This window comes from Epinephelus lanceolatus, chromosome 1 (genome assembly GCF_041903045.1).
Source record: "Epinephelus lanceolatus isolate andai-2023 chromosome 1, ASM4190304v1, whole genome shotgun sequence".
In the NCBI taxonomy this organism is placed as follows: Eukaryota; Metazoa; Chordata; class Actinopteri; order Perciformes; family Serranidae; genus Epinephelus; species Epinephelus lanceolatus.
This window is the reverse complement of record NC_135734.1, coordinates 27,747,563-27,868,745: the sequence shown is the minus strand read 5'-3', so window position 1 is coordinate 27,868,745 and position 121,183 is coordinate 27,747,563. Positions and strand designations below refer to the sequence as shown.

At 39.8% G+C, this 121,183-nt stretch overlaps 8 protein-coding genes across 8 annotated transcripts; 5 read left to right on the top strand and 3 right to left on the bottom strand.

Moving 5' to 3' along the window:
• Positions 1-1,568: 1,568 nt before the first annotated feature.
• On the bottom strand, positions 1,569-21,043 carry LOC117257562 (myosin heavy chain, fast skeletal muscle-like). The gene is made up of 41 exons (XM_033627841.2): positions 20,972-21,043; positions 20,789-20,816; positions 20,415-20,625; positions 20,144-20,287; positions 19,887-20,043; positions 19,706-19,733; positions 19,489-19,603; positions 19,316-19,408; positions 18,921-18,984; positions 18,741-18,839; positions 18,548-18,651; positions 17,895-18,033; positions 17,428-17,546; positions 17,175-17,324; positions 16,911-17,081; positions 16,499-16,805; positions 16,168-16,232; positions 15,600-15,687; positions 14,757-14,874; positions 14,556-14,679; positions 14,306-14,442; positions 12,509-12,764; positions 12,173-12,415; positions 11,901-12,077; positions 11,664-11,809; positions 11,482-11,572; positions 10,537-10,926; positions 10,289-10,415; positions 10,036-10,154; positions 9,737-9,933; positions 9,214-9,397; positions 8,963-9,128; positions 7,387-7,511; positions 5,114-5,422; positions 4,809-5,012; positions 4,587-4,712; positions 3,294-3,464; positions 2,951-3,055; positions 2,130-2,225; positions 1,821-1,952; positions 1,569-1,688 (listed from the first exon to the last, which is right to left on the bottom strand). Exons 3-41 carry the CDS (start codon positions 20,616-20,618, stop codon positions 1,671-1,673), a joined length of 5,808 nt encoding a protein of 1,935 aa, XP_033483732.2. The 5' UTR covers positions 20,619-20,625; positions 20,789-20,816; positions 20,972-21,043; the 3' UTR covers positions 1,569-1,670.
• A 9,623-nt stretch (positions 21,044-30,666) lies between these two features.
• LOC117256807 (myosin heavy chain, fast skeletal muscle) lies at positions 30,667-45,676 on the top strand. Its single transcript, XM_033626496.2, has 40 exons — positions 30,667-30,742; positions 30,999-31,220; positions 33,645-33,788; positions 33,880-34,036; positions 34,139-34,166; positions 34,267-34,378; positions 34,472-34,564; positions 35,743-35,806; positions 35,918-36,016; positions 36,132-36,235; positions 36,723-36,861; positions 37,000-37,118; positions 37,378-37,527; positions 37,655-37,825; positions 37,931-38,237; positions 38,597-38,667; positions 38,880-38,967; positions 39,052-39,169; positions 39,253-39,376; positions 39,482-39,618; positions 39,793-40,048; positions 40,144-40,386; positions 40,476-40,652; positions 40,744-40,889; positions 41,123-41,213; positions 41,329-41,718; positions 41,852-41,978; positions 42,083-42,201; positions 42,306-42,502; positions 42,670-42,853; positions 42,944-43,109; positions 43,423-43,547; positions 43,640-43,948; positions 44,034-44,237; positions 44,326-44,451; positions 44,613-44,783; positions 44,877-44,981; positions 45,110-45,205; positions 45,295-45,426; positions 45,560-45,676. Exons 2-40 carry the CDS (start codon positions 31,011-31,013, stop codon positions 45,578-45,580), a joined length of 5,820 nt encoding a protein of 1,939 aa, XP_033482387.2. The 5' UTR covers positions 30,667-30,742; positions 30,999-31,010; the 3' UTR covers positions 45,581-45,676.
• Positions 45,677-48,262: 2,586 nt separating this feature from the next.
• p4htmb (prolyl 4-hydroxylase, transmembrane b) lies at positions 48,263-56,457 on the top strand. The gene is made up of 9 exons (XM_033626498.2): positions 48,263-49,113; positions 49,240-49,321; positions 51,061-51,251; positions 51,364-51,460; positions 52,523-52,685; positions 52,798-52,983; positions 53,372-53,462; positions 53,630-53,753; positions 55,663-56,457. The coding sequence occupies exons 1-9, from the start codon at positions 48,778-48,780 to the stop codon at positions 55,884-55,886; spliced, it is 1,494 nt and encodes a 497-aa protein (XP_033482389.2). The 5' UTR covers positions 48,263-48,777; the 3' UTR covers positions 55,887-56,457.
• On the bottom strand, positions 55,687-68,331 carry slc26a6l1 (solute carrier family 26 member 6, like 1). Its single transcript, XM_033626497.2, has 19 exons — positions 68,108-68,331; positions 67,786-67,925; positions 67,035-67,145; positions 66,775-66,950; positions 66,527-66,691; positions 63,975-64,127; positions 63,571-63,653; positions 63,326-63,473; positions 63,117-63,230; positions 61,083-61,160; positions 60,832-60,927; positions 60,570-60,676; positions 60,374-60,443; positions 60,192-60,284; positions 59,320-59,430; positions 58,269-58,697; positions 57,036-57,090; positions 56,798-56,943; positions 55,687-56,663 (listed from the first exon to the last, which is right to left on the bottom strand). The coding sequence occupies exons 1-19, from the start codon at positions 68,245-68,247 to the stop codon at positions 56,637-56,639; spliced, it is 2,442 nt and encodes an 813-aa protein (XP_033482388.2). The 5' UTR covers positions 68,248-68,331; the 3' UTR covers positions 55,687-56,636.
• Positions 68,332-70,417: 2,086 nt separating this feature from the next.
• kbtbd12 (kelch repeat and BTB (POZ) domain containing 12) lies at positions 70,418-76,938 on the top strand. The gene is made up of 6 exons (XM_033625498.2): positions 70,418-70,571; positions 70,951-72,102; positions 74,011-74,281; positions 74,450-74,600; positions 74,711-74,908; positions 75,002-76,938. The coding sequence occupies exons 2-6, from the start codon at positions 71,030-71,032 to the stop codon at positions 75,169-75,171; spliced, it is 1,863 nt and encodes a 620-aa protein (XP_033481389.2). The 5' UTR covers positions 70,418-70,571; positions 70,951-71,029; the 3' UTR covers positions 75,172-76,938.
• On the bottom strand, positions 76,414-84,156 carry ccdc36 (coiled-coil domain containing 36). The gene is made up of 8 exons (XM_033627662.2): positions 84,093-84,156; positions 83,738-83,803; positions 80,346-80,484; positions 79,588-79,724; positions 79,447-79,495; positions 79,267-79,351; positions 78,185-78,300; positions 76,414-78,063 (listed from the first exon to the last, which is right to left on the bottom strand). The coding sequence occupies exons 2-8, from the start codon at positions 83,788-83,790 to the stop codon at positions 77,323-77,325; spliced, it is 1,320 nt and encodes a 439-aa protein (XP_033483553.2). The 5' UTR covers positions 83,791-83,803; positions 84,093-84,156; the 3' UTR covers positions 76,414-77,322.
• A 13,679-nt stretch (positions 84,157-97,835) lies between these two features.
• c1h1orf159 (chromosome 1 C1orf159 homolog) lies at positions 97,836-107,615 on the top strand. The gene is made up of 9 exons (XM_033626180.2): positions 97,836-98,021; positions 99,890-99,970; positions 100,065-100,149; positions 101,887-101,982; positions 102,076-102,132; positions 103,716-103,850; positions 104,006-104,031; positions 104,168-104,192; positions 104,509-107,615. The coding sequence occupies exons 2-9, from the start codon at positions 99,899-99,901 to the stop codon at positions 104,610-104,612; spliced, it is 600 nt and encodes a 199-aa protein (XP_033482071.1). The 5' UTR covers positions 97,836-98,021; positions 99,890-99,898; the 3' UTR covers positions 104,613-107,615.
• A 1,964-nt stretch (positions 107,616-109,579) lies between these two features.
• Positions 109,580-118,193, top strand: perm1b (PPARGC1 and ESRR induced regulator, muscle 1b). The gene is made up of 4 exons (XM_033626552.2): positions 109,580-109,668; positions 113,230-116,111; positions 116,198-116,314; positions 117,990-118,193. Exons 2-4 carry the CDS (start codon positions 113,255-113,257, stop codon positions 118,070-118,072), a joined length of 3,057 nt encoding a protein of 1,018 aa, XP_033482443.2. The 5' UTR covers positions 109,580-109,668; positions 113,230-113,254; the 3' UTR covers positions 118,073-118,193.
• Positions 118,194-121,183: the final 2,990 nt, after the last annotated feature.

Here is a 121,183-nt window from a genome sequence, read left to right as displayed (position 1 = left end):
CCAACCTCAGCAGAGGCGGCCCTGCGTCCAGACACTTTGAGGAATCACTGAGGAGTATTGTGGTTCACTAATAGGTCTATTTTCATCACAACTTGACACGGTGCAACATATGTTTTGGGGCACATAAAAAAGCTGTAGGGTCACTGGACTGTCAGTAACATTATCACCACGAGGCAAAGATTTGCAGTTATCGTAACCTGGAGAACTTTAACGTGGTAACAGTTGACAGTTGACAATGCGGTTATTTTGAATGATCAAGCTGCACATACCCTGCTCAGACTTAGACACAAAATACACCACTCGAAATCAGTTTACTTTGAGTTCTATCATTGCTTATTAGATTTATGCACTCCTGATAAAAGTTTCATAATTTTCTTTGTGTAAGACAGTATTGCTGATTTCTCTGTATACTTTAAAAGACTATAACCTTCAATTTGAAGTGTTTGCTTGTATTGTACAGTATGTGTATAACTAACATACATCCTTTGAATTAAAGCTGGGGTAGGCAGTTAAATTCTGGCTTCATAGGACAAAAATCCCATAATAACTGAGCATTTTGTAATTCAAATGGACTGAGAAAAACTAGACTTCTGCACCTCCTCTTGACTCCGTTTTCAGGCTTTAAAAAATGATGGGAGACTTTGGCCAATCACAGGTCATTTCAGAGAAAGGGTGTTCCTATTCACTGTTCTACAGATGTTCTTCAAAAAAAGCATTGGCAACAACTGCCTACAGTACACTGCAAAGCAACTCAAAAATGGGGACAGACTTATCAAAAACTAAGGCTAAAAATGAGTCTGACAAGAAATGAAATAAAACATGTCAATATGACAAGAGAAAATGTTTTTAATAATTTAGCCTTCTGCTAACCGGAACTAAAGGCTCACGGCTGCAGCTTAAAGTTCACATTTATCCAGTTAACATGAGGAAGAACCTCAAATCACAGTGTCCTCTGCCTCACTCCCCACCACTACAGGCCGCCTCGCTAGAAGCAGATGGGCAGCAGCTCCAAGAGACGAACAGTAGCCACAGGAACATAAATCTAGCCAGTGCAAACCCCGCTCTTGGGGACAAAACAGCCCCGACTTACCCCCAACAAACTTTCTGTTGCTGCTGTTACACAGGTTAGACCCTGTGCTACACCTGGCACTGGGAAGCATTGCACTGGCCAAATTCGAGCTGCTACAGCTGCTAAACAAGGCTCTGTGTCCTGAGCTGCTGCATGATGTCCTCCGGTTGAGGCAGTCCACAGTGGCAGGCAAGGTGAGGTGGCAACGACCGTGAGGTGGCTAGCCAGTTGTTGTTGGGTCAAGGGGGGTTTGAACAAATGAGCTGTGGGCAGCTCTACAATGGAATAAGATTAAATAAATCAATGTATGGGGAGCACTAGATTACTGTATGAAGCAGGTATATATGCCTGTGGTCATCTGGTGGGAGGGGCTTAGGACAGAGAGGTGAGAGCCGCAGGAGGAGGGTGTATTTTGCTTTTTGTTTTCTATTTCAGATTTCTGTCAGCCCCAGCTGTGAGAGTGAAGTGAAACAAACAGAATAATGGCACAGAAGAGGCATTCAGTTGCTTGCAGATTTATTTTTTGTTCCACACTCGACACATCAGACGAAAAAACCATATTGTATGATTTCTTGTACTGTCTTGTCAAGACTGATGCTCATTATTCGGCGTCCTTTCCCTTTGAAACAATATAAAAGAGACAGCAAGAAGTTAGTGATTAAACACTGTCAAGATGTAAAGATACGGAAACTCCCGGTATAAATATCAGCAGAGTGTACTGCTGAATGATAAGAAACTAAAATCTATATACCCTGACGATTTCACGGCTTTTGGCCCTCAGCTTGTTGACCTGAGACTCAGCGATGTCAGCACGCTCCTGAGCCTCCTCCATCTCATGCTGCACCCTCCTGTATCTGGACAGATGAGTGTTGGCCTGCTCCTCCTGAAAAGCATAAAGTTAAAGAAGTCACGTCATGAACGATCTCCCCAGTTGTATGAAATGAAAACTACACAGTCATTAAATCACACTGCATCGTGCTGTCAGATCTCTGGTGTCAGAAAAAGGTGTTACTGGTGTGACGCCTAGTTGTGTTGCATGTGTTGAATATTTCACACTCACGGCCTCCTCAGACTGCCTCTTGTAGGATTTCACTTTCAGCTGCAGCTTGTCCACCAGATCCTGAAGGCGGGCGATGTTCTTCCTGTCCTCCTCGGTCTAGAGGCGGTATACAATATAGTCTGTTTGAGACAACACTAAAGCGAACGCCATTATCCCACTGTGTTTTAGGAGTATCTTTCAAAATACTGGAGAGCACACAGTGTATTCCTACATACAGTACATCTTCCACAGTGAAGCCACTTCAGAAAGACTGACAAGAGCGACTGAACAATATGTGTTGTGAGCTGCATTTGAGTCCAAGACAAATTTCCCTACAGAGACAGTAAAGTATAGCATATCTTATCAAACAGGCGACACACACTGAAGATATGAATTAATGCACAACAGCAGAGACATTTACATATCTTCATGTATCAGGGGTTTCTTCGGTGCTGTCAATCAAGCTGGCTGTGAGGACTCAGAGTGCATGCTTAGAGGTCATCCTCTTTCAAATTTTTCACAGTGAAAATCTGTGAAGATCTATGAATATCACACGTGTGGTCATACTCATATAAGCGCATAACTGTGGGTGTTTATAGCTCCAACAGTAGACTGCTTATTTTTAGTTGTGGTCTACTCTGTATCACTTCAGTGTGTCAGCTGGTGCTACAGACATATGATGGTGCCCTCTAGGGGTTTGAAACATATTCTACATTCACTTTGTCTTCAGCTGCACAAATTAAAGAAATGCCTAAGAGAAATATCACATGACAATAAGCAGCTGGGTCACTGTCTAAATTACATTTAAAGGTGCACAAAGTTAATGTTTTGGTTCTCTGTACCTGGTAAGTCAGCTCCTTCACTCTGCGTTCGTACTTGCGGACACCTTTCACAGCTTCAGCTCCGCGTCTCTGCTCGGCATCAACCTCAGCCTCAAGCTCCCGCACCTGGACAATAAAAAGTGCAGATTTTATGCTGACAGGACCAAATAGGTTTGAAACGATTTTATTTCTGAGAAGTTGGTAAACTTGTTTGTTACAAGTAGAAAATTAATTGCGGGGTGGTGTAAAGATGCTCAAAACTAAAAAAAAAAAAAAAAAAATCAGTAATTAACCTCAATCATCCAAATTTCAAGAACAGAGCCAAAATGAAAACTAAAATAATTTTCCTCCATAGTGAACTTACCCTAGCCTCCAGTTTCTGGAGCTGCTTCTTGCCACCCTTCAGAGCCAGATTCTCAGCTTCATCAAGGCGGTTCTGAAGGTCCTTCACTGTCACCTCCAGGTTCTTCTTCATCCTCTCCAAATGAGCACTAGTGTCTTGCTCCTTCTTCAGCTCTTCTGCCATCATGGCTGCCTAAACATGTGGCAATTGTAGGAGAGCCAATAAGAAGAATGATCAAGGAAAATGAGGCCTAATTTGTTAGCCAAATGTAAAACAAAAGGGTGCATTACTACAGGATAGTGCTGATAGTGGTGTAGCTGTGAATATAAAATGTAAGGTTGTATCCAGCTCAGAATTACGTCAATCGAATCATATTTGGCTGTTCAGCACCATTAAGTATTAGTTCCTTTTTCCCCATAAAGAGATTGAGTTAAAACGAGGTGCAGCAGGATGTTCAGGGTAAAAGTGATGTTTACGTAGTATCGTAAAATAAGCCAAATTAGCCTTCTGTGCTAATGCGTGCTAACTACAATAACAATGGGTCAGAATTGTGTAACATTTTTTGTCAACACTATATATCAAACGAAAGTCAGAGACTGTATCGTAATAGGCTCCTGTAAGCTGTAAATTCACTGCTTCTAAGCAAAAGGCAGAAGACAGTGTCATCTCAGAGCCTGACAAGGCAATGCCTTTTCTTCCTCTGGGCAGCTGCCTCTGTCTCACTCAGACTCACCCTGTGTTTGGGTTTGCAGCTGCCTGTACCGAAGAGGAGTGTGAAAGTGAGGAGTGCTAATTCTGCAGCTAAATCTGGAGACTGAAACATCCCCACAAGTACACTGCACACTGAATGACAAAAAACAAACTGCTCAATTTGAAGAATCTCAGACCACTGAGGGGTCTCTGACCAATGCTTTAAATCTTTGATTTTCAGGGGGCATTCCTAATAAAACAATACAAATGTACTTAAAGTTATAATGGAATTATAATGTCCATAAAGTTAATCTCACTTTTTTTTTAATTCCCACACTGATTTGGGTCACATTTTTTAATGAAAATAATTTCCTGAGATCACTTGTTGAGTTAACTGTTACAGTTCAGTGCAACAGAGGCAACAACTTTAAAGGTTCCTAACACATAGACACTATTTATCTACCTGTGATTCTTGACTGTACAGTAAGCCCGCAAACAGTCTCTCAGCTTAAGTTTGAATGAACAAAATTATATATTATAAAACATCTCTACTAAAAATGACATTAGGGTAGGAACTTTTAACGAAGCAGTGAGTACATGCTCGAATACATAAACAGGGCTCACATCAGTGATGGCCTTCTTGGCCTTCTCTTCAGCATTTCTTGCTTCCTGCACAGCATCTTCCACCTCACCTTGGATCTGGACAAGGTCAGCCTCCAGCTTCCTTTTAGTGTTTATGAGATTTGTGTTCTGAAGGAAAAAACAAATTGTGAGGTACATTTAGTTTATTGTATTACGTTAAGCAGTATTTTATACAGTCTGTACACCACACAGGTATCATAATACCTGAGAGTGCAGCAGTCCCACACGCTCACTGGCATCAACCAGCTCCTGTTCAGCTACTTTGCGGCTTCTCTCCGTCTGCTCCAGTGCAGCTCTCAGCTCCTCGATCTCAGCCAGCATCAGGTTGTTCCTGCGCTCCACTATGGCAACCTGCTCCTTCATGTCTGCCTGAACTCTGAGAGCTTCATCAAGGTGCAGTTGTGCATCCTGAAGTCAAATAATACAAATTACATTTACAAATTTAAATTTGTTTGAGCCATATAGTTGTATTTTTGTTTGCATTTATATGTTGCATATTTATGTCCTACCTTCAGCTGTCCCTGCACATTTCTCAGTTGTTTCTGGGCTTCAGCTGCCTGGCGGTTGGCATGACTCAGCTGAATCTCCATCTCATTGAGGTCTCCCTCCATCTTCTTCTTGACTCTCAGGGCTTCGTTCCTGCTCCTGACCTCAGCATCCAAAGTAGTCTGCATGGACTCAATCACTCTCTGGCTGTTCCTCTTGATCTGCTCAATCTCCTCGTCCTTCTCTGCAAGTTTTCTGTCAATTTCATTCTTCACCTGGGTGAGCTCCAGCTGGATACGAATGATCTTTGATTCTTCGTGCTCCAGTGTAGCCTATGAAATAAAATATATGGTGGAAAACATCAGAATAAAGTATTAAGTAAACAGGAAGTTGCAGTATTTGGATCAAGACTAAAATTCTTATGTCCGTAGTTTCTTGTCTGTCTTTTTCTTTGTATACAACTCTTTTAAAATACAGGGTTCTTACACATTTTAATTTCAAAATTCCATACTTTTCCATACCCTAATTTCCAGACTTCTTGGCAGTTGTTTTTTTTTTTCTTCAGAGAATATGTGACATCTGAGTAAATATATCAGTGTATCACATTTCACATCATATTTAATTATTCTTAATAGGCGATTGTAGCCAAGTACCATAATGGCATGCAAATAAAAACTCAGGTAAGTTCAATGTCTGGGCTGAGGCAAAAAGGTTGGGACTCTGGGTGCAAGCGATGCAGTAACGAGACGTCGGTGTTTTTTCCTTTCATGTTGTTCAAAATCGCCTTCTCCCTTCTCTTTTTTTCACTTGCCCGGTCGGGCAAGTTGGTCAGAGATCTACTTGCCCAAAGTCAGTTTTTACTTGCCCTATAAAAATTGTTTAATTTAAGCGGCTATCAAATAACAAAGACTGCAGTTATTTTTATGTTATGTAATCTTTATTCACACTGTATTTATTAATTAAAACAACATACGTCATGTATTGTAGCTTAATTCCTACACAAAAATGACAGTGTCAGGGCTTAAAGTGAAAAATTTTCCTGAGCCTGAAACCTGAAACCTGGGGGGAGGCAGTGGCAATCTTTGTCAGTCATTCTCTGTCTATAATTTTGCGCCCTACTTGAGCCATGCCCACCTCTATTTTTTTTTCACCCCTCTCTCCAGTTCTGCTTTATTAACACCGGGTTTAATATATTTTGCTTCCATCTCTCTGCCCTGCTCTACTCTACTTCAACGCTACTTAGCTCTCTCTCTACTCTACCAGTAAACTACCACATCCACCTGTTGCACAAAACGCACACAGCAGTGTTTCCCCTAGGATGGAGTTGTAGCAGTGGAGGTGAAGCACACGCATGAAAAATAATTTTCGCATGCGTGAAACTTTTTTGTATGCTTGCAAAGCACAGCCTGCTGGGATGTTTCTGTGTATCTACTGGCACCAGAAGGGCTCTTTAGGACTAAGTACATACAGTACATTTGTGCACAGTAATGAGCAGGTGAAATGTCTGTCTAGCTTACATATGAGGTGTCTCAAGATTTAGGAACATACAATTTTATTGAATATAATAAAAGTAAAAACTCACATGACATGCTGCTGTTTTGTGCTATGACCTATTTAAATGGTGGAAGTTGTTATTTACGTGACAACGCCTGAAGGCAACACAAGCTCAGCACCAAGAGTGCCGTGCTGCGCTGCAGTGCGTGCAGCGTGTTTGTCTGTGCGTTTGTTGCTGGTTATTTACACACTGTCTATAACAATAACTTTGTCAGCTGACAAACTGCACCGGGCTCTGGGTCTGTGTCTGTGTGGCAGAACTCCGCCGTGCGCAATACAGAGAGCAGAGGAGAATTGTTAATGCGTGACCATGTAGAGACAGAAATGACACGATGACATAACACCATAAATAGTATATTGTTATGTTATAGAGACAGAAATGACACGATGACATAACACCATAAATAGTATATTGTTATGTTATTATATGAAGCGTCCGTCGTGCAAAATAATATGACTTTAGTTTATGAAGAGGTAAGACAGAGCTCTCTCCTCTCCTCTACATAGTGCAGCACGTAGCAGACTGGATATACCACTTGTCAATCAGGTAAAAGGGGCGGTATGTTTTCTGAGACATTTGCTCTCACACAAACTGTGCCTGGCCCGGCATAAAACACGATCCGGATTGATTAAATTATTTTTGGAAATACCTAATTTTCTATTTTAGAAAACAGTATTTTAGAACAGTGGTAACAGTCTGGAAACAAATATTTTTCCATACTTTATTTTTCATTTTCCATACCTCTGCCTCCTCAAGAGCAGTCTGGACTTCTGCTTTCTCAATCTCTGCTGTCTTCTTTGCCTTTTCCAGTTCATGAATTGTTTTTCCTGATTCAGCAATATGTTCAGTCAAATCGCTGATTTCCTCTGTTGAGAAAAAAAAATAGAATTACTGCTTTGCGGTTGTATGCCTGAACAAATCAGTCAAGTTGCAGTTACAGTTCACATCCATGTCTGTTAAAACACGGATGCTTCACACACATTTTCCCCTCTGCAGCACAGAACATCTATACAGTACAATCAGCACAGTTTCAAGCTGAACGCCAAGATGAGTGTCACCAATTTAGTATCTGACCAAATCTCCCCTTCTGTTTCTGAGATATGGTGTTTAATAATGGCAGAAAAAGTGTTTTTTTTTTGGTGACATTATAATGTCACAGTGAAGTTAACCTTTGACATTTTGGAGATAACATGTCATCACTTTATCATTATGTCCTATTATATCCTTGAGTTATGGCCAAAAACATGTTTTGTGAGGTCACACTCAGTACGTTTACATGCACAGTTTAATTCCACTTTTAATCGGAATGAAAGGCCATTCCGATTAACAGTGGTCATGTAAACGGTCATTCCGATTGAAAAACGGTCATTCCGATTGAAAATTAAATCCGATTAAAGGGGGTGGTTTATTCCGTTCGGCATTCCGAATGAAAGAATTTTGTGTGCATGTATACACTCAATCCTCTTTAAGTTCATTCCGGTGTTTCTGCGCATGCTCGTTTCCTTGCCCTTCTGGCGCGATGACTCATATAGCGCGCATAGCAACGGGCTGCATAGCAACGGGCTGAGATAGAGCAGTCGGACTTGTTGCACTCACCGGTTTCCATTCGCCACAGCACGGTCTTCTATCTCCCTTCTTCGACCTTCTACCTCCCTTCTCCTCCTCAACAGATGAAGCATTAGCAGAACAAGGTTGTTGTCGTACTGCTGTTTCAAGAATATAAGCAAAACACGCCCGAAAAAGGCACTAAGAACGGCATCGTCAAGCATCTTGTTATCCGGAGCGAGGACTACAGTGTTTTCTTCCGGTAAACGTAAACACGTAACATCCGCCCAGTGGATGTTTGCACCAAATTTGAGGAAACTTCCTCAAGGTGTTCTTGAGATATCGCGTTCATGAGAATGAGACAGATCCAAGGTCACAGTGACCTTGACCTTTGACCACAAATATCCCATAAAAGAAATTCCTTCTTGGCGTTCTTGAGATATCGTGTTCACAAAAATGTGACAGACAGAGGGACGAATGGACAACCTGAAAACATAATGCCTCCAGCCACAGCTATCGCTGTCAAGGAGGCATCAAAAAAATGTTTGTGAACAAAGTTTAGTGTTGTTATTGTAGTATTGCATTAATTATCTATCTTATTTTCTCTAGTAAGATCAGACCTGTCACTTAAGCCCAAACTTGAGTATTTAGAGTGTCACATTCACAAAAAACATGCTGTTAAGATTTTGTTTTTCATCAGTCTTGAATGTGTCACATATTTAGTAAAATTGTATTTAATGTCAACAATCACAAGCAGGATTCGTTGTCTTACGTTGCAGGTTCTTGTTCTCTCTCTTCAGGGTCTCCAGTTGGTCCAGAGCTTCTTCATATGAATTTTTCAGCTTGAACATCTCAGTGCTCAATGAGCGACTCTCCTTCTGAGCTCCCTCCAGCTCTGCCTGACTCTCTTCATACTTCTGCTTCCACTCTGCAAGAACCTGAACATGTACAGAACAACTGTTGTTGTTTTTGTCCCCTTAGGTAAACAACTCAAAACCATGTGTTGAGACAGTAGCATCTGACCTTATCAAAGTTCCTTTGTTTCTTGTCGAGGTTAGCAGCCAGAGCATTAGCTCTCTCCACATCAATCATCAGGTCCTCCACTTCACCCTGCAGTCTCTGTTTGGTCTTTTCCAGAGAGGCACATTTTGCATTCACAGCCTCGATGGATTCCTCTGCATCCTGAAGACGCTGGGCAAGCTTTTTCCTGCAAAAATATGTCAGGATGAGTTAAGGAACTGATGCATGTGGTAACAACTAAAGCTCTGATGTAAACAACAAACTTAAAGTGTGTTTAGTGCTACAGTGGAGGAGCCTAGATTTGTCATTAATAATGTTCGTACTAAAGAGAGTTATCTTCTCTCACACAGGTGCAGAACATATGTGCTAGTTGGTCGTTGGCTGGAGTCTTTGCAGTGTGTTCACATATAGCTCTTTGGTTGAGACACATGTGACATGAGTTTTTTTGATGTCAGTTTGGTTTGTCTTATGTATATATATATATATATATATATATATATATATATGTATATGTATAATGACTTACTTGGCCTCCTCCAGCTCCTCAGTGCGCTGAATGGCATCAGTCTCGTATTTGGTTCTCCACTGAGCCACCTCGCTGTTAGCCTTGGACATGCCACGCTGCAGCTCAGATTTGGCCTCCTGCTCCTCCTCATACTGCTCTCTGAGCAGGTCGCAGTCATGACGAGCTGACTGAACAGCGTGAGCCAGGGCGTTCTTGGCCTAATAATGACAAAATACATAATGTGGAAAAATCAATTATTTTTTTCTAACTAAATACATGCGATAATTTATGGCCAATTAAATAGAAGCATACTGCAGTACCTTAACTTCCTCCTCAAGGTGCTTTTTGAGCTCCTCAATTTGATGAATATAAGCCATTTTTCCCCTCGTAAACTGGGAAACAAGAGACTCTTTTTCCTCCAACTGACGACCAAATTCCGCTGATTGGAAATATTGGATTATAGGAAAGTTATTCAACATCTATGTTTATGATTTGTGCTTAACTGTGATGTTTTCATAAACAGGTTTCAGGTTCTAGTGATTTTATCATTCTCATCCCAGATGTCAAACTCACCATTTTCAGTTGTCAGTCTTGATCTTTGAACATTCACTTCATTTAACTGACGCACGTGCTCGTCATTCTTGGACTTGAGTTCACTTAGCTGATCCTCAAGAGTACGGCACATTTTCTCCAGATTAGCCTGCGGACACAAATCAAAATAATGTTAAGTGAACTATATGATATAAAGCTTCTGATGATGAAAAACAAATTGTGGTAGTTATTTTCTTTTATAGAATATTTAGTAAATTTGTAAATTTCACCTTTGATTTTGAGACAGACTCCATATTGCTTGTGAGGTCATCGATCTCCATCCTGTATTCACTCTTCTCTTTCTCCAGCTTCTGTTTGACTCTCTGGAGGTTATCAATCTGTTCTCCCAGCTCTGCCACGCTGTCAGCTTGCTTCTTGCGGAGAGCTGCAGCGGTGGCCTCGTGCTGCAGGGTGGACTCTTCGAGATCACGACGCAGCTTCTGAAACTCGGCCTCGCGCTTCTTGATCATTTCGATCTGAACAGCTGTCGCTCCGCCGGCTTCTTCGAGCCTCTCGCTGATCTCCTCAAGTTCCCTGGAGAGATCAGACCTCTGCTTCTCCACCTTGGCCCGAGCAGCTCGCTCAGCCTCAATCTCTTCCTCCAGCTCCTCAATACGAGCCTGTGATGCAAAAAAGGTACAAGGCCATGTTCAAATGGCCTGTGTGTCAAGCTTTATTTCCAATGTATAAGGTTTGACTTTGCTTTTTTCAGTCTATGACAAAGGTTCAATCCCAATACACCACTTGCCCCTACCACTTAGCCCTACTACTCTGTTTTGCACGTTCACATCAAGGAATCTCGATTATTGTTTGGACAGAGGTGTAGGTTGTGAGGCCCTCCAAACAGAGGTTTTTCCAAGACACACTCCAGACTAAGTTTTATGAAAAATCATCTGCAAGCAAAAACACAAACTCACAAATGGAGCATTTTCTTTGTTAATAAAGATTTAAAAATTACAATAACCATTGTATTATCTTGGTTTAGGGTTGTTTCTATGTATTATGGTCCTTTTCTTTCTAACAAACATGACAAAAAAAAATCACTAGTAGAATGCTGATGTCTCAGTGACTAGCTAGCTAGCTAATGTTGCACTGTTATTAATGATTTCTAAATGACAGTCCTGCATTTTACATATTTCCATGTCACACCCCCAAAACACATAATTACACATTACCTGCAGTTCCTTGATTTTCTTATGAAGCTGAATACCAACTGACTGTTCATCTTCTATCTTGCCAAGAAGCTGACTTATCTCAAAGTCCCTCCTTTGTTAGCAAAAATAATAAAAATGTTAGATGCACATTATTATTTGGGAGAATTGTGGAAGTTATAAATTAAGTTTTTATGATTACATACTTCTTTATTTTCTCCTCAGACTGCTGCTTGTCATTCTCCAGATCCATTATGGTTTCATGGGCCAGTTTAAGATCCCCCTCAAGCTTTCTTTTGGCTCGCTCAAGGTCCATACGGAGCTTCTTTTCTTGCTCCAGAGAACCTTCAAGCTAGTGCATTCACAAACAGTACAATGTCTATCAGTGGAAATGTCAAGAAAACTTTGGTGCACTTGTTTTGAACAAATATGCAGCCTCTTACATCGTCCACTTGTTGCTCAAGCTTGGCTTTAGCCTTCGTCAGAGAGTTGACTTTGTCTTCCTCTGCCTGCAGATCATCGAGGGTCTGCTGTTGGGCCTCTTGGAGGGCTTTCTTCTCTTTGGTCAGCTTGGCAATGGTCTCATCTAGAGATGCCATTTCCTCAATCAGGTTTTTAACCTTAACAGTTCATATAAAAACAATTATTTAATATGTAATCACAGTGTGTATTTCTAATAACCACAGTTTATTTAAGTGAAATAAGAGACATAAACCTTGTTCTCAGTGGCATGTTTCTCCTTTTCCACTTTAGCCAGGGTGAGCTCCAAGTCATCAATGTCTTTCTTCAGTTCAGAGCACTCATCCTCCAGCTTCCTCTTCTTTGCAGTCAGCTCAGCATTCATTTCCTCCTCATCTTCCAGTCTCTCGGACGTCTCTTTGACTTTGGCCTCAAGCTGGATTTTTGCTTTAATGAGCCCCTCACACCTTTCTTCTGCATCACTGAGGTTTTCAGCTTCCTAGATTTGATGACATAAAATCAAAATGATCATTACTGAACTTTAAAAACCAGGATCTCTGGAAAAGTAATCCCTTCTTTCTTTTTAACTTACAGACTGAACTTGTAGCTGCAAGTCATTCTTCTCTTGCATCAGAGACACCATCTTCTCCTCCAGTTCTTTCTTCTTAGCCTGAGTCTTTGCTAGCTCCTCTTTCATCTTTTCAAAGTCCTCTTTCATTTGTGCCATCTCTTTCTCAATCTCTGCGCTCTTCAGCAGGGGCTTTATTCTGAAGTACAGCTTCATCCATGGCCAGGTTTTGACATTCATGAATGAGCGGATGTTGTACTGGATGGTGTAAATAGCTTCCCTGGTGGACAAGACAGAAACGTCAGAATGTTTCCTCTTCTCCTGTTTTACAGTAGACACACACACATACACACACACACACATACACACATACAACTGTAAAATAATAGGACAGTTAGGTGATATTGTTTCTTACTGCTGCCACCCTTGCATCCCTTTTTGGGTCCTAACATTAAATATCAACTATTTAGCATTCCAGAAACGTGCTTCTGTTGCGGAAAGTTGACCTCAATGATGTCTTAGTGTAACCACCTCTCCTATGCTCTTTCCTCTAATGCAGGAAAGAGTTCATGTGGTTTGTCTCATCAACAACTCCAGTTCAGCCTGCCCACACTAAAACATTTATTTTGAATCTCAACTAGGGTTGCAACGGTATGAGATTTTCATGGTATGATAACCGTCTCAGAAAATACCACGGTTTCATTGTATCAAGGTTTTACAGAATTATTATCATCAGTCAGAATGACCCTTAAACTAATGGCAAAAGAAGGCCTATCTTTGGTTGAACAAATGTTTTATTACTATAATTGAAACTTGAAACCAAAATCAACTTCTGAGCAGATCATATAAAGTAATAATCACTTTTAACATAACTCACACCACAGGAACGTCTGGCAAGATGATCTTAAGAACCATCAAAAATATTAGGGCTTTACTGAGTATTGTTGGGAGGGGGTATCTGTCCCATATCGGCCTGATTCTCGTGTAGTGTCTGCCCAGCATTAGGTAAAGATTTACAGTCATTAGAAAGTCTCTACTGTTATCAAAAGTTGATGCTGCTTGAGCCTGAAACCTGACCCTGACTCACTATGAAAACACTGCCCACAGCCTACAACACATTTATTTTAAGTTCCTGATGTTACACTGCTTCACATATAACTGTAACTCAAGGTACAGTATCAAACTGTCTCTGATCCAGCAACCGCTCCTGCGAGGCTCAGCACACTAACACACTCTCCTCCTAGTCCCTACATAAAAGAGTTCAAACTAGGTAATCAAAATAAAGAGGATGCAGCACACGTAGAAGGCTCCTCTTGTGTCAGGGAGATAATCAGGGAAACACTTGCCCTTGAGTAGTCTGCCCAGCAGCTTGCACTTGCCACGGTACTGACGGACGGCAAATGAGAAACAATTCCATCCAGTCTAATATTTCTTTTGCTTGACTTATTTTGGAGTATCAGGATAAATAAAACCTTGAATTCAATAACTATGAGGACTTTAGATGGAAAATATATCATTCATTTATTCCTATAGACTGCTAAGCTAGAAGAGCAGACTATGTCTCCCTGGATCTCATTAGGATGTCAGACCTATACTGAACCGAATTCAGTATCAGCCAGGAGCTATCAATTTGAAGCAGCCCTACATATCCCCATACACTGACTCAGACTCTTCAACAGCTCATCCAGTAACTGCATCCAAAATTATATTTACTGGAAGTATGAAGAATATGCTGCTTTAACATTTAACATGCACAAGCTAATGCAGACTACATACAATATCTATAGATACAATATCTGTATATATCAAAATGAAGCCCACCTTCTCTCCATCATTTTGGCAAATTCTCGTCTCATCAGGAAACCTCTGCAGAGAGCCTGAGTCATTGTGACTAGCTCAACCAGTTTCTCATCCCTCATCTCCTCAAGCATTCCCAGAATTCCAGCCTTGAAGAATACCTGATGACAGTTTTAATAACAATAAATCACCAAAATGTTATTTTTTTGTTTCATGCTACACAATAATGCCATTATGTCATTACATCATTATTGTAATTAAGTATGCTCTTTACCTTGGTGTGGCCGTATCTGTACTGTGTTTTATCCACGTTTATGGATTCCAGCAGTTTCTCTGAGGCCTTCTTGTTGTCGATGAACTGTCCCTCAGGGATGACGCTAGCATTCAATACTTTGTATCTGAAAGGAATTACTTAGATCAGATCATTGATAGCACAGAGTCAGCAAAAGTGGCCTGACAGAGATAGCTACTGCACCTCTGCTTGAAGTCACCGTAGAGGATTCTGCTGGGGAAACCTTTCCTGCAGATCCTGATACCTTCCAGCACGCCATTACACCGCAGCTGGTGGATGACCAGGAAGTTCTCCATGAGACCTTAAACAGTAACAAGAACACCCAAGGTTATGGACATGAAGCCCCTGCACAGGTCAGAGGTGCTGAGGAGGTGTTATTTGCAAACATCTGCCTGCTTTGTAACAGCAACTGTGGAACAGAACGGCTAACCATACAGTAGATAAACTAAAGAAGCTAAGAATTCATAAACACCTCCCCCATCGTAATTGTTGTGAGGAATATGAGGCTTCTGTTAGTCATACGCTCCTTTCAGACATGCACTGCAGACCTGAAATTACCTAGACATGACCTGAAGGAGCTGTTTGTGCTCAGAGAGCTGTCTGAATCAGTTGGATTGGACATTACATGGACTTAACCATGCCAGCGCCCTATGACAAATTCACTATAATGTCCAACTGAGCCAACATGTGAAGAGAGCACCTAACTATTCGTAGAATTCACAGTGAACGAGTGGGTGTATGCAGCTTGTGCAAAACCAGAGGAAAACAAACATCCAAGGGTGAAAAATAAGGGTCATGTACACAAAGACAGCAATGAAAATGTCCATGTGGAGAGATGACAGGATTCAGGAAGTTCTGACATTAAAGGCCGAAGCCAAAATCGTTACCAAACCAGAGTATTTCAAGTAGGTGAGAGCCCTTGTGACATGAAAAACCTTCTGTTGTGTGCTACATGTGTGAAAGGTCAAACATTGTTAGGAGTTCATATTAGAAACAGCTATACACACAACTTTTTTGGGGGCCTACCTGGTGTTTTTGTTTCATTGGGAATCAAACAGCGCACAAAGTGTGGGTGAGTGCTTCTTAAGTTGGTCATCAGCTTGCTCAGGTTTTCCTGTTGGACAAAACTTTTAGAATTAACATTTTCCCCAAAGTCTTGACACTGACATGACAACACTTTATAACTTTAAGATGGCAGCATAAAAAATAGAAACAGAAGATTTAGTTTGTGATGCTTGAAAGGGAGAGGTTCTGTGGTGTGCCTGAACTGATGTAAATATATGTTTTTACTTCTACCTCTTTTTCACTAATAAATGTTTTACAGACAATCAGGATAAGATAATCAATTCATGAGACTGAACCCAGACCACCCATGTTGAAGATCAACGCACCACTTACAGTAGCTCTGCAGCGATATACATTCAGGTAACAAACCTGGCCTGCTATGAAATGGCATTAACGAGTCACTGGTGCACTACATGCATGTTTCTTGTGTAAAGCTTAGTTAGGCTCTTCCATTATTCATCACCTGCGCAGTTATTTATATATGTGTTCAAAAGTGACCATGAAATATGTTTGTGAAAATAAAAAATACCCTGAAGAGGGCTGATACTGTCTGGAAGGAGCCGCCCTTCTTCATCTTCTTTGTACTTTTACTCTCTGTAAAAAGAATTTACAAGTTTATTTTCATTTTGCATTCTCATTTTGGCACATAAATTATTTCCAAGTATGATGGTATTGATGTTGCTAAATATAGTTTTCAAAGTATCTTAAATTGTTTGGGGGTTACTCTGAATAATCCTTTATTCCTGTAGATAAAACTTGACAATAAAATGTACTGGTGATGTCTAGTTAACATAACTATGATACAGTACATTTGCTTCAGTTCTACATGTTGTGTACCTTAAATATAAAAAAGACTCTACCTTCTGTTGAGGAATGTGATGCAAAGAGGTGAGCCAACAGTTTGGTGGAAGACTTCTGGTAGAGCTGAACAACTGAGTCATTCAGAGGGTCTTTGTTCTTATCAAGCCAGCCATTGACATTGTAGTCAACAGTGCCGGCATAGTGCACCAGAGAGAAATGGGCCTCAGTTTTGCCTTTGGCAGGTTTGGGTTTCTGGAAGATAGCATTTTTTCCAAGATGCTGGTCATACATTTTGTTCTTGAAGGTCATGTCTGTAGCCTTGGGGAACATGCACTCCTCTTCAAGGATGGAGAAGATGCCCATTGGCTGTTACCGATAACACAAATGAGAAAAAAGTACATTTATGTACAGCCCTTTAATAGTGAGGACCATTATTTTTTTCATCACTGTAACAAATGTCTCTTGTAGTACCTTCTCAATCAGCTCAATACAGGCAGCCAAGTCCATACCAAAATCAATGAACACCCATTCAATTCCCTCTTTCTTGTACTCCTCTTGCTCCAGGACAAACATGTGGTGGTTGAAAAACTGTTGCAGTTTTTCATTGGTGAAGTTGATGCACAGCTGCTCCAAGCTGTTGAACTTAATTTGTAACAAGTCAAAGTTACTTCCTCAACCACAAAATCATCATCATCATTATCATTATCAAAAACAAAATAGTGTCACAAAACTCACATCAAAGATTTCAAACCCAGCAATATCCAGGACACCGATGAAATAGCTTCTTGCCTGCTTGGTATCCAACATCTCATTAATTCTGAAGACCATCCACAAGAACATTTTCTCGTAGACAGCTTTGGAGAGAGCCATAACAGAGTTGTGCACCTAAAGATCAAAAGAGTTGTAGTTTTGGTTATACAGAACATGTGGAGCTTTTATATTGATTAACACAATTATGTTTGTAAACTAATACTTTAATGTAAAGTACCTGTGGCACAGTTTGACCTTTAACCACCATTTCGTTGCCAACCTTGACTCTTGGGTAACATAATGACTTGAGCATATCAGCAGAGTTCAGGCCCATGAGGTAGGCAATTTTATCAGCCTCTGATGAAAACAGAGAACACAAAGATTACACACTTTCCTCAGTGATGCTAATAAATTACAAAGGTGATGGGTGATGCAGCGCCAGGTCACTGTGACAACAGGCTTAGTGTAGAGTAGCCCAGGTATTGTTATTCTCATCAGCCAAAACCTCCAGCTTAAGGATAAGCTGAGACACCCTAACTTTTGTCCATCATTCTTAATTGTGGAAGCATGATTAAATAAACAAATACACAGTATAACAGGAGAACTCTGTGAAATGTATGCGGTGGGAAAAAACATTACAGTATATTAGTAATGATGAGTTAACTGTACAGGTATGATATTTAGAATTTTTGCTCCAGCATTTACCCTCAGTGCCGTCAGGCTCAGCCTGCTCTTCACGCTGCTTCTGCTTGAACTTCATGTTTCCATGATGCATCACAGCTCCTGTCAGCTTGTAGATGCTTGACTTCTCTTCTGCAGTGAAGCCCAGGATGTCAATGGCAGTCTGCCGAATGGATCATGAAAAATACAGATTTATTGTAACATTTTTCTTTGTTATTTATGTTTGTCCTTCTTAGGAAAACTCAAACCACTGCAGTTTTTAAATCCAAGGCAAAAACCATATTGTTCTCAAACACTTTAACTGAATGTTGTTAAAATCCAATGACTTATTATTACTGTATTATTATTACAACTTTCATTCTTTTGGTTTATTTATGCTCATTTTTTTTTAACTTTCATCTCCTTTTACCTTATGATGCTGTTGATGATGTTGTTTTTACTTTAAATTGAAGTTTTCTTTTGTATTGTGTTATTTTATCTTATTTGAACAGCACCTTAAACCTACATCTGTGTAAAAAATGTACTTATAAATAAAGCTGTCGTGTCTTCACTTTATGTTATTGGCTGCTCTGACAGGACATCATTATGATATCTGAGGAACCGTTACAGTATGTGCAGTATTTAATCAATTAAAGTGTAACTTTTAATGTGTTGGATTTTGCAGAGTGTGTACTCACATCAGTGGCGATGAATTCTTCAACGTCATTGATACTCTTGACAGTGATTTCACCGTGACTGATCATGGGGAAGTCATACGGGTTGGTGGTGATAAGGAGACCCTCTGAAAGATGTTTATTGCATTTCATTATACAGACTTGTGTGGAGCATGCATTTATTCTATAAAATGATATATATAGCTAAATGTCTCACCTATCAGCTCAGGTTTGTGGCCTGTCGTGAGCTGATAGAAGATGTGGTAGCTCCTCTCAGCAGACAGCTGGAACGTCACACGAGACTTCTCCAGCAGATCTTTAAAACAAGGAGATAAGGTGGATTACAGTTTATACTTTTATTAAACCTTCTGGATATAACGATGGGCTGGAGGCTTACATGTTTCAATATCAGCTGAAGCCAACTTTCCAGTTGTTCCAAAATGGATTCTGATGAATTTACCCTGCAGAGGAATGCAGTTATCAGTGCGGGCATGTTTGTGACTCGCTCTGCTAGTACACAGGTTTATACTTGGTGGTAAATGATAGATTAAAATCCTACTGGAGGTCTTTCCACTCGCACCACACAGAGAGTTAAATGATAAAGTAATATTAACTTACCAAAACATTATTCAGTACAAAAAACAAAACAAAAAAACAGCATGCTTCTAAATTCTAATATTGCAATATATTCTACAAAGAAAAACAAACAAACAAAGAATAGTGAGGGCAGCAGACCATCTTAAAAGCAGACACTATTTGAAAGGAGCAAGATTCTTATTAACTTAAACTTACAAAGCGGGATGAGTTGTCATTCCTCACAGTTTTGGCGTTACCATAAGCCTCCAGCAGAGGGTTGGCTGCAATGATTTGATCCTCCAGCGACCCCTTAAATAAAGTTACATGACATGTTGGTATTTACACTTTCATAGACACCATACACACGCACAGAATATCACATTATTTACCTGCATTTTTCCAGCTACTGGCTCAGCAGTTTTCTTTCCTCCAGCCACTGCGATTGTCGCAAAGTACTGGATGACACGTTTGGTGTTGACAGTCTTTCCCGCACCGGATTCTCCGCTACAATGCAGACAATTATACGACATGTGTGTTAGTGTAAATCAGATATAACACAGTGCAGTAATAACAAGTCTTAATTAGCTCTCTTTAGAATTGACTTACGTAATCAGGATTGACTGATTCTCACGATCTGTTGAGAGAATAAAATTTGAACATCTTAAACAGTACTATTGCATTATATTTTTTATATTACAGCAGTTGGTGTCACAATACACTGCAAAGACTAGCTCCTTATGTAGACTCACTATTCTGGACACACAGTAGCTTAAAAACTGACTGATACCTTGGAGCATGAACTGATAGGCGTTGTCCGAGATGGAGAAGATGTGGGGTGGAGCCTCAATCCTCTTTTTGCCTCTGTATCCTTGTACAACCACTGAGTCATACACTGGGAGCCACTTGTAGGGGTTCACAGTGACGCAGAACAGCCCTGAGTAGGTCTGTTTAGGGAGAGCACATATAAATTACATGTCACCTTTATACATACATGTATATACTGTATACACCTAATCTTATACTTAATATCTAAACTGGTCTTACATAGATCATCCATGCTGCATAACGGTCTTTGAGGTTATACAGCACAGAGGGTTCACTGAGGTGGGTCATCATGGCCATGTCCTCAATCTTATCGAACTTTGGAGGGTTCATGGGGAAGATGTCATCATCCTTCACAGTGAGAGTCTGCAACAAAACAACACAATTAGCTCTAAGAATGTGCAGTACCATTATGAAATAAAGTGTGAGGATATGTTGCCACTCATTTACTTTACATATATATTGTATTATATGAGAATAGATGTCTACATACCTTCCCACCCTTAATTTCAACTGTAGCTTTGCCACCCTCTTTTTTCACTAGCTTCCCCGGCACATACACCTCAGTGGGCTCAACCACGTAATATGCTGTTTTGGCATCAAAGGGGAGGTTTTGAGCCTCTACTCTCTCCTTTTCTGGTTTTCGGAGGTATAGGGCCGCCGGGCCAAAACACTCCATTTCTGAGTCCGCATGCATGGCTCCACTGTAAAAATTATTAAAGTATGAGTGAAATAATGAAATTTGGATTTACAGAAAGACATCTGATGATAACATAAAATAGAAAGTGCATGGCTTATTAGTTATATTTTTGTTTCATTTTGTGTCCTTTTTTCAGGCAAGTCACTAGTTGCATGAATGTCATTTACCTTTTGTGTTGCCGTTGTTATGTGGATACTAAGAAAAAACAAAAAAACAAAGTCAAATTAGAAAATAAACCAATGAAAGTCTCTCTAATGCCAAAATTAGCAAGTCTTTGCAAAAGAACTGCTCTTGAACAGCTCATTAACTTAAAGCACTAATCACTGCAAACAGTGTGATAGAAGACTCACCTTCGTTGGCAGCCTATCAGTCCAAAACTTCTGACGAGCCTGGAAGTGCTTCTTTTATACTGAAATCTCTGGACACCATACAGGAGCAGCTCTCCTGTTTAGGTCACTGAGCTTATCTTGAGAATGATATCAGATGGCCTTCTCCGCTCCATCATCACAACTGCTGTCACCTTATCCTGTATGACACAAAAACACCATTATCACTGAATGAACCCGCAGATTAAAAAGACAGATTCCTCTCCAAAAAAACAAAACAAAAAAACAACAACAACCAGCTGGTTATTACTATGCATTTTAACAATAACTCAAAATGTTATACTCAGTGGTTTAACTACAGGGACTAGTGATAAATATTGTATTTGTAGTTACTATGCGACCTTTTTGTATAAATGAAAAGCTACTTACTTCAAATCTTTGTGGATGTGGGCCAGAAAGTCTTACTACAGGATTATTTCTTCCATCCGCACCCTCAAACCGTCAAACAATCCTTTGGCAGTGATATTGTTTGAAACATCCCTTGACCATCGCGCCAAGTGTTGAGGCTGAGGCTAATTTAAGATCCTATTATGGTCCATTATGCTCTTGTGCTTTCTCTCCAAAGAAAGACGACTCCTAGGATGCGGCGAAAGTATTCTCTTGTGATGAGATAAGATGCAATAAAAGGTGATATTCAATATGTGTGGCCTTTCTTTGTAGTCTTATTAGGACTTCAAGCAAATATAGCCTCCAGCTCACAAATGCCCAGGATCTTATTATTGTAATTGTTTACAGATGCATTGAACACTTGTCTTAATTACATGCCCGATGTATTTCAGCATCCTGTTACTAAGCACCACAGAGAACACTTCCAGGCTGTGAGGCTTCCTATTCTTGCCTCAGACTATCACTATTGTGACTAGGTCATAAACTCATCAAGTTCAATTTAGTTCTGTGTGGTGGTAAGTAGAGATCTGAAGTTTGTCTTTGCTTCTGTTCCTCTGTAGTTTGATGGGTTTGATGGTGCTAGCGATGCTTATTGCTCTGTACCTAGGAGGCCTCTCATGCTAGAAGTGCTTGTGCTTAAAGTATTTGGAAAAATGTGCCACCAAAAGCTGTGTAATTGAGACAAGTTTGGTATTTACTGTTAACATAGTTAAGGAAGAGAAACAGGCTATTTATATTTCTTAACTGTAGGTGTTATGTGCAGTGTGCTGGTTGTCAATAGTAACATATGATGGTAACAATGAGCTAATGTGCTTTGCATAGTTCGGTTAGAAATAAGATGTAATCTTGGAAAACAGAAGTTGTTAGATGAGAACTTCTTATGGTTTCTCAATTATGATTAAGATTCATCATTATTTTGTGTTAAGTTTATTTTTCTGTGTGGCTTATTTAAACATGCAGATATGAAATTATGTAGTCAAGAGGAAACAAATACAAAACAATGACTAATTTGTCATACATTTTTCCACCTGTTACAATACCATTTTAGTTGTATGAGTTGGTCATTATTGTGTTGTGTATGTCATTACCGTAAAGGCCAGTGTTCTGTTAATGTATGTGATGCTGCTTTTAAGAGCTTATATTTCTATTTGGTAAAAATGTCTGTTCTTTCTGATTAGTGTAAAGTCGTGGATTATACGAAAGTTACATCTAAAGTTAGTATAATTTCTGTGCTTAAACACAGGTGTACAGTTTTTATGACAGGTATGGTGCTGTAAGGCCGTTTAGCGAGCACGGCAAAAAGAACTGGTGCTTGGAAGATGAAATGATGTCTGCGTAGATTTAGACTGCAATAAGTTTTTTTGATTGTGTTATGCAGTGTTATAGAGTGCAATAATGAGCGATATGTCAGAACCTATAGGAACAGGACATCAAGTCGGGCGAGATCTAAGTTGGAAGGACTCAACCTGACGTTTCTGTAATCTCAAATAAACCTCATACAAGTTTTTCCTGTCTCATGTTAAGTACTAGTAAAAAGAACTGGATTACAAGTCAGAACTGAGATACCTTGCAGACTAAGTGGCCTCAGAACTTGGGCATGTTAAAATGGTTACTGTGCTGCTGTTAACGTAAACGCCAGGGCATACTCTACTGTGAACATGGAAAGATCTTTTAGAGCAGGTAAATAACAAATAACTAACCCAAGAAACATAAATTTATATAGATGATATAAGAAATATGAAACCAGTGCAGCTGCTCTGTGCCTAAATACTTCTCTACACTATCACATATTCGAGTATTTTACAATACAAGATGCTCTATTTTCTGAATTTGTTTATTTATAAACCTGCAGTTGCATCCACTGTATTAATTCTTAAAAAAGAAAAAACAGAGAGAGAGACAGAGAGAGAGAGAGAGAGAGAGAGAGCCAATAATCAACTACAAATATTTGCTGAAATGAAAACTGATTACCAGCTTGTTTACATGAGAGACCACCTGTCAATTTGGGGTAGACACTGTCTAGTGTTCAGGGTGGTCGAGAAATGTTTAAATTCCAAAGCAGCTAATGTTCCCTTGTGTGTGCTAAATAAGACATCTCTGTGCAGGTGTTACACAGTACACTAGGAATTTTGTTTGTGTGTGTGGGTATGTGGGTGTGTGCGTGTCTGTTTGTATGTGTGTGTTACTATTTACTCTTGTGTGAGAGGGAAAATTCATATTACTAATTGCAGAAAGGGAGTGAGGAAAAGAGAGACAAGAGTGATGATGTGCTGTTTTTCTTGAGTTGACTTGTGTTTATAACACTGAAAGTAGCAAGGTCAGGTAAGTGAAATACTTTTAATACATTGTCACGTGAGCCTTTGCAATTTTTGTTAACGGCACCTTTGAAATGTGAAAGTGCTTATCATGGTATTGCCTGAATTTAAATGTGTATTACTCATAATACTGAAGCACTTACCCGTAGAGTTTAAAAGTCTAATAACAGGCATGATTTTTTTCTGTTGATTGATGGATGATGCAAACATGTTATTCTAATATAGATTTTATTTGAGACATTAAAAATTGTATGAACATGTTTTGTATATATCATGATGGCTTTTTGTTGATATGTGATGCAGTGCTGGTATGGTGCATGCTGAAACTCCCACATCTGGCCTGAGAGTTAAATGCATTGGCATCAACTGAATTTTGAAAGCAGGAGGTGGTACTACCTCCAGCTCCACTCCTCTTTGAGCCGTTTGTATTATTTTTACATATTTATCTTCATTAGCTGCTTTTAAATATTTTATAGTCAAAAGGTGCTTGCTGAGTAATGACAATGCTCTAAATAAGTTTGTGAGTATGTAAGATTAGGGTAAGGCCTGGGTCATCTTTTGCTGAAAAAAAAAAAAAAAAGTTTGTTGGATGAAGCTGAAGGGGTGACGGGACTAATGCCGCATTCCCACTGCATGGTAAGGCACAGCTCTACCCAACTCAACTCACTTATTCATTGGTTTGCATTGGCAAAAGATGAGCTGAACTGATACAAGGAGTTGGAGTTAAAACACTGCAAACCACTGATTGGTCAGAGCAAATTATCACTTGCGCGACACGGGACATCCTGCACAAACCCGCCATTTTTAAATAGCCAAGCTAACATCAATAGAGAACATTTTTTCATCCCCCTGTCCCAGATTTTAAAAAAGTGGTAGCCCGCAAAACTAAGGTGTGCACTAGACACTCCTCTGCTTAGTTGCCGATGAAAGAATCCAGCAGGTTTCGCATAAAAGATAATGTCACAGCACTTTCATGCGGCGTCACTATGGCAATAAACTGAATCTGCCTACAGTGAGTGGGAACTATACGCAGCGGAAAAGAAAATAGAAAGAAGGACCTGTTACCAAACCGGTAACACTTTACTTGAAGGTATCTATATAAGAGTGACATGACACTGTCATAACTATGACATGACACTGTCATAAGCGTTTATGACTGCTGTCATTAAGTGTCATTCGGTTTTTGTAATGACAAGTTGACATTGTTTGGGTTGTCGTGAAAATGACAAGTTGACATTGATCAAAGTGACATTACCAGAAGTTGGCTTTGTCATGACAAGTTGACATTAAATTTGTTTGGGATGTCCTTATTATGAGAGGTGCATTTCTTGTTAATGTCAAAGTGTTACCACCAAACCTTAGTCGAGTTGAGCCGAACCATGTGGTGGAAATGCGTCATAAGTCTGAGTGATGTCATGACATTTCATGAAATCAGTCTGTCATCTTAGTGGATGACATGCTGATTGAAATGTCATGACATGTCATGACGTGTCATCTTAAATTGTAAATACACGGTATGCATTTGCATGCCAGCATGTATCATAAACTTTGTCTGTCTAGTTTGTTGACATGAGAATCAGGAATGCCCGGTAACCCCTGCAAATTTCCAGCTTGTTCTTCACAAATGAAGTCGTGAGTGCATGAGGTTGTCAGTTATTCACTCCTCATCAGTTCACTGGTAAGTGTGCTCAGAGCAAAAGATCTGCTCAAGTAACTGTTTATTTGTGAGCGGTGAATTTTGATAAACCTACAGATAACCACTTGGTTTTTTTTTTAATTTATCTTGAATTTTGGATCCCAAATATCAAATAAGTTAATTGAGCATCAAACCACGTTATAGTGCACATGTAATCATCGTCCAAGCTTTAGATTATTTAACACAGGACCTTTTATGTATAAGTCCGCCTGTCCAGACTATCAGCTACCAGATATCAGTTTTAATATATATTATTTTCTTAAATATTTTTAATAAAATGTAAGATTTCATCTTAATTATTCATAAATTCAAATGATAATAATAAATAATAGCCATATGTAATCAATTTAGTTAGTTGTCTCTTGTTAGCTAATCTTAAATATTATGTTTATGTTTAATGTTAATTTTCAGTTTTTCACAACTACATGTTAAGCAGTTATTTCTCTGTTTTTGAGCATTGCCTCATCTTGCATGTAATAACAGAGTCATTCATGTACTGGCATGTATGTAATTCTGGTCATTTTTGTCCCCTACAGATAAGTTGATCTCTATATGGGGATACGGACAAGACACTTGTTCTCTTCAGTTTGCATGTTGGCCCATTGCTGAATGAGCCTTCACATATTACTTTATTCCCAGGAAAAACTTTTTTCATCCAGGAAAACTTTTACATAAACTGACAATTAACATCATAACACGAGTCCTGCTGACTAATGCAAATAAAGGTTATTTGGATGGTTTATTGAGAATTGCTGGTATTATTTCCCTTATCATTGAATGCTTTCTACTTTGCCGTGGAAGTATATGTTCTTTTAAATAAATTACAGAAAAGTTCTCACACATTTTCATGGACAAAATTGAAAAGACTTTTCCATGACTTTCCGAGGGCCCATAATATAATGTTGTTCTTGCCCCCACTTTCCCTATGTTTTTCAGTTTCAGTATGTACCAGATTAAAACTTTATTCAACCATAATTTCATTTAGCTGGCATATGAAACGTACGTGATGGTAAACAAACATCTCACATCAACACATACATATATCGACAGCTACAGAAAATAAATCTGCCATTTTGTTACCTTACTTGGAAGGTTATCCATGGATGAGTACTGCAACAATTTCATTACACACAACAAAATTCCTTGACTTTTCCATAACTTTCAAGATTTTTTTTTTTTGCAAATTCCATGACTATTCCAGGCCTAGAGAGTGTGATTGTGAAATTCCATGCCTTTTCAGGATTTCCGTGATCATGAGAACTCTGTTTACAACAACTTTAGTGTTTTACCTTCAGCTATTGTTCAGATGTTTTTGTCTGGCATGGATCCATCTCACCCAGGTCTCCTTTCCTCTTCTTCTTCTTCCATCTCCTGTGTACGGCACATGAGGAATAACAAAGCAATGGGTTTGTTAGGTTTTTTTTATATAAAAGGTATTTTCTTAATTGGGAGCAAATCTAGTAAAAACAAGTACACAAGCTCACAATATACAGTAGGAGCTAAAAGGTTTACTGTGCATTTGAAATGGTTAATTTACCTTCTACTTAGCCAGTATAAAATTGTTAAAGGCAAACTCAACCTACCTGCACAAAATTTGGTTTACAAGAGGTATGACACAGTTGTACAATTTCTTCAGTGGCTCTGAAGGAGATGTCCAAAGTTTGAAAAACTAACTAACTAATTATGTCGTCGGGGTTATCCTAATTGGGGCTTGAGATTTTTAACAGATTTTTAACAGAAAACCTGCTTCTACTATCTATTCTCACTTATAGTTCCATATTGCTAGCTAACCTGAGCTAGCTAACGTTACAACTCAGGTGAGGAGAACGGCATTATTGTTTACACATCTCAAGCTGTCATGTCAAGCCTCTTGTTCATGAGTGGATGCACACCTCCCTCAGTCTGCGCAGTGATACACTTGAAGGGTGTAGTTTGGCAGAAAGAAAATAGTTCCTACATGAAACTGCTCACAAAGCGGTTTGCGGATTGTCTTGACTAACCAGGTCATGATTTCTGGAAAGAAACATTGCTATTGAGTTTTTCAAATGTATTTTTTAGCACTTTGAGCACCACAGGCCGAGTGCCATTTAGTTCCATTATATAGGAGAGAAGGCAGACATCTCTACGGCCGATATCTCCAACACTCGGCAGCTCACACCAAGACAATCTAGACTGATAAATAGCACTACAGGTACAAGGAAAAATATATTTTTTTGATTTTGGGGTGAAGTGTTCCTTTAAATTTCAGTTTACTATGATCTATGGCATTTCACTACATTTGAAATCACATAATGCAATAGTGAAGTAATAAACAATTAAAACCCGAGTCAGTTTATACAAGAAAACAATTAAAGGGATTTTAAGTTATCATCCATGTTTCTAAGTGAACAAATATTTCAACACACCTGCAGTGAAAAGAACAGGCAAAGGCATGAATAGTGAATGTATGTTCTAAAACCTCTTAACATGAACCAAAGTTTGTGATATCTACATCATGAACTTTGTCATACCATATTGTGAAAGGGTTCTGATGGACTGTTCGGGGTGTTTTTGTGCCATCTGTCCAACGTGTGGTGAGCAAGATTCAAAATTGTGACCCTGAATAGGAACAAAAACAGATCAACAACAGGTAAATTACTTTCTTTAAAAATTTACAATTTTTGTATCAATAATAACTTATGTTAAAATACACAAATCACTACTTAATGCACTTATGAGTTGAAGTGATGTTATGTGAAGGGACCAGATGATGATGATTGAGAAGCTGGTAACACAAGCAGCATATTTACAGCTTTGCAACTTGAGGCTTCCCTCTGGTGTTTATAAGATGCCAGTGACCCCCACCGCAAACATTAATACACACACATCCTTGTGACAGTGATGAGCACCACCAAGGAACTGATAGCACCCAAGCAACCGCTCTAAATGTGGTCATGAAAAAGCATTGTTACTGCACAAAGGTTTTCAATCAGCTTATAACAGTCATCATCTAGGTGACACAGAAAGAAACAATCACAGTGCATCTTGAAGAATTTCAGACATAATTTGCTCAGCCGAATGTTATCCTCGCACATGAAGCCAAAAGCTTCCAAAATATCACATATGACAAATAGATTCCACAGTCATCCCCCTCCACTCTCATCTCCTCACACCCTAATCCCAGGAGCTCTACTGCATGATGGAAAAGTAACCAGGGTCAAAATCCAACACTGAGACATCATATAAAACAACAAACCCTAAACCTTGCCACAAACAAAATGCTCTGACACTATTTACAATGACAGTCACTCATTCTTGGATGTATGTCCTGAGGCATGGATTACACCGAAGCAGTTTTAATGCTGGTTAAAACAGGAGGTCTTAAAAAGAAAAGAAAACATTCTTAGGATAGTCGAGGACCATGAGGCTATATGGTTGCATAGTTAGTGCGCTTGTCATGTGCATCATTGCTTAACAAACCAAACACATGGGTGTTGACAGTCTGAAATGTTTTACTTAACTGTTCTAAAACAACTGCGAGTGCATTTCCAAATAGTCTGATCGGCCGCCAAAAGTCAATCCAATTAATGAAGTTTAAATCGCGGGTACACCAACATCTAGCTTTATAAATTACATCATGACAATGCAGAATCATGTATATACACAATGCAAAAATATACTGAAAAATGTTTATACTTACAATGTTAACCATGGTTGCTACTGTAACTGTAAATGTATGTCCATGCGCTCTTTGTGGCCAGCTTGTAGACTGGAATGTTCATTAACACACACCTTGGTTTGTTATCCTGAGCGCAGTTGTTGCTGCCTGACAAATGAAGAAAGTGACAGACAGAGATCAAAGACCATAAAAACACAATAAGCCTCTTGAGCATTTGGCTTGAGCATCAAGACAAGCCTGATGCTATATTTGAGTTTTGCCCTAATAAGACAGAAGACTTCAGAGCAGGTATCATGTAACACGTTTGTTGAAGACAGAGGCTCATTATATCGTGTGGGTAACCACTTCAGAATTTCTTCTTCTTAATCACAGCTGTAAGTAGATACTTCTTCTGATGGAAACTAATGGCTGTCAACCCAGACTTTTGTGAGCCACACTGTTGGCAAAAACACAGACGAGTACTCTTTCCATCAATGACTGTCTCATCACATACTGCAGATTTTAATAAACAAAACAACTTAGAATTGAATGCCCAAAATATTACAGACCTTGATACACATAAAATGTCAGGGTGAGGTGATCTGTAAAGCATAAAGGAAGTGGAGCTGGAATTCATCACTCAGCTGCTCCACATTTAGGGACAGTCTCAGTCTCCCTTGTTTATCCCTTAAGAGCAAGAATAAGAGCAGCTGTTGGCACTGTTGTGAGCAGGCAATCCTTTCTCTTTCTTTAAAGCTCATTGGCACTCGTTTTATTTTTTAATCATTTCTGACTTGTAAGGACTCTGAAACATTATATCAGTGACTTTTTAAAGCTTCTCCAAAGCATTGCAAGGGGCTACTGTTGTGCCAGGGGGCATTAAAACGATGCATTAGTCACACCTTTGGACTGTCTGTAACCACTGAACTGACCTTGTGCAAACCTGAACCAACTTCACATCTGTACCTTATTTGTATAAAACGTAGTATCCACAAACAGAACCAACTTCACATCTGCATGCTACATTAGCAGCATTAATCAAACTCAAACTACAAAAAATGAATGATAGGATACATTTTAAAGTTTTGCTCCCATCCTCACAATTTATGACAACAGGTCTTACTAAAGCCAACAAAACAGCCTTACTGTTTGCCAATAATCACAGGAACTAAAAAATATCTATCAAATCTCAATTCCCAACACATTTTAAGGCTGGAAATGATCCCGCAAGGAATTCATACCATAAACTGTGTAATGTGACAGCTACTGCACAAGCATTACTCTGGGCGACATGACCATATACAGAAATACACACATGATAGGCTCCCACCAGACTGTATAAAAAGGAGCAGCAAACGTCCACAAGGGACAGGCACCCAGCAAAGGTAAGTTTCTTCTTGGCTCAGATGTATTTAGAGTCATTAAACTACTAGATATTATATTTATAATACTGATATGCATCATTTGAATCAGCTTAATAATGTGTTTAAAATGCATAAGATAAAAATGTATATGACTACAACTGTTTGTAAAGTGTTATTTATCTGTAATTTTCCTCACTTTATTTTAATAAAGATTAATAATACCTACGGTAAATTCTTAGAGTTAGCCTTTCTGAATTTTACATCTCAAACTTTCTTTTCAGAAGTCTGCATTTAAGTCTGCCAGAAACCCCTGAAACTCACCTGGTGTCATCCAAGGTAAATTAGGAGTCATCTTTATCCTGGACAATAACTCAAGATAAGATATGGGTTAATTACTGGGGCAAATGTACTACACATGTAAAGCTTGTCCCCTATGAACATCACAGTGTTGTCATGCTAGTTTCTGTATTCAACTAATCTTAAAGGTAAAGCATTAATTTGACGACAGTAATAATAGACATTGTAGAAGTATCTACTTGGGCACTCATCCACCTGCTTTAATGACTGACTATTGTTCTTTCCTCATGTGCAGTAAAGGGTCATCATGGCGAAAATTGACCCAGAGATGGAGTGTTTTGGCCCAGCGGCCATATTCCTCCGGAAGCCAGAACGAGAGAGAATTGAAGCTCAAAACATTCCCTTTGATGCTAAAACGGCATACTTTGTGGCTGAACCCACAGAGATGTACCTCAAGGGGAAACTCATTAAGAAAGAGGGCGGCAAAGCCACAGTGGAGACTCTTGTCGGAGGGAAGGTGAGAATGAAGCTCCTCAAACTAACATATTTAATACATGAAGCACAGACGCGACATGTCGCATAGGCAAAGTGGAGCTGGGGTTTTCTTACCTGCTCAAAGACTCCCTCTTTGCAGCATGTGGTTGCTGCCAGCTTCACTGTGTCTACTGGGTTTTACCAAGTGATCATGCAGTTGATCATGGAGGGTTTGGAAGCATATGGTATATTAACTGGTACTGAATTAATTACCAACAGGATGCATTGATTTGATGGATTTATTTTAATGTGACACACAGTGTTGCTCTGCTGCTTTGTATTGCCTCTGGTACTATGGGGTATTCACTTTTATCATTCTTAAACTGGTTTTACTTGTTTTTTTACACAGTATTATGTATTTTTTTTTCCTGTTGGAGGGCCACAAAGCCGCGCAAAGAGAAAAATAAATAGACCAGCTGCAAAAATTAAAGTTGAGCAGCTCGTGCCTGTGCAGCCAAACACAGCTTTCTTGGTCAATGTAGCAGCTTCAGTTGATTGTAATGGACATGCTTTGCTGCAAGCATGCTGTGATGATGTCCTATGTATATTGGCTGTAAAGAATTTTACACTGCTCAAAATGTTATGTACAGTTGCAATCAAAATTATTCAACCCCCATTGCATATTAGGCCTATTGGCAAAATATACAATTTCTCTGCTGTTTGCAATAAACAAATTACACAAGAACTGTTTAAGTAGTTCAATGAAACTAATATTACAAGGGTTTTAATCCAAATTCAACACAAAATGCTACTTTTAATGACCACTGCAGTCTCAAAATTATTCAACCCCTTCATGACAAGCATCTTCAGTACTTAGTAGAGCATCCTTTTGCTGTTATGACCTGCTGCAAACATGATGCATAGCCAGACACCAGCTTCAGACAGCGTTCCTGAGGAATCTTAGCCCATTCCTCATGGGCAATGGCCTCCAGTTCAGTAATATTCTTGGGTGTGTGTTTTGCAACCACATTCTTCAAATCCCACTAGAGATTTTCTATGGGGTTCAAGTCAGGCGACTGTGACGGCCACTCTGGAATCTTCCATTTCTTCTTCTGAAACCAAGCCTTGGTGGACTTTGAGGTATGCTTGGGATCACTGTCCTTTTGGAAGGTCCAATGACGCCCAAGCTTCAGCTTCCTCACAGACGGCACAACGTTTTTACCTAAGATTTCCTGATACTTGACTGAATCCATCGTGCCCTCCACACACTGCAGGTTTCCAGTGCCAGAGGCAGCAAAGCAGCCCCAGAGCATCACTGAGCCACCGCCATGCTTCACTGTAGGCAGGGTGTTCTTTTCAGCATATGCTTCATTATTCTTCCTCCAGACATACCGCTGTTCCATAGGCCCACAAAGTTCCAGTTTTGTTTCATCGCTCCACAGAATAGAATTCCAAAACTTCTGTGGCTTATTTATATGGTTTTGAGCATAACGGAGCCGACTTTTCTTGTGCTTTTGGGTCAGTAGTGGTGTACGTCTTGGAGTCCGGGCATGGAGCCCTTCAGTGTTTAGTATGTGCCTTATTGTACAAACTGAAAACTCAGTGCCTGCTGCCACCAAGTCTTGCTGCAGGTGTTTTGCAGTCACTCGAGGGTTTTTGAACACTTGCCTCCTCAGGAATCTGGTGGCAGCCACTGATAGTTTCCTCTTTCTGCCACGTCCAGGTAGTGTAGCCACTGTTCCTTTAACTTTGAACTTGCGAACTATGCTTCCAACTGTATCTCTAGGAACATTCAGAGCTTTTTCTATCTTTTTGTGTCCTTTTCCTTGTTTGTGCAAGGCAATGATTTCTTCTCTGAACTTTTTGGACAATTTTTTTGACTTAGCCATATTTCTAACATGCAATCAAACGTCACTCAACAAAACCCTAGCCAGTCCAGGTATTTATGTGTTCTATCTCAAGCACACCTGAACTAATGAAGCCCTTGATTAGTTGCACCAGGTGTGCTTGAAACAGGGGGTTGAATAATTTTGATTAGTTGCATCAGGTGTGCTTGAGACAGGGGGTTGAATAATTCTGAGACTGCAGTAGTGATTAAAAGTAGCATTTTGCATTGAATTTGGATAAAACCCATGGTAATATTAGTTTTATTAAACTATTTCAACTGTTCTTGTCTACTTTGTTTATTGCAAACAGCTAAAAAAATTTTGCCAATAAGCCTAATATGCAATGGGGGTTGAATAATTTTGATTGCAACTGTATAATCTGGACTGTTGTTGCATATGTTAGCTATTTAATGATTTAAAAGTAAAAATGAAAAATAACTACAAAAATTGGTTTGCAGAAAGACAGATTAATAATTTGTGATTAGCAACTAAGGTTTTAAAATCGGACGTTACATTAGACAATATATGACTGCTGGACAGTGGCTAATCTTATTTTTGTGCCTCTCCTGTCCCTGTAACAGTCTCTCACTGTGAAAGAGGATGAAATCTTCCCCATGAACCCTCCAAAGTTCGATAAGATTGAGGACATGGCCATGATGACCCACCTCAGTGAGCCTTCTGTGCTGTATAACCTCAAAGAGCGTTATGCAGCATGGATGATCTACGTGAGTTCTGTGGATGAGAGCAATAACTTTAAAAACATGTACAGGTATTTTAGAAAAAACACTCATTCTTTTATATTTCACACTGTTACAGACCTACTCAGGGCTGTTCTGCGTCACTGTGAACCCCTACAAGTGGCTCCCAGTGTATGACTCAGTGGTTGTACAAGGATACAGAGGCAAAAAGAGGATTGAGGCTCCACCCCACATCTTCTCCATCTCGGACAACGCCTATCAGTTCATGCTCCAAGGTATCAGTCAGTTTTTAAGCTACTGTGTGTCCAGAAATATAGCAGCTGTACTTTACGAGAAGTCAAATCCTAAATGTTGTACAACATTTTGATGTCTTGCAGATAGAGAAAACCAGTCGATCCTGATTACGTAAGTGACAGATTTTTATATTATCTACACTGTAAGTACTGGCAACAGTAGTTGTATCAGTCATTTCAAATAAATAATTATAAACACACCCCTTAACCAGTGGAGAATCTGGTGCAGGAAAGACTGTCAACACCAAACGTGTCATCCAGTACTTTGCGACAATCGCAGTGGCTGGAGGAAAGAAAGCTGAACCAGTACCTGGAAAGATGCAGGTAAGGAAAGTTGAACAATATTCATATGAAATATGATATAATGAGAAGTTGTCTTGAGTATTGTCCCATTGACAAAATGAATGTTATATCTAGGGGTCACTGGAAGACCAAATCATTGCAGCGAACCCACTGTTGGAAGCTTATGGTAATGCCAAGACTGTGAGGAATGACAACTCTTCACGTTTTGTAAGTTGTTTTAAAACTTTTGACTTGAAATTGCATGTTATCTTTTTAACAACAATCACTGATCTAGACATTAACTTAAAGGGCCAGTGTGTAATATTTGGCATGGTTTATTGTCAAATCTGAATCTGAATATTCTACCCATTAATATGTTTATATAAGTGTATAATCGCTATAAAATAAAATCTGTTTGGTTTTCGTAGCCTTATAATTATGCCTTTATATATATATAGCAAGGGCCTTGCTTTAGAGAGGTCGCCATCTTGCGCCGCCATGTATGTATGGCAGCCCGAGCGGACAATCCAGCCAGCCAGAGAACGCGTTTCACGTCTATAAATAAACCAACAAAGAAGACAGCGGAAGGAAGGAAGAAGGAGGAGGAAACAGCAGAATGTTAGTAGTTCGCAATAGAGAGTAGTGAAAAGTTTTTTTAGTTATAAAGTTTGTGATTGGACCACACTTACCACGCAACAGGAGAGAATGAACCCAAACTGTCATCTGTGAGGAAAAGAAGATGAGGGAAAGAAGAGGGGCAAAGAAAACGGGACAAGCGGTTGCAGAGAATAAACATCGGTGATGTTTTTCAGCAATGGCGGGGGTTCATGAAGGACAAAGGGCTTCAATCCGACACTGAAGTGGCATGTTTTCTGCTGGACAGGTAAACTACTAAAATAAATGCTACTATTTGTCAGCACGTAGTATAATAGCGTTACGTGTCGGACTCGACAAGTAGGGAGTGAGGAGGAGAGTTCATAACGTTACATCATCTCCAGTTAGAGCAATTACTGTAAAACACTTGCGAAAATTTTAGTCTTATGTCAAAGGCATAATAGACAATAGGATAGCAGTAACGTTACTCCTGTGTACCCTGCTGATTGGATTCAGTACAGCTGCAGCCTATTTCAAATCACCTGTGCTGTGGACTGTGTAACAAACCTGATGAAGCCATGGGCGAAACGCGTTGTTTTGTAGACTGATTAATAAAATAAGAGGCAATTCAGCCCTGTGTGTGCGGTGAATCCACTTTTGTTATCCTCGGAGGCCACCGTAACTTTGCCGACGGGAGAGGTGAGCACAGGCAAGCGAGTGAGTGCTGCAATCTAGAATCTAAACGCTAAATGTCACTGTTTTCAACCCATTTTACACACTGGCCCTTTAAATGTTACTCTGTTTTTGTACAGGGTAAATTCATCAGAATTCACTTTGGGACAACTGGAAAGCTGGCTTCAGCTGATATTGAAACATGTAAGATTTTTTTGTGGAACTTTCATTAACTGTTTTAAAACAAGGCCAACTTCTACAGCTTTGCTGCACAGGAGATTTCCCCTAACCTTTCCACAACATCAATCCAAACAGATCTGCTGGAGAAGTCTCGTGTGACGTTCCAGCTGTCTGCTGAGAGGAGCTACCACATCTTCTATCAGCTCACAACAGGCCACAAACCTGAGCTGATAGGTGAGACATTCGTAAACAATGCTGTCAGTTATTTTACAGCAAGTATACAACAACAGCTTATCACAGATATATATGTATATATTCTGTAATATTTACGCTTTTTCCCTTTCTTTAGAGGCTCTCCTGATCACCAAAAATCCATATGACTATCCCATGATCAGTCAGGGTGAAATCACTGTCAAGAGCATTGATGACGTTGAAGAATTCATCGCCACTGATGTACGGACAATTTCACTTTGCTAGCTTTGCTTTATTTTTATTTTGGACATTAAGTTCCCCATTTATTATATCTCTGCAATACATTTATCATTTTGACTAAACTCTATGGTTATATTTGGGGCAGTAATATATGGTAATGTTGTACTGGATAGTTTATATGAAGGAGTTGTTTCCAATGGGCTGAAGCCAGTCCCAGCTGACACTGAGTGAGAGGCAGAGTACACCCTAGACAGGTCACCAGTCTATCATAGGGCTGAGACATAGAGACAGACAACTATTCATGCTAATGCTAAAATAATTCTAAAATGTAGGAGATAAAATAGAACTAATAATTTCACACCATTTTTATTTGATCAAAATCGTGCTGCTTTGTGCTGTAAAGCAAAGTAAGCTGTATTATATTAGGGTAACAGATGTTAAACATTTGGAGAGGCAGGGCAACAGCTGAATACTAATTTGTGTTTTTTAAACTGACTTTATTTCACAGACTGCTATCGACATCCTGGGCTTCACTGCAGAAGAGAAGGCAAGCATGTACAAGCTGACTGGAGCAGTGATGCATCACGGGAACATGAAGTTCAAGCAGAAGCAGCGTGAAGAGCAGGCTGAGCCTGATGGCACTGAGGGTATGAAACCCAATCACCATGAGCTACATGACGTAGTCAAGTTTTTCCTTTTGACAAATAACTTGTAATTTAGAAGAATGTTCATGAAGTTGTCCTAGACGTAAGGTTTATAGACTACTACTTGTGTTTCTCTTTTAGTGGCAGATAAAATCGCCTACCTCATGGGTCTGAACTCCGCCGATCTGCTAAAAGCACTATGCTACCCCAGAGTGAAGGTTGGGAATGAGTATGTGACCAAAGGTCAAACTGTCCCTCAGGTATGGGATGTCAACAAGAACATACATCCTAAAACAATACAAAACACAACATCCAAAAGAATGTCTTCCATTTTCACATTTTAACATATATTATTAATAATATATTTCTGGCTTAAGACTCATAATGCAAGCATGGCTAACAAGTTCTTTGGATCATAGTTTTGTATGCTTTCTTAACTCTTTAACCCTCAAAATGTTGAGTCACTTTTGTTCATATTTACCACATGCTCAATATTGTGTTGTTCATTTGTAAAATCAGGTAAACAACGCTGTCATGGCCCTCTCCAAGTCTGTCTATGAGAAAATGTTCCTGTGGATGGTCATCAGAATTAATGAAATGTTGGATACCAAGCAGCCCAGAAGTTATTTCATCGGTGTCCTGGATATTGCTGGGTTTGAAATTTTTGATGTAAGTATGCCTGGCTTATACTACATGATCTTATGCAGCTTCATTTGAGGCTCGGAGTACAAGTATTTTCATTTGTAGTTAATGTTACTTAAGGCCCCTGCTGACTTTGACATCATAATTTCTTTAGTTCAACAGCTTGGAGCAGCTGTGCATCAACTTCACCAATGAAAAACTGCAACAGTTTTTCAACCACCACATGTTTGTCCTGGAGCAAGAGGAGTACAAGAAAGAGGGAATTGAATGGGAGTTCATTGATTTTGGTATGGACTTGGCTGCCTGTATTGAGCTGATTGAGAAGGTACTACAAGAGACATTTGTTACAGTGATGAAAAAAATAATGGTCCTCACTATTAAAGGGCTGTACATAAATGTACTTTTTTCTCATTTGTGTTATCGGTAACAGCCAATGGGCATCTTCTCCATCCTTGAAGAGGAGTGCATGTTCCCCAAGGCTACAGACATGACCTTCAAGAACAAAATGTATGACCAGCATCTTGGAAAAAGTGCTCCCTTCCAGAAACCCAAACCTGCCAAAGGCAAAGCTGAGGCCCATTTCTCTCTGGTGCACTATGCCGGCACTGTTGACTACAATGTCAATGGCTGGCTGGATAAGAACAAAGACCCTCTGAATGACTCAGCTGTTCAGCTCTACCAGAAGTCTTCCACCAAACTGTTGGCTCACCTCTATGCTTCACATGCCTCAACAGAAGGTAATGATTAGATTTTAAAGAAGTTGGAGCCATTTTCTTTTGTTTTTATTACATCTTAAAATAAGCTGGTTAGTTGTAGATTAGTATAAGACTGCAGTTCAAATAAAAATGGATTACATGGGGCGTCGGTGGCTTAGTGGTAGAGCAGGCGCCCCATGTACCAGGCTGTTGCCACAGCGGCCTGGGTTCGACTCCAGCCTGTGGCCCTTTGCTGCATGTCACTCCCTCTCTCTCTCCCCCTTTCACACTTGTCTGTCCTATACATTAAAGGCTAAAATGCCCCAAAACATAGCTTTAAATCAAAAAAATGGATTACATTTGTTCAAGTTAGTAATTCATATTTAATCTTCATTGCACAGCTGAGGGTGGTGGCAAGAAAGGTGGCAAGAAGAAGGGTGGGTCTTTTCAGACCGTATCCGCTCTGTTCAGGGTAAGTATCACAAATTTCTGCCTCATGACGTCTAATTGTAAAGCAAGGAATCTCGGTCCACCCATCTATCCGACTGTCACTCTGTCTGCCTGTCTGTCTTTTACATGTCTTGAGAACTGTTCATCTGACCTACTACACACATGGTGGGTGTATTGCTGGGGACCCATTGTCATTATCCATTATGTAACAATTTAAATTCTTCCATATTTCAGGAGAATTTGGGCAAGTTGATGACGAACTTAAGGAGCACTCACCCTCATTTTGTACGTTGTTTGATTCCAAATGAATCAAAGACTCCTGGTAAGCGTAACATCAGTATTCGTATATGCATTTACACACTTCTATAATTATGCAACACAAGACTGACCTTTATATGTCTTTAAGGTCTCATGGAGAACTTCCTGGTCATCCACCAGCTGAGGTGTAACGGTGTGCTGGAAGGTATCAGGATCTGCAGGAAAGGTTTCCCCAGCAGAATCCTCTACGGTGACTTCAAGCAGAGGTAATTACTGAATTACAAAAAATTTACAATTTCAACAATATTGTGATCTACTATTCATTGTTAATCTATTTCCCTCCAATCAGATACAAGGTTCTGAATGCCAGCGTCATTCCTGAGGGACAATTCATCGACAACAAAAAGGCCTCAGAGAAACTCTTGGGCTCTATTGACATTGATCAAACCCAGTACAAATTTGGACACACAAAGGTAATCCATTTGTCTGTTATGGGTGTGTTTTAAAGCAAAAACAACTGCTAACCGTGATACTTCAAGTGAGCGGAAAAACTCATGAAAAACTTCACTTTGTTTTAGGTGTTCTTCAAAGCCGGTCTGCTGGGAACTCTGGAGGAGATGAGAGATGAGAAACTGGCTGAGCTGGTCACAATGACTCAGGCTCTCTGCAGAGGTTTCCTCATGAGGAGAGAGTTTGTCAAGATGATGGAGCGCAGGTACTGTACACAGTGACCTTCACTCATCAAAAAGGCAACTGCACATTTTTTGATGACGACTTGACTGTAATGATCCAGCAAAATATTAACATTGAAAACCCAATCTGTATTTTGTATCAATACAGATTTAAGAATCTAAAGTAATCTTTTTATTTTGATACCTGTTTTCTTCAGGGAGGCAATTTATTCCATCCAGTACAACATCCGCTCATTCATGAATGTCAAAACCTGGCCATGGATGAAGCTGTACTTTAAGATTAAGCCCCTGCTGAAGAGTGCAGAGACAGAAAAAGAGATGGCACAAATGAAAGAGGACTTTGAAAAGATGAAAGAGGAACTTGCGAAGGTTTCAGCTAAGAAGAAGGAACTGGAGGAGAAGATGGTGTCTCTGCTGCAGGAGAAGAATGACTTGCAGCTACAAGTTCAGTCTGTAAGTTAAAAAGAAAGAAGGGATTACTTTTCCAGAGATCCTGGTTTTTAAAGTTCAGTAATGATCATTTTGATTTTATGTCATATCAAATCTAGGAAGCTGAAAACCTCAGTGATGCAGAAGAAAGGTGTGAGGGGCTCATTAAAGCAAAAATCCAGCTTGAGGCCAAAGTCAAAGAGACGTCCGAGAGACTGGAAGATGAGGAGGAAATGAATGCTGAGTTGACTGCAAAGAAGAGGAAGCTGGAGGATGAGTGCTCTGAGCTGAAGAAAGACATTGATGACTTGGAGCTCACCCTGGCTAAAGTGGAAAAGGAGAAACATGCCACTGAGAACAAGGTTTGTACATCTTCCATTAAGCCTTAAAATCTGTTCTTTTCAGAATCCTAAAACCCTTAAAATTAATTTTCACAATATTGTGAATGCAGGTTAAAAACCTGATTGAGGAAATGGCATCTCAAGATGAGACCATTGCCAAGCTGACCAAAGAGAAGAAAGCCCTCCAAGAGGCCCATCAGCAGACCCTCGATGATCTGCAGGCAGAGGAAGACAAAGTCAACTCTCTGACGAAGTCCAAGACCAAACTAGAGCAGCAAGTGGACGATGTATGTATATAATAGCAAAAAGTGATTTCAGTCGTATTAAAAATGAAAAATATTTTTTTTTTAAAACAATTACTCATCTTGACTAAAACAGCTTGAGGGTTCCCTGGAGCAAGAAAAGAAGCTTCGTATGGACCTTGAGCGAGCCAAAAGAAAGCTTGAAGGGGATCTTAAACTGGCCCATGAAACCGTGATGGATCTGGAGAATGACAAGCAACAGTCTGAGGAGAAATTAAAGAAGTGAGTGTCATTTAGTTCTTCAGTTTAGACAATGCATTCATATCTCAACTAACTGTATTTTGAAGCAAGCAGTAGCCAGAATAAAATGCTACTTTAGGCGGAGAGCATACTATTTTGACAAAGTTGTATACAAACCTGCAGTAGAAATAGGTACCCCTGTTTAAATGATGTTCAGCAAAGTTTAGGTGACCACATCACTGTTGTAATGTTTATGAATTTTTGTCCCCACACAGGAAGGACTTTGAAACAAGCCAACTTCTTGGCAAGATTGAGGATGAGCAATCTCTTTGTGCTCAGCTTCAGAAAAAGATCAAAGAGCTTCAGGTTGGTATAGTATGTTAATAGTATCCAACAATGATTGTAATCCGCTCAGATGTTTCAAAATTTAGATTGTGGCTATGTTTATAGGTTTTTGTTTTCTTCAAAATGTAAATATTAGGCTCGTATTGAGGAGCTGGAGGAAGAGATTGAGGCTGAGCGAGCTGCTCGGGCCAAGGTGGAGAAGCAGAGGGCTGACCTCTCCAGGGAACTTGAGGAGATCAGCGAGAGGCTTGAGGAAGCTGGTGGAGCGACGTCTGTTCAGATTGAGATGAACAAAAAACGTGAGGCCGAGTTTCAGAAGCTGCGTCGTGATCTCGAAGAGTCCACCCTGCAGCACGAGGCAACTGCTGCAGCTCTCCGCAAGAAGCAAGCTGACAGTGTGGCAGAGCTGGGAGAACAGATTGATAACCTCCAGAGAGTCAAACAGAAGCTGGAGAAAGAGAAAAGCGAATACAAGATGGAGATCGATGACCTCACAAGCAATATGGAGTCTGTCTCAAAATCAAAGGTAAAGTAAAAAAGATTTCAATCGTAACTGAGTCAATAAAATCTACTCTGCTACAACTCTGCCTTTATTTGGCTCTCAGTGAATTCCACTACACTGCATTTCTTTAGATCAAAACAACTTTTGCTCATTTCAGACCAATTTGGAGAAAATGTGTCGTACTCTTGAGGATCAACTGAGTGAGATGAAGACCAAAAATGACGAACATGTGCGGCAGCTGAATGACATTGGGGTACAAAGAGCCAGACTGCTAACAGAGAATGGTAAGAAAACTTTATTTTGTATTTATTTTTCTGATTATAATCTTATATTTCCAAAACAATGCCCATACTTGCATTTGTACTTCTAAATCTCTGTCTCTCTTCAGGTGAATTCAGTCGCCAGCTGGAGGAGAAAGAAGCCCTGATTTCTCAGCTGACAAGAAGCAAGGTGGCTTATACTCAGCAGATTGAAGAGCTCAAGAGGCACATTGAAGAGGAAGTTAAAGTAAATCCTTACAGAAATGCACTCTTATATAAGTTAAACAGCTCAGTTCAAAGCTTGAAATTGCTGAGACACATTTAAAAACTATGTCTCTTTTTCTTTGTAAGGCCAAGAACGCCCTGGCTCACGCTGTTCAGTCAGCTCGTCATGACTGCGACCTGCTCAGAGAGCAGTATGAGGAGGAGCAGGAGGCCAAATCTGAGCTGCAGCGTGGCATGTCCAAGGCTAACAGCGAGGTGGCTCAGTGGAGAGCCAAATACGAGACTGATGCCATTCAGCGCACTGAGGAACTGGAGGAGGCCAAGTAAGTCATTTAAACTTCATATAAACACAATCAATGACAAATCTAAGCTCTTCTGCAGTGCTGAACACACTTTACATTGGTTGTTTGGGAGGGATGCACTCACATTAGAGCTTTAGTCTGTTATCACATGCATCGATTCCCTAACTCATCATGACCTATTTTTGCAGGAAAAAGCTTGCCCAGCGTCTTCAGGATGCAGAGGAATCCATCGAGGCTGTGAATGCAAAATGTGCCTCTCTGGAAAAGACCAAACAAAGACTGCATGGTGAAGTGGAGGACATGATGATTGATGTGGAGAGAGCTAATGCTCTGGCTGCTAACCTCGACAAGAAACAAAGGAACTTTGATAAGGTCCTATTTTATATTCATGCCTTGTGTGCTGACATGAAGACTGTAAAATTGTGAATCACTGTAACACATGGGTCCCTTTTATATTTGTAGGTTCTTGCAGAGTGGAAGCAGAAGTTTGAGGAAAGCCAGGCAGAGCTGGAGGGAGCTCAAAAAGAGTCTCGTTCTCTAAGCACTGAAATGTTCAAGCTGAAAAATTCATATGAGGAAACTCTGGACCACTTGGAGACCCTGAAGAGAGAGAACAAGAACCTGCAACGTATGAAAACTTATAAAAAAACAACTGACAGCGGTTTGATTGTGCAGAATTTTGCAGATTCTATAAATTAAGTTTTGTCATAGCGTTGAATGAAGAGACATGATTGGAAGAGTGCGCCTCCCAGTGGGCAAACACATTTAATGTGCAAGATCTATGGTTTCAAACTAACATCAAATGTAATACAGTGCTGAATTTATTTATTTTCTATGAATGTACAACTACACAGTACATTAAATCTAAATGTCAGCCAAAAAGATAAAAGTAATTCAGCTCTCACTTACTTAAAGAACCGTTTCAACCTTTTATGTTACAGAGGAGATCTCTGATCTAACTGAGCAAATTGGTGAAAGTGGAAAAACCATTCATGAACTGGAGAAAGGGAAAAAGACTGTCGAGGCAGAGAAGACCGAACTCCAGACATCACTTGAAGAGGCAGAGGTACTGTCTGACAAAATAAATGTATCTCATTAAACACTTTTTTTTTTAAAATAATGCTGGGGTTGCACAATATTTCTTTTTTTTTTCTCAAGGCTACCCTGGAGCATGAGGAATCCAAGATTCTCCGTATCCAGCTGGAGCTCACGCAGGTCAAGGGTGAAATTGACAGAAAACTTGCAGAGAAGGATGAAGAGATTGAGCAGATCAAGAGGAACAGCCAGAGAGTTATTGAGTCCATGCAGACTACTTTGGATGCTGAAGTCAGGAGCAGGAATGATGCCCTGAGAATCAAGAAGAAGATGGAGGGAGACCTCAATGAGATGGAGATTCAGCTGAGTCATGCCAACCGCCAGGCAGCTGAAGCCCAGAAACAACTGAGAAACGTGCAGGGACAGCTTAAGGTATGGTGGTTTTTATTCAACAAAACTTAAAGTAAAGTTTTCTTTATTCAGACTGTATTGCAAACATTTTTTATTATTAATTTAGGATGCACAACTGCACCTTGATGAAGCCATAAGAGGTCAGGAGGAAATGAGGGAACAGGTTGCCATGGTGGAGCGCAGGAACAACCTGATGCTGGCTGAGATCGAGGAGCTGAGAGCTGCACTGGAGCAGACGGAGAGAAGCCGCAAAGTGGCTGAACAGGAGCTGATTGATGCCAGTGAGCGTGTGGGACTGCTGCACTCTCAGGTGAATAAAGATTCAAATAATAACATGTAAAAATATCTGACAACTGGAAAGTAAGAATGTAATCCAATCCAAGCTATTATTTGTTTAGAATACCAGCCTCATCAACACCAAGAAGAAGCTGGAGGCTGATCTCATTCAGATCCAAGGTGAAGTGGAAGATTCTGTGCAGGAAGCAAGAAATGCTGAAGAGAAGGCCAAGAAGGCCATCACTGATGTGAGTCATCCTTATGCATTTATATGTCACTAAAACCAAAGTATACGGCATAATATATCAGTGCATAATATTGCGTGTTTCTCCACTGTATCTAGTATTATAGCAGTTAAGACATAAGACTGCAGTGGACTTACAATCAATAAAATTCACCAACATTTCAGGCGGCCATGATGGCAGAGGAGCTGAAGAAGGAGCAGGACACCAGCGCTCATTTGGAGAGGATGAAGAAGAACCTGGAGGTGACGGTGAAGGACCTGCAGCACCGCCTTGATGAAGCTGAGAATCTGGCCATGAAGGGCGGCAAGAAGCAGCTCCAGAAACTGGAGGCTAGGGTAAGTGCCATGAGGGCCAACCTATTCATAATTACTGTAAGCCATGACAACGTTTTACTTATAAAATCACTGCAATCTGATTCATCCTCCAAGGTTAGGGAATTGGAAGCTGAAGTTGATGCTGAGCAGAGGCGGGGTGCTGAAGCTATCAAGGGAGTGCGAAAATATGAGAGGAAAGTAAAGGAGCTCACCTATCAGGTAAATTGATATCTTAATAATAATAAAACTTTAACTGCAGCAAATGCTTCTGGTCATAGTTCTCTATGGTTATAAAGACTAGTATTTAGCCTGTATTACAGTGTTCTATCATTCCTGATTTACAACAGTTTGAGGAGGACAAGAAGAACATCGCCAGACTTCAGGATCTGGTGGACAAGCTGCAGCTGAAAGTGAAATCCTACAAGAGGCAGGCTGAGGAGGCGGTGAGTGCACCTAATTATTCATAACGGCACACATTAAGAACATGTCACTCAGTCAACAGTAATTGACTTCACTGTGGCTTACTATACAGGAGGAGCAGGCCAACACTCACCTGTCCAGGTGCAGGAGGGTGCAGCATGAGATGGAGGAAGCTCAGGAGCGTGCTGACATCGCTGAATCTCAGGTCAACAAGCTGAGGGCTAAAAGCCGTGAAATCGTCAGGGTATGTTCCTTTTTATTTCTCAGAGTCATTAGTAAATTATAATGACATTCATATTAGGAATTTCTGTATTTTTACATCAATACAACGTTTTTAATCACTAACTTCTTCCTGTCTCTTTTGTATTGATTCAAAGGGAAAGGATGCCGAAGAATGAGCATCAGTTTTGACAAGACACAGTACAAGAAATCATACAATATGATCTTTTTGTATAATGTGTTGCATTTGTAACAATAAATAAATCTTCAAGCAACTGAGTGCCTTTGTTGTGTCATTATTCTGTCTGTTTAACTTCACTCTTAATTTAAAGGGTTTATAGAGTTAATTATACACACACATTACAAGCAGAAAGTTCAAATGTTAGGTTGTATACTTTTCAAGTATACAGAAAATTGACAAAACTTTTTACACAATTAAGGCAGTGTCTTAGCTGTATGGATTTATCTAAAACTCTGGATTATCTAGATGTACTTTATAATGTAATCCCACACAAAAAAACCTACTTTGCTCCATTATTTCAACAATGTCATGCTGAGTCTCAGATCAAAAAGGGTAAAAAATTGTCAAGGTAAAAACATAGCTATCTAAGATTACTCAAGTTTGTAGAATTGCTCATTTTTAAATTTGGATTTAACTCTGCAGTTTGTTTTAAATTTCCATTATCTGGCCAAACATGTAACATGTTATTGTCCTGTCATTTCAGACAAAGCACACAGAGGAATGAGAAAGACTACAAGGTTGTACAGTGGCAAGGAGCCATACAATATAATCCTCTTATCTCTTGTTCACTTTAGCATGTTAAGCATGCTGTGAAAACCAAAAGTCAATAAAAGGTAGTCTGTTGCATCTTTTTTTAAGTCTGTCTTTTCATTTTTTAATAACTGATTCAATTATTGTTGCATGCTGAATGTTTTCACGCCTTTAGGGGCTCACACTATGGATCATTATGTGATTTAGACCAAATAGATACAAAAGTAAGTTATCAAATCAAATATAGGCAATCAATATAATTCACAGCACAGTGAACACACAGTCAATATACAACACATGACCTATCAGAGCTGCAGCATGGCCCCTAATTGATTTAACGCATATTGAACATACAGCGCTCAAAAAAAAAAAAGTAAAAGAAACATTTAAAATATTAAAATGTTCTTACAATTTATGTCCTCAAGTTCAATTTTTCTTCCCTATAAATCATTATAACTCTATAAATCAATTTATCCTGAATTAAAAATGTGAACTTTATAACAATTTAATGTACAAGTGTCTCTTCTTTTAAACATAACCTAAATAACATCTTGAGCTGACTGAACAAAATGTCTTGTATTGTCCAGTGGATTTTGACACAAGGATATGTTTAGTGTCCCAAACTGCTAAGTACAGGTAAGTTAATATCCAGTCACCGCCCCACATTGTCTCAATTTTCTGTTAACGTTAAAAACACGGTACTTTTACTTACCACTTTGAAAACTATCAGCCTTTACAGTGTGGCAGCTAAGGCCATCTTAGATTTATGGTGAACGAGAATATCAGGTACAGTGAGCGGTAACGTACATGCACTGTACCTGTAGTGTATTAGCGATGGTGGCTTTAATGACTGACTTGGCCCCCTAACGGTTCTGCCGTTAGCTACTAAAAGTAACTTTAATCTCCACCTAAAAGATTAATAATTTAATGGTAAATTCAAACACCTTATATTTGACAACAGTATGGTTGAGCCCAACAAAGATGGCAACCGGAACATAACATAACATGTGGCACGTCAGATACTACAGCAGTAACACTGAATTGGTCAACATTCTTCTCACCATTGATAATGGGCTTTGGAGACTTGATTATGTCAATGTTTCACTTTCCTTCATTTGGGACACTTCATACATTTAGTGATATAACACACTGACTATGCATGTTATATTCACATATTTGGTACTGCTGGATTCAGCACAGCCCCACCTTTCCAACAAGCCATCATATGTGTTTTTATGACAATCCCTGCCCAAGCAACTACAAAGTAAATGAGAACATTCTGCATAGATATTCTTTTTTTGCATTTCTGCTTATTTTAGGCAAGTGTTCATGGGTCTCTATATGTTACACACATCAAGATATTCACATCCAGGTTTTTCTAGTAGGTGAAGCAACTTCCTGACCACAATTATGTGAAGTTTCAAAGCTGTCAGAGCTTGTGTTCTTAATCTACATGAGTTTATATGTCTTAACTCCTATACAGCCAGGCTATATTTTGGTTCTTTTTTAGGTTTGGGGTGTATAACAATATGTATCAATTTAACAATGTTTGCAGTAAAATATTTAAACCTAAGAATCCATTTCATATATGGGAGACCTCAGAGATGAGGAAAAACATTGTTAGGTTTTGTTCTACCTCCGGTAGGGGTATCTCAAAAACTAAAGGCCTTTTTGACAGTTTGTCACTAGCCTATATGTCATGGCTCCAACAAAAGGACTGACTTGGCCAGTGAAATAAAACAGTTTACTTTGAGGCCATAAAACCTCACTGGTTGCTTTGTATGTTTCTGTTTGGAATTTTGTGTTCAAAGGTTTACAAGTCAGAGTCTGCTAAATATGGATGTGAACACCATCACATAGCTAGCTGTACAATTAAAGTCATTATTTTATATGACAGCCACTCTTTCATTTATCTAACCTTTATTTGCACTCTGAAAGAAGACGGTGAGTAACATGACCTTTACAACATACAAGAGCTCACTGCTAAGAGAGGGAGATAGAGATGCACACACACACACTGCACTCTGGTATGTAGACAGGAGTGTGTTATGAGTTTAGGTCACCAGAGGTCAGCATTGTACGGCAGGCAGACTGTTGCTGTGTACGGGAGAGCACGGGCAATGACGTGTTAATAGGACTGTTGTGTTTTGTTATGTTCACAGATGATGTTTCTTTTATTTCGGATGGTGATCAGTGCACTCAGCTGATGCTGGAGCTGTTTATGGTCCGGGTTTCTGAGATGAGTTCCGCCGTGCTTTGGGATGCGCAGTGCGCTTTGCTGCCGCTGCTGACTGGGACTGCTGCAGTGTAAACAAGACTGTCCGAGCCTGCAGCGCTGCTGTCTGTGGGCGAAAAGATAACGACACACAGAGGTACTGGTAGTTGACTTTTCATCTTAAGCGAGCACAGTTTCATCATGAACCCTGCACAAGGACTTCATCTCTGCAGCGAAGAAACTGGCTTTCTTTTCTAATTAAACTAGACATCTGTCAGTCAGCGCAGCTGCTACTTCTAAGAAACCAACAAACGCTGATCATATCGTTTGTTTATTCAGATGGACTTTAATGCTGAGGAGGTATCAACTCCTCCTTGAATCTCAGGAAAATGAGTGACAACAAGGAGCCCGAAGATGCTGCCGAGGACACGACTCCGTCCGGGAGCGCGACCTTGCCGCTCCGGCCGCCGTGCGAGCGCCTCCCCTGCCACAAGAGCAGCGTCTGCTCCCGCTCTTACTTCGTGGTGGTGATGGTGTTTTTTCACGTGTACATCATTAATGTTATAGCACTGTTGTTTTACGTGCACTACAGCAGCGGGCAGGAAGATGCCAGCCGGAGTCATGATGCTCCGCGCAGTGACCACCAGCGCCCCGAGTCGCGGCGTCCGCCATCAAAGCCCGAGTTCCTGCGTGATGTTTCCTTAACAAGAGTCGAGGGGATAAGGGTGAGTAATGTGATCATGCTTCACTCCCACTCTTTCTTTTACTCCCTCCGTCTTTCTCTCTCTCTCTCTTTCTCTCACATACACACATTAAGCACCACCACATCACTTGTCTGATTTATCTCTCAGGTGGGACACGTCCAGAAGGTGTCACTGGTGCCAAACAAAGTGCATGAAATGCGGACTCTGAGTATGAAACCTCTGCTGTTTGGTAAGAGCCAAAAACACCCATGTGTCAAAACAAATTTGCAGCACACCCACATGAGCCTCTAGTGGCCAAAAAGGCTTCTTCTTCTTCTTCTTCTGATGTAGGCAGAGCATGCACTCACCACACACTTTCTCCTCCTTATTTTCATCTTCATCACTACCACCTCCTCAAACACATAAACTAGTTTATACATATGTGCATGCTCAGGTCGATCAAGGCTTCATGAAATAGGTCAACAAGTCCTGAGGCAACCACTCACAATTAAGGGCTCATAGCTGACTGGCTAAAGAGCACAAATACATCTGTTCCCAACTCAACTAATAATGCAAAAACACACAATCTATAGTCATTAGATGTGCTAGAGTGAAGATGGCACAAATGTTCTTTTTCATCACCTAAGAGTGTTCAATAATCAGCATCATCAATGGATGAACATACACAACAGTACACTGAGTATCATCATATCCCCCAACGCTTCCCTCCACCCCCATACTCCTGAGTAAACAAATGGGGGAAAACACAGCACAACAAGACAAACAAACAAAAAAGTAAACATAAACAGTGGCAAAGTTGTAAGTAATATCATAATATGTTTATTATTACGGTGTGCCTATATCCTTGAAGGCTCATGGAAAGAAATTGTTCAGGACCATTGTTGATCACCTCTTTAAGTTCCAAGCAAGAAAATAACAGCAAACAGAGGCCTTAAAAATATTACCAGAGTTATGTTTGTTTGTTTATTTATTTGTTTGTTTGATCCATTTTTTATTTACTTGCTTGGCATTACTGTCTCTAGGGGTAAAAATTGGTCCAGAAACAGCTTAAAAGTAGTGGGAGAGTTTTCATTTTATTTTGTTTTGTTTTTTACCCCCAAAAAGTTTGCATTTCTAAACAAAATATGTAATACTAATGCCTAATTTTCAATTTCATAAAAAAAATGCAAAGTACAAACATTTTTATGTGGAAAAATGTAAGGCATATGCAATATTTTTTTCATTGTTCTCTTTATTGGTGTTTTACAGAAGTGTATTGCTGCCACATCAGGAAAAAAAAAAGAATTGATCAGTATTATGTTTTAACGTGAAAAGTTTATTGTTCTAACAAGAAGTTTTTCACATTGTAACAATATATTTTCAGGTTAAAACGTGATAGCTTATATTGTAAAAACGTGAAAAGTTTATTCAACCCATTTTTGACCAGGTAAGTCCCGCTGAGGTCAACGATATCTTTTATAAGTGAGACCTGGCCAAGACAGCAGCATAAGAAAAAGTTACAGCCAAATAACAACTACAATAAAATCATAAAAGACACACAGTAGGCTATAGATATTATACTATATGTAGAGATATTAGATCACCTACGCACAATGACCAGACCCAACCGAGTCATTCATCCTTGTACTTATGAGAGCTTTAAAGTCAGGCAGAGACCAATTCACATAGTTTCAAATCTTTTTTGAAGGTTATTCCAAGTGAGAGGAGCAGAGCACGTAAAAGCTTTCTTTCCCAGCTCAGTCTGTGCACAAGGAGCAGACAAGATCTCAGACTGTAGTTACAGTCAGATCTCTGTTCAAAGTATAAATGTATGTACATATGTTGAATGTTGTGATTTATGGTTCAGCTATGCATTAGTTTGCAAAACTGGCAACCGATGTGAAAATGTGAAGCATGCAGCAGAGAAAATGCAACAATCCTGTTGACCCAAGAAATTGTTTTCTGTCTTGCTCTGTTTTTTTCCTGCAGAGATCCCCGGGTTTTTGTCAGAGGATGAGTGTCGTATTGTGATGCAGCTTGCACAGCTGAAGGGTCTAATGGAGAGCCAGCTAATGGTGCAAGACGGCCAGGAAGAACTGGCCAAGGAGCTCAACCTCAGCCCAGAGGAGATCTTCAACCTTCTTGATATCAACCAGGATGGACAGTTGCAGCTCCATGAGGTGTATGTCAGTTTGTGGATTGTGAGCTTGAACTGTAGCATATGACATGCAGTAGTGTTGTGGTTCAGAGTTAGTTAACTCAGCCTGTCTTTAACCATCGTGCCTCCAACAGATACTGACTCATTCTCGAGTAAGGGACGGCATCTGGCTCACACCGGAGAATCTGAGAGAAATCTATGCCGGGCTCAAAGCTGATAAGGATGGTAATGGTAAGAAATCACCTTTGCACTTTTTACAGAAATACATATTTGTCTGTAAATTTGTATTTCTAAAACTATATATCTATTTTGTGAGATAATCTTGAACACTACCTTTGAGCTAGTTTTACAACGGCAGGAGGAGGGCGGGTTTTAGCATCAATTTTCGGTGGGAACAATGAATCTAATTTGGTTCAGAATGGTAATATACTTTTTAGTGTAACAAAAAGATTGTTCAAAGCATACATAATGTGGTTCCCATTCTTTTTGGCTTGTGGCCATTCTTAAGAGGTCTAGTATGGACATGAGAGTAATTTTTAAAGGCATAAATGATATACAGCATATGGACACAGTTCACAAATGAGCATGTGATCATGTAGGTATGGCCGACGAGTCATGTAGCTGGTGGGCAGGTCACGTAGCTGCTCCAGCCAAAGCTATACCTGCTCGTCGAGTTTGGCATTTTAGGCCATTTCATCTTGGTTTTATGGAGCCAGAAATGACCATATTTGGACAACAGGGTGGAGATAACCGTAACGCTAGCTGCTAGCTTGGTTAGCACGGTGCATTTACAGCTATGATTCACTGTGATAATACTAATGCTAATGCTAATTTGCTACTGCAAGTGAAAGGCTTAAATCCATTCAAGCAAAATGTAACTTACTGGAAAAATGGAATACACAACTCCTTAGAGTTTCTTTAACTGCAAACAAACGCTGAACAACTTTTTTAGGCAACCAAACCTTAAAATGATCAGAAATAGCAGCAGGTACAGCTACGCCTATTCTCTGTGAATCAAGGGCTATGCCATGGTTACATTACCGAAGCAACGTTGACACTTTGGTAGCAACTTATCAGTGGGTGGAGAGGGTGAATGGGTGGCAGAAACCTAAAGTATATCTACACATTATATCAAAGAGTAATAGAATTTATATTTTCCTACACTGTGGTGAAAACTGGGCTCTATGTTCAGTCTCTATGGTTACTATAATGAGGGAAAGTGCCAGTAATGCAAGAAATGAAGACATACACTAGGCATCAGAATAAGATGTGCATTCTTGTATTTGGGGGCAGGTTTACTGAGTCTAGAGGAGTTCAGGCTCCTGAGCAGTGATGCCTTCCAGCGCTTCCTGCTGCAGCGAGGGGTGAAGAGGAGTCAGCTTGTGAGGAACAGCAGACACACCTGGCTGTATCAGGGCAAAGGAGCACACCAGGTCCTCCAAGACATCAAGGCAAGGTAAGGAAGTCAAAGCATGCTCTCTGATTGCTGTATAATAACTGTAATATATATATTTTTTACATATTTTTACCAGACTTTCCAACTTTTTCTTTACCTTTCTCTAACAAAGAGTGATTCGTCTTACTCGGCTCCCGCCCTCATTAGTGGACCTGAGTGAGCCGCTCCAGGTGGTTCGCTATGAGGAGGGAGGACACTACCACGCCCACCACGACAGCGGCCCCGTGTATCCTGAAACAGCCTGCACACACACGCGCCTCGCGGCCAACACCTCCACTCCTTTTGAGACGTCTTGCAGGTGAGATTGCCGAGGTGCACAGTGTTGACCGAAGCAGCATTTCTCAACAATAATATCTTTGAATGTTCAGACCTGAATTCATCTGTGTGGTGTGATTACTAAACTCCATTGTGACAGCTGGCATGTTAGTCATTGTTAACTTGGAAAAATGTGTGTGCCCGCTTCGTTTCTATGGAAGCGTAATGCATTCACTTGAGAGAAATAAATCTGCTCCGTTTTTCCAGATTAATGATAAAAATCTTGTTAATTCAGGAAAAACAAGGCAAATCCTTTTTTTTCCTGAAATGAATGCATTACGTTTCTGTAAGTTTGCAAAGTGTTTGTATGTGTGTGTGTGTGTTTGCACCATACATGTGTGTGTCAATTTAAATTTGTGTTGCACACCTAGGTACATCACAGTTCTCTTCTACCTGAACTCTGTTGAGGGGGGCGGGGAGACCGCATTCCCTGTGGCAGACAACAGGACCTATGATGAAGTGGTGCGTAATTGTGTGTGGGTCTGGAGATGTGTAGGGAGAGCCCTGTAATAGTATTGTGTACATACTGTGCATGTCTTTCATGTCTGTGTTAACTCACATGTTTGTCAGTGAGTGCATGGCCCTGATGTTGAGCAAACTGCGAAACTGAGTCTGAGTGTGTGTTTTAGTCTCTCATACAGAATGATGTCGATCTTTTGGACACAAGAAGGCACTGTGACAAGAGTAATCTGAGGGTGAAGCCTACCAAAGGGACAGCTGTTTTCTGGTACAACTACCTTTCTGACGGTAGAGGTAGGAGACCAATTAAAAACATCAAAACACACTTTGTTAACATAATGTTGGAATGTGGGGCGCCGATGGCTTAGTGGTAGAGCAGGCGCCCCATGTACAAGGCTGTTGCCGCGGTGGCCCGGGTTTGACTCCAGCCTGTGGCCCTTTGCTGCATGTCACTCCCTCTCTCTCCCCCCTTCACGCTTGTCTGTCCTATACATTAAAGGCTGAAAGGCCCCCCAAAATATAAAAAAAACCCAAAATCATAATATTGGAATGGCAAGGAGCTAGCTAGTGGGATATACACAGGCACTAACATGCAAGTGTGGCCGGACCGGCTTACCACAACAAATCACAGAGAAGCTCTGATTACAACACGCAGAGGTGGCGTGACATCATTCTCTGCTCAGGACGCCATTACCCCACTGTAACTTTACATAGCAAATAGTGGTTTGTTGCTATATAATGGCACTGAATGTTGAATACAGAACCTTCAATGAAAACTAAACAAGACTTAAAGACTACATCCATGCTAGCACCTTTGTGAAGCTTTACTTAGGCGCAGTGATGCTTTGAGCTAAATGTCACCATACCAATATGGGTTTAAAGATGATGCTAAAATGGCTTAGGCTGGCATCTTAGTATGTTAACATTTGCTATTTAGCACTAAACACAAAGTACAGTTGATGTGAATATCCGTTTTTCAGTTCCTTGGCCATGAACCAATGAAGTGGACAAATTAACCTCATGTAGGCGCTTGATTAAAAGTCAAAGGATCAACAAAGTTGTTTGAGCCCATTTGTTCAAAAGTAATCTGATCAGATTGGATCAAATCTTGAAAACGGGTTGTTCAAAAGAATAAAAAGATTCTGAAATTAGATTACATCACATAATCCAGTTTTGGTTTTAATCTGCATCAAACCTTCAGTATGTGTTGGTCAAAACTTTTTAGTAATATAGGGATACCTTTGATTTAAAAATAAATAAATAAATAAGGCAGCAGAAGGCCGGATTCAAAGTGAATTTCAGGAACAAAATGATACAAAAACTTTGAAATTTGTCAAATATATACATTTATTTATATTTTGCACTTGATATGTTTAACTGTTGCAATGATAAAGTAAATAAAGTAGACATTAGGCAACCTATTAAGCCTTTCAATGAAGTAAAATTAATTATTATTAATTATTCAATTTTAACTTCATTTATCACTTTATATTAGATACAATGACAAGAGTCAAGCCAAAAGTGGTTGAATAAAAACACTTAAAGGTCCAGTGTGACGGATTTTTAGGGACATACTGGCAGAACTGGTTTATAATACTCAAAACTATATGTTTTTATTCATTTATAATCACTGAAAATAAGAATTGTTGCATTTCATTACCTTAGAATGAGCCGTCTATATCTACATGTGGAGCGGGTCCTCCTCCAAGGTGTCTGCCATGTTGTTTCTACAGTAGCCCAGAATGGACAAACCAAACACTGCCTCAGATTGGGCCATTCATGTTATTGCATCGGCTCTCCTACACACTTGGCACACAGGAGAAGTTTCAGTTCTGCAACCTCGCTACCTGATGCAAATAAATCCTAGACACAGGACCTTTAAAGTGATCCCATGCTCGCTGTTCTACCTGTTGTTCTTTACATAGCTGTAGTCCACATTGTGATATGTATTACCATTTAGAGCAGTAGTTATCTGGATTTGGTAATCTTGGAAAGTCTGTATCTGAATCAGGGTGATTCAAAACTGGCACAAAAGTATTATGGATTAGCTGATCCTGGACAGCAAAACATGGGATTTCTAAATCTGGATCATTCTGATCTGGTTTAAATTTTTTCAACAGTGGGGCCCCTGACATCAGTGTGAAACAGACAGGATATGAGGGATGCTGCTAACTAACATTAAATGATTTTTTTCTCTCAATAGGGTGGGTGGGCGAGCAGGATGAATACGCTCTCCATGGTGGCTGTATGGTCACCCACGGCACTAAGTGGGTCGCAAATAAATGGATCAACATTGATCCGGATTACCAGCGGCAGGCTCGCTATCAGCAGCTGGTTTCACAGCAGCTGGAGGATGAGGATGATGATGACGATGATCTGACTCTGGACCCAGACACACACACTTCTGATATCCATCAAGACTTGTAGCTCATAAACCAAATTTATATATGTAAAAAAAAAATCTACCTAGCCTTCCTCAGTCCTGTGCACAACTTCTTTGGCAACGTTCTCTGTGGCCGGTATGTAGAGACAAGACTTATTCAGGGAAAGAGGTCACAGTGGGTTTATGCAACTGTAAAGAGATGCTTTTGTTTATTATTGCTTGGATTTTGTTATCCTGTTATTTTTTAATCTCATAGAATTCCCCATTTTAGGAATGTTGCACTAGAAACTCCATAAAGTCGAGTTGAGACAAATTAAAAAACCCTTTGCATGCATTAGCTTCACAGGTTTTGCTGTTGCTATGAGCAGAAATTGCACTTGAAAATTGAAATGGCTGCTGTAAACATTTCAATGTCCTACCTTGTTATTGCTGCCATTACCAAAAAGGCTCACACACTGTCAGTGTGATGCATGTTGTCTTGTATATGTTCCTTGAATTAATTATTTTCTACCAGACTCCTCTTAAAAGGTGTTTCATTTTATTAATTAATTTATTTTTTCTTTACAAAATGCACTCTATCATTCTCCCACATTGAATAAAGTTAAATTAAACTCATGTGTCTTCAGTCTTTTTACTTTAAAATTAAGATGTATAAATATAAATGGAACTCAACAATTATCTAGCATCTGTTCATTTATAAATTCAGTTTCATAAAAGCTTCTGATATTCCTCCCAGTAGATGCTGAGACAGTTATTCAATCTTCAGTGTTGGATGTCCAGTTATGTTGAAGTTCTTAAAGTTTTGTGCAGATGTATGTGTCCTGAAATCAAACCGTTTTTAGAGAGTAATTTAGTTAAAATGACGTGATTAAATGTTTTCAGTTTAATCCAAATGCTGGAGATGTTTAAACCAAGCAACCGATGTGTCACTTGAACATCAGCTGCACACACTCACCGCTGATGGCTCGTATCTGGGGAGCGATGACGCTCCACGGTGGTCCAGACAGTAAAGCACAGCATCATGGACGGAGGCAAAGAGACGTCTCTTTGTGATCTTTTCAGAGAAGAAGTCGCCACGCTCTAACTGTTCCACCACACAGGCTGAAGAAAGAACAGTTTACAGGCAAATTACTACCACGATGAAGCCTTTTCACGCAGTGCAGCCTAAAAGAGGTGAGAAGGAGTTCACTTACGTTGACAACCTGCCATGTAGATGTCCACATCAATCTCACTGAAGTCCTGGAAAATCTGTCAAAAATGTAAGTACAGAATATCTATCCTCATCAAAAGTTACACTGCACCAACCTTAAACAAAATCACATCTCTTCCTCATCAGGTGCTACTAACGCTAATCAGCCCTACAGTCAATCTCTCAGTCAGTCGTCATGGTTAATTTAAACTTCAAGTGTGTAGGATTTAGCAGCATCTAGCAGTGCATCCAACTGAGTGTGTAGAGCAACTACAGTGGCTGACATGAAAACACGAATAGCCCTAGCTAAAGCCAGTGTTTGGTTTGTCCATTTTGGGCTTCTGTAGAAACAACATGGCGGACTCCATGAAAGAGGACCTTAGATGTATGATAATGAGATGCTACTCCTGCTAACCTCACCCAAGAGTTCCTGCTTGGCTTTTAGACTTTACACTGTGATGATGTCACAGATTTTTACATCACTTTTCCTGGCTTGGGGAAAGTTTAACAAGCATAAAACTATTATGGATCAAAAAAGCAAGGCTGAACAGTGTTCCTGGGGGCCCGAGGAGGACCCACCCTATGTAGCTATAAATGGCTCATTCTGAGGTAACGAGAACACAACAACTCTTCAGGTGCTTCAGGTGATTAAACACTAATGAAAACATAGTAAGGAATATTATATTCTGTTTCTGCCAGTGTGTAAACCCCTGAATCCTATACACTGGACCTTTAACTGCAAGAGAGTAAAACTATCCATTATAACATAAAGCTAATTAACTCCCATTTTAGTGACAACAACATGTGCCTTGACTAAATTACACCAATACATTTTGTATTGAAGATGTGTCATCTTACCCTTTCCTTTTTCTAACAAGGACCACAAGACAGAGCTTTTTCCTTCATTGTGTATTTTCCTATACAGTTTAATTATATGTCAGGGCTGGCAGATTGCAGACCCGCTTTTAACTTTATTACTGTCTTAAGATTATTCTATAAATCAATATATTAACATTGTAAAATTTACTGTTTATGAAAACACAACACCTAAGCTCTCCTTGTAAAATTCCCAAAGCCATCTGTACATGTTGCTCATGCTCCTCAAATCACAATTTCACTATTTATTAAAGGGATGTAACGCCCACAAGTAAAAGGGTGCTCCTCTGATCCTTCAACATGAGGGAAAATGTCATGTCTTACCCTTCGTTTAAAGCATATTTTCCTCTTTTGTACTTACATTTTTCAATGTCTTGATCGCCACTGTGTCAATGAAGTTAGCTGTGGAGAGATCAATAATGATGGAGTGAATGTCCCATGTCCACTTGCCAAGTGACCCAAGGGAGACCCGCTCCAGGTCGCGACTCAGTGTGTCCTCACTGCTGGAGCCCAGAGTGGTGGTGTCCCCGTCCTGCAGCTCAGACATCCACCCTAAGCTGGTGGAGTCTGGCTCTCCTCCTTTCAGGTACTCCCATCTGGACTGGCCGTCTGGTGTTCGAGGAGTGGTTGGGATGACAAACACTGTCCCGTTCTCCCTCTCGGCCCAGCCCTGCTCTTCTGTGTCTGTAACATCCCCGTCCACGCATGTGTCCCTCCAGCAGCCAGCCTCTTCCTCTACAGAGAACACCGGTGCTCCAGACAGCTGTTGAGCTGCCCTCTGTGCCCGCCTCTGCAGAGTGGTGAGTCAAAGACATTATTCAAACGTCTGTTTACTCCTGCTGTAGCTCTGTGCAGTGTTACAGCTGGCACTCTGCAGCCATGTAAACCAGTCACAGGATCTTGGTGCCAATTTGTGTTATCTAACAGATTTTTCAGTGTCATGGCTGGATATTAAGCTGAGTTAAACAATGTGAAAAAGTCTGCAACATTTAACAGCAGGACTTCTCCTTTAGTGAGACTTTGACACAAAACAGACTGAAACAAGAATAAGGTACAGAACAATGTTTCATATCTCTGTAGGGTCTTTTCCGTAATGTTGTCAGAAAACACACAAAACAATCTGAGCCTGTCAGTGGCAAAAACAAGTGCTTTTAATGATTGTAAACTGACGGTGCACACCTGCCCCCAGTGGCTACACTGCAGCCTGTTCTGCTGCTGCTGGCTGCAGCGCTCTCTCTCAATACTGGTCCTATTTAAGAAATGGTTGTTTCTCAAAACATGGTAAGTAGGGTCCATGTTGAAAAATACTTAAGCTTCCCTTTAAGGTGACCAATAAGTAAAACACCAAGAAAAAAATAATTGCAGTCCTTAAAATGTTTTGTAAAGATACCATGTTTCTGCAGTTATGTTACCTCTCTCTTGGCCTGCCGCTTTGCCCGTCTCTCTGCTCTCCTCTCTCTACGTCTCTGTTTGGCCTCCTGCCTCCTCTTATAGATAATCATTTTACTGATGTCAAGCCCACTCTGTAAACAGACAAAGAAGAGAGCAGTAAGTTCTAAGACATTAAACTGAGAGGAGATTAAAACTGAAACAACCAGTCAACTGATAAATCGATTGTATTTTGATAATCAGTTCACTGTTTCAGTCAGTTTTCATGGAAAAACACTAAACATTTCTCTGGCTACAGCCTCTCAAATGTGAAGAATTCCTGACTTTCTTTGACACATATGATTATAAACAGAATGTCTTTGGGGTTTGGTGCGATGACCGGATAAAACAAGCAATGTGAAGGTGCCACCTCACACTCTGGGAAATTACAATGGCAATTTTTTACAGTCCAGTTGCCAGAAGAAAATGTTCACATTATACTTTATGAAAATACATTCCATGTTTCATACATATCATATCAACGTATCTAAAGTGACGTAATAGATAAGCTGACTGAGCCTGGGTCTTTTTAGTGGCACACTAAACCAAAACATGATCATTTCCTAATCATAATCAAGTGATTTATGTGCCTAAACCTTATCACACCCTCACCACAGCGCTGTATAACAACGCAAAGTTTCACCATATCCGCTACAACATAATATACAAATGTAACGCATCCTTGGTTTGCAGAAATGTACAATATGAACATTTTCTCCACCGATTGGGTTGTTTTTACTATATTCTGTTTGTTTTTTTTCTGGAAAAACAATCATCGGATTACTCATTATTGAAAATAATCATTAGACGCAGCCCTACAATAGACAATGTCATTAGTAGAGTAAATGGTATAAACCTTTTCTTTCAGGGCCTCGAGGTAGAGATCAGCATTGGCGAAATACACAGTAGCAGAGGAGCGAAATATAGTAACTCCTGGAATCTCTCTCGCCTGCCAAATAGCAAAAAAATGAGTAGTTTTTTTTTTGCAGTGAGGGTCGTAAAACTTTTTATGTATGATATATTATCTTTTTGTTTCACCTCTTTGTGAGTCTCAATATCCACGTACAGTTCTGTACCTGGAACATTTCCCAGAACAGAGTATGTTGGTCTGAATGGAATAAAAAACACAAAATTATTGTGCATGCACTTACTAATATTGCCTCACACACACACACACACACACACACATACACACACACACACACACACACAATGAGGTGCGGTGGAGTCTTACAGCTGAGTCCTGAAGATCACAGTAAGCAGAGCAAAGATGATCGATGCTGCGAGACCCAGATCCAGATTAAGCAGCAGGGTTGACACCCAAGTGACCAACCACACCACCTGGGGGATACAGCATTACGTTAGTCATTTTTTAGTGTGACAAAGAGGAAACAAGAACAATGACACGATACCAGATTCAACACGACAGCTCATTGTGTCACAGTTGTTACTTTGCAGGATATTTTTTTAAAGTAAGTAATAATGTATCATCTCACCAGATCAATCTTGCTATGTCTCCACAGTGTAACAATGTCAGAGTGCTGCTTGAACATGCCCTTCAGATTCACCAAGACGATCACTGCCAGGACAGCCTGAAACAAGCACAACATGATTAACCACATGTGTACCCAGAAGTGTGACTGAGGCAAATCAACAAATTCATTATATTTACACAAAGAAAGTCATGCATCATAAATATTTACTGCAAATCCACTGTACAGAGATTCAAGCGGTAGAGCAACAGAACCTTTGGCAGCTCCTGGAACAGAGGTCCAAGTTTCAGTATGGTCACCAACACAATCAGAGCTGAAGTCACTCCAGCCATCTGCAACAACAACACAGAGGTTGCTTATTTTTTTAATTAGATACTTGTGTTCATTTACAAGCACATGTTTGTTTAGCAGAGACGGATTATGGTCACTGTTGGAGAATAGCTTCACTATAGATGAATCTGGGAAAGGACTGGAAGAAAAACAAGCTGCCATTACTGTGGTGGCTTCTCACTACAATACGTGCATGTTTGAAAGCAAGCTGTATGATGCTGTATAATTTACCACTTTTTTTTATTAATTTCTATGTAATTTTGCTTTTGACAACATCAAGAAGTACCTGTGCAGTTCTCAGCTGCTCCAACAGTAGTGGCAAACTTCAACTTTGTCAGCTTAGCTCACATTGCTAACCTTAGTGTGCTAACGTTACTGTCTAGGTCCTGCAGTAGTCCCACAGAATAAATTAACTCAACTAACAGTGGCTTTATTGTGAAATATAACGTTTGTTGCTCTAACTAATGGGCAATGACCACAATGTAAACATCATTCGGTCAGCATCACAAATAAAACAAATATAATATTGTCCAGTGTTTCAGTTTAACAAGTGTTAACCAACTGGTGACTCTGCTGAATACATACATCGCGGTTGCTCGTAGTGACGGCAGCTATTGAAAACCCAAACAGAACATGTAGGTGTCATTGTAAAAGCCTTCAATTTAACTGTAATGAATTTTAAACACATACTCATCTGTTTATTATCTATGCCAACTATTTATATAAGTTTCTGGGGTTCATGGGCTTAAACTCACCAGTTAACACTTGTCATCAAACTGAAACACTGGCAGCCCTGTGTTTAGAAATAGTGATTTTTTTTTTTAACCATGGAAAACATAATTGTTATTTGGCATACAACATTAATGTCTCCACTTTATGCCAAAGTTTGTCATCATTTAGCTGTGATTAATTATAAAATCAATAACGTTTGCTGCAGTCACAGTAAGCAGGCAGCAGCAGACACTGTGACATACAACTACTTTGATGGCGGCACCACAAGAATGCAGAACATACAAAGTGGTCACCTGATCATGTATATGTGAGCACATACAGTGCTTCCAACATTTAATGGTACTTTATTAACTATTTAGTGTTGTTCCCAATAATAAGTTGATTTTGTTTAAATAAATAATAAACACGTCTCTGTGTGCACAGTTATATTGCAATTCACTACAGAAACAGGCGTGTTTACTGGTCTCCCTGAAGAGAAAGTACTTTATGTGATTTAGTCCTTTTTTAATGTTTTATTGCTTATTATATGATGATGATTTAAGAGTGACTCTTTGCAGAAAAATACCTTTAAGTTCTGGTGAGTTCTTCTAGATGAATGATTATTTAAAACCTGTGCTGTGTTTTAGAAAGGAACAATTTTGTGTAGCTGGCACAGCCAGGGGGAGGAAGGGGCCCGGTTTGGTGACCTCAGAATTGCATCCCTGCTTTTTGCAGGTGATGTTGTTCTGTTGGCTTCATCACACCGTGACCTCCAGCATGCACTGGCGCGGTTTGCAGCAGAGTGTAAAGCAGTCGGGATGAGAGTCAGCACCTCCAAGTCTTAGGCCATGGCTCTCTGCTGGAAAATGGTGGATTGCCCCCTCTGGATTGGGAGAAAGTTAGTGCCCAAAGCGAGGGAGTTCAACTATCTCAGGGTCTTGTTCATGAGTGAGGGTAGAATGGAGCGTGAGATGGATCGGCGGTTTGACGCAACATCTGCAATAATTGCTGGATGTAAAAACTAGAGTACATGTTCTAGTGCCACCAGGTTTTAAATTTCCACATAGTTCTTATATACATAATGTGGTTATATATTATTCAACATCATTCCCTTTTCAGCCCACCTCAATCATCCTTAAGTAGGTCATATGCATTGGATATTTATAGTACCCCTATTGCATGTTGCATGCTCACAGTGCTTGTGAGGTCATGCTGATGTAATGCTGTTACTTCTGCTGCTCACTCACTTGTGTTTTCCCTCCGGTGGTCTCTTGAATGAGACTACGAGACATGGAGGCACAGACAGAGAAGCACTGGAAGAAGCCTCCCACTGCATTACTGAGACCCAGCGCCACCAGCTCCTGCAGCAGAGTGAAGACAGAGAGACACACCAATGAGCAGGGAAATTAAATTAGAATCAGACGTAAACAGGTATGTGATGAGAGCTGTGATTTACCTGGTTACTGTCCACCTTGTATCCATGTTTAAGTGCGAATGTTTTGCCAAGCGAAACAGATATGGCATATCCAACCATGGCCAATGCAAAAGCATCACCAATAACTTCTCCAAAAAGACTCACATCTGGTACACTGGGAGAACTCAGACTGGTGCACACGCAGAGGACAAGGAAATGAGTTGGTACTAAACAAGCTGTGAGAATGACTCAACAAATAATTACAGCAGTATTAGTTAAATGCGTACCCACTAGGAATTTCTCCAACAACAGAAATAGTGTAGTTGCTGTTCAAATGGGTGTACGTTGATATCAATGTTCCTGCCACAATCTGAAGCCATCACATCGAGCATACAGGTCACAAACAAACACACACAAAGAAGCCAAATTTCACAACACATTTCAAACCTTCAATTATTAAAAACCTGGTGAATCATACACTAGATGTGAACCTAATAATTAGCCATAAACATCTCTTTTTTGCTGTGAACTGCACAAACGCAGAGGCCCGAGCACTGCTGCTGCTGCTGATTCAGCTGCTTGGCTCCACTGTGTCTGTGCTTTTCCCAGTGCTGCAACATCAGCAGCAGCCCAGAGCGCATGGGTGATAACACAAAGTGAGGCCAGAGAGTGTGTCCTCTTATCAACTGACTGTGATGAGCTCCACTGGGATGGGCACTGGCAGCTTTGGACTGAGGAAAGCATTGAGCTCCTTGGCCGCAATTAGAAACACTGTGGACACAGCGCTGACCACCAGTGTGGGGAGATGAGTGTGTGGCAGCAAGGAGCAAACATCCTTCAGAGTCTGAGAATGGAAAAAGGAAAAACAAAAAGTGGTTATGGCTTACTGCTGTACACATTAAAACACACATGATGAGCTGCACTTAGGATCGGGGATGCAAAAAAACTGTGCATAATAGGCTCAAAAATTCAGCAGTTGAGACATTTAGCAGAAACTTATACATGTTAACTGGACAGACTTCAGTAAATATACAAAGAAAGGTTCATATGTACCTTTTGAAATACATATGAGCCTTTCTTTAAAGCCATTCTTGGTAAACTTCCTGTTTACCTTTGTGACATGCTTTCCTGTTATACCAGATCATCCTTTACACGGGTCTTCCTCAGTTCCCCTCGAGTTTGCTACTCAGAACTTGTGTATTATTGTACTATGGGCCCTAGATTATGGCCGTTTACTAGATTAACTTTATGCTGCCTTCATATCAGGCATTAAAACTTAACATTTAAATAAAGTTTCATGAATACTGTAATTGTTTTAAATATTATGTTTTATCGCTTTTGTGTCTCTCAGGTTCTGTATAGTTTCAAATAGTGTTGTCACAATGTTGGAGTTTCTAACTTTGATACCATACCTTGAAAAATATCAGTATTAGACACCATTTTGGACATGACAGGGACAAACTGAGGGCATACAAGTTAAAATCTTTATTAAAAGATAAATATAACATGGCTATAACATGACAGCAATGGGTTGTCTTGTCTTGGTTAGTAGCAGAAAACAGCTGAGTGACTGCAGTAAAAATTAGAGAAAGCGAGAAAGTGCAGCTGATACCAGTGTATTGATACTGTGGGAAAAGAGCACTGAAATAGTTTCAAATATTCAGAATCAATATGTATCAATAAATTTATATTTTTGACAACACTAGCTGCAAAGCAATTATTTGTGTTCATATGTAAATATCAGGAGTGGGAATCACCAGAGGATCCACGTTACGTTGTTATCACGATACTTAAGTCACGATAAATTATTGTGATTTTAAATATGTTGCAATATGCTAAGAATTGTGATAAAATACATTGCGATATATTGCAAATTGATTTATTACCTTTTTTCAAATTGTCACCAGAGGAAAACTATGTCAACATTTGTTTTATCTAAAATGATAAAGTTTTCAGTCTGTTCATCTCACTTAAGCCATTTTTTTGCAGCAGCAAAATGCATCTAATGCACTGAAAAAAAAAACAACAATTTATTATATTATTCTGGTAGGTTACCTAAAGTTTAACTTGTAGTTGTAATATTACTAATTTATATGACAAAGAAAAATCGATACTTGGCACTGTGTGACGATACAATATTGCCACACAAAATTATGGCGATACTATGCTGTATTGTTTTTTTCTCCCATCCCTTATAACTGTGTAATATATATCTTTATTCTCTTGTAACAGAAATAATTATTAGAAATAATAATTATAATATATAATATATATTATTATTTCCTTCACTGGTAACTATATTAACAGAAATAAAATCACTATGTATGTATGGTGCCAAAAGAAGAATAATTAAATAATTAAAACTTCCATTTATTCAATGTTGCCATAGTGTTGTGTGACAGGGAATAAGACCATTGTATCCGTTCCTCCCCCCAAAATTCCTACTGATTGTGAATTTGTTTTCCAGTCTAGAAAAGTGTTAGTGACTCTCGATCATTACTGAAACACAACACTGCACTCTTTAATATTTCACATTATATCTAAATAGTTTCTCTTCTGACCCGCTGCAGTGTCCTCAGTGGTTAGATATAATAGGTTTAAACTGTGATTTGTCAGTCCACAGTATGTTAAACTGATATTCCCTGATCCAGTTCCAAAAGCGCTAACCCTTGACTAACCTTCTATTTTGAAGGCTGACAAATAGCTTTGCTAAAGCAACACACAGCTTGTTAGAGGCATCGTTGTGCACTTGACACTAAAACAGGAACATGTTCCTATTAAAATCTGCACACATTTCGATGCTGATCTTTCAGTGTCTAACCAATGACTGATGATGTTTATTCTTATTGAACTGTTACTCAGAGGGATCTTTGTCTGTTTCTGCCCTTTCAGTTTGATTGAACCATTGTAGAGCATTTTGTTCTCCGTGTGCAAAACAAGCCCTTCATACAAAAGAAAATCTATTTGGAAAGGGGACTTTCTTCAACCTGAAAGGACGAATGACCTTTCAAATATACAGAGAAGTCCTCTCAGTCAACTGTCTGAACGCAATCAAGCTTTTGTGGCAGGGGACTCCAAACTTTTGAACAGCAGTGTATCTCAAGACACTTCCTGTTTGAACTGAATTTGTGAAGAACACATTTATCTCTTTGTTATCAGTGCCACACTGTGCTGTAACAGATGCAATTGGATCAGTGCTGCTGTATTGACCAAAATCAGAACCAAACACTTGACAGTACTCACATACACCATTGACAAGGGACCACTAAACCGTGTTGGTGAAACTCCAAAGACGTACTTCAGCTGTGCCACCACAGCATGGGCTGCAGCTGCTGTTGTGTAAGCCCGCACCAGAGGTTCAGACAAGTACGTTCCTACAAATCCAAACTTTACCGAACCCAGTGCCACCTATAGAAACAATCATGTATTCATATATTAGCTGTGACAGCAATATAAGACACTGTAATATCTGTGGGAAGCTGTGTTCAGACCTGAATAAGTCCTCCTAGGACAGTAGTAGCAGCTGCCACCTGCACCCTGTACGAGTCCCGAGCAGTTATGTCAACTTCTGCAGTGATGTTGGTCCCATTTGTAATGAGGAAATCTGTGTCTGGAGCAAGTCTCTCTGTCACACTACCCACCATGATGCTGAGCACAGTAAATGTACCTGAGTGCAATTAAAGATAGCAACACATGTTAATACAGGGGTTATAATGGCCAAGGTACAACAACTCTATCTCTCTCTACTCACCGATGGATATATGACGTGATGTTCCAAAAAAGAAGTAGATCAATGCTGGATAGAGGGATGAGTAGAGTCCAAACACAGCAGGTACCGAAGCCAATAATGCATATGCCAAACCTGTCAAAAACAGAAGCCAGGGTTCCAACACCTTCTTAAACATCAAATTCAAAGAGTTTTCAATGACTTTTCAGACCCAATGCCTTCAAATTCAAGGACCCAACATGACATAGTTTGAGACCCAGATCAAAGTTTATCACCGTTACAACACAGAACTTTTATAACTCACAGGCAACAACTGACAAACAGTGACAGCAGACAATATTGAAAGAACGTCAATATCTATTTTGGCACAAAATACAGAAATTCACACACTTTCTATTTCAATGTCTATTACCCTATACTTGCAAGGCCTTTCTTCCCTCAAATTCATAAACTTCCCAGGATTTTAAGGGCCCTTGGAAACCCTGAAAAGTTCTGTCACACCTATCTCAGTTTGCAACTGTACTTGTACTGCGGTATTACTGGCAAATAAAATATTAAATACAGTGAACAATGAATAAAAATATTTCCAGAGGTAAAGTATTTGTACAAAATATTGTTTGTGCATTACAAAGAGAGTATGGAATAAAATTAAAATTCTACATTATGTTTATACCCTCAAGAAATTCACTCAACATACAATGGCTATGGAGTAAAAATCTGACTTCTTCTGCAATACTGGTGAGATTTATTCAACCATGATGGATTGTTGATGTACCTTGAGGCAGGTGCATTATGCCCACACTGATGCCAGAGACGAGGTCTGGCATGCCATAGTCCCAGACTGAGTACTTGGGCAGCCAGTACAACACAGGCAAGCTGCTCACCACGCTGCGCTTCAGTTTTGGTACTGTACATCTGGAGGAGATTTGAATGATACACAAAGAGTGAAGTGAAAGTCTGTTTATTGGCTGATATTTTAAAGCATAAATTTACTGGAGATGGGTCTTTATTTTATCTTTGACAAAAGGAACAGAGCACTTGTCTACATTTACAGCACAGTGAGCATCACTGTTATAAAACCACAGAATGTGACTTACCTTAAGGAGGCTTTAAGCCGTTCAGTTGGAGGAGGGTGAGTGTCAGAGTATGTTTTTCTCTGTGTAACCTCTTCCAGTCTCTGCTCATCCAGCACTTCCCGCTCCACTCTGTACTTCCCAAATCTATGTGTAGAGTCCATGGAGCTGAGTCTGTCCAAATCTGTGCAACTTATTTATTTTACTCTTTTAATATGCAATGCAGTTGATTTGATCCAGAGACTATTGTTCGCTGAAAACTGTCTCAAGAGCAGCTTTATCTGCATATGTACATCACATCAGCTAATGGTTAACTCTATTCAGGATGTCATGGGCAGAGCCTCTTCATGACAACGACGGCTGACCCGAGACACAAATCATGTAATTATGGTTAAAGAGGAAAGGTTAGCTAGGTGGAATTTCAATGGATGTTTGACAGGTGTTTTCCGATCCTTCCATTTTTTTCCATTCACTAGCAAAAGTAAAGCTAATGAACCATGAAGTGTCACCTTCAGCTTAAGTTAAACTGGTCAAGTGAGTTCCTGTGATGTCCACCTCTTGACAAAATACTTGTTACAATTGTTAAATAATGTTACATATGGGATTCACACCATTATTTGGCAATGCTGAGATTTTACCTGCCATAATTTGCATCCCACTGTTACATCAGCCAAGATTAAAATATTTAGGATGCTGAAGAGTTTTTTATTTATTTTTTTCTTTAAAATTCACTAGTGGTCAGCTTTGAAACCTGGAGCGACATCACTTTCACAAGTCTTTAAACCTTTGAACCCTGAGCTCATTGGTGAAATTACTTTCAAAAACATGGGAAAAAGCAACAAGCAACTTGGTAAGAAATATCCCACAAACTGTAAAAAAAAAACAACAAACAACAAAAACTAAGGACAAAGAAAAAAGCAAGAGAAAAACTATATTCACAATAATAATTTTATAATAATTTTTAATAATAATACTTTCTGGGTCATTTCCTTGTTTGTTTTGACCTTTCTTTCTTTTTTGTAAATTATTTTATTATTTTAATTTTCTCTGTTTACTAATTTCTTGCTAGTTTTTTGGGTCATTTTGTCTTTTGTTGCTCGTTGCCTTCTTCCCATGGTTTGAAAAGAAATCAAGGAAAACTTGCTCAGGTTTCACAGAGGTAATATCTGATACAATAGTGGCAAGTCAGAGAGTAAGATATATATTTAGATACATTTTATTTAAAAACTTTAGTATGGTTGGTGCAACACTCTCAAGATTTTAGATTTTGGGAATGAAAATGAAAATATGACTATTTTTTTAATCAATTATTTACTGTGTTGCTTTAAATTTATCAGGAAAACTTTTTCCTCGCATGCCTCCACATGAACGAAGAATCCAAAAAAGGTGAACATTCTTCTTTAATTGAAGTAAACGGGGACAAAGCTTAACAACAGCAGAAGTTTATTAAAACATCCATTTACAAACTGTCACACAACTCGTGCTGCATAATCCAAATCTCATTTATCCAGTTTATGCTCAGTATTTCATAAACAAATGCAATTTTTCTAAAACATGACAATATAAAACACCTCCACCTTCAAGCAGCGCGCAGTCCTGAACAAGCGCCTGCATATGGGCCCCGCTTGAGCAGAGTTGCCAGGCACACTGCTCGGCTGTGCACTGCATATAGGTCTACCTACAAGTTTAAAATCGTAATGTTTTAGCAAAAACGCCTGTGTTTGAGAAGTACTGAGCATACAACTGGATAAATGAGACTTGAATTATTTTGCAGGAGTTGTGAGGGTTTTTAAATGGATATTTTGATATAGTTTTGCTGCTGTTAAAAGTGGCCCCCAATTACTGCAATTCATTAAGATTGTTCACCTCTTTTTTGGATTCTCTGTTCACTGTGGAGGCAAACAAAGTTTTCTTCACAAATTAAACATAAGAGGCAGTGAGTAACTGATATACACATGGTCATTTAGGGGCAGAAGTATCCCTCTAAAAAACAAGGTCTGGTCATTGCAACATGTGGGCATACAGTACACTGGGCCTTTAAGAGAGAGCTGTCATGAAATCTGAATCCGAGCTAGCAGCAACGTTTCATTTCAGCCATTCCAGAGCTGCACACACGTGACCGAGGCAAACAAACTGGAATGGAGAATTACTTAAATCACACAGTACAACATAATGCCAATGAGTGACATTAGGACTGTCGAAATAATTCACAATATTTGTCTCTGTCACAGCTTAAAAAAAACAGCACTCTCCTGATCACTCAAACCCTTCTGACCTACTTGCTGTCTGCCTCAACACTGTCTATTTTTGGGTTAGTGGCTCAGAGGGCCACAGCGGTGAAGGGGGTACATATCTTTGTCTTTTGCAATTGCTCAGACCCTCTCTAAGCCCCCTGACTGACCCATTCGGCCACATGAACAACACATGAAAAACATGGACCCTGACTGGTCTTTTTAGATCAAAGATAACAGAGGAGCTGATGACTATGGTAAGGCTTTCATGAAGGAATGTTGAATGATGTGGACAGATGACTTACTGTATATGGACAACAGTGGGCTTTTGTTATCTACAGCTAATTTGGAAACATAGTTTATTAGAATCATGGCTGCTTACATGTGAAGTTTATAAAAATATCCTGAAAGGTTTGCCATTGCTGAAGCCTTTTTAAAGATGTAGTTTTGTATTACTTAAATATACTGTCATATTTAAAATATTTGAAATGTTATGCTGATTTATGGCTAATCAAGTAATACAATAATTGCTGTTTTTATTCCCATAGTCAGGACACCTATCCAGAGTTTATTTGACTAAGCTGTTTGATATGATACTGATGACTGTTCAACATTTGTCGCTGTTTTTTCTTTCAGAGACAACCTTCTGACTGTTTGTTCAAAGTGCATAAAACTTCCTCTTTGTAAATACTATTGTTACTACAGTTGAGGCAAAATGGATCTTACAACCAAACATGGACTGGTGCTGCTCGACCAGCTGAAGAAGATGAGGGAGTCTGAGCATCTGACAGACGTTGTGCTGGTTGCTGAGGGCATCAGCTTCCCCTGTCACCGGGTCATCCTGTCCGCCTTTAGCCCATACTTCCGTGTAATGTTTACATGTGGCCTGCGTGAGTGCAACAACAGAGAAATATTCTTGCGCGACACCCCCGCAGACAGTCTGGCCCTCCTCTTGAATTACATGTACTGCTCAGATCTTCCTCTCACTAATGCCAATGTACAAGGCATCTCTATTGCAGCTTTCCTCCTGCAGATGGATGACGTTTTCACTCGCTGTCAGCAGCACATGACCGAGAACATGGATGCCTCGAACTGCCTTGGTGTTTACTATTTTGCCCGTGACCTTGGTGCAGAGGAACTTGCTGACCATGCTCAGCGCTTTCTTAGGCAACACTTTGTCCAAGTCTGCCAAAATGAGGAGGTCCTGGATCTGGAGGCCCATCAGCTGGGGAAGCTCCTGAGTTCTGATGACCTTAATGTTTCCCGCGAAGAGACCATTCTAGATGTGGTCCTTAGCTGGGTCAAACACAGCACTCTGACAGATGGAGAGGTCCGTTTTCTGCACCTTCCAGAGCTCCTGAGGAAGGTCCGTCTGCCACTGGTAAACCCTGACTATTTAAGAGAGGCAATAAGGAGGAACACGGCCCTGCTGGCTGATGCTGAATGTCTTGAGATGGTCAATCAAGCTTTGGAGGCCGCATCGATGCATCCCTCAGCTGCACCACGCAAACTAAAGCTGCGGTATGGCATGGAGACCACAGATCTGCTGCTCTGTGTCGGAAATGACGGCAGTGGGATTAGGTCAAGATATGGAAATTTTTCTGAGCGCAGCTTTTGCTATGCCCCATCCACAGGCCGGATCTACTATATCACGTCACCTCGCTATGCAGAGGCTCTGGGGTATGTGTGTGCCGGGGTTGTAACTGAAAGAAATGACATTATAGTGGCCGGAGAGGCAGGAGCTCGCAGAATGGCCCGACAGAAGGATGTAAATGTTGAGATCTACAGGTAAGATATTAGGTGGTATATTTGATAACTCTGTATATTCTTGCTTCTTTCATTACCCCTTTTCCACCACTATCATTTGACACCATTTGTGCACCAAATTTTGAAGAGTTGGGAGCACTGACCAAAAATAAATTGTTTTAGAACCCAAGAAGTTGGCTTCCAGTTGGAACCAAAAAAAATAGCAGGTTCTCCTTGACCTGAGGAGCGAACCATGAAGTTCAGAAGTCGTCGACATCCCGCACTTGAGCAGTGACTTGCGGTGTCACACTGACAAAAAAAAGCCGTCCTTTATCAACAGCATGATACACGGCCGGTTGCCATTATAGTTTAACGGCACTTTGCAGCATCAGGGGGTAATGCAGCGGGACAAAGGCAAAAGTTAAGGCGGTCAAAGTCCGAACAGGGTGGGTGGGACCTTTACTCAGGAGAGCGGTGTTCGCGTCCTGTAAGATTATAAAACCAAACCCTGTTGTTTTTTCCTAAAGCCAACCACATGAGTTAGTTGTTGAACAAAGAAAAGGCCAATTTGGGGTGTTGTACCAACGTAGTGCATTTATTTTGAAAGAGACTGTATGTAAATGGTAAACTTCCTGTGAAAATGAAAGTGCATTTTGAAATAAGACAATGCATGTTACAAGTGGAACTTAACATGGCATCCCAGAACATCAACAACCAATGCACCCAGGGTACCTTTCACGTCGTATCTGGACATGAAAAGTCCATGATCAAAAATTGATATGTGACAAGGTCGGAGTGAAAATGCGTTGACGTAATAGTCTTCTACATCTGCTTATCATTAATACTTGGTCCATGCTTGTCTTTTGGATAAAAACAGATATCTGTAAGGAGTGGTGTAGTGGTAGTTGATGAGGTGGTTGTGCTACTTGGTAGATAGGTACTGAGGAAGAAGAAGGTATGCTCTCATATATTTTTCGGATGGATTTTTGGCTGATAGGTGGGTATACTGTAAACAGACAGACAAAAGACATGTGTATACCCCAATACAGTGTTGTAGTATTCGAGGTCTGTTTTGGTCTTGAAACCAGTCTCAAGACCACTTTTTGAAGGTCTCGCTCTCGTCTCGGACTCAACCACATTTTCATTGAGTCTTGTCTCGGTCTCAGACAAAGAGCACTCAGAATTTTATTTCAATACCGGTCAAGACCACAACTGCAGGGATATCATCAAATTGCCTGTCTAAAAAATAGTGTTGAAGTAAGCTGGTTAAGTTTATTTCAGCCCCTTTTGTTCATTTATATTTGTTTGCTCAAATGAAACTCCCACACATAAACAGAAACATAAACACATAAAATTCACCTCTGCAATGGCTTTTGATTATTTTATCAAGACATTTCTCTTGACACTTAAACATACACACATAGAATACACACAGTATGCATGAAGAGGAATCTTCATTTGTTTTTATGGGAATGTGGATCTTTCAGATCAGTTTGAGGAGAGCCTATAGTCCACATGTTACCACATATTATCATAGGTGTGTCATGCAGTGTGGGATTCGTACTAGTCTGGTCCTGGTCTACTCTCAGTTTCATTCCCTAAAAGTCTTGGTCATGACTTGGGTCTTGGTTTAGGTGGTCTTGACAACAACAATGCCCTGTATACCTGTGTATACCCTCCACTACACCACTGTCTGTGACTAATAAGAGCTCACAGGTATCAGTACGATCTGCCATCTTGCTACTATTGTTTACTTCCCTTGTGCATTGTGCAACGCCTTCTGTTGATGACACATCCTTGATTACAATGGCTCTGCTCAAAACTGGTGGAACTTCGTGCCGGTTCATAGATAGCACCAAGGTTCTTAGAATCCTGAACATAAAAGAACCAGAGCTAAATTTGGTGGAAAAGGGGTAACAGATGGTAATCATTGTTATCCTGGGTTGCCAGGTATAGAGTAGAGGCCCAAGGAAGCTGGGAGCGCCTGACGTCAGCAGAGTACCGTGATTCATATGCTCTGGGGTCACTGGGTGACACTCTGTACCTGCTGGGTGGACAGATGAAGCTGAAGAACCAGTTTCTCATTACTAACTGTGTGGAGCGATGGTCTATGCAAGGAGGACCCTGGCGCAGTGCAGCACCCCTGCCTTTGCCTTTGGCCTATCACAGCGTGGTCACAATGAAAAATCGCTTTTATGTGATAGGTGGTCGAACGCCACAGGTGATGTCAAAACATCTTCACACATATACTAACTTTTCCGCAGTTATTGTGACCTCTAGAAAGTCAGACTTCATTAACACACTTAATATGAGCTCTTACAATATCTGACTCCTCTCTGACTGCACCCGCTCTGCTTTGTCACACTCTCCCTCCCCTTCAACCATACAGTCATACCGGATGGATGATGAGCCTGAATGTCTTAGTAACCGCCTTCTGGAGTATAATCCAGACACAAATAAGTGGACAGAGCTGTGTCCCATGAAGTACTCAAAGTACCGCTGCAGTGTTGTTGTACTCAACGGTGAAATTTTCGTGATGGGTAAGATTCTATGCCCTGTTTCTTATTTTAAATCTCTCTTGGTATGCAAATGAAATGAAGTGCATTGATTCATGGAAGAATTAGTTTTACAAAACGATGCTATTTTGCAGGCGGCATTGGATGCGAGGGTGTAGACCGTGGGCAATCACGCCGCTGCCTCAATGCTGTGGAGATCTACAACCCAGATGGAGATTACTGGAGGGATGGACCTCCTCTCCCAACTGCACAACTCTCACTGCGCACCAATGCCTCTAACGCAGGAGTGGTGGGAGGCAAAATCTATGTGTGTGGATACTACAAAGGAGCAGGTAATGATAGAATATCCATATCCACTGATAAAACCTGTCGAAAGATGTTTCTAAGTAACTGTATTACCCTTTGTGTTTCTCAACTACCTTTAGATCGTCATGATAATATAACTAAGGACATTTTGGAGCTGGACCCATGGGAGAAGCGGTGGACAGTGGTGGCTCGGCACGCTCTGATGCATGACAACTACGACGTCTGCTTAGTGGCAAATCTCAACCCGAGGGGTCTCATGTCCCCCCCTGCAGACTTAGTTAAACAGTGACACCCCTGTCAGATCAGGTCAAAGTTTGTGTGGGAGAATTAGTGTAGGAAATTAATAATGCACTTATTGCTGGGCCAAAAGCATTCACTTTTTTTTCAAGCAGAAAAGGTTGTAGTTGCCTGCATGAAAGAGGATCTGCTGTCATTGATTTGCACGTTTAGAGATTCTCATGTTAATGAGAACAGAAAGATAACTTGTAAATACCATATGTTTGTTGTTTTTTTATCTTGTTGTGTAACATCAGAGACTGATCACCTGAAACCTGCAGCTGTGTGACACATGGCATTATCAGCAACGCCAGGAAATTATTTCCTTGGACATACCCCCCCCCCCAACAAAAACAGTTTCAAGTTATAATTAGGGCTGCAATTTAGTTATTTTCATTATCAATTAATCTGACATTTTTTTGGTCATTATTTAGTGTATGAAATGTTAAAAATAGTAGACAAATTGGATTTACAATTTCTCAGAGACCACGGTGAAGTCTGAAGTTTGTTTGTTTTGTCCAACTAACAGGCCAGAACCTTACACTATTCAATTTACTGTCACATACAGTACGACAGAGAAAAACAGGAATTCATCACATTCAAAGCCTGAACCATTCGATGTTTTGTATTTTTGCTGAATAATGGCTGAAACAATTATACCAATTCATTTCCTGTCACTCAAAGGACAACCCAACCGCCAGAAAAAATATTGGCATTCTAACTGTGGTGTAAGGTAGTTATGATAGGCCCCAGTGCACGCTATCATGCACATACCGTCTCATCACATGATCCTAGACACAACATCAACATGTTACCCAGCGATCATTATTGCACTTTTTTATGTAACAAAAAATACCAAAGAAAAATATATTTTTAATTAATCTAAATAAATAATTATTCATCTAATTTAACAATTTTAATAGCTGATTTATAGTTATAGAATAAGTGTATAATTTCATTGTAGATGCTGTTAACTATTTTACAAAAAAGAAAAAGAAAAAAATAAACATCACAGACTGTTTAACTTCACGAGAGTTCTTCTTTGAACACAGGCATATTTTCATGGTGCCAATCGCTCATAAGGACCCATTCTCGGAGGGCCCACTCTCTCTATGGGCCCTGCACCTCAAAGGCACCAGTGCATCTGCACTGCCTGCACTGTCTATATTTACACCGCTGCATTGTATGTTTCTGCAAACCACGGATATGTTACATTTGTATGTTATGATGTAGTGGATACGTTAAAATACCTGGTTTGGAGGGCACTATCCACAAGATGTGGAGGCTAAAAAGCCACTGGAAACACAGTGATGACTTGCTACAACACAAATGGTGTTGTTGTGTCTTTGTCTTTGGCAGCCATCTGATAGCACAGCACCAACTATCCCCTTCACCTCTCGGCCACAAAGTCAGCCCAAATATAACTTCAGAAACACTGATATGTGTGTGAAAGACACAAATGTAACCTGCTAGTGGTTTGCAGAAACGTACGCTAACATTTTCTTCTCTCAAATCAGCTGTAGTTCAGGAAGTGATCATTGTAGCTCTGGTTATAATTATGGACTTCGATATAAATCATACCCGAGACACTGGTTTGGTCTATTACTGCAGGGCAAATATTAAGCCTTATAATGCATATGGTTAATTGACATTGTCAGATTACATATACAGTATAAAACTGAATATTTTATGTTGTATCATCAACTTGTTTCTTCCTTTTGTGGTATTTTTGCTGAAGCATAATGAAATGTTTTCTGCTAATAAACACACACCTTAATGATACTATTGAGGCATGGTTATTTATCTGAACACAGACACTCAATTCTTTTAGTTTATTTTTCAGGTAAGCAGTATAAATACAGAATAAGTTTTAAAAAAATCACCCAAGTGTTACAATATTTTTTATGTCAGCAGGTCAACTTCAAATATGTGTAAACAGACATATTTGTGGGTCAGTTTGTCCTTAACGTACTTTTCATTAGTAGTTTTTTTACACCCCTCCGCAGCTCTTCCACCATCAAAATAAGATAAAAACATTTGTGTTTATTCTTTAAAAACTGAATAACAAGTCATGTAACAAAAGACACAAGTGATAATAAATATACCAATAAACATTTCTGGCTTTTATTCCCAACAATAACAACACAAAGGCTTCACTCATGCTCTAAAAGCCAAAACCACAGTCCATCTCAAACAACTGCAAGAAGCCTTCAGGTTTCACTGGGGTCCCTGGTTTGGACTCTGCCGAGAGCTTCTCTGAGATGGTTTCGACTCCTGCGAGGCTGTCGGGGCTGTTGCTGTCCTGAGACCAGCAGGTGAGAGGGGTGATGAAACATCCCTCAGCGATGGATCTCACCTCCCTTTTCTGCGGTTTCATACTGTCTAGGTTGAGACTGCTCTGGCTGGTCACCGTGTTCAGATCATGACGCTCACAGAGAGGTACTGAAACTTTCTGATGTTTGTCACAGTTCATGGGAGGCTTACGATTTTCATCCGTGACAGTGCGCTTCTTCCTTTGTGAGAGCACCAGCGGCCTCTTTTTGTGCCTCCCATGGCCTCTCAGAGAGAATTTCCTCTTTCCTATGATGCACCTGGGATCCTGAGGGGGAGCGTCCACCTGACTGTGTTCAAGGTTGGGTGTGTTACGTGTCAGCTGTGTGCTTTCAAGCATGTTGTCCTGCAGGAAGTCGGATAATGGCTGCTCCAGCCCTGGTGACGTCTGGATAGCACTGTCTGTCACTTTCCCAGGGCTGGGTTTGGCTGAGTGCTCTGAGACAAAAGTGCTGAGCAGTTTCAGACCCTCCTCAAGCATGTTTCGTTGTTTCTCATGCTCCTCTCTCAGACACTCCAGACTATTCTTTAAGCTTTGCAGATCTGAACAAAATTCTGCTGTGGGGTCCCCACCCTAAATGGTAAAGATCACCAGTTACACTCATCACTAGTTACAAACATTTATTAAAGAAAATCTACTTTCATCTCATTGAAACTGCAGCAACTGGACATTAAGCTACATACATACTATTCACCTTTTGCATCCTCTCCTCCAGTTCAGCCATCATCTCTTTCTGGGTGTTCACTTTATTCAGCAGAGTCTCAAACTGCTGGGAAATGTCACTCTGAAGACTGTTCAGATTATTTTGCACTGGGATGAATAAATGAAAAGACGGAAATGCGCATTTAAAACAAATCTTTCATCTTCATGCACTGAAAGTCAAAACTATTTAAAAATGTATGGAACCATGTAGTAATTATTCAAAGTTAGAGGAGATTGTGGGTGCCCAATGTTTGATCACCGGGCAAAGAGCACCATCTACTGGCAATAATAAATGCTTGCTCACTGCCTTTTGACATTTTCTCAAAAAAAAAATCCTCTTAGAGTTAGATCCTGGTAAAGATAAAATTTATTTACAAAGTATCTTAGCCCTGAAGAGATCTCCTAAGGTGAAAAACTATCAGCAGTAGGGAGGAGGCCATTTAAGAGGCTTAAGAGTTTTTTAATCAGAGGAGAAAATGGCAAAAACAAAAAGAGGTAGGAGAAATATTCTCCAAATGCTGGATGACAGTGAGTCAATAAAATGCTATGGATTAGATTGTGCAGGGATAATTCCTGTCGTCAATCTCATTAGAGATGCACTCACACCTTCCACTTCACACAATAACAAAATAGCATCAGAAATAAAGTGATCACAACGCTAAGATATTTGGCAACTAGAAAAACACAATAGTGCAGCAGTGATGATTCATGTCTGTCTCAACGTTCCATCAGAAGAGTGATCACACTTACAATTACAGCACTTTCACAGTCTCATATTGTGACTTAGTTAATGTTATTTCCTCTGGATATCCACCCCTTGCAGACTCACAAAAGGACAACCAATCACATCTTTTTTTTAAAAATCCCCATACCTAACAAGGTGTTCAGCCACACCTCACACCACACCTATGGTAAAAGGCCTTTCTTTCTTTCTTTCTTTCTTTCTTTCTCGGAGATGCAAAGATGCTCAGAGAGCTAGAGTTAGGACACGGCCCCTGATCTTAAGTGTGCAAAAAACAGCTCTAAATTCAAAGATGTTAACAAAAAAATACATAAATTAATTAGTAAACTTACATGTTGATGCAAAATTGTCAAATTTTTGCAGGACTGTTTGGCACACAGACGTATTTCTCTCTGTGCCAGCGACCAGCTGTTGGATCTGAAAAAACATGGCAGCATTTTCTAACTTGTTCCATCTACAAAGACGAGCTGCATCATTAAAAAAGCAACCAAATGGACGCCCACATCACTTACATTGTTGAGAGTCTCCCGAAAATGACTACATTCTTTGGCTAATATGTCACTGTTAAAGCAAAAAAATACATGTGTAAGAAAGGTCAGAAGTGATGAAGCCTGCTTTTTAAAATCTCATCAATATAAATTCAAGGTGAGTACCTGTCAGTTTTTTCTTTTGCCCTTCTCTTGTCCTCCTCAAATTTATCCAGTGTTCCAAAAGCTTTGCTCTTGTCTTTGAAATCTCCAAACAGGAGAGGTTTAGTGTGATAATTGCTTGAAAACTTTGGATCACTTCCCTAAATGGAAAAGAAAAATCATCGTAACTGATTTTCACATAATCTGAATGATGATTAATAGAACTGTATGTGCTCATAAGTTTTCAATATGACAATACATGTTATCCACCAGCCTCCTGAATAACTGCACTCAATCATAATGACACATTTAAAGTGCTAGTTCACATTTTTGGAGATGGGGCTGTAAGAGGTTTTTATCCAGTCAGCCTGTCCCCAAATTGGAGAAGCAGCAGACTACCAACATGGGAGCTAAGCAGTGTACTGCTGTGGACAGGTGCAGCAGCAAAACATATTTTAGCCACCTATAAAAGGGGAATATGGAAGTTCTATGGTTGAAAAAAAGTAAGTACAAGAAGAAAGGGCTGTCAGATAGCAAGGTAAAGAGCTGAAAATATTCTCAATATAGTGTCCGCTTAGATTGGTGTCTGCTGACTGACAACACTCCTGCAAAAATCCCCATCAGCTGTCCCATTAGACCCTTGACTTTGCTCACTTATAAATATTATACTGAGTGTAACCTACATCTAAGTAATAATGTCATCAAACTGGAGGGGCTGGGTCAGAAGATTTTACTGCCTGCCACACCAACAACTTCTTATAAACGAAGTTGAAAATTCTCACCTCTTGTGAACTTTGTTGGGAGGTCCTGGATGACAAACTCATATCTTGAGATGTGCCTTGAGAATTTTCAGGCCAAAACTGAGACCCAAAGAAAATCTGAGAGTCTGTGAAACTCGAGTATCCGCTGGTAGACACATTTCTGTTGTTCCCAAATGGTTTGATGAGTTAAGAAAACACAAACAATTTGATTGTGTAGCTAAACACACACACACATTGCTCTCAAATGTAGGGCTTGATGATTAAATATTATTACACAGTTTTACGAATTAAAAATGATTGACCACAGTTTCATTTAATATTACTAACAACTGGAGAAGAGTAGTCACGTGAGCTAATGTGAGCGATTGTTAAAGTGATAATCTCGAAGATTTCCATTTAAATAAACGTCTGTTAGTTATTATCTATCACTGAATGAGGTAACACATTGGTGATGGAGCCTATGGCCCAAAAAACATGTTTTGAGAAAGGTGTTGGACCACAAAGTGCTGCCAGAATAGCTTTAAATATCTTGTGTGCTAAGCATGTAACTACGGTGGTAAAAATGCTCTCTCTAGAGCCAGTGTTTGATTTGTCCGCTCTGGGCCACTGTACAACAATATGGTGGAATCTGTGGAAAAGGACCAGGGGCCTGTATCACGAAGCAGGATTAATGTCTTAGCGAGGTAACTTCAGGGTTAACCCTGGGTTTTCGGTCTCACGAAGCCGGTTCAGTTCTTATTGGGGTAGATCACCATGGTAACTTACTATGAACGGCTATCCTGCTCCGGAGCAGGGTAAGATCAGGGTTGAATCTGATCCTATAAAGAGCTCCACCCACTGGCCAATCAGCTGTTCGGAAAAAAAAGACTCCGCTGACAGAAATGCAGGTTTAATTAATTTGATTGATTTTGATTTGAAAGTTTATTTTGAACATTAAAAAAGAAAAGAAAGCAACAACAACAGACAATGAAAATATTCTTCAAAAAGGAGTGGAAAGAAGTCGAAATTTCATCCCACCCCTTCATAAGAAAGAAACTGATCATTTGCGGACACTCAATAGCACCATTAATTAGTGCCATCATTTTGTTTTGTTGGAGGAAATGATCCCTGTTAAAGATAATGGGCCTAATTGACAGCTTTGCTGCTGGAAATGTGGAAAGTAGCCTATTATGTCTACACTTCATGGTGTTTGATGGATTTTCCTTTTTGTTTTTTAAAGAGGGAGACTAGGTATATTTTTGCGTAGCTGTTAATTTCTAACACAGCTCAATATCAGGATGATTGTATTCAGACTATCAATTTGGCGTTGGTATGATTTAATTGTGGCGTCAGCTTTAAGCTTTATTGTAGCATATTAACGTTATGACAAAGAAGACCAATTCATCAGACGTAATGATGTTAGACGATAATTGTAATACACGCAATTCATCTGCGCAGCATTGATTTCATGGGATTCAAGGGTGTGATCAGTGTCAGATGTACAGGTACAGGTACTGTAGCTACTTGAACCAGAACCAGTGATGAGTAATTTAACCTACACGTCATTTTATTTGCTACCTTGTTTTGTCTTGATTTTTCCCTCTCTCCTCCTCTATTTCTTCTTTCCTGACCTGTTTTTTTTTTCTTCTCTATTATGTGATTTCATTGATGTTTTGACAGGGGAATTTCTTTGATAAGCTTTTAGTGGCTTCTAACCTCTCCGGCACGTTTCTTCTTTTAATCTTGTAAATTTTATACTGTCTGTTTTTAACATTATGTGCAAATAAACTAATCTAAACTAAAACTAAACATTATTCATCCCGTTATGCGTTGCCACGCATGTTTCCTCCTCCTGCAGCTGCCAAGGTGTTGGCCTTTTCTCTAATGTTGCTTTTCTCCTCCTCATATTTTAGTAGAATTAATCTCTGATCCTCACGAGAAATACTTATATCCTACACAACTGACCTTTAATGCACCTTAGCATTGATTCTACTGGAGGGATAAACACAGTTCTTCCAAAACAAAATTCCCATATTTGGTGTTTTGATGATGGTGGTGGAGTGTGCTGTCTAAAACGTCCAAAATCTCAATTTTAAAAAAAAATCTGACGCAACTGAGCCTGCTCAGCATGTTTATGTTATGCCATAGAGCATGAGTGGATGTGAAATGTTTAACTGTGCCATGCAGTGCACCTTTGTGGAGGCATCTGCATTCATCATGTTTCCACACTCATTTATTCAGTTTTTTGCTTTAATATATCACCCGTCTGTACTTGCAGTATTTCAAACTGTGTGTAAAGGTTGACAATCGTGGAAAAATGTTGTACTGAAAGGTCCAGTGTGTAAAATTTAGGGGGATCTCTTCCTCTCCAAAACAAACGCACCCGTTGATTTAAACATTGCAGATGAGCCACCAGCTCAGTGCCTGCTAATATGTGTTCACCTTTTTTCTTAGAAAACCTCATATTTTCTAACCCAGACGTTCAGGAGGTTTCCCAAATTATCTCCTCCTCTCCAAAACAAATGGACTCGGTGATTTAAACTGGTAAAAACACTGAGTTAGGCAGACGTCGGAGACGGGCCGCTAGCCCAGCACCTGCTAATGCTGTTCACCTTTTTTTACAGACAAAAAATCCAGATGTTCAGGAGGTTTTTACTGGTAGCTGAGTTATTTGACGAGGTCTCTTCCTCTCCAAAACATAACAAAAAAACCCAAAAACAAACAAACAAAAAAAGAAAAACCCGTTTCCCCAACACTGCTTGTTGTGGAGGGGCTTCTAACTACGGTGACCAATGCAAAAACGTAACGAGCCCTGTCTAATGCCAAGGCTTTATTTGTCTGTTCTGGGCTGCTGTGGAAACATGGACCTGCACCATGACGATCTCCACGGACAAGGGCCTGCTCCCACTGTATATAAAAGCATCTCACTCTATGGTAAAGAAAATACAATTGTTCTTTTCAGGTGATCATACACTAGGAAACGTTCTTATTATATTATTTTCCATTTCTGCCAAAACTCTTTTTAAGTCCTACACATTGGACCTTTAAATCACTGCTAAGGCAGTTAGCTACTTCACATTAAAATGATTTAAGTGGTGACCCACGAGTTGGCTTTTATTATGAGCAGTCACTGGAAATGCAGTGTCTTTGTCAATGAGCTTAACACTTACTGCTATCATTCATCATAACAAGACAACATTCATTTTCGGCTAATTTTAAAATCAGATCACGGTTTGCTACTGCCTGGCCTCTTTAATAAAGCAACAACAGTTTCTTTTGCTGCTCAGCAACTGTTACCTTCAGTATTAAATCCCATTTGCTAACACCAGCAGTAATTAAACACAGTTGTTTCCAAATAAACCAGGACTGAAATCTTCGAGATTGCCACTTACAGTAACGTTAGAAGAGTTACGGTAATGAGTTACGGTAATCACCTGCTTCCAGTAGTGATGCTCAGCATTTCTTTTATGCTCTTCGTATGAGTCATTACGCCTGGACACCTGTTTGTAAACATAACAAATGAATAGCAATTTTAACAAGCTACGTCTTCATGAGAGCATCAATTCAGCTGCTGACAGACGGGTTTGACTGATGCGAGTTAGCTCAGTAAGCATTAATGCTAATGTTAATCACTAGCTAACTTTAAATCCATTTAAACGTAGGTTACCATTGATTGTTTAGCTAGAGAATGTTGTCAAGCCTTCACCACAGGCTAGTCACATTTAGTTAAGTTGCGTTATCGTGGTTTGAATAGCTAGTAAACGATAAATGTTTTAAACATAGACTCACAGTTAGCATAACGTTGTATCGGCATTACAGTAGACGGGACGTCAGTACTTCCTTTCAGTGCGGGCAGTACGCTCGCGAGGATTTAAATCTCCCGCTGTGTGACCTTTCAGAACGAGCTAGGCTGCATTCAGGGGCCGTCGGAAAAGTCCAAACTACGCCTGACAGGACCAAAACAACCACTGGAAGGATTTTTGTTCAAGCGATTTTAGAATTTGTTTATTTTATAGCACCTTCAGCATTTATTTCTCTAGCATAGACTCAGTTTATGACCTCTTAAAACTTTGGGTCGCTTCCTTTCTTACACACACACACACACATACACACATACACACACACACACACACACACATTTTTTATTTGTGTTGAGGTGAAGAGATACGGAAACAAGACTTAACTGTTTCTCACATAATCTGATAATAAAACTGTATGTATTTCTAATTAATCTTACTATACAATGACAGAAACTCTGTGTGTCTGTTCCACGTTTTTCTCCTCACTGACTTGGTCAATCCATGTGAAATTTGGCACAGTGGTAGAGGGTCATGGGAGGATGTGAATGAAGCAATATTACATCAATTGGCCAAAGGGGGACGCTATAGCAACCGATTGAAATTGCAAACTTTGAATGGGCATATCTCATGCCCTGTATGTCATAGAGACATGAAACTTTGCACAGAGATGCCTCTCCTCATGAGGAACAAATAACTTCCAGTGATATAGATTTTCCGCCATTTTGAATTTTTTGAAAAACACTTAAAATCGATCTCTTCCTAGGAAGTTTGACCGATCTGCATGAAACTCAGTGAACATAATCTAGGGACCAATATCTAAAGTTCCCCCTTGGCAAAAGTTGGAAAACTTACTAAAACTGAGCTTCTATAAGGCAATGAATATTGTGGAGGGCGTGGCTCATCACATAAAGGTGTATAACATCTCAAGGGTTTCACCGATCACCATGCAACTTTGTAGGCATTTGACCACACATAATCTGAGGGGACCCCTCCATTATTGACCCCATCAAACAAAATGGGGGCGCTAGAGAGCTAATTTCTTATCTAGGACTAACCGCCAAATCGATTTTTACTAAACTTGGTAGATATGTAGAACAGGACGCCTCAAGGTGACTGGAGAAATTTAACTCTAATTGGCAACTGGGTGGCGCTATAACAACAGAAAAATGCTTAAAAATGGCAAAAATGCAACCGATCGCTGTGGCTTTTTTTTTTTTTTTTTTGGTATGACTAAGTCATGGTATGGTATGCTGTACATAATCAAGGAAATTGTCAGTTGTCATCCTGTCAGTCAGTCATTCTACCAGTGCGCCCCACTTTTAAGTCAATACAACATATAAACACTTTGACTATCTGCCTTTCAACGTGCTACCTCAACTACCAATGTACAGTTTTAGCCCACTAACTATCCCACTATTGGCAATGGTACTACTGTACTTTCAATAAAGCAATCATACTATCAAATTCACAAAAACTCTGTCTGAATACATTGCTCTTCCTAATGCGTTCAGTTGACTATTTAATCTGCAATTTCCTATGACCTGTATCCCAAACACACACCATGTGAAACTGTACGTGGGCAACTGTGCACTCAATGCGTATGGACTAGTTAATTAACAATTTTAAGGAATAAATCAGTTTGTCATTATGTTCAATGGATGTATGGCACCTCTGCTGGTGCTTAGCAGTACAGCAGGGGTGTCCTGACTTTTTTGAATGGGGACCAGATTAGATTAAAAAGAAAAATAGATGTTAAAATATCAGGGGGCCAGCTGTTTCTCACATCATGTGAATTATTAAAAAAAAAAAAAAAAAAAACATACCGATGGAGATAACCCAACTGTTTCATCTGTTGGTGCAAAAGTATTAATATTTCCATCACTCCTAAAAGCAGTGGCCCTCACTGTTGACTTTATGCTGCATTGTTGTGGCCACATCTGTTATCTACAGGACATTTCTGCTGGTAACTGTTCTACAGTTTGCCTGTTTGCTGTCTGTTTATGGAACTGCATTAGTTCCACCTACGTAGTACTACTTGATTCATGTCTACAACCTGTATGATAGTCCTGCCATCATGAGGTGGACAGAAAAAGTGCAAGGTGATCTTGCTTGATTAACCAATATTGTGTGGGCAACACAAAGTATATTTTAAACAACAAGCCGAGGGCTGTTTAAAATCGGTCCATGGGCAACCGTTGGTCTCTGAGCTGGACTATGGATATCCCAGCAGCAGAGGAACAAATCCCCTTTAAAGCTTTTAGTTTGTGAAATTCCCGTACCCGACATAAAACAAAGCACAACCACATTTTTCATAACTTAAATACATCAAGTTGTTGAAATAGATGGTTGTATGAAAACATATTCCTGCAAAATTAGTTTGTAAATTGGTTGATGTTTGGATCGTCCCACAAACCAAATATAGTGACAATTAATCAATTGATCAATCAATTAAGCAAGCAATCAATTTTATTTAAAGTGCAAAAGGGACAGTGTCAGCCTTATCACATCTGTCTCTGGAAGTAATTATCAGCATGTCACCAGCTTGGACGTAATGACAGTTATTTTTAGCCCACGTACAAAAACACATAAAGTTTCATCAATACCTTTTTCCATCTTTTAAATTTATACACGTTAATACAAGATATATACAGTATAGACAGAAATATAAATATAAATACACTATAGATAAGATATATACAGTATAGACAGAAATATAAATATAAATACACTATAGATAAGATATATACAGTATAGACAGAAGTATAAATATGTATAGGTATGTGAAAGCATATATAGAAGAGGTAAGTGTATATAAAGTAGTGTGACAGTATTAAGTAAGTATGTATGAGTCAGCAGCGAGTGAGTGGTGTTACTTAATTGGAATTCCATTAAATTTTTAATCAAAATGAAAAAAGTAATGGTACTACACCATTGTGAGTGATCAGGTCAATAAGCAAATAATAAGAAAAAAGCAATTTGAATCAAATACTAATACTAATAAAATCAGTACTGCCAAGAAAAATAATAGCACACAATACAGTTCCACACTCCAGCTAAGTCTCTCCACAAAGTTCTTGACAGGCCGAGCATGGTCGGGAGGCAGGTGAGTGAGCTGTGACGTTTTCCCAAACACAACACAACAATTCAAGATCAGTTTCCCCATCTTTCACTACTGTTGTTTTTCCACCATGGATTATCCAATACATCTGCTGGAAGATAGTTTTGACCCATAAACTCAGTCAGATTTAAAAAAATAAATAAAAAAAAAATAAAACATATGCTTCAAGCACCTCCATTCTCTCCATACTCCATATATTTGTTTTAATCATAATTTTAATTTTAGTTCATGTCAGTCTGACCAAGCATTTATTTTATAGTAAAGTAAAGGGTTGACAGTGAATGCGGACCTGTACATGAATAATCAATTGCATCTTATATTGAGCTGAAAGAAACTTTCTCTCTTCCTGAAGCCAACTTTTTCATAATTTACAAGTCAAGTCAAATATTTTGTTTAAAAAAAAATTGAAGACCCACTGAAGCAACACTCTTTTTATGTTTTGAAGAAACAACATCCTGGTTCTAAACATATTGTCTCAAAATTTGTGTCATTGTTTCTAATATGACTCTTGTTTAATCAAACCATATCAAATCTTCTGGGAGGCAGATCTTGTTGTAGAGTTGACTGAGGAGGTGTGAAGGGAGGAAGAAGATCCATTTAAGTTCAGTTAATGCCAGACTGCAGCGGATTCAGTTCAAAGTCATGCATAGATTACATTATTCCAAAGAAAAGATTAACAAAATGTATCCTAATGTATCTGATATCTGTGACAGATCTAACTATGCAAAAGATACTCTGGGTCATACCTTTTGGTTTTGACCTGACTGTCCTTTTTGCAGGAGATCTTCTCTTGTTATTGTAAAATTTCTGATATTCAGATTGAACTTGACCCATTATTTGCCACATACTGTACAGAAAACCCTGATGGTTGGCATGTTAATAGCAAAGAGGATCATTCTTAAGGAATGTAAGGTTACCAGCACTCCTTGTTTCTCCAGATGGCTTAGGCAACTAGTCTCGGGGATACATCTATAGAGACTTCAAAACAATACACTGTGTTTGCAGGATAATTTTCAGGGTACCTGGGGCCCAATAATTAGACACTTTAATTTACCATCGATTAGCTAAAGTCCCTACTGTGGGACACGTTTTGTTATTCTTCTCCATTTTCTTGTGTTGTTAATGTAATAGGCAAAAAAGTTTATCTCTGTATTGTATGGCTTTTTGTGGGTTGTGTATGTATACAATGAAACAAAGACAAATTAAATTAAATTGTTTATGGACTAATTAGAATTCTTAAATTGAAAAGTTTTGGTGACTGTTCAAAATGTCCAGTTCACCTGAACGGCATGTTTTCAGAGTGTGGGAGGAAACCGGAGTACCCGGAGAAAACCCACGCAGACACGGGGAGAACATGCAAACTCCACAGAGACAGGAAGAGGGCCAGGAGCTCCTGCTGTGTGGCCACCGTGTTGCCCTTGGAGGACAAGTGAAGCTCTGTGAGGGGAAGAACCCCTCACAGAGCTTCACTTGTCATGTCACCGTCATCCATGGCGGTGCAGCAGGAGGTGAAGGTCTTCCTCATCCAGGAGAAGAAGCGCTGGGCACAGTTCTTCTTCTTCTTCTTCTTCTTCTTCTTCTTCTTCTTCTTCTTCTTCTGCTGGGTACCGGTGTCGTCTGAAAATCAAAGGACACTGAACACCTCATCCGTCCTTCAAATGAACAATAACTTAGATAGAAAGAGAAGTGACTTTTTCTTACCACATGAGGTAGAGTCCTGACATGTCCAGGTGTCACTGTCAGCTACTTCCACTGAGGAACTCTCAGTCTCAGCCTGCAATCTAAACACACACACACACACACACACACACACACACAGTTAGTTTATTCCTCCTGTTATTGTCATGACATCTTATAGGAATCATCTAAGCTTCAGTCGTGTCCAAAGTCATCTCACCTGACTGCACTCTCCTCGTCCTCCATCAGCAGTGTGTTCTCAGGTGCAGCAGGCTGAACCAGGATCACACCTGATGGAAGGACAGTGAGAGATGCTGGACTGTGGTGCTCCTGGTGGATGCTGACGGTAGCATCCTTTTCCAGAGCAGTCTCTGCACTCTCCTCGTCTTCCATCGTTATTGTGTTCTCTGGTGCAGCAGGCTGAACCAGGATCACACCTGATGGAAGGACAGTAAGAGATGCTGGACTGTCGTGTTCTTGGTGGATGCTGGTCGTGTCGTCTCTGTCTGGAGCAGTAATGGCAGAAGGCTCCTCACTTACAGAAAAAACACACAGAGTGAGTGATTTTAAAAGGAAGGCTCTCTTACATTTGGCAGATGAGTTTTAGGAGCCAAGGATATAACCTCGCTCACTTTCGTTTCCCCACTGGGTTGGAAACAGGAAACATGAGTTACCACAACAATAAGCAAATATGCAACAATCACTAATCAAACTGGGAAAAAAAATAAAAAAGCATGACCAAAAAGACTCACATCAGGACACCACACACACACACACACACACACACACACACACACACACACACACTTACCAGGAGCTCTGGTGGCCTTTGTCAATGAAAGGATGAGAGAGGACTTCACTGGGAGTGATCCTCTCAGCCTGATCCATTTCAAGCATGGCCTCCAAGAGATCGATGCACTGCCCTCGCTCCACAGCCTCGTTTTTGTTATTCTCCTCCAGACGCAGCTAGTTTAGGAAATAATAACAATTTCAGAAACAATGGTCAAATTGTCCGTCAGTCAAGTTGTCAAGATTCATATAAAGACGCTCAATGAAAGCTCAGTTACACTTACCTGTCTCAGATCATCCAGAGAGGAATAGGGGCTGGGACTGTAGGGCCTCTGTGAGTTTTCTCCCAAGTACTCATGAAGTGTCTGAAAGAAGGTCCAGTGTGTTTATATGAATGTTCCTCGTAATGGGTAACTTCAGTATTTTTGAGCCTGGACCCTATTTCCCAGGTTATTGTGTCTAAATGACAAATGGGAACAACAATGTTTGGAAATGGTCCTGTGTTGATCGAGACCACTGCAGACAGCAGCCACGAAGAGGGCTACATTCTAACCACTCAGGGCATAATCTACTTACATCCACTGAAAGTGCTTTTTGTGTCAGAGTAAGATTCTTTTTGTTTAACCAGAAACAGCCTCGAACTCACTATCGTCAAACCCACCACTCTATTTACTGTAAATAAACTATAACTTATCATCCAAAAACTCACTTCATTCAAGTCAACAGAAACAAAATTAAACTTACAAAATCCACCTTTGTTCGTTTTTTCACTGTTCCAACAATCACCAACTGTGGTTTGGCTGAAATAAAACCTTAATTCACCCAGTTAGATATAAAAATAAGCTTGCTCTAAGAACGCTTAAATTAGTACTGATTCTTTAAATGGAGTTTGGTGGGTTTTGTGTTAGCAATTTCAGGCTGTTTCTGATTTTATAAAACAGATCTTACTCTATACCAGAAAGGTCAATCAATCAATCAATCAATTTTATTTATAAAGCCCAATATCACAAATCACAGTTTGCCTCACAGGGCTTTACAGCATACGACATCCCTCTGTCCTTAAAGGTCCATCTTTGTTGGGTCCTTTCCATAATGTTGTCAGATTCTTCTAATAACAACCTGAGCCTGTCAGTGGCAAAAACAAGCAAAACTGATGGTGCACAAATGCCCTGAGAAGTTAAATTGCAGTCGGCTACACCACCGCCCGCTGCAGCTGTCTCGCTCGATACTGGACCAGTTTTAAGAACTGTAGTCCCATTAATCAGTCAGACACAAAAACATGGAGAAATAGGGTCCAGGTTGAAAAATACCAAAGTTACCCTTCAATAAATCCAACTGATTTACTGTTAAAATGTGAACATGTTATCTTCATTAGAGGTGAAATATCTTTATTGTGATACCTTGAGCCTCCAGCTGTTGGACTCAGTCCTGGTGAAATAGTCTTCTGTCTTTAGTCCATCATCAAGAAGATGGTCCGGCGGCTGACCGAGGATTTCAACATTGTAATGCATCTGGGGGGAAAAAACACAGCAGTACATCAACACATGCTACAGGATCGCTTCTTCTCTCTTCTTGTTGAGATGGTTTTTTTTACACCACGACACATTTTGGGCGGGCCCAAGTCTTCAAAGGCCTGTCTGAGGGTTAAGACTTGGTTTTAAGGTTCAAGTAACAACTAGGTTTGGGTCAGAATCAGGGTAAGAAGGGGCTAGGAGAGGCATTGTATCAAAGAGGTTCCTCACAAAGACACATGTACAAGATTGTGTGTGTGTGTGTGTGTGTGTGTGTGTGTGTGTGGTCTGACATTAGCTGCCAGCTAAACTAGCCGGTGAAAAGAAGTGAGGCTGGTCCCTTAGGATGAGAACATGCAAAAGTACTCGATCTATAGTGTCCAAGGGATGATGATGTTTTTCTGTAGGCCCACGTGGAAGTTAGCATCACACTGGTTCCTTGTCAAAAAGCCAATGGGATTTTTCTATTGGATTCTGGATTATTGCCGAAAATTAGCTCTGTGGCAAACATGTTTATGATACTTACAGGTTTTGTTCAGCTAGATAATCTTCACAAATAAACACCACTTCCATGATTATTGAAGCCTAAATGCAATCGCCAGAAGTGAAAAGCTAATGTTAGGTTATAAACAAACTACACTACCGTCGCATGAGCCAACGTCACTACCATAACAAGACTGTAAAGTCATGTTCAGCACAGCTTGGCATGATGACGTTCTGTAGTCTAATTTAGCCACTTGATGGTAACCGCCTTTTTTAAAATTCAAGGAAGCTTCAAAGTTCAGGAGTTGGGTATTTACTGACGTATTTAATATTGGAGAACAAAATGTGAAAGTCTCGTCGGCTTGTGTTAAACAAAGACCTGATTTCAGGCATCTAAACAAAAACCCATTGACTATGAGACAAGGGAACCAGGAGTGGTAAAATGTTAACTCATCCCTGGGGGACTCTATTAGAAAGACAGTGGACAGCAAGCAGAGTCCAGCTGTAGTAAATGACTTACTGCTTCATATGCATTTTCTCCAAACAGCAGGTAATCGCCGATGATCATGGTGGCCATCGCACAGCCCAATGACCACATGTCGATGGCCTCAGAAAATGGAAGGTCCAAAATCATTTCTGGAGAGCTGGGTGTGGAAGAAAAGTATCACACAGAATGAGGAACACTGTCATATTTCAAGGATTCAATTAGCACACGGAAGGAACTACAAAGTCCCTCCAGTATGATAATAACAATCAGTGTTTCTATAGATTTTACCTGTTGATGGTCAACAGATCCATGCCCTGCTTGGCTTCAGATGTTGGCAAGGCCAAGCCAAAGTCAATTAGCTTGACCTTGAAGGGTTGTATCCTGTGATTCACCATCATGATGTTGTCCAGTTTTAAATCATTGTGAATCACTCCAAATCTCTTCAGCGCCTTGAGAGCCTCGGCCAGCTGCAAGTACAAGATCAGTAATACAGCTCAGAGAAAGTACCACAGCTTTGCCTGGGAGATACTTTTGCAAAATGACAGGAGTTGCCAATATCTCACTTAGGGGGTCCGGCAAGGCCCCAGGAACAGCGCCGGGCTTTGAAGCCAATTTTACATAAAGGCTATAATAGAATCAGAATGTCTGGGTCTGTCATCTGATGCCAGTGGGCCATATTTTTTATCCCCATTTAAGTCAGCAGAGCGCTAAACCGTAAATTAGTAGCTCAGCCGCAGTAAGTCTCTCGTTTAGCCCCACAATGCAGGAGATCTGGGTAATTTCATACCGCAGAAATCAGGCTTTTTTGGCTTCATGTACCAATAAACAACCCCCAATGCTGTATTCAGTTCTCTATATATATATCAGTGGGGTCCAGGAGATTCTACCCTGGTACTTTTTAAATGAACAAGTTTACTTTGATATCTTCATGCTCTCTAGCAGTTTATTTAGACTTTGACTCACTTTATTCGTCCAGTGGGAAATTCATTTCCACTAACTGTACATTTACAGAGATCAATCACAAATATCACAGACACAGACATATTACAGACATCACAAAACATCACATGTTCATTCACAGAGGTGGACACTTTGAGTCAACAGGATCTCTTTTAGAATAAAAGTACAAAAGAAAATAATAGATAATCATTATCTATTATTTTCTTTTGTATTTTTATTCTAAATAAATTTCCAGAGAGCATGAATACATCAAAATAAACTTGTTAATTAAAAAATCCTAGTGTGAATTATTTTATTTTCATTGTGAATTAGAAAATGGTTGTGGGTCATCCAGCACCCTAGATTTGGCCCACAGGCTGTAAGTTGAGTATCATTGTACTACAGTTTAAGGTGTTCAATGCTGTGCTCTTTATCGAATTGCGCTCTGTTCTGACCTGTTTGATGATGGTGCTGATGTCACTCAGTTGCATAGGGGCACAGTCGGTCTTTAGAATGTAGTCCATTATGCTAATGTCACACATCTCAAACACCCGGGCTTTTCCACACCTCGTGTTGAACCAGCCAAGGAACTTGATGATATTGTGCTGGTCAGCTTTGAGGCGCATTAACTCCTGCATCATGGAAATCTGGAAACACATGAGGAGTGTCACACTGATGGTTAATATGTTCACATGTATGAAAGTCAGAGAAAACTATGTTGAAGATTTATGGGGCACTTTTTGAAGGCAGAGCTTCATATTGTGTTCAAACTCATGACAGATAGTTGCATTATTCTACATATAATCACTAAAGCTGTACCAGTGGTGGAAGACGTACTGGGATCTTTCAATTAAAGGAATACTTTACCCACAGATTGACAATTCGTTTATCAGTTAGTCATGCCGTGTTACCTTGAATTTGTGAAGCAAGCTTTGTTTTTCTCACATGCCTTCATGGAAAACTGTATTGATTTATTGATTGATTGGGGACCACGTTTAACAACAGTAACCTGAAACCTTCCTGTTAAATACTGATATGACAGTGAAACGTATCTATGCGATCTTCAAAGCCAGAGTCCAATACTAAAGGCTTTTTTGGGCTAAAATGCTAAAAGTAGCAATACCACAGAGTTAAAATACCTGCTTAAGTGTTCACATCATAATATACTTGTAGTACCTAAAGTAAAAGTAGGGTCTTTGCAGAATATCATATATCATATTACTGTATTTTAGTACTGATGCATTCATTTGTTGATCACGTTATTGTGGCAGCTGCTAAAGGTGCAACTAATGTTAATGGCTTTACATACTGTTGGGTAATTGAGGTAAGGGATAATGCCCATTAGAAGTTTTTTATTTCATTTCATATATTCATTTGACTCAAGACCATATCCCATAGTATGGAGCACAAACATTACATACAATAGGTAATAACAGAGCAATGGCCAACATGGAAACATGAACTCTTTGACATGCAGTTGAGGATGGTTCATGCCTCCACCTCCATCAGCAGCTGACCCTATTAATGTATTATTTCATAGCACTAACTTAAGGGGAATGCTTTTTGCACTTTACTAAATAAAACTCACTAAATACTAAAAGTAGTAAAAGTTTATATATTATATGCAATCACTCTTTTACAGCTGTGAACATCAGAATCAACAAACTGTCTCACCTCCTTGCCGTCATCATTTGCGTACAAGGGGATCTTTACAGCCACGGGTTGGTTGATGTCTTTCTTCCAGCATTTCACCACCTTTCCATAGCTGCCCGCTCCCAGAACCTTTATAGACCTGTATTGGCTCGGGAGTTTGATGGCGTTTAGGCCAAAGAATGATGGTGGATTGTAAATGGGGTCAGTCATTTTGTTGTCTTGAAAAGCTGAAAAGAAAAGAGAAAATTATATTAATTCCCTTAAAAGGATCCTAACAGTGTACACATCTTATTTCTTCTTCCATCTGCTGGTTTCCATTCTGTCATGGATTACACAGAAGATATAAAATACTGCTTTGGATCTTCATGTCTTTAACTCGTGTTTCATACTTCACTCCTGACCAAACCTTATCAATTTCCAGCAGCTTTTGGAGAGGACCTAGTTTCATGTAATCAAATTACAAAATAATCTGATCTGAAACCAGTGTTGGGAATATTATTTTTAAACGTAACAGGTTACAGATCACTAGTTACCCTGGTAAAAATCAGTAATGTAACAATTTGAATTACTTCATCAATGTCTAACAAATGTTTTGCAATAAAGCTGGAAATGTCCATAATATGTTGTGTCAAAAAGAAGTCATTTCTGCATGAAGAAAACATGCAAAGCAACAGACTGAATGTTTTTATCCTTGACTTTTTACAGAAAACACTGTATTTGGATATAACCCCTTAACAGTTTGATTAATAACTGTAAAATGTACTTAGATATCTTTCTCAATAACTGTAACTCATTATAATTACATATATTATTGTCATTTAATCACATGTAATGAACAGAGACAGAAACGCTGACTTACTTGTATCACAGTTTTGTATACGGTCCAGTTGTTAGGATCGCTCTGTCGTAATCTGTTGATAAGTCGAGGGTTGTAGTCTCCCCAACTGCTGTAGTTGAAGTGAGAAAATTCCACCCAGAGGGTCTATTTAGCTATTTCTAGAGTGAGATTCTAGAGTGAATTGTGATGTCACAAAGGCCGTAGATTTTCATTCCCATTCAGTTCTTAATTTTAAATGTAAACACAATGCACTGACACTACTCTGAGATCCATTCAGCACTTGTTGTTGATGGTCAGTACACCATGTAGAGATACTGTAGTGTGTACTGAAGTTTCTCAGCTGATCAAGTGTCAGGATATGAATTGTTTGTTTGAACAAACTCAGTATCCATCCATTAAACTGTATGTTTGGATTCACCATCAGTCTCTGAGACACTGAGGCCTGCAGACTGTATGAAGTGAAGCATCATAGTAAAGCATACACATACACACACTGGAGGAGTGTGTTGTGTATCTGTGTGCATTAAGGACATTAAATGCACCAAACAAAGTTTATATCAGATGAACAGAGCCCCTCCACCCCAGGGGCCCCATTGGAATTGCACTGCCTGCACTGTCTATATTTACGCCCCTGTATAGGATGCTTTAAACCAGGGGTGTCAAACTCATTTCAGTTTACAGGTCACATTCAGTCAGTCTACTGCTTACAGTCATTACATGTGGATATTTCCATACATTTCCAATATGTGTGACCAATGTGTTCTGGTCGGGGTGGAAAAGCTTCTGAAGCAGCATTTTACATGAAGAAAGCTACTCAGTGTTTAACTTGCTCCTGAAACCTGCCACCTCTTAGCCTTCACAAGTGCATCACTATTAGGTGTCCAAGTGGGCCGGATGGACCCTTTGCTGGGCTGGCTCCAGCCCCTTGGCCGTATGTTTGACACCCCTGCTATAAACAGTTGATTTGTAGATTCACGACAACCAGCTTTATGTACAACTCCCTTGTTTTATTATAATCATCATTATTATTATTATTATTCAATGAATACTTTTGATTTTGGTTACATACATGTTGAGAAACACACAAACTTTCTCACAGTTTGTTTCAAATGTGTTTTACTGAGGCATGTCAACAAATAGCGTCATATATAGTCAAGTAATGTGTCAATGTATCCAAATACACATATATGCAGCTGTCGTGTAGTATTCTCCCTTTCAATCTTTTCTGAAAATATATTGTACAGTAATGAGAAAACATATATACATATACATACATACGCACAGCATATCAAATTTTCTCACAGTCTATAACCCAAAAAAAAGGAATAGGCTGAATCCCAAAGCTTTTATTTGCCTATCAAACAAAGGATAACTCAGGATATCAACAGTATCAAAGAAAGGAAATAAATAAATTAATAACTGAAAACATTATACTCTGTGATCCTCAGTTATTTTACATTTTAATCATTTTACATTTGAAGGCTTTTTGAAACAGGGAGTAACACAATTTCAACTCTGCACTGAGTCCATTCCCTAGATGACTCCCAAAAGTTAAACACATCTGTATTTTACGTTAGTTTTCACTTTACATGTTTCATAAATAAACAGCCCTCTTCCATTATAATTTAATTATATTTTCTAATTATATATTTTTTAAATATAATAATAATAATAATAATAATAATAATGATAATAATAATAATAAGATAAGATAAGATAAACTTTATTAATACTACACTTGGTAAATTCCCATGTCACAGCAGCTCAAGGCACAGGCAGAAAAAGGGGGGTGACAATGTATACTTACATAGAAAAAATAAAGATTAAAAAATAGAATATATATATATATATATATATATATATATATATATATATATATGTGTGTGTGTGTGTGTGTGTGTGTGTGTGTGTGTGTGTGTGTGTGTGTGTGGTGTGTGTGTGTGTACATATCTGTCTAATAAATAAAAATATTAAAATATATTTATAAAAAAGGCACTAAAGGGAAATAACTGTACACACAAGACTATAATGATAATAATAAGAAGAATAATTTATTATCATTATTATTTATAATAATAATTTATTATTGTAATAATAATTATTATTAGTTGTTGTATTTCTATATTTTTAGTATTCGCCAGAATTTTAATTTTAATTTTACTTAGTTTTATAGGCAGACATCCTGAAATATAAACACTGCCAGTGTTTTATTCTGAAAACCTCACCCGGAAGTGTCCATGCTAAATGAAAGCAGGTAGCTATGAGCTACGCACTGAGTGTCAGTCCGTGTCTGAAGGTGTGTTAAAGACATATCTGCTGTAACTGTCGGTGTGTTTCTTATCGGACCTGTGCGGCGGACCTGACCTGACGCTGATTAAACCACACCGAGGAGTCTGGTCAGGCCGAAGCCGAGCGTTTGGCTGGTGAGTGAACTTTTTGTTATGTGCAGCTGCTCAGTCTGAGATTGTAAACATGACCCTATAATATTAAACAGGTGTAAATAGATTATCAGATCCGCCTCTGTAACGCTGACATCGATATTTCAGCTCTGACTGTGAGCGCTATCACGATTTAACTTCATCCCAGTGACAGGTGCTAGCTAGCTAAACACCTTGGTTGTTTCCTGTGTGACTGACGTTAGCTAATTTCATGCCATCTTTGAGACATTGAATATGTTGTTTAACTCTTTACACTAAAGTTATGATCCATTAAAAAAAAGTTAGCTGTGTGTATAGTTAAAGTGTTGTGATTGTGGGGGACTTATCTGTACAGTTTGGATGCAGCATTGATCAGTATCAAACATGTAACTTATCATCAGCCAGAGGATAGTTTTCACTTATCAGATGTGTTATGCTATCAATCAACTCAACTTTATTTATATAGACACCTTTCATACGAACATGCAGCCCAAAGTGCTCCACTTAGAAAAACTGGAATGACTCAGACACAAGACAATAGAATCTTAAAAAAGCAAACCAACCATAACAGAGCAAACTAACAAAAAAGATCATCAAAACTCCATATATTAAAAAGAGAGTAAGTAAATAAATACATAAAGCAGAATAAAAATGAATAGGAGAGATACAAGACGGTAAAAACCAATGGTTAAAACTTAAAAATCAAGACTGTAATGTTACTTCACATTAAAGTAGGTAACGAATTCCACATTTTAGGGGTGTAGAAAAAGAAAGCGCTCTCACCAGCACTTTAATGGGACTCATGAGGAACATTTAAAAGTAAAGCAGTGGAAGACCTTAGTGATCTTATCGACCTTGTGCTTATAAAAGACAACTTTGAACATTGACCCAAAAATCCTGATATGGTAGACTGTTCTGTGACATGTGAAGGGGAGCAAGACTTAATTAACTCCAAATAAACACAATGTCAGCCTTACAGACATTTAACAATTTAATAAAACAGCTGTGGATTGTCTGTTTGTGATACCAGTGCAGAATAGGGAAGTACGATATTGGATTTTTGCCGATATCTGGTGCCGATATATAACCACTTATTTGGCCAATAACCTGATACTGATATATCCACTTCTTTACCCACCTAGTTTTATTGATCACCAGGTCTCTCCCGTAGTGGAATTAACATTATATTATACATGAATACTCTTACCGTGAGACATGAAATACAGTACTTTGAAATGTATGTAATATTCATCCATTGTGCAAAGTAAGAAGAAGCATGTTGGCCGATTCTGATAGTTAATTTTAAAGCCAATATTGGCCCGATACCGATGACGTGCTGATATTATCGTGCATCCCTAATGCAGAATCCACAAAATAGATGCTTGAGTGTTGGTATACCTAAAGTTGAGAACAGCCTGTTTTTTTCTGCAGTACCCCTTTTTCATTTACCAGAAGAAGCTAAACAAATATTTAATGTTGTTTGCTGTACAAGAACTTTGCCTAAATGTAATGCAGCCTATTGTCAAGATTGAAGCAAGATTGAATGATTAAAGAATAAATAAAAAGTACCACAAATGTGGCCAGACATTTGTACAGACTGACTCCACTGTGTATTATATCCAGCTTTATTGTTCCATTTTGTTTGATCAATAAACAGCATAGTACACAAGACAGGATGTTTCCAACTTGTTCGAATTATTCTAGTTTTCCTTATAATTAAATACAATGTTTGTCAGATGATTATCCAACCAGTCAAATAATATTTTATCATTCTTCTTTCCTGTTGGACTAAAAATATAAAGGTATTTGTCCTACAGTGTGTCCTGTCAAAGTCACTGATGTGTATCTAATTCAAGTCTGTTCTGATCTTCCAGGGTTCGACTATGGCTCTGTCATTCCTTCTGGTCTTGGCTGCAACTGTGATTCTTATCCGACCAGAGACACCTGTAACTAAGGTAGGGACTAGATGTTCCTCAGCCCGAGAGCCGACGTGAACTTTTGTTGAGGTCGCACTGATTTGTTAATCTGTGAATGCTGTTCTGTCTGCAGGCTTTACATCAGAACTCACTTGAGTGCTGTGGAGAGAAACAGAGAGTGAATATTTCATGTTCAAATGACACCCACTGTGAGCCAGGTAAGGTGGATGGTCTTTTTTACATGTATACACAATGTCACCAAGAGTTTTGACCTTGTAAGATCATTGTTATTTCATTATTGTCAGTTAGAAATTGACGCTCTGGTCATTAATCAGTCTGTCTCATATAATTACTTAAACATACGCAATGCAGGAGTTTCCTAAACAATGTGTAGACTCATACAGATGTTATCTCTCTCAATCATCACTTAGACCCACTAGAAGTTTGCAGTGGTGTATCTCTCTGCAGAGACTCTGCCCTCTGCCTGTATTTTCTTCCTTTATTCTGTGTTCAGGAGGTTTATGGGCGTGCACCCCCCACAGAGCTCAGGTGAGGTCAACCCTGTATAAAAAGGTAGTGATCAGGTTCCACACCGTAAGCAGCATGTATCCAAGAGACAACCACAAATACAGCACATTGAATTGCTAAACAAGAATCTGGGGTTGGCTTTTACTTTCACTTTCGCTGGAGAGTGCATTTACAAACAGGAAGTGACAAACCTGCATAGTAAACCTTTCAGAGCTCATTAAAAGACATAATGACAGTGAGGAGATATGCTGCAGTTTGGAGGTAGTTGTCCACTAATTGGAAGATCGGTAGACTCACAAGTCAGTCTTTAGACCCTTTGCTTAACTAAAGACTGATGTCTTTCTCCCTGATTTTGTGTTTAGATGGGCGGATACAATTTCAGAGTTTAAAAAAACTCCATACGTTGCAGAACCAATAGTAAATCCGCAGGTCGGTCCTTTGGTGGCTCACTGAACTCTTGTGCTCGTAAACATAGTCTGACTGCGTTAAAAGTTTAAAACAAAGTCGTTGTAAGCACACGTTTGATAAAACGGAGTTAAATTTCTCGGCATCCATTTTCAAGCTCTCTGTGTGTTTGTTTCCTTGCGGATGAGAAAAGGGGGAGCGCACATTTCCGGGAGGTCGTGTCCTTTTCAGAAATGCAAGAGGCATTGCTTTGTTGCTGGCCGTTTTCTCCGGTGTGTTAAACACACTTTAGAAAGGAGTGTCCCCAGACTATCAGAAGGCGGAGATCTCTGATTGTCTGGTGGCGAGACTAGAAGATCGGCAGTTCGATCCCCGGCTCCTACAGCCAGCATGTTGAAGCATCCTTGGGCAAGATACTGAGCCCCAAATTGCTCCTGACGACTGTCCCATCAGTGTGTGAGTGCGAGTGAATGCTAACTGAGTAGCAGGTGGCACCTTGTACGGTAGCCTAGGCCCACCAATGTGCGAATGGGTGAATGGCACATGTCGTATTAAAGCACTCTGAGTGGTCAAAGACTTGAAAAGTGCTATAGAAGTTAAGTCCAAGATTATGTCGGTGGATTTTTGACCGAAAAAAAAGGAGACAGTTTGCCACTGCAGCTATAAAGACACAGTGAAAGGACTGAAACTTTAACAACAGCATGTACAAATCCCTGTGCTTATGTGTTATGCTAATCCATGGCAATGTGTGAAAAAGGAAAACAACTTTTTGTCATTGTCCATTTAAAAACTTGCACACTTTTAAAACTGGAATAGTTCAGCAAAATGTTTCTCTTTTGGTGCATACCAAGAAACATGCTATAAATACAGTGTATAAAGCAATTAATGTAGGTAAATATGAATGGCATATCATTCAGTTTTATCTTTGTCTGTTAAAGTACAGGGTGAAATAGATGATTTGTGAGTACAAGGGTATCAAAGGGTTAAAAAAGTGAAATATGTTCTTGTTTTGGCTTCTTCAGGATGCTTCCTACGTGTCCTTGAGAACAGCAACACTGTTTGCATATTCTGTGACTCAGCAGCTGTGGATCTGGAGAACATAACAATCTGCACCTACAGTAAGGACTGGGAACTGTCTGTTGTAAGCAGAAATCTGAATGCTACACTGAATCGTGTCTTTTTTCAATTTGCCCTTTTTGTGTGCACGCTAGACTACACAGTGGAGAGGAAAAATCACACAACCGTAACTACTGTCATTCCTAAAATTGGTAAGATATCAAATTCACAGTCAGCTGATTTACTTATTTCCTCATGTTTATTTCTCAGCATTTTCTGTAGCTGTGTATACAAGTCTGAATCATTACAAAAGTCAAAGTGAATCAAAGAACCAACCTTAAGGGGTAATATAGTAAAATTAGTTTAAAAATGTAAAGCTGGGGTAGGTAGTTTCATTTTGGCAAAAATCACATCATAAACTTTAAGCAGGTTCTCTCCGGGCACTCCGGCTTCCTCCCACAGTCCAAAGACATGCAGATTGGGGACTAGGTTAATTGATAACTCTAAATTGTCCGTAGGTGTGAATGTGAGCGTGAATGGTTGTCTGTCTCTATGTGTCAGCCCTGCGATAGTCTGGCGACCTATCCAGGGTGTACCCTGCCTCTCGCCCAATGTCAGCTGGGATAGGCTCCAGCCCCCCCGCGACCCTCAAGAGGATGAAGCGGTTAGAAGATGAATGAATGAATGAATGAACTTTAAGCATATTGTAATTCAAGTGGACTGAGAGAAAACTGCACTTCTCCTGCACCTCCTCTTGGCTCTGCTTATCGAAAATCTAGACCGTAACGGGAGTCTTTGACCAATCACAGATGATTTCGGAAAGAGAGCGTTCCTGTTAGCTGTTCTACAAATGCAGATGTGTGTGCATGTCTCTTCAGTGAAAGCCTGATTCAATGGCAAAGAGTCCTGCAGAGAAAGTTAGTATCACAGTGTAGCCTTTTTCACTGCAACACAGACACAGGTCAGTTCTCTCAAACAGGCATCTATTTGGGCATTACTGTCTCTCTGAAGCATCCCCGCCTCACTCTGCGCTTCTACAGACCACCTCACCGGGAGGAGAGTGTGAAGCAGTTCCAGAGATGCACCCCCAGTCAGCGGCTGCAGCAAACCAAATTCAGCCAGGACAAACCCCAGCTCCTGGAGACTGGACAGACCCGACTCTTTGCCAGATCAGCAAACTTTCTGTTGCTGCCATTACACAGATTAGATCCGGCACTGCTGCTGGCCACCAGCTTGCTGTGACACCCAGTGCTGGGTGGGTTTGTGCTGGTCGAATTTAAGTTGCTACAGCTGCCGACTGAAGGTCCATCTTCTGAGCTGCTGCGGGCTCACACAGCAGCATGGAGCGAGACGGAGGGGCTGTGGGGCTAGTCGTCTAATTCTTGTCTCATTTGTGTTCTGATAAACAGAGAAAGAGAGTGGGGCAAGAGGAAGCTAAGTGGTTGAGGTTTGGGCAACTCTACAATGAAAGAAGATGAAATAAATGCATGTATTGGAAACTGTGGGTTATTGTATATAGCATATGCATATCCCTGTGGTCATCTGGTGGGAGGGGCTTAGGACAGAGAGAGAGAGAGAGAGAGAGAGAGGAGCTGCAGGAGGAGGGTGTGTGTTCAAATCCTGCCTTTTCCAGATCTCTGCCACCCCCAGCTTTATGTTAGCTAATAGAATAGTACACTTTTCTCCAAGTAACAAGCTGTGTATGACAATAGAGTAACAGTCTGCAGCGGCCGGTAAGATATTCACCACGTGTCTTATCAGCTGTTTCCTGTTCTGTGCTTATGGTCCTGAGCAGGAGGGCCAGGTGTGGCAGCCTCTCTTCTTTTGGGAACACTGTTGATCAGCCTGTTCCTGATCCTCTCTGTCGCCTCCTTTTTCTACCTCAAACGCTCCAACCGACTCCCGAGCATCTTCTACCGCCGCAACAAGGGTGAGTGCTGCACAGCTCTGATACAAATTACCCACCACATCCATTAAAATGAATATGATAAAGCATGAAAGTGCTTAGAGAACATTGAAAACAGTTTAATTTCTATGCTTTCAGTCAGTTAAACTCAAATGCAAAATGTTTTGTGTACTTTACAGCCTTCATATTCCAACCAAGTGAGACAGTAAGTCCATTTTGTTGTTTTTGGTCACTTATCACACACTGAAGTGTTTTTGGAGCCTTGTGACTGTTGTTGTCCAGACATTTGTAAATGTGTGTCAAAGGGAAGGTGATAATTTCAGTTTCTTTCTCCCTGCTAGGCTGTCATGATTCCCTCCTCGACAGGTAAAACAACTTCACTATCCTAGTCTGTTAACTTCCTGTTGTGAAACTCCGACCTTGCTGAACAGATTGTAAAATAATGTGAAGCTATTGAGAAATGCAGAGCAGTCAAAACATTACACACGAGTCTTTGGCAACGTTGGTGAGGATTGCTCCATGCTTGAGGACTGTTGTAGCAATGGCAGGCACTAAAAGAGACGATCTCAGGCGTGTAAGTTGTTCTTAAAAGCACAGAACAGGCCATCGAGCCGTTCCACTGCATGTCTCCTCTTGTTAACAGTGATTATATGTTTCCTTTTGTTCTGTGTTTCCTTTGAAGTGAGGAAGCCAAGATATGTCAGGAGGGAGCGGCCCTCTGCAACATCAACACTGAACAGTGCTACCGTGCCCACCACAACTGCCACCCAAGACTATAATGTGTAGGAGGAGGAGGAGGCGGTAGAGGAGGGGGGGTGGGAGTGGGAGGTGGTGCAGGTAGGAGAGAGAACGCTCAGGAAAGATTTTTATTATCATGTGAAGGTTCAGCAGCAGTGTGAAGAAAGACCAGTTGACTCGTACGTAGGCGGCCATATTTAACTGTAGCTGCTTCTGCTGCTCTCTTGTCATTAGGGCAGTGACTTTTTCTCTGTTTAATGTCAAAAAAGTATCCAGTAACTGACCCATCAAAGTCTCTGATATTACATTTGAGTTTACCACACGACAACGTAGTCAGCACAGGGAAAATAGTTTCAGTATTTCTCTGTAAATTTGAATCACAGGTTGGTTTTGTATTTTACTCCCTCTCACGCAGCACTTCAGGTTCTGTCCTTTTGTTCTTTTAAGTCGAAACACTGTTAGTGAACTGTTTTTAACTGCTGTTTGATGGTGTGTGTGTTTAGTTGAGATGACTGGAAGTGATGGGTTTCATGAATGTGTGAACGTGTCGGGTAAAAAAAGGAATAGTTTGACAATAAGGGGAAATTAACAATTACTATAATAATATACATAATAATAACTATAAATATACATGTTTTATTTCTTTTAATCTGTATAAAAATTGAAGTGGAAAAAACACAATTCCTCATTGTATGGACTGCACTGTTCCAGAAAACTACCATTTTTCCACTTTGGGTTGTTTTTGGCTTAAAGGGACAGTTCAACCAAAAAATCAAAAATACATATTTTCCCTCTCACCTGTACTATTTATCAATCTAGATTGTTTTGGTGTGAGCTGTGGAGTGCTGGAGTATCAGCGGTAGAGATGTCTGCCTTCAATATAATGGAACTAGATGACACTCAGCTTGTGGTGCTCAAAGCGCCAAAAAGAAATACGTTGGAAAAACTCAACATCAATGTCTCTCTCCAGAAATCATTACCCACTTACTCAAGATAATTCACAGACCTTGTTGTGAGCAGTTTCGTGTAGGAACTATTTCCTTTTACCGAACTACACCCTTTAACTGTATCACTGCGCAGAAGGAAGTGTGCATCTACTACTAGCTCACCTAGCACCTCTGAGCTAGCTAACGTTAATGTTCACACCACACACTGTCACAAGCACGAGTCTCTCGTCCATGAGTAGATGCACGCTTCCTTCTGCACGGTGATGTCAAACCCTCAGGAACAGCTCCAGGCTTTGAGGCCAATTTAACATAGTGGCCAAACCATGGAATTACAACTTCAGGATCCATCACGTGATGCCATTGGGCTGAAAAAGATTTTGTCCCTTACATATGTTGAAGAGATGCCTGCAAATCAGTGGATACATTTTTTGAGCGTCAGAACCCCCAAATATTTTACTATTGGGATTTAATTCATTCGGTCCAATAACATTTGGAAAGTCTAGGAGAGCTGCAAAATCAAATCCCTTTATCCCAATTTAAGTTAGCAGAGGGCTAAACTGAAAGTTAGCTGCTCAGCTGGCAAAAGTCTCTTCAAACTTTTTGGCTCCATGCTCCACTGAGCAGCTGTCATAGGAATGAACGGGGCGCCACCTTTAGCACTGTATCCAGTTCTCATGCATTTTTTATTTGGGGTTGAACTGTCTCTTTAAACAAACAAGGCCTAACGTGATAATTAATGAGCTGCTTGCAGATTTATTTTTATTTCACCCTTGGACAGAGCGCTGTGCTGAGCTAAGTTAACCAGCTGCTTGCTGTAGCCTTACTAACCATCTTCTCATATACTGTAACTCTCTGCAAGAAGGCAAATGAATGCATTTCCCAAAATGTTAAACTATTCCTTTAAAGCAAAGATTAATAGAGCCAGAGACCAAGTTGAGTGACAGTAATATTTTTTGGACAAAGAGACGGCCCAGTGACCTTTGATAGAAATCTGTGTTTGCTAATTAGTTTTTTAGACATGTGATATTTATTTGCATTTTCTGACTGTGCACTGAGTTTTACTGATTAAAATCAGACCACCAGAATAAATGATGTGTTTAGTAGCATTTAGAGTTCTTCTGGTAGAGTGGGACGTGTAGGGCGAGTTACTGTAGGCGCTGTCTGGATGATTATTTGCTCTTTGTGTTTTTATTATTGCATTTGTATTTATTATTTTTGTGAGCTTAACCAAGGTGAATGTATTACATGTGTAAAACAAGTCATGCGCCTTGAAACTGCATTCCAGGACAGACCCAGGCGAACATGAAGGAGGTGAAGTCATATTTTTTGTCATACGGAGCTCTGTGCTCCTCCAAATCATGTTTGAATACAAATTTGTTCCATGACTTAGATCTAAATTCGAACATGTCGCTCTCACAAAACATAAACTCACTGTAACCTCGTGCACTTTATTCATCTGAGGTCGTCAGCTGATGTTGGACCCTAATTTTTAAAAGAAATAGCCAAACAACTTTTTGCCATCAAGTGTGATTGATTTTTTTCGTATAGATGGCAACATCATAGTTGCATTGTGAAATTTACTTGACTACTCTTAACTTTTGCCAAATGTCGTCTGAAGAAAATGGCGTCTACTGTGTGCCATTACTGTGATTACTGTGCCATTGTGAGCTTTAAACGCAGCCAGGAAACATTTAACCATGATGCGACGAATAACAGAATTATATTATTATCCAGTGGCCTTTACTGTACACAGTCCTAACACAAGGCTAGATATCCAAGCTTTATTTGCTACATGGTATTTAATGACATTTAGTTTTATATCTCGACAACCCTAAGGTTCTCAAAAGTCCTCGCCTTCAGTAAATGTGAAGCAACATGAAGTGAACCAGATAAAAAGGCAGCAATCATTCCATGAATATTCCCCTCTTTTGCTTAACGTGTTTGTTGTTGTACAGACGACCACAAGCTGAGAACGTGTACATATTGTTTTATACAAATGATGTATTGTTTTTGTAATGATGTACATATTCTACTTTCAGTGCCATGATGAAGAATGTTCTGAGGATGTGTGTGAGGTTTGGAGAAATAAAGCACCTTTCCATAACCAGTGTTTCTCACACTGCTGTTTTTTTGTGACACAATTTAGACTTTATATTTTTCAAAGACGAAGTTGAATACTTTGAAGAACTGCTTCTTTCCTGTGTTACAATTAGCATCTTAAATCCCACATCTGAGGACAGGCTGGGCAGCGGCCCTACAACATCAGTTGTCTGCCCAGTCTGCGTCTTCAGGCGTAAGATTTGAAATGGTAAACGCTCAGTAACCCACAAGACCAACAATGTATATAATCATGCCACGCAATGAATACAAATGAAAATTGGTGATCATACTTACAATATAAAAAAAACTTCACAAAAATATTTTTTTTTCCTATAATGTGAACAGAGCCTGTGTATCTCAATTGACCTCCATTTTCTTCAAGGTGTAACCCAGGGATACTGGACTTGCTTTGCCCAAGGCCTGATTTTACAAAATGACAGGTGAACAGAGGCCAGTTGCAAAAGCCCTGCACAAGTCAGCTATACTCGGGCGTTTCTAGGATTTGAGGACATTCAGGGCTTAGTCCGGATCTCTATCAAGGCTCCTGTGAAACCTCCCCTAGCATTTCTTTTTATATAAATAAGCTTTATTAAATTAGCTATATTTTGATGCAACCTAGCACCTTATTTACATTAAAAGTGCAAGAAAAATCCCATTGTAAATCAACTTATTTTTATTATGTTGGAGGGACCAACTGACACCCTGTTGAGGGCCAGATTTGGCACATGAGCTGCTAGTTGAGTGTCACTGGTATAACCCATCACTAAAGAACAGGGTCTGTTGCTGTGCAACAGTAGCTCAACTGGTACAGTGTGTGCTACTTGTGTGCTATAATGCTATAACAGATTTATTAAGTGTGAAGGGGAGGCAACTTAAGAATAGGCAGCCTGCGTGGCTTACAGGGATAGTTTAGATTGGGGAGTTGTATGGAGTACTTATCTCTTGACAGTATATTACCTACAGTAGATGTCAGTCGGAAGGCCCCCACTTTTGAGAAGCAGGCTGGAGTCCGACATGGAAGCTACGCAATCTACTGCTGTGGAGGGGTCAGCAACAAAATGTATTTTAGCCACCTAAAAAAAAGTATCAATATCTGTTGAAGTGTATACTAGGCCTATATAAAATATTTTCACTTAATCGCAGACAGTGATTTCCAGTGGGAAAACAAATCTGTTATATAGCTCTCTTCTAAAGCCAGACTCTATTGAGAAAACAGTGATTTAAAGTAAGACATGTGCATTTTTTAAAACTCCACAAGTGTGTGTGTGTGTGTGTGTGTGTGTGTGTGTGTGTGTGACTTGAGACTTGAGACTAAGGCTAGATGCTAAATACTCTGTCATTACTGGGATTGTAATGATGCAGTAGAGTTTTGTGATAAAAAAATATATATATATTTTGAAGCCAAAGAAAAATACAACTTTTGTAAATTTAAAAAGAAATAATGTTTGCACAACTTCATAAAAAAGATCTGGTGTTTTCCGCTCTGTATATTTATTTAAGAAATAGTATCCTTATATTTAATATGTCATCTAATTTTTTTTTTTCTTTTCTTTTTGGTGATTGTTCTTTGCCTATTTTCTTTTGTTTTTGGATAAGTTTCTTTGTACTTTTACTTTTTGAATAATATTTTCAAATGCACGATTGGAAACCTGCACTGTTAATAAAAACAAATATTTGCATAAACAAAAAGTTCTGATGTTTGCTCAGACTTTGTCATTTTGAATAAATGCACAATATTTATAAAATATCCATTAAATGTGTCAGTGTGTCCCTTAAACTTATATCATGTCAATAATAGAATAGAATTGATTATTGACATCACCTCTAATAACTGTGACAGGGCTGGTATTTTAAGGTAGTGAAATGTCATAGCTCTGGTAATAGAGGGACGGATGTCTGCAGCTACATGTGACTGGACATACTACTCTATTTATAACAGCTGAGTGCCAGGCCCCCGTCTGACATATGCAAGGACAGACGGACATCAGAGCTGAAATGTCCCTGCAGGGAGAAAGTACTGACACCTTCACAGTGGACACTTCGTCCTTCTGCAACAGGTAGGTTCTCTTGCTACCACAGAGACACATTAACATGGATTTACTGTAGCTGTGTGCTTCATGTTGGTAATGTAATGATAATGTAGAGGACAAGACCTTAGATGACTTTGACAGAGAGCAGTTGAAATTACACCTGAGTGATCCTAATAACTCCACACCTGAAATATGATGTAAACTTGTTCCCCTGCAGCTATGACAAAACATGATCAAATACAAAATGATTTATTAGAGTTGACTTAATTTTAATTTGTTTAATATCAGATATTAATGTTTATATCACATAGCATCAACAACCACCACTGAGCTTGTTTGTTAAGTTGCTACAGCTTGTTGTGCCCTGACATTGGACAGCTGATTTTTTCATATCATGTCACATGACCGAAGTATTTTGGGGTCTGTTATGGATCCTGTGACCTCTGTGTTCTGGTGTTGCTTAGCTGCTCTCTGAGCTCTTCACCTCTCAGGCTCTGCACTAATACAGGAGCTTGTTTGCTTTCCACACAACAGTTAAATAATGACAGCTGATTACCAGCGATGTTAAGCTTCATACAAATACACGCTCTATTTTTAACTCAGATGTGTTGATATAATTTTGAATCTAACCCAGCGGAGATACCCAGGGTCAGAGGTGGGGGACTGAAGTCACATGACTTGACTTAAGACTTGCTTGACTAACACTGATAAAAAAAACAAAACAATTCTAGTGCAATGTGTGCAAATCTGGTAACCAACTAAGACAGGGTAGTCCAGCAGAGGCCAATGCATAACGCAGCTATCATGGAGGAGGCTAGTCCAAGAATAATGAAGTTTAGAGTCAAGATGTAGTGACTTAGTGTAAAACTGGGACTCAGTTGCTGAGAGAAACATCAAACACCAAGAACAGTTTATCAGTTCCAAATCTTTTCGTAGGAGATCAGGGGTCAAACACATGAAGACAGAAAAATCCATTCAGGGAAATCACACAAGAAGTCCATAAATCCAAGCAGAGTCAAAAACCAGGGAATCAAACATAAGGAAAAGGCTAGAGAGCATGAACACACAAAGGCAACAAATGGATCTCATAAATCCTTTGTGTATAAACTGTTTTAAAAGTGTACAGACAGTGTCCCAGTGGCCTTCCAGCCCCTTATCAAAGTCTTTTAACAGGCAGGCTGCCCGTTCCATGTTTAGTAAGTCCAGATATTCCATCAGCCAGGGGTCCCTTGTGAAGCAGGCTGCTTTACGCTCTTTCCAGTTCAGAAGAATTAGTCTCTTAATAGATAAGCAACCCAGTGTCCATAGGCGCACGACAGTTACTCCAACATTATTATCCAACTTCAGGCTCAGCAAGCATACTTTGAGGCACACTGGGAAATTGACACTGAAAAACTCTGACATAAGAGATATCGCCTCTAACTAGATGTTTTAACAGCTGGACAGTCCCAGAGCAAGGGGAATAAAGAAATCTTGTTGTTTGTCATCCATCTTGGATAATCTACCAGGAGTAATATATATGCTCTGCACAGAATCTTATATTGTATAATCCTAAATCTCACACATGTAGAAGATCTCAAAGCCTACCACCAAATTGTGTTCCACAGGGAAGCAGTCAGAAGTGTATTTAGGTCAAGCCAGCTGGACAGACAAGTATGAATCAGGGGCAGCTATGGACTGTGAGCTATAGGAAACACTGGGCTTTAAATACACATGGGCTGATTACTAACTACACACAGGTGAGTGGAGCAAGACACAGATGGGAAAACTCAGGAAGTAAAAGAAACACAATGAGAACACATTTCAAAATAAAACAGGAACTGGGCACAAACACATGAAGATAAACTTGACAGATATCACACAAGGATTATGTTGTTAATGATGGTGGTGAGAAGAGAGCCATGATATGCAAGCTCTGCAGCTCAAACATCAGTGACACGACCACTGCAACATCCAACTTCAACTGTCACTACAAAGAATGCAGAGGACTGTGTCCGTTAGGCTAACTGATTAGCTTATCGTCAAATGTTAGCTTTCATGGATGACAGGATCATCACAATTTCATACAACTTGTGACTTGCTTGACCAGAGCAATGATTTGATTTGCTTGACTTATAGCAGGGACTGGATTTTACATGATTGCTTCTCATCACAGTAACTCGGTACTTGCTCGTGACTTGCAGCATTTTATTATATTTCATGCAGAATACTTAACCCTCCGGTCCCCCTCGGACGGAAAACGTCCTTTTCAGTCATTTTTCAGTTTTTATTTTTTGATAACTTTGGCTGTGTTCATGCATATAGCATGACATTTGGTCAGAAACCTTAGAAAACGTCCCCATTGAAACCCATTAAAACGACATTTTTCCCCTTCAATTTACATAAAAAAACGTGATTTTTTTCTATCTCTGGCAGTCAGGTTGGTTAGAGAGACCCAAGAATGGTAAAAAAAAAAAAAAAAAAAAAAAACCCAGATGGAGCCAATTTCCATTTTTGGTGCCCTGTTGTCTTTTCAATGCAATTCCTGGTTTGGCCACTTGAAGCACTATAGGCCCCTAACAGGGAGGGCAAATGCATTCAAAAAATGGTCTTGCTGTGCTCATGAGGATGTGACAGTGTGGTCTGTATAAAACATGCAACATTGGTTTGTGTGTGTGTGTGTGTGTGTGTGTGTGTGTGTGTCATTTCAATCATTTTCTCCTGCTTCCCCAGCAGAGCAAACATACACTAAATAATAAGCAGTAAAATTGCCTGTATTTTTCTCCTATTTTTTCATTAGTGAGGTTTGCGAGCCATTGTTGCATAAAAAAAAAAAAAATAAATAAATGCTAGGTTAGTGTTGATATTGTGTGTGTGTGTGTGTGTATGTGCATGTGCATGTGTGTAATTGTGTAGCTAAAAATTGCAAATTATGAGCTGCAGGTTGCTGCAAGATTACATTACTGTTTTCTCCATCTCTCTCTCTCTCTCTCACCTCTCTCTCATACATACACACACACACACACACACACACACAATGAATATTTGGTTTGTATAATCCGAGTAGGAGTTGGTTAAAAGATTTAAGCAAAAAATATTAATATTTAATATTTTTATGGTTATTTTTTAACAAGGACGAAAAACATCCCAAAGGGGAAAGGTGTCGGTGTATATTGAAAAATTGAAACTGCACAAAAAAATAATAACGCATCAAAATTGGTGTTGTTATTAATCATTCACATATCCCAGACTGTGATAATTAGAAAAAAAAATTCCATCCAACATTTATTATATAGAAAGTTATTCATAATTTATGTTTTTTTCATAAAAGTAACAGTGATTTCATGTAAAGAAAGTGGCATATAAAGGGTTAAAAATCCTCGAAATGATTGAATATTTGATATGTATAATCTGAGTAGGAGTTGGTTGAAAGATTTAAGCAAAAAAAAGTAGAAAAAAATATTAATATTTAATATTTTTATGGTTGTGTTTCAACAAGGATGAAAAATGTCCTGAAGGAGACAGGTGTGATTTTTTTATAAGGGGGACCGGAGGGTTAAATCTGCAACCTTCTAACACTTATCTTTATGTTTTGTTTTGGTTTTCCAGATTGAAGAGCATGTGAGTCATCAAAATGGATGATTTAGATCACAGCATACACATTGGAGAGTATGACTGGGCGAGCTTCTATGATGAGAGTGAGGAGTGTTGTCTGCTGCAGGCTTCGCTCGCCTGCCCTGATAGCTGGAACCTCAGTGATTCAGATGATTCGGAAAACCCAAGTTCAGTGCTGTGCACAGGCCGGCAGGAGCCACAGCACAGCTCTGCAAGACGCTGCACAGAGAGAGAGACTTGCACTGGTTGTGTAAAGTGTACATCAGTGCAGATTACAGAGAGTAGTTCAGGACAAGGACAAGATGATCTTACAACAAAAGCTGAGATATGTGTTGATTATCCTGAAGCGACCGCCATCAGCACAACAGAGCACATCACAGAGGAGACAAATAACAACACCACACTGCAAACTGAGCAACTAAATGTTCAGTCTGCAGATGGAGACTCATCAGAGCTGAAAGAAGAAGATGGAGATGTACAAACGGAGAGTGAACTCAAATCCATACAGGAACCTGACCCACTTTCTTGCAACCAAGCGGAGCTAAATGTGAACGAGCCATACAATACAGACAGAGCTGTGAGCGAGGGTGTGAGCGGCGCTGCATTAAGAGCAGAAAAAGAACGCTGGTTCGTGACAGTAAACTACAGTCCTGCACGACCGCGAGTGCGTGCTGCCTCTGTGAAAAAAAAACGAAGACAAAAAAAACTTTGTAAGGACAATCACATGGGCAGACCTGGGCAGGAGGGATTACTTGAAAATGACAAGATAATTAAAAATAATAATGAATCCGACAGAGGGATGGACACAGAGTGTGTCATACACACAAACCAAAAATCAAAAGGGTATCAAGGTGATGAAGAAGATCCTGAGAGTGTTCACATGGGACTCATTTCAGATTCATCGCAAGTGTCTTTAACGTCTGGTGAAGAAGATGATTTGTTAGAAAAGCTGGTGATGTCTCATTTTCCTACAGAGCCAACGACAGACAGATACCAACACGACCCAAGCAGCTCAGCATCCACGCCCGATGACACATTTACACCCAAAGAACCGTCACGGTTGGACAGTGTGGAGTCTGATGACACAGCCGAGTTCCTCTCCACTCACAGTTTTGATTCTGAAATCTATCTGTCAGCAACTGAATCAGAGGAGGACCTTCAGCGTCTTATTGTTGAACACCAAAGCTCATTATCTCTGACAGAAAACAGCCATCTGTTCAATCTGACTGAAAATGACAATGCAGACTTTACACCAGACAGAGATTCTTGTGATAGCCCTCTGTCTTGCACTGTCACAGTTCCCAACGCTGAAGGTCACAAAAGCACCGACGTCGAGCCCACCCTCACATTTCCATCTGCTCGCCAAAGTTCTGACAAAATACCAGATGACAACTCCACATGTAACAACCACACACACAGCACGCCGCCCTCAGATGCACCTGGACTCCAACAACATGAAGTTAATCTTCCGGCATCTGGCTGCTCTTCAGGAGATCAGCTTCTCCCTGTTCCTGAGTTAACTCTAACACCATGCTCTGTGGCCGACAGCCCCGAAACATACGCTGAAGCCGCGGGCCACACTCGACCTGTGTATGCCATTTCTGCTTTTTGGGATGAGATGGAAAAACTGACAATAAATGACATTTTGCAGCTCAGGATGGGTAGAAGAACCCCTCCCAGGGAAACACAAGACACAGTGACACCGGTCACAGATGATCACAGCTCTGTGGCTGACACTGTGGAGTATAATTCATCTGACGGGGGTCTGATGGACACGTCAGATGCTGCTGACTCAGATTATTTCACACAGCCTGACGAATCCAAGCCAGATCGTTCAAGCTGTGAGTTTTCCACCTCTGATTTTGAAGAAGAGTACTGGCAGTTTCTTAGCGCCAGTAGGAACCCCAGTCCTGACCCTCAAAGCAAAAAAAGCAGGAGTGACTCTCTGTTCTTTGCACATGAGGAAGAGGAGTCCTCAGGCTCCGAGGGAAAGGAGACACCTGTGCCTTCAGATGGCTATGAAATGAAATGTTTTGAGGATGAGGACTCGAATGCTTTAATTTCAAGCGAACTTCCATTGCCGACACAGATAACAAAAAGCAAAAGCGTGCGTAACGTACAGGCTCTCATCACAGACGATTTATCTCTGCAGGTTCTGCTTGGTAACGATGAGAGCAGTCCGTGTCTCAGCAGCTGTCCATCTCTGGAGGACGACATGGTTTTGAAAACGAGCGACAGCCTGGAAAAACTAACACCTGGACCTTTTGTGGACGAACATTATCAGATATCCATCCCTGAAGTGTTTGAATACTTTTTCACAGGGGATAGAACAAAGACTGTTTCCCAGTGTGTCGCCGTCTATGATCCAGAGGACTTTTCAGCGGCTCCTGTGTTTGACTTCACTCTTTGTACAGTCAGAGATGAAAGGTCATTTTCTCCCCTCCATGACCTTTCGTGCATCAAGGAGAAACCCATCCCCATTTTCTCCTGTTCTCACCCGACCGTCAGAGAACTCACATTCCCAAATCAGGACTATGTTTTCCTGAGTGCAGACTGTGAGATGGAGGACGACATCTCTCCAATCAGAGTCGTGTCTCGCTCCTTCATCCAGGGCAGTGATTGTGGGGCAGCGGCCTCACATGGATTTCTCACCTGGAAAAGTCTGATGAGGAAGATTCGCTTCCCTGTCAAAGGTAGCATCTGGTGCAGCAGATCTGGTGCCTGGGTGTTCCCCGTTGAGGCAGAGAAGATCACCATCAAGAGTGCTGATCCACCAGTAACAGTCCTCACTGAGAGGAGAGTCTCTTTGAGTCCTTCTCAGCTGTTTAGAGAGCTGGCTGTGCAGCAGAGGGTATTTGAGGCTATACAGACAAAAAGTAAGTCTGGGCAAATCCAAAAAATCCAAAGCAAAACTACAATGAAATAAAATCTACTTTTTTGTGCATGTTTATGTCTCTGACAGGACGACAGGGCATCTTCTCCACACTGAAGCAGTCAGATATGTGTTTAGTCTGCATTGCTTTTGCCTCCTGGGTGTTAAAATCCTCTGATCCAGAGAGTGCTGATACCTGGAAAGCAGGTATGAAACTCCTTGATTGATATTCAGCTGTAACAGTCATTAATCTACTAATTAAAGGAGCTTGATGCAAAATTCAGAGTGTATGAGTTGTCTGCACATGGTTCTCAACATGGAGGTGGCTGAGCTGGCAGCTAACTGTGCCAACTGCATAAACAACAGCAACGGTGCTGACAGAGCTAATGGTGTTAACTAGGGGTGGGCGCTACACTGTCCCAATATCAGCAGTAACCGTGTATGAAAGTGGTTCAGAGCAGCAGAGATTAACTAACCATTGGGATACACACATGCACTAACAAGCACGCAAGTCTGAACTGTCTTACTGCAACAAACGACAGAGAAGGGAGTGTGACTTCATTCTCTGCTCAGGATGCTATTATATCTTCACTAAGCAAGCAAAGCAAATAGTTGTTTGCTGCTGTATTAACGCTCTGAATGTCGCATACAAACCTTTAACGAAGACCTGTTGTCTGTAACACAATATTTAATATTTAAAGGCCTTGAAAACATTTTTTCGAGATCAGCCTCTTCCTGAAAGGTGATGTCATGTATTCCTGTGCACCAATCTGAGTTTAGCAACACTGGATTCAAAATCTGTTGGTTCTGTAAGCTTTTGAGTGCTGAACATTTAATAGATAATAAATAAAAACACTTGTTGTCAATAAGAAATACTTAAAGGTATACTATGCAGGATTTTCCTAAAAGAAAGTGTATAAACCCATACAGAAGTAATCATTGCTTATGACCCACTAGAAGTGTGTGACGGTGTATTTTTCCACAGAGACTCTGCCCTCAACCAAACTGACAGAATAAATGTTGGGATTGTTCGTTTCTGCAAACCTGGCTACGTTACATTTTTATGTTATTATATAGCTGACATTCAAACCTTACTTTTCACCAGTGCTGTGGATAACATGGGGTAAGGTTTAGGCACAAAATAAAAACTCAATTATGGTTAGGAAAAGATCATGTTTTGACCTAAAATACCCAGTTTTGGTGGCACTATTCTGGCGGGAAATGTCTCTATAAAAACAACCACTTGTCTGGCCATCATCTCTGACGGAAGCAGGGCAGTGTGTCGCTAAAAACAAACAGTTCTGTTGTAAGTTGGTTGTTTGCAGCTTGGCAGGTGTCTTGCTAGGTCCTCTCCACCTCTTGATGACAAAGTCAGCTTATATATTAGGTCACTTCAGAAATGTTGATATGATACGTACAGTATTAAACATACAAATGTATGCGTCCGTGGTTTGCAGAAATATACAATGCAAATATTTTCTTCTGGCAACCAGACTGGCCTTCTGCTTGTAAGAGTTTGCTTTATTTGAGATGTTCCTGGTCACAGCACGCAGGTGCACAGGTGAGGTCAAGACTTTATCAGGTAGAGACCAGGTGCCAGACTGAAAGCAGCACACATCCAAGAGGAAGCTACAATAATCTCAGACACCATGCCAATAAAAGTACAAGTGTAGCAAGGTGAGATACCACAAAGTTGGGGCTGACTTTCACTTTCATTGGCAATACTGTTTACAAATAGTAGTTGACGATTCCTGCATAGTATACCTTTAATATTTGAAACCATGTTTTCAGGGGCTTCAAGTGTTGAACATTAGGAGCACTGTATAACTTGGTGCATTAACAACCAATTCCTCAAAGTAACCTTTATTGAAATCCTGTTCAGTTCTCCTGGCAAATGTGAGTGCGCTGTCGGCCATCCAGTATCTGCGGCAGTATGTGAAGAAGAAGAATCCTGCTCAAGATTAAGCCTGATATGTGCACGCAAGGGGGAAAGGTCATTTCCAAACATTTTCACTTGGGTCCATCCATAAAAATATATTCAAGTTACAATACAGCATGTAAAAGAAAACTGATGTTTTAAGTTCTTTTCAGCCTGAAGCTAGTTGAAGGTTTTTATTTAAAGGAAGTTTAAGTTTCTTGTTGTCAACAGATTCCATAAAAAGAGACAAACCAACAATGAACTGATCCTCATGACAAACACAGCTGTTACCAATGCCTGATGTAGCTTCTTCCTCTATTATTATTCAAAAACTCTTCATTACAGTGAATACAGACATTTTAGAGAACGGATACTCAACTTGCTTTACCTGCGGTCCACCTTGCAAGATGCCAGGGGGCAGTTGTAGCAGCCAGCACAGGTCAGGTGTACCTAAGGGCACTTCTAGGATTTGAGGACATTCGCGGCTTAGCTCAGACTTCTGTCAGGGGGTCCTGGGGATCCTCTCCTGACACTATTTTTTTTTTTTTTTTAAACTCAACCTGTAAACAGGCTTTATTTTGATGTTTTTTTATGCACTCCCTGCACTCCCTGTTTGCATTCAGAGTACAACATTTCCCATTGCACATCAATATATTTTCATTGTGAATTGGAAAATGGTCAACGGGTCACACAGCACCCTATCAGGGGCTGGATTTGACCTGCAGGCTGTAAGTTGAGTATCACTGCTGTCGCTCAGACATGATCCTGCTGCTGAAAATATTCAGTAGCAAATTAGGGGCTGAAAATAGTTCCCAACAGATGGACTGTTTCAAGATTCAAGATCACGATTCAAAGATTTATTTGTCACATATTCATATTTTTAATATGTGCAGTGAAATGCAGGGACACTCTCTAGAGGATGTGATAAAAGGCTGAATGCGCAATAAAAAAATGAGATTTTTGAGATGAGATTGAAAACTAAGTATTGGACAAACAAAAATGTTCATGTCACATTTGTAGGCTGACTGCATAATGATTTAAAAAAAAAACAAGTGAACATGCTCACAAGCAGGCATCCTAATGGTTACACTGCTAAAAACAACAGCACCAAGTTGTTATAGGAAATTATTTAGATCATTTTGAATTAGATTTGATTTAATCAGTATGTATTCGAGACCTAACAGGAACAAAATGGCTTTGGGTTGAGAGCCGCACGCAGGATGTGTGAGTTGTAAAGAGATGAACTTACACTGTTGGTTTTGGTCCTTTTTATGGAATTGGCTGACAATAAAAAATAATAGCTTATCTGCAGCCACATCCTTTAAACATTTCATCTGCATTTTCAACTTTTAATGACTGTTATTTCAGTTCTGGTTAAACTGATGTTGATATATGGACCATTATGTAAGCACAGACGCTCACACCTTTTAACATGTGCTGTTTATGAATGTCATGGCTTTGTCTGTCGTACAACTGTAATCAAGCTAAGGTTTAACAGCAGCCTGTAGAGGTTCTGATTAGATGCAGAGTGCATGTAGGCCGTCTTTGTTGAGGAGGACAAAGGGGATGGAAAGCTGAAAGAAAGCTGAAAGAAAGCTGTGTTGTACTTATGTGCCTGGTTTGTATTTATGTTGTAAGAAAAGGTTCAGTAGGTGATTGCTTGAGCTGTGCATCATGGGTAAGCATAGTCTGAAACAGGGTAACAAACTGTTTTGCTTTTTGCCCCTTTAAGGGAATACTTCACCCACAAAATGATCCTTTGTATATCCATAACTCACTACCGTATTCATTCTCTCATGCCTCCATGGTGAACGAAGAATCCAGAAACAGTGAAAAGTCTGGGTGAATTGGAGCTCATAGGCTCACACATGCTCAGGCACACTTGGGTTATACTGCATGAGTTGTGTGAGAGTTTTTATACAGTTTGGCTGTTGTTAAATGTGGACACTCTTCACTTCATAAAGTTCGCCTTTTTGGGTTCTCCGTTTGCTGTGGCAGCGTGCGAGAAAAACAATGTTTTCTGCACAAATTCAAGGTGACATGGTGAGAGACTGATATATAAATGATCATTTTTTGGGTGAGGTCATCTTTTCAGAGTAGCTATTTAATGCAATTTTATTCAACTGCACCGTAAACTACACCCTCCAAAATAAGTTGAATCAACACCTCTCTAAAACAGATATAACACAAACTGAACATTATAACCTTCCTGAAAAGATTTAATTTACTGTGAGACTGTTGTATCAGGTGGCATTCGGGCTACAACTATTATTTTCATTGTTTATTATTCAATTGATTATTTTCTCAATTAATTGATTAGTTATTTGGTCTATAAAATGCTGAAAAATGTCGATCAGTGTTTCCCAAAGCCTAAAATGACATCATCAAATGTTTTATTTTGTCCACAACCTGAAGATATTCAGTGTACTGTTCAGTTTATTTAGCTTTTTTCATTTGCTTTTTAGAGGCGAACCAAAAAAATATTTACATGTTACAAGCTGGAATCCGATAACTGACTTTTTTTTCTCAAAAAAAAAAAAAAAAATACTCCAACCGATTATCAAATTAGTTGATCTGTGATTTATTAGTTGGCAACTAATCAATTGATCATTACAGCGCCAGACAGCATAATGCCTGCAGGTGTGAGCAGTGCGAGACGGCGGCCTCTCTAAACTGCCGCGGTTCACACGTGTGGTTTTCACACAGACAGCGTTGCTGCTGCGGTGCTACTGCAGAGCTGCTGCAGAGCTGCCTGCTGCTATAACTACTGTATTTCCACAATTAAAAGCTAATACTACCCTTGTTTATGGAGCCGCACAAGCCACTGCCTTTTCAACAACAGGATCCTGCACTTTTTTTTTTTTTTTTTTTTACAAAAAGCCTTGAGTAAACAAATGTAGTAGAAATGAAAACAGGAAAGGATGAGGTAAAAAATAAATGTTCGGAACTGTTCATGTCTGTAACTGATACTGACACTGAAACTACAGGAAAAGATGGTATTATGTCAGTATGATCATTAAAAGACTATTTAATGATATATAGGCGAGAATCCTACTGTCTAGATCAGTGGTTCTCAACCGGTGGGGTACGGTCCAAAAGTGGGTCGTGGGTCCATTCTGAATGGACTGCAAGTGACTCACAAACCTGTCTAGTTTGTA

Bases quoted from the DNA above. Each gene is read 5' to 3' on its own strand.
- LOC117257562 (XM_033627841.2), bottom strand. From the start codon at position 20,618: ATGCATGCGGACTCAGAAATGGAGTGTTTTGGCCCGGCGGCCCTATAC. The intron at 11,810-11,900 runs GTAAGAGGCTGC...TGAATGCACTAG, and splicing joins TTGAGCAACAAGTGGACGAT to CTTGAAGGTTCTCTGGAGCA. The intron at 3,465-4,586 runs GTGAGCCCTGTT...CCACATGTTTAG, and splicing joins CCAAGAAGGCCATCACTGAT to GCAGCCATGATGGCAGAAGA.
- perm1b (XM_033626552.2), top strand. From the start codon at position 113,255: ATGGATGATTTAGATCACAGCATACACATTGGAGAGTATGACTGGGCG. The intron at 116,112-116,197 runs GTAAGTCTGGGC...TGTCTCTGACAG, and splicing joins TGAGGCTATACAGACAAAAA to GACGACAGGGCATCTTCTCC. The intron at 116,315-117,989 runs GTATGAAACTCC...AATCCTGTTCAG, and splicing joins TGCTGATACCTGGAAAGCAG to TTCTCCTGGCAAATGTGAGT.
- slc26a6l1 (XM_033626497.2), bottom strand. From the start codon at position 68,247: ATGGACTCTACACATAGATTTGGGAAGTACAGAGTGGAGCGGGAAGTG. The intron at 63,231-63,325 runs GTAAATCACAGC...ACTCTGCTGCAG, and splicing joins ACAAGGTGGACAGTAACCAG to GAGCTGGTGGCGCTGGGTCT. The intron at 61,161-63,116 runs GTGAGTGAGCAG...TTGTTGTTGCAG, and splicing joins CCACCGGAGGGAAAACACAA to ATGGCTGGAGTGACTTCAGC.
- ccdc36 (XM_033627662.2), bottom strand. From the start codon at position 83,790: ATGACTCATACGAAGAGCATAAAAGAAATGCTGAGCATCACTACTGGA. The intron at 80,485-83,737 runs GTGATTACCGTA...TGGGAACAACAG, and splicing joins AGCATCACTACTGGAAGCAG to AAATGTGTCTACCAGCGGAT. The intron at 79,352-79,446 runs GTAAGTGATGTG...ATGTTTTTTCAG, and splicing joins TTCGGGAGACTCTCAACAAT to ATCCAACAGCTGGTCGCTGG.
- p4htmb (XM_033626498.2), top strand. From the start codon at position 48,778: ATGAGTGACAACAAGGAGCCCGAAGATGCTGCCGAGGACACGACTCCG. The intron at 49,114-49,239 runs GTGAGTAATGTG...TTTATCTCTCAG, and splicing joins CAAGAGTCGAGGGGATAAGG to GTGGGACACGTCCAGAAGGT. The intron at 53,463-53,629 runs GTGCGTAATTGT...TGTGTGTTTTAG, and splicing joins ACAGGACCTATGATGAAGTG to TCTCTCATACAGAATGATGT.
- c1h1orf159 (XM_033626180.2), top strand. From the start codon at position 99,899: ATGGCTCTGTCATTCCTTCTGGTCTTGGCTGCAACTGTGATTCTTATC. The intron at 102,133-103,715 runs GTAAGATATCAA...GGTCCTGAGCAG, and splicing joins TACTGTCATTCCTAAAATTG to GAGGGCCAGGTGTGGCAGCC. The intron at 103,851-104,005 runs GTGAGTGCTGCA...TGTACTTTACAG, and splicing joins CTTCTACCGCCGCAACAAGG to CCTTCATATTCCAACCAAGT.
- LOC117256807 (XM_033626496.2), top strand. From the start codon at position 31,011: ATGGCGAAAATTGACCCAGAGATGGAGTGTTTTGGCCCAGCGGCCATA. The intron at 36,236-36,722 runs GTACGGACAATT...TTTATTTCACAG, and splicing joins AAGAATTCATCGCCACTGAT to ACTGCTATCGACATCCTGGG. The intron at 38,968-39,051 runs GTAAGCGTAACA...TATGTCTTTAAG, and splicing joins AAATGAATCAAAGACTCCTG to GTCTCATGGAGAACTTCCTG.
- kbtbd12 (XM_033625498.2), top strand. From the start codon at position 71,030: ATGGATCTTACAACCAAACATGGACTGGTGCTGCTCGACCAGCTGAAG. The intron at 74,282-74,449 runs GTGATGTCAAAA...TCAACCATACAG, and splicing joins TAGGTGGTCGAACGCCACAG to TCATACCGGATGGATGATGA. The intron at 74,601-74,710 runs GTAAGATTCTAT...GCTATTTTGCAG, and splicing joins CGGTGAAATTTTCGTGATGG to GCGGCATTGGATGCGAGGGT.